General features: G+C 41.0%; 1 protein-coding gene and 1 long non-coding RNA gene across 5 annotated transcripts; both read left to right on the top strand.

Moving 5' to 3' along the window:
* Positions 1 to 67,633: 67,633 nt before the first annotated feature.
* Positions 67,634 to 110,356, top strand: IL20RA (interleukin 20 receptor subunit alpha). Of its 4 annotated transcripts, none has more exons than XM_003255773.4 (7): positions 67,708 to 68,231; positions 95,594 to 95,729; positions 101,168 to 101,346; positions 103,064 to 103,239; positions 103,803 to 103,947; positions 107,770 to 107,909; positions 109,279 to 110,356. In XM_003255773.4, the coding sequence occupies exons 1-7, from the start codon at positions 68,144 to 68,146 to the stop codon at positions 110,074 to 110,076; spliced, it is 1,662 nt and encodes a 553-aa protein (XP_003255821.2). In that variant the 5' UTR covers positions 67,708 to 68,143; the 3' UTR covers positions 110,077 to 110,356. The 4 variants fall into 4 exon arrangements, with proteins under 4 accessions (XP_030659505.1, XP_003255821.2, XP_030659501.1 ...); XM_012505901.2 differs by lacking the exon at positions 67,708 to 68,231 and adding an exon at positions 68,558 to 68,778; XM_030803645.1 differs by lacking the exon at positions 101,168 to 101,346 and having other exon boundaries at positions 67,634 to 68,231; positions 103,130 to 103,239.
* Positions 110,357 to 118,366: 8,010 nt separating this feature from the next.
* On the top strand, positions 118,367 to 129,339 carry LOC105739576. Its single transcript, XR_001115505.2, has 3 exons — positions 118,367 to 118,427; positions 121,198 to 121,504; positions 128,357 to 129,339. It is a non-coding gene; the product is annotated as an uncharacterized LOC105739576 (long non-coding RNA).
* Positions 129,340 to 144,179: the final 14,840 nt, after the last annotated feature.

Below are 144,179 nucleotides of genomic sequence, written 5' to 3'. Positions count from 1 at the left end.
ATGATTTGACTCAGTAAAAATACATTGAACATATATTGTACACCACATCCAATGTGCTGGCATGTGTAACCCATAACTCGAAACACCTGCTCTCTTGACCAATACCAGTTATACCACAGGAATAACTGTAGTTCATATCTCTTACCCTATGTCTAGAAATAAAGTAGGGTGTAGAGTGATGGATTCTGCTATGGAGTATGCCAGAGAGACAGCTTCAGACATCAATGAGGACTTGCGAGGCAGAAGTGCTTAAAAGAGAAAAGAAAAATCTATTTGCCAAATCGTTCCTTCCTCACAGCATTAAACTAATAAATGTTTGCATCATGAAGCACCATGTTACAGAAGCATCCATTTACTTGCTTCTGTTCATGCTCCAAAACATGTTTTAGAGGCTTTCACAAACTAGTGTGAGATGTGCAGCAGTTGCACATAGTAGTAGCTAAGAAATACTTTTCCACATTGAACAATTCATTTTTTTCCTAAAACTATATCTAACAGGTGTAGATGTAATATCTCAATTACTTATCTAGACAACTAAAGCAAGATGGAACACTATAATTATAAATTGTGTTATTTTCATTAATATATGTAGTAAGATTTAATTAAAATTACAAAACATTGTTTCAGCTTAGACCATCTTGATTCTAAAATCTCATCAATTGTACATATAATTTATTAGTTAATTTTATTTTACCTTTTATTTTAACAAGATATCCCAAATATGTTAGTGAAAAATAACTTTTTAAAAATGAAATTATAATTTTTATATTTCACTTTAATATTTATTTTAATTATAGATACATATAAATATATTTAAATTCCAAACAGTCTGAACACAATTATATTTTTTAATACTAAATCGTTGAGAATAACTACAAGTCAAGAATATGGTAGGAGTTGATAATCTGGATTTCATAATATAAAACAAATCTTATATAATTTTTTCATCTGCATAATGACAGACTTGATCAAACATGTATTGGGGGGGGATGGGAGTTGAACAATGAGAGCACATGGACACGGGGGGGGGGAACAACACACACTGGGGCCTGTTGGGGGAGGTGGGGGAGTGGGAGGGAGGGAGAGCATTAGGAAAAATAGCTAATGCATGTTGGGCTTAATACCTAGGGGATGGGTTGATAGGTACAGCAAACCACCATGGCACACATTTACCTATGAAACAAACCTGCACATCCTGGACATGTACCCCAGAAATTAAAATTTAAATTTTAAAAAAGGAGATGGGGGAGGTAAAAAGAAAAAGATATATAAGAACATCTTCAAAGAAATGGTTAGCTTAAACTCAAAATCTGAAAACAATAGGAGAAACTAGACTTTAAAATCTTTCATAAAAATTTAATTACTGGTGAAAACAATGAAAATAAGCAAGAAAAATATTATCATCGAATGCACAGCTTAATCAGTTCAGACAGAATCCCTGCAACTTCACGTTCTTTATTAAATGAAGAAGTAATTACTGATCATGACACATCACTTGCACACATAAAATTATTTAACTGAAAAGACTGAACAAATGGCAGTCAATCAATAGTATTAAACAAAGGCAAGAAAACACCAACAGAAAACACCGATGTGATGTTCTTAAAAGAGTAAGATTATATGTCTATTTAATCAAGTATAATGATGCTTATCTGGAAATAGTAGCAAAATAGTTAAAGAAAACAAACAATGGGAATTTTCTAGACTCTTCTAAAGCGGCTCGTGATGGCAGCACAAGGGTAGAGTTGAGGCAGGAGCACAAGTCTGTGTTTCTACCACTCAATCAATATGGCAGAGACAGCGATTTTCTCATGAGACGAATTGGTAGCTGGGTATGAGCTGTCTTGAAGGAACTCAATACAAGAGGGCTACTGGAGCTGGAGGAATCCGGGAGGAATTTGCTGTAGGGTAGGCTACTGAGGGCTGAAACTTGAGGGGTCACAAAGCGTCAGTAGGTGTGGTAGCCAGATTCCAAGATTGCCCCCAAAATCCCTGCCTCCTGCTCTTGACATGGTAGTCAAGAGCTCTCCCTGTGTAGTCCCCTCCCGTATTATATCAGACCTGACCATTATAGCAGAAGTGAGAGTATGTCACTTTTGAGACTGAGTTATAAAAGACACTATATACAGTATTCCCCACCCCGTCTATCCATGGAGGATCTGTTCCCCAGTGGAAAACCCTCGGTGGATGCCTGAAACTGCAGATAGTATAGAATCCTATATACACTATGTTTTTGTCATCTGATAATTGACCCAGCTACTAAGTGACTCATGGCCGGGCAGCACATACAGCGTGAATCCACTGGACAAAAGAATGATTCATGTTCCAGGCAGGATGAAGCAGGGACAGTGCAAGATTTCATTATGCCACTCAAAATGGCATGCAACTGAAAACTTACGAAGCGTTTATTTCTGAAATTTTTCATTTAAGAGTTTTGGCCTGCAGTTGGCAGTGGTAACTGAAATTACAGAAAGCGAAACTCAGATAAGAGGGTACTACTGCATATCTACAGATCTATACTTCTATCTCTATCTCTGTCTCCTATCTTTATCTCTCAGATCACTCCTCTAAGGAAAACCAGCTACCATGTCATGAGCAACCTTATGGAGAAATCCATAATGTGATGAAGTGAAGCCTCCTGCCAGCAACCACCTGAATGAACTTGGGTTTCTGTTTATATCCTCCAGCCTCAGTTAAGCCTTAAGTAGGCTGTATCCCCAGCTCAGCTTGAATGCAACTTCATGAACCAGAACCACCCAACTAATCTGTTCCAAATTCGTAACTCTCAGTTATATGAGAAAGCAAATCTTTGTTGTCTTAAATTGCTACCTTTAGGGATAATTTGCTATGCAGCAATAGATAAGTAGATTAGACAGGTAATTCCTCAAGGAATTGTGCAGGATGGGTAGATAGCCTTATAGGAGCAAAGAAAGAAATCACTAACATGCTTTGCAAATTATTCACCTGTTGATGGACACTTGGGTCGCTTCCATTTTTTGGCTATTACAAATAATGCTGCTATGAACATGGGTGAACAAATCTCTCTTCAAGTCCCTGCTTTAAATTCTTTTGGGTGTATACCCAGAAATGGCATTGCTGAATCATATGGTAATTCGATTTTTAATTTTTTTAGGAACCGCCATAGTGTTTTCCATAGAGACTGCACCGTTTTACACACTCCCATTAACAGTGCTTCACTCCAATTTCCCACATTCTCACCAATACTTGTTATTTTGGGTTTTTTTTTTAATAGTAGCCATCCTAATGGGTATAAGGTGTTATATGGTTTTGATTTGCATTCCTCTAAATATTAATGATGTTGAGCACATTTTCATGTGCTTATTGATCATTTTTATGTCTTCTTTGGAGAAATGTCTATACAGGTCCTTTGCCCATTTTTTAATCAATTTTTTTGGTTTTCTTGTTTTTGAGTTGTAGTTCTCTATGTATTTGGAATATTAACCATTTATCGTATATAGGATTTGCAAACATTTTCTCCCATTCTGTGGATTGACTTTCACTTTGTTGATTGTGTTTTTTGATGCACTGAAGTTTTTAATTTTGATGTAGACTAATGTATTTATTTTTTCTTTTGCTGCTATACTTTCAATAGTTTACCAGCCTTTGATCTACATGATCTACATGAGTGAAGAGAGACACTAGGAAAAAAAGGTGTTATCAGTGATGAAATAAAAGTTATTGAAACCTAAGGATGAAATGAACAGGTAAACTAAATCTGTATTGAATAGGATAAGGAATATCAATCTTAAAACCTTGAAGATTTAAAAAATGTTAACTATGGGCCGGGCGCGGTGGCTCATGCCTGTAATCCTGGCACTTTGGGAGGCTGAGGCGGGCAGATCACGAGGTCAACAGATTGAGACCATCCTGGCTAACACAGTGAAACCTCATCTCTGCTAAAAATACAAAAAAAGTTAGCGAGGCGTGGTGGCAGGTGCCTGTAGTGCCAGCTACTCAGGATGCTGAGGCAGGAGAATGGTGTGAACCTGGAAGGCAGAGCTTGCAGTGAGCCAAGATCACGCCACTCTGAGCAACAGAGCAAGACTCCGTCTCAAACCAAAAAAAAAAAAAAAGAAGTTAACTGTATTAGTCCTAGTTCTTCAGAGAAACAAATCCAATCAGATAGATTAGATAGATAGATAGATAGATAGATAGATAGATAGATAGATAGATAGATAGATAGATGATAGATAGAGATAGATGATAGATAGATGATAGATAGATAGATAGATAGATAGATAGATAGATAGATAGATGATAGATATAAAAGGAGATTCATTATGGGAATTGGCTCACATAGTCACAGAGGCTGAGAAGTTCCACGATATGCCATCTGCTAGCTGGAGAATCAGGAAAGCTGATGATGTGTGACTCTAAAGGCCAGAAAAGCCAATGGTGTAACTCAGTCAAAGGCTACTAGTCTGGGTCCCAGAGTCTGAAGGTCTGAGAACCAAAAGCTCTGATGTCCAAGGGCAGGAAGAGATGGGTGTCCCAGCTCAAGAAAAAGGAAACCCCTCCTTCTTCCACCTTTTTGTTCTATTCTGGCCCTCAACGAATTGGATGACGCCTGCCCACGTTGATGAGGGTGGAACTTCTTTACCCAGTCCACTGATTCAGATGTTAATCTATTCCCGAAACACCCTCACGACACACCTAGAAATAATGTTTTGCCAGTTATCTGAGAATCCCTTAGCCCTTTCAGGTTGATGTCTAAAATTAACCATCACATTAACTAATATTCACTTTATTAAGTCAAAACATCTTAATAAAGTGTGTGCATTGTGTTTAAAGGACATCTTAATACAGGACCATCTATAGCTCTGCACATGGCTCGAACTGGGCATGAACAAAGAATTCCCACACAGTGAACTTAACATAAGATACTCAGAACAGAGGGGCCATGGCTAGCCCGTTAAATTCCACAATTCATTTGCTAAGAGCCTAGAAATCTTATGAAGCACCTAATCTCTTTTTCTGAATAATAATAATACTTTCATTTCTAGAAAAATCTATTAATTCTATGATCCAGACTACTGTTTCTAACATAATGCACCTATTAAATGAAACATAGTCCCTTGAATCTTTGGCACTAAAAGCACCATCTGAAAGGAAATACCAATTCTAAACTCCAAGCTGAAGGAACATATGCAACGCTTACACTGTTTTTGGTACGCTTCAATTCTACCTTTTAAGTTATGAAGCTGTTTGAAATTCTAGTTCACACATAAGAAGATTCTAGGCCATCAATGCAGCATATACAGAATTTCCTCCTCATTAAGGAAATTAAATCTATTTACATTTAGGGAAAAAAACTTTATATGAGCATTTGCCTGAAATTCAGGTGGTATTGAAACATTTCCTGCAATGAGAGAAAATAACACAGACAATAAATGCTGCTTTAGTGTCTTATGTAATAATTGCATGCCATCACCTGGAGTGTTTTCTGTCCTTAGGAGCAGAACCCTATTGCACTTTGTTGGGGTGGAATGAGAGTAGGGACAATATATAAATATCTTTTAAAGAGGATCTAATAAAGTCACAAATAACAGAGTCAAATGGAGTACTAAAGGAAAGTAGGATCATTCAGACTCATCCTGTAACTTTGAGATTGATGTCGAGATGAAAGCTTCAGATGTTTAAGTGGTTATTTCCTTGTTTGTGAAAGGTTTTGTTGGGAACAGGCCCCCCAAAATCTGGCCATAAACTGGCCCAAAAAACGACCATAAGCAAAATCTCTGCAGCACTGTGACATGTTCATGATGGCCACGATGCCCATGCTGGAAGGTTGTGGGTTTACCGGAATGACGGCAAGGAACACCTGACCCACCCAGGGCAGAAAACCACTTAAAGTCGTTCTTAATCCACAAACAATAGCATGAGCAATCTGTGCCTTAAGGACATGCTCCTGCTGCAGATAACTAGCCAAACCCATCCCTTTATTTCGGCCCATCCCTTTGTTTCCCATAAGGAATACTTTTAGTTAATCTATAATCTATAGAAACAATGCTTATCACTGGCTTGCTGTTAATAAATAAGTGGGTAAATCTCTGTTTGAGCCTCTCAGCTCTGGAGGCTATGAGACCTCTGATTTCCCACTCCACACCTCCATATTTCTGTGTGGTGTCTTTAATTCCTCTAGCACTGCTGGGTTAGGGTCTCCCTGACCGAGCTGGTCTTGGCAGGTTTCAGGGTGGCTGGGGACATGTACTAGAAACAATATACTGGACTGTCTGAATCATGAGTTTGATCCAAAGTGGTGCTTCCAATGTATATGTTTCCATGTGTGTTATGCATAAACATACACACACATCATTATGCTAATGTATGCATGTCTAGGCACACACATGTACAACTGTGCATAGCAATATTATTTTCTAAAGAGAAGAATTATGTTTTCTTTTTTAACATGCAAGAAATGTCCATTTTTTGCTTTTGCCCCAAATTTTTACGTTTATAATGTTTTACTACAGCTAAGGAATTTTGCAATGCCTGAATAATAACACAGATTATTACTAGCCATACTAACTTGGAAACTCCCTAGATGTTTCTCTTAAAACTTTGGTTTTGGGGTGGTCAGATGTGGAAAGAAAAGGGGAAGAAATGCAGAAGAGGTGAAAAGGAGTCTGATGAGAAAGTATGCCTGTTTTCTACTACTAACTAAATCATGTTTCTCAAACTTTGGATACTTTTTTTCCAAACATGCCTCTCAAACTTTGGAAACTCGAGGAGCTCTTTTCAAAATATACGTGTGCAGCCCACAACACTGGAAATTCTTTCAGGGAGTCTGGGGCAAGAATCAGCAAACTTTTTCTGTGTAAAGATTAGAGAGTAAATATTTTAGGCTCAAGGCCATATAATATTTGTCAAAACCACTCAGTTCAGCCATTGTAGGGCAAAAGCAGCCATAGACCACATGTTAACAAATGAGCATGACTGTGTTCCAATAAAGTGCCATTTACAGGGCAGATTTGGCCTCCAAGCTGTAGTTTGCCCACCTCTGATGTTTATTGACACCCAGGAATACTATACTTGGAAAAGTGTTATGCATCTATAAAATTCTCAATAAAATTTATTTTTAAAACTTACCAAAAACTCAATAGGAAAGTGATAAAGGGTTAGAATAGGCAGTTCCAAAACGAGAGGGAGACGAGAGAGAGAGAAAGAGAGAGAGAAGGAAGGAAGGAAGGATGGAAGGAAAGAAGGAAGGGAGGGAGGGAGGGACGGATAGGATGCAGTGGCTCACGTCTGTAATCCCAGCACTTTGGGAGGCCGAGGTGAGTGGATCATCTGAGGTCAGGAGTTCGAGACCAGCCTGGCCAACATGGTGAAACCCCATCTCTACTAAAAAATACAAAAATTATCCGGGCATGGTGGCAGGCACCTTAATCCCAGCTACTTGGGAGGCAGAGGCAGGAGAATCGCTTGAACCCGGGAAGCGGAGGTTGCAGTGAGCTGAGATAAAGCCATTGCACTCAAACCTGGGGGACAAGAATGAGACTTCTCTCCAAAAAAAAAAGAAGGAAGGAAGGAAAAGAAAGAAAAAGAAAGGAAGGAGGGAAGGGAAGGGAAGGGAGGGGAAGGGAGAAAGAAAATGATTTTATAAAGAAAGGAAAAAATACTAAACATAATTTTTTAAATGCAAGCTAAAACAAGACACCATCTTTTACCCAATAAATTGGCAAAGACTAAAAAGTCAGATAAGACACAATTTTGCAAAGCCGTGGGGAAGCCAGCACACTCAGTACCCTTAGTATGAGGATAGGATAATACTACTTCAGAGGGCAGTTTGGACACAAATTATAAAATTACAGAGCACAAATATTTACATATAAAGAAGGATTATAATAGCAATACATTGGAAACAATCTAAAAATCCTCCAAGAGGGACATGGTTGAAAAATTACAGCATATCTGTTAAGTCATATGCTATATAAGCACTATAAAGAATAAGGTAGACCAGTATGCTGACTATAATGTTGGTTATCCCCCCAAAACTATTCTCATTTTTTCTTCGGTGGGGCTGCCCCACTTGAGATGACTTTTTTCAAACTTTTTGCAGCTAACTGTAGCCAGTTATCTGAGTTCTCACCAAATGGAAATGAATGAAATTGGTATGTTCATCTTCCAGTTCCTCTTCTGAAAGATGTTTACTTTCAAATCACCTTTCCTTTTTCTATGTCTTCAGCAGCTGTGGAAGCTATGATTTGAAGACAATTGCTTGACTTCACTCAAATGCGTCCCTGAATGATTTCCTGGAACAGAACCTGCACTGTATTGCACTGTAATATGTGAGAGAAATAAATATCTATCATATTTAAACCAGGGCATTTTGGCTTCTCTTTACAGCAGCTTGCCCTAAATAATACAGAAACGTGCATAGTGCTGCCATAACTGAAACCTAAGATGTGGCATTGGTATAATGAGAGAATCACAGGTGATGGGGACGTGGGTATTTCAGGCTAAAATGTTGACCACCCTTGTTCTATTGTCACAAAACATTTCGCAAAACTATTACCTACGATAACTGGAGAAGCAGATCACTTCTCCTATTACTTCAAATGAAGCTATTGGAAAGAATCCAAATGTCAATCTGTGTTGGCTGCTCTTTGCTGTCTATAAACAGGTTTTTAAAAAAGTGATCAACTAAGACAAGAATTGGCAAGTTTGAAAGCAGAGCTGGAAGAAAGTAGAGATCATCCAAAAAGATGAGACTTGTTAAGGGTTGAAAAGCCAACTGATATGTAAAGAGGCTTAAAATAGCACTTAATTGAACCAGAGCTGCAGGTAACAAAACCATTACTCACACCCTTTCTCAAAGGCCTGTTAAGACTCCTCAGCCACACAGAGAGGAAGCCTCAGGCAAAGAACAAATCCAGGGTGTTGCCTTCCTGCCCAAGCCAATTTTTTTTTTTCAGGTAGCTTCAAGGTACCTACCATTCAAACAGGAAAGAAAAGTGTGTCAAACCTACAAGCCAGGAAATAGGTCAGCCTGAATATCCACGTGCAGAAAAGAACATTGAGAGTGGTCAGTGGCCCAGGTACTGAATGAAAGTAAGCAGACCCAAAGCCAACTGAGTTCTTAGTCAGAAGCAGTGTTTTGGTAAAACACCCTGGTGAATAAGACATCCAATAACTCACATGAGTATGATGGGCTCAGAAGGCAAACCCAAATCTGGATGTGTCTACCCCATTGAGGACAAATCACTGCCCCCTCCAAGATGTTCACGGGCTGCTTCCTGCCATTGACTGACAGGACACTCAGGCCTGCAGCGGCCAGGTCAGCCTCAGTGAGAGGAGGCCTATGCTTCTGAGCCATGTGGGACCCCCGTCCCTGCTGCACAGACATTTGCTCACGAGCACATTGAGAAAATGCCAGGGTGTCTGGGAAAGAGACTGAGTAGGTCACATGTCCACAGAACAGGTCACCTTGTCCATTGATCCTTGACATTCTGCAGTTTTATTTGTGCTGTAAGGTTGGATCCAGTCTTGCTATGCTCCTCCTGCTTCATGGTTTAATGGTCCAGAGAAGACCCATTCATGATGAGAAGTGTGGGCCACATGGTCACAGGGGACCCCAGGGTCAAGCTTTTAGCCTGCCTCAGAGACCACTAATAAGCCAACAGATGTTTTCCAGAATGAGGCTAGTTATTTGCCGAAGAGGGTAGGATTTTAGTCCAAAACCCTGGAAGCCATGGCTGTGTGTCTACTGTCAGGGTTTGCTACCAACTTCCTGCTTGGTCTCCTCTCTAGTGTTACCTCTTCCATCTAATTTTCATATTACAGCCAGAGTGATGTTTCTAAAACTGAAATCTGGCCCTGGCTAAAATCTGATCATTAATTTGTACATCTTTAATAAGCATCAATTATGTGCCTGTTCTAGGTCTCGAGAATTCAGCAGAGACAAAGTAGAGGGCCCTTGTTTTATCCTTTGAATCTGTGAAAGAAGCTGACCTCATAATGTGGCACAAGGGGCACTAGCCCTGCAGTGGTGGCAAAACTTCACCATTAGACATTCATTCTTTGAACAAAGCTGTTCATCTTATGCTAAAATGCTTGAGCACAGTAAAGCTTTGACATTCATGGTCATAAACAATTTTGGGTAAATTTATTTATGTGATGAGTTCCAATATGACAACCCAAGCTTATCTAGATGAGTTTTGTGGCATCCTTGATAGGGGCTTTTATAGACAGGAAAAATTACTAAGGGGATACTGTGATTTTCTTAAATTAATACTTTATTTATTAAAATTACAAATTCAAATTCCTCATTATTCCTTGAATTTTTAAGTTCAACTCATAAACCTTATTACTTTGTTTATGAATCTGGTAACTTTTAACCATCACTTTTAAGTAGCCTTTTATACTTTAATTGAATTAAATATTTAAAAACTTGATATATTTTTTACCCTTTTTGAATACTTCAATTGTACAACAAAAAAGTTCAAGAACTGTAAGATGTCTAAGCCTTTACCCTACTTGGAAACTAACTAATTGACTTGTCATCGTTTCTTAGATGCTGGCAGAAGACTTGAGACTCTTGGATCAGAGACAAAGGGCTTTAATACTCACAGCAATAGCTTTAACCAGAGTGTCATTCTTTTGCATCAGTTCACTTTTTATTAGGTCTGGAATAGGACCCAAATACAATGTAATGACTAAATTTAATGTGGTACCCTAAATGGGATCCAGGTACAGAAAAAAAAAAAGGACATTAAGTAAAAACTAAATAAATCATGGACTTTAGTTAACAATAATGTATCAATTAATTTAGTTCATTATTTGTGACAAATGTACCATATTAATATAAGATTTTAACAATAGGGGAAACCAGGTGTGGGGTATATGTATGAGAACTCTCTGTACTATTCACAATCATTTTGAAAATTTGAAAATATTCTTGTTTTTTTAAGTTAAGCAAATGAAAAATATTAGATAAAATGACAATATATATTGTACTTGAATTTAGAAACATTAAGAAAATTATAGCCAAATGACTGAAGTTTGGGAACACTGGTTTTGAGAATCACAGGGATGGCTGAACTATGCTGAACCCTTGATCCTTCCCACCAGTGTGACAGGAAGATGTGTGATTACACCACAGTACTATCTACCCACAGCTTACAATTTCAGATGGTTCTTCCACAGCACTAAGTAGAAGAGTCTTCCATGAACCATCCTGAGAATGAGCAGGCACTAACCACCAAAAGCAGAGCTGAAACTTCTCTGAGAGTGAGACATGTCTTTCTCTAGAGGAACTGGGGCTTCTTGGTGGCTGGGTTCTCAGGGGATTTCTTAGTGGAGAGTTACTATAAACATCTAAGCTGTGGTTTACCACAAAGCTTTGGCCCTTCAGACACCTGGTGTCTTTTAGCAGCACCCTCAGCAAACATGAGTCCTTGTCTACAGATAAGACCTCAGGCTCAGGGAATAGGGATTGGAAGTTGAGGATCACGCCACTGATGCCCCATTCTCAGGAGCCCTCTACCATCTCTCTTCTCACCCTGTTCACAATCACCTATGGACTGTAGCACTTGTCCCCCTCCCCAACCTCAACATCTAAGGTCCCAAAGTGATAGAGTGCCAACATTCCTTATCTGTAAAATAGAGGACACCAGGAGAGGGCTGGTCTATATCAGCAAGTCTGGAGTTTTAGCCTATGCAAGAATTGTCTGGAAGGCTTGTGAAAACACAGGGAACTGGGCCCCACCTCCAGAGTTCCTGTTTCATAAAGTCAGTAATTTGCATTTCTAACAAATCCCAGGTGACACTGATGCTCTGGTTGGGAGCTGCACTTTGAGAACCACTGGTTTAAATGATCTCAGGGGCATCTTTCAAATTTCATAGTCATTAAATCCATGTGTCTCAGACTCATGTGATCATGAGACTCACCTGGAATCGTGGTTAAATGCACAGATCAGCAGACCCCACCCCAAACTTTCTGACTCAGAATTACAAGGTGAGAAGCCCAGGTGATTCTTATGATTGGAGGAATTTGGGAATCTTTATAATACCAAAAGCCAGTGCACCATCAGTGAATATGGTCTTTGAGCAGGACATGGTGAGAAATTGAGGGCATTCAAAGATGGCACACAGGCCCAGGAGAAATGAGTGAAGCTGAAGGAGGGGGTGAGAAGGGATCAACAGGGTCAAAGTTTTGCCTTGGCCCTTGCCCATGGCATGCATAGCACTGCAAAAATCATCTCAACCACTTGACATGAGCCTTTGCTACTCCACTGTCCATTAGATGGGGAGGGAAGGAGGCTCAAGGGAATACAAATGGCCAAGGTGATGCTGGGTCAAAGGGCAACTTCAGAAGGACATAAATGTAATATTCATTGAGTGTTTTGGCCATAAACACTTTGGGGTAAATTCATTTATATGATGAGTTCCAATATGACAGCAACGTAAGCTTGTCTATTAGTTTTACGTCATCCTTGACAGTGGCATTTGTACACAAACAGGTCAATCCACTAGCATGGTGTATTGGGAGGGCTGGAAGACCTAGAATGGCAGTGTCCATCAAAATACAGCTCAAAGACCCCAGTCATTTTCCCAACAGAAAACAGCACCCAATTAAGCTGGAAGCAAGAAAGGGCATAGTGTCTGTAGTTAAGGGGTTGCTTGCCCATGGACTTCTAAAATCCTGTAATTCTCCCTGTAATACCCTCATTTTGCCCATTTTAAAGCCTTTGGGGGAATACTGTATGGTACAGGATCTCAGGGCAATGAATGAGGTCGTGATCCCAGTCCACCTGTTAGTGGCAGATCCATGTACTCTTCCGACTCGAGTGCCAGGGAATGCAAAATGGTTTTAAGCTTTTTTGATCAGATGCCTCCTGGGTTGGACTACACACAAGAAGGTCATCCACATGTTGGAGTATACTCCCACTTTCTGACTGAAAATTCCTCAGATCCCTTTCTAGGGCTCGGGCAAAAAAAAAAAAAAAAAAAAAAAAAAAGGCAGCTGTCCCAAAAGCCCTGAGGGAGTAATGTCCAAGTGTAGTGTTTTGTTTTTCTCCGCCATTCAAAAGGAAAAAGGTATTGAGACTCCAGGCTCAGAGGGCTTAAGTGGCGTGACCAATGTCAGAGACTATAATAGTTGCAAATAAGGACTAAAACCTCTTCTAATCCCTAGACCGATGCGTTTCTTCCAGAGAGTGTTATTTGAAGGTAACGTCGTCCATTTCTTTAAACTATTTTACCTATGAGTCCCAGAAAATGAAATTCCATCATTAAGATATTCATTCCTTTGAGCCTTTTAACATCAGTGTCAGATGTCTCTTTTAAAATAAAAATATTTTAAGCCTCTATCAACTAACACATCAATAGGGCTAAACAGATGTAGCAGAAAGCCGGGCCTAATCTAGTAGGTAATGAAAGGCATGCCACCACCATAACCCCAACCTGCCTGGCAGGAAGTCAAAAGAGAAAGAGTAAGAGGAGAAAGAATCGTGAGTGTGGAGACAGGCCTTCTCAGTGGGTGTTTGGGAAGTTCCAGGGCCAGGAAGGCATCATAACTCCTGCTTCTCAATTTTGCCTGTGTAGTCCCCAGAAAATACTAGTTGATTTGAATTAAATAGGAACAATATTATCTCTAACTGAAAGCAATCTGAGGCTTTAGTTTGGCCTGAATTCTCCTCTTATAGACTTTTTTTTTTTTTTTTTTTTTTTAAGACAGAGTCTCATTCTGTTGCTCAGGCTGGAGGGCAGTGGCACAATCTCAGATTACTGCAGCCTCCACCTCCCGGGTTGAAGTGATTGTCCTGCCTCAGCCTCCTGAGTAGCTAGGATTACAGGTGTGAGCCACCATGCTTGGCTAATTTTTCTATCTTTATTAGAGATGGGGTTTCACCATGTTGGCCAGGCTGGTCTTGAACTCCTGAACTCAAGTGATCCACTCACCTCAGCCTCCCAAAGTGCTGGAATTACAGGCATGAGCCATGGTGCCCGGCCTCCTTTAATAGATTAAGGAGCAAAAAGAAGCTTTCTTCTTATAGAGAAAGACACTATCCCGTGATGGCAACCCAAGATGCCCTATTTAAAAGAATGATTCAAAATGACACTACCCAAAAAAGAACTTAGTCAGGATAAGAATCAAGGCCTTTCTCTCTTTTTTCTCTGAAAGTCAGGATTCTGGGCAGTGCCATTTTTCCCTGGTGATAACCCTCCTTTCTTTCCTGCCACATCATGGGGCTGCTCTATTAAACCAGAGACCCAAGGATAAGGTTGTTAGAAAATTGGAGAGTGGCAGCGAAAGAGCAGATGCTCCCGCCTTATAAATTAGCAGAAGATTATGCACGGCCAGCTGTACCATGGAACTGCCCGGGTTTTATACCACACCGTGATCCTCTGTGTTTATCATATGGTCCAGCATCTGGTCAATTCTGTCCCCAGCTCCCATATATCTATTCAAATCAAGCTTTGGCTGGGGATTTATTTATGTATATAGCTTCAGTCTCAATCAGGATCCCTCCTGAGGTCTTAACTTGCAACATGGCAGGGAATTAACTCAGCAAGTCCTTTGTATCACAACTCTAAGTCACTCATTCACCTGAAGGTAACCTTTTTTTTTTTTTTCTGCAAGGTTTAGGAAGTGAGGGGGTGGCCAAATGAGGAAGATATGTACGTGTGACAAGAGAGAGTCAGTGAGAGAGAGAGAGAGACAAGCCTCAAAGTGTTTATACACCAACAAAACCAGACATGGATACTCTGAAATAAGGTAAAAGTAACGTACTGTATGCCTTGAATAAGGAAAAAAAGGAAAGAGGTTTTCCTGTGTTTAAAAAATCTTAGGCTAAACCTGAAGTTATATAAAAGTTTCCTAAGCATTTTTTTCCTTTGTAACAAGATAGTATTTCCAAGAAGAAAATCCACGAATTGATTTCTTGGCATTGAGTGTTTGCCTGGGGTGTCTTTTTCCATTTATTTTAACAGGTAGCTATATGGGCCTGTCATTGTGGTTAGGCCAAAAGAAAGTTCTCATTCTCCTCTCACACCGTGCATCAAAACAAATTCTAGGCCGGGCGCGGTGGGTCACGCTTGTAATCCCAGCACTTTGGGAGGCCGAGGCGGGCGAATCACGAGGTCAGGAGATCGAGACCACGGTGAAACCCCGTCTCTACTAAAAATACAAAAAATTAGCCGGGCGTGGTGGCAGGTGCCTGTAGGCCCAGCTACTTGGGAGGCTGAGGCAGGAGAATGGCGTGAACCCGGGAGGCAGAGCTTGCAGTGAGCCGAGATTGTGCCACTGCACTCCAGCCTGGGCGACAGAGCAAGACTCTGTCTCAAAAAAAAAAAAAAAAAAATGCAGTAAGTTCAAAGTAAGAGTTTAAAAAAGCAAGGGAGATTGTGGGAAATGAGCTGCCACCTTTTTTTCCCAGATTTTTATCTCATTTTAACTTTCTTTTAGGTACAATGGATGCAGACATGTCTGTAAACATTACTAATTTGAAATTACTCCTCTTGAATTAGAAGCATATTATTTGATGGAATACTGTAAATGTGCTCACAGATGTTTCCTCACATGCTTCAAAACATACGTGCCCCAACACGGTCAGCCAAGTGGCTTTTAAATATTGATGATACAAGAAAAATTACCTTGGTTTTATATAATTGGGCACCATTGAGGTTTTGCAAGGCTTCAGATTTTACTGGTAATAAAAGCTATAAATTAAGTCTTCCCTTACTACCAATCTCTTCATCTCAGACCTGCCCCAAAACCCTACTTGTCTGACATAATAAACAGTTGAACCCCAGCATAATTAACCAATTTTATAAGATGGTTTTATGATCAACCTAGAATATAGATGACACAAATGTCTTCCCATGTTACAGGATGGCAAGCCCATTTTCATCAAACATTTATGAGGAGATCGTTTTCTCTGACCACTTCATTCCCAAGGCCAGGGCTGATAGGAGGTAGGATAGTGGGTGAGGGAGACAGTGAGGAAATGAAGGTTCTGTCACCAAGAAAATTTCCTGGTGAGTGTGATATCAGGCAGTGAGAGAGTTTGAGAAGCAAAGAGCAGTGGTTTGCTTTTATTTTTTGGTTTTTGTTTTGTGGTGGTGGTGTGGGGTTTGTTTTCAGTTACAGGCTTTCAATCACAATGAAACATTTCAAAAGTAAATGATATTTAACTTGAATAACTGAACAAATGATTCTTCTAACATCATCTGAAGAGAAGCTATTTACCTTCTGATGCATTGGTGAGGGGCCATATGGTATTGTTATGCAATTTATGCATAGGAATTCCTGTTTTCATACTGAAGTATGTACACACACACGTATATACAGTGTTAGTTCTACTGCTCTCTCATCAGCGGATTTCAGAGATATTTCCATTTAGTCTCATTGAAGGTCTGGTGTGGGAGGATATGAGAGAGGAAGTCACTGGGCCCATGGGAAACCAAGCTTGGGTGCAACCTCTGAAGCCAGAAGAAGGGGAAGACACCAGGAACCTAGTTATCTCATCCAGGCAACCAGTGATGATTTACATGCATAGCCGTCCTCAGACAGCCCCGCTGCATGGCTGACAATTACAGGATGTTTGAAACCCTGCTCTTTGTGTCTAGTAAATATTATTTCTATTGTCATGTCAAAACACTAGGCCTTTTTTCAATTATTCAGCTTTTCTTTTACAATCATCGATTGTACTATGGAAAAAAACTCAGGAGAAAACTCTGTTATACACCAGCCAGAATCCTTTAATGAGTAATTTTGCACATTCACCGTAAACTTAAACTTGAAGCTTACACTCGTGAGTGTTTTGGGTTGCAAACAACAGTAGACTTTCTGGCTAACCTGAATTTGTTAGAAGGATATAAATAAGCTCCCAGCGTTGTTGGGAAAACTCAGCATACTTAGGCAGAAACGAAGGTAGGCAAAGCCCCACCAACATCCTGCAGGGTCCTGCTGATCCCGGGTACTTGCTATTACGCCACTAGCCTACACCTGACATCACAAATAATATGCAAGTGGCCGAGCCTTTGAGATGCCCAGCCACGCTTTGGTCACATGACCATGCTCCAGCAGCCAGGGGTCAAAGAGTCGAAGAAAGATTGTCCCCCTTTGACTTCCACTATGGTGAGGCAAGCCCTGTCCCTCACCCATCTTCAGATTCTCCCCAAACAGGAAGGATACTGGGCATCCAGAAGCACAAAATGTTTAGGGCTTGGTGATCGGTGCTTTAACTACATTTCCTCACTTAATTATGACAATAGCCGTATCATTCCTTTCTTAAAGATGAGAAATCAAGGATCAAAAAAGACAAGCAATTGCCCGTCATGATGAGATCTAAGATCTTGAAGCCTCATTGCAAACATCAAAGAAGTCTTACATTATGATTAATCTCACTCAAATGTTAGGTGTCTTTGAGTGTATTTCCTTAGAAAAGTTGTGATCTGAATGTGGTAACACTCTTGACCAAAACATAGGTTTCATTAAAAAACAAAACAAAACCATTTCTTCAAACACAGCCGTGTCATAATATGAGTCTTTAAGAATAAGTTAGTGCCTGTCTATTCCATATTACAAGCTGAAATCATAATTTCTTGAAGCTTACCTGTCAATTTATCTGAAAATATGGAAGGAATAACATATTCTTAGTTTACAACAAGGAATTCATGGCTTAAAGATGCTTAGAGGGGATTCAGTTTTTTGCTTCTGCGTAGAATCACAGCACGCTACTGACCTCCTGTGGCCATATTTCAAGATACTGTCTTCAATTTAAAAGCAGCTTCTTTTTTTTTTTTTTTTTTTTTTTAAAAAAAAAAACAAAAAACAAAACAGCTTCTTCAAAGAGAACAGCAATTGCAGGAGAGGTCCCCTGGGTGTTTGATCCTGATTTGTGTCATCATTTAGAAACTAGTTGTTGTTGTACTCATATGTGGAATTACTGAGCCAGTAAGTCCAACTGTGCTCTGCCCAAAAGCCACAGTCTTGTTCCTAATAATTTGCCCAAGTCTTTGCCCACAACTTCTATATTTTTAAAAAATATTCACTGAACACCTATTGTGTTTGGGGCATCTGACAAACACTTTACCTTGTCTCATTTAATCATTGCAACAACTATATTATTGCCATTTTATAGAGAAATTGAAGTTCAAGGAAGATCAGTATTTTTTCCCAAAATCAGAGGCACATAATGGGATTTTGATCAAAGCATTCAATCCCCTTCCCCATCTTCAAGGTCTGTAATATGGTATGGATACATGTCTCCACCCAAATCCCATGTCAAATTGTAATCCCCAGTGTTGGAAGTGGGGCCTGGTCAGAGATGATTGGACAATTGGAGCAATTTCTTGTCAATGGTTTCACAGCATCCTCTTGGTGCTGTTCTTGTGATAGTGAGTGAGTTCTCAAGAGATCTGGTGGTTTAAAAGCGTGCAGCACCTCCCCACTTCCTCTCTCTTGCTCCCGCTCCAGCCACGTAAGACTCCTGCTCTCCCTTTGCCTTTTACCATGATTGGAAGCTTCCTGAGGCCTCCCCAGAAGCAGAAGCCACCATGCTTTCTGCATAGCCTTGCGGAATCATGAGCCAATTAAACCTCTTTTCTTTATAAGTTGCCCAGTTTCAGGTATTTCTTGATAGTAGTGCAAGCACGGACTAAAACAGTCTGCTAATGTCTCCCATGAAGACTTCCATGACTGCTTGGCACACAGAAATATCACCTCCTCAGGACTTTAGCACTTGGCTCATACTCCTTTATATTATTATGTTTATATGTGTAGTAAAAACCTTGGTCAAAGGCCAGATGGGAGGGGTGTTCGTTTGTAAATCTAGAACAAAAAATCCTCCCAGGGTCAATATCTGCACATGTAGTTGTGAACAATAATGATGGCTCACATTTACCAGCTGCTACCTGTGAGCCAGAGATGTCTCGATATGCTTAACATGTTCTAAATGACTGAGCATGAGGCTTCGAGGCTTAGCTGGTTACAGCGGCTGTCTAGGAAGTGAGTGAATCTTTTTTACACCAACTCTGCAATGTGGATGTTACTAATATCCCTGGTTTATAGATGAGAAGACTGAGATGTTAAATCTGTTGTTTTCATGGGTTGAATTGTGTCTCCACAAAATTCATATGTTGAAGTTCTTACTCCCAGTACCCCAAATGCGGTCTTATTCAAAAATATGATGGTTGCAGATGTAATTAGTTAAGATGGGGTCTTATTGGAGTAGAGTGGGCCCTTAATCCAATATGACTGGTGTCCTTCAAAAAGAATGCTATGTGAAAACACAGACACACACACACATAGTGATTATACCATGTAATGGCCGGACACGGTGGCTCACGCCTGTAATCCCAGCACTTTGGGAAGCCAAGCCAGGTGGATCACTTGAGGTCAGGAGTTCGAGACCAGCCTGACTAACACGGTGAAATGCTGTCTCTACTAAAAACACAAAAATTATCTGGGCGTGGTGGTGGGTGCCTATAATCCCAGCTACTCGGGAGGCTGAGGCAGGAGAATGGCTTGTACCCAGGGGGCCGAAGTTGCAGTGAGCCGAGATTGCACCACTGCACTCCAGCCTGGGCGACAGAGAGAGACTCTGTCATACACACAAAAAAGACTGGAATTATGCTGCCGCAAGCCAAAGATTGCTGCCAAACCACCAGCAGCTGGGAGTAAGGCCTGGAACAGAGTCTCCTTGGTGGCCCTCAGAAGGAATCAACCCTATTAACACCATGGTCTGACTTGCAGCCCGCAGAACTGTGAGACAACATATTTCTGCTGTTCTAAGCCACCCAACTTGTGGTGCTTTGTTACAGCCCCAGTGAGACCAGGAAGCAGCCCCAGGAAGGTACAGTGCTTGGCTAAGGTCTCAGAGCCACCAGGTGGGGAAGCACAAAAGCAGACCCCAGCAGTATGGCATGAGAGCCAGTGCTCTTCCCTGCACTGCACAGGCTAAAGAGAAACAGGAGAAGGAAGGAGGTAAGTGATTGCAGAAGTACCTCACATCCCTTGGGAGGGTGGCCAGTACCTAGAGCCAGGGGGAAGGGATTTTATACAGAATCCCCACACTGCAGAAGCAGTCACTGTGTGTGTCCCAGTCTCCAGTTGTACTTCTTATCACCCAGGATTCTGGGCAGTCATACTGATATGATATTGAGCAACATACCATCTGCAGCAACAACAGGGGCAAGGGGAATGGGTGCCCATGCCTCCTTTGACCTTTCCATGAGCCCTGTCTTCCAGCTGTCACACACCCACAGCAATAAACAGGGTGCTCCAAAAAGGCTAGTGAGGTTTTTTAAGATTAATTGTTTTATTGGCATTTAATTGCTGTGTTAGTTTATTTGCATTGCTCTAAAGGAATACCTGAGGCTGGGTAATTTGCAAAGAAAAAAAGGTTTATTTGGTTCACAGTTCTGCAGGTTATACAAGCATGGCACCAGCATCTGCTCCTGGTGAGGCCTCAGGGAGGTTCCAATCATCGCAGAAGGCAAAGGGGGAGCATGCGTGTCACATGGCAAGAGGGGGAGCAGGAGAAATGGGGAGGAGGTGCCAGGCTGTTTTTAAACAACCAGATCTCATGTGAACTCATAGAGTGAGAACAGACTCATCACCATGAGGGTGACCCCAAGCCATTCATGAGGGATCCACCCCCATGATCCAAATACCTCCCACCAGTCCCCACCTCCAACATCGGGGGTCACATTTCAACATGAGAGGAAAAACATTTGGAGGAGAAAAGCATCCAAATTACATCCATTGCCATAAAATAAATTGTACATATTTACAGTGCACAATTTGATAAGTTATGACATCAGTACACATCCATGAAACCATCACCACAACTAAGATACTGAATGTTCCATCATCCACAGTAGTCTCATCACACCCCTGTGTACTCTGTCCCGCCTCGCCATCCTACCTACCTCTCTGTCCACAGGCGATCTTTCACTTGTCTGCTCTCTTTCGCTATGGATAGCTTGCATTTATAGAATCTCATATCAAGAGAATCACACAGTATATTCTATTTTAACTTGGCATAATTATCTTGAGATTCATCCATGTGTTGTGTTATATCAATAGTTCATTCCTTTTTATGTCTGAATAGAATGCCACCATACGAGTATATCACAATGTGTTTATCCATTCACCTATTGATAGGTACTTGGATTGTTTCCACTTCAGAGATATTACAAATAGTCTCGTCCATACATTGTGACAGACTCTTTGTATGGACGGATGCTTTTATTTTTCTTGGGTAAATACATAGGAGTGAAAGGCTGGGACCTATGGTAAGTGTATTGTCACTTTTTAAGGAATGGTCAAATGATTTTCTGTTGTGATTGTACTGTTGTACGTTCCAACCAAGAGTGTGACAGCGTTCTGGTTGCTCCATCTCCTCTTCACCAATATTTGATATTGTCCATTTTTTTTAGATTTGTGCCACTGTAATAGGGGTATATCTCATTGTGGTTTTAATCTGCATCACCCTAATGATTAATGGTATTCGTGGCGCATCTTTCGGCTTGCTTATTTGCTATACCTTCTTCAGTACATGTAACTCTATCTCTCGTCTATGAGACGTTTAATTTTGGTGACTCTCTGAACATTTCTTCTTAGTTTTTGCCCTCCCCCATCCCTAATTCTTGACTTCTATGCAGATTTAAGCTCTACTTATTACCTTGATGTTCTCCATACTATATAATATTGAGATGAAGATGCCTCCTTGGTGGAGGCAGTGAGACCAGGAGAGACATTTGAGGTTCTTTCTTGCTTTCCCCACATCACCCCATGACAATTCCTGCCTAGAGTCCAGGGGTGTCTTAGTCTGTTTGGGCAGCCATAACAAAGTACTACAAACTGGGTAGCTTATAAACAACAGCAATTTATTTCTCCAAGTTCTGGAGGCTGGGAAGTTCAAGATCAAGGCATTGGCAGATTCAGTATGTGGTGAACATCCTCTTCCTGGTTCACAGATGGCAACTTCTTGCTATGTCTTCACATAGCGGAAGGGGGAGGGAGCTTTCTGGGGTCCCTTTTACAAGGGCACTAATCTCATTCACAAGGGCTTCACCCTCATATTTCATCACCCCCTCCAAAGGCCCTGTCTCCTAATGTCATCACACAGGTGATTAGGTTTCAACATGTAACTTCGGGGGTGGCACAAACATTCATTCCATAGCAAAGAGGTTCCAGGTGAACAGCACAAAAGTACAGCTCAGGTGAAAAGCTGACAAAAACAGGTGCAGACCACTCCCCTGTCTAAACCACTAGGTTGCTGAGGAGTCCGGAGGAGCTTGTCTCCCTCCAAGGCACCTCCCTACTAAGGGTTAAAGATGGAGACCTGGCCTGGCCTAGAGTCACCTGGTACACAGGCAGCAGTTGGGAGTGGATCACGCTGCTCCCTTCTGCCTGGGCATGAGGCCTCCTGCATTTCATCTGCTCCCCTCTCCTTAAACTCACGAGGTGCCCACCCTAGGCCTGGCTTTTGACCCTTCCCCAATCCACAGCACCAAGTGGTGTATATAGAAACAAACTACTAAATCATGATTCAAACTTCTAGGGAATACTCCAGAATAAAAGAAGAAAGGTATTTATAGGAAACCAAAAACAAAAAATGAGTAAATAACTTTTTCAAAAGACAATTCCATCACTGACATTAATGGGAAGTGCTTCTTGGGTCCTTGAGATGTTTACTTCTGCAAGGTATCAGAACTCTTGGCCGCCCTCTAGCCCTTTCATTACCTGACTGGTCAATTTAGAAAGACTAATGAGGCATTCTTAGCTCTGCTTGGCCTTTCTTCCTCTTGGGGGTGAGCCAGCCGGAGAGTGCAGGAGCTCTCCTCTGCTTTTCTGGACCAGGGGCCTGTCTGCTGCAGGCCAGTGCTGCTTGGGCAGAGTGAGTAAATGGGCCTGGCTGCCAGTCAGAGAGTAAGCCCGTTTGACTCGCATGCTAAGCTGCATCCTCCACCTTAGACTCCCATTAGTAATAAAGGTGAGACTTTAGCTTCAATATTTACCTTTTTCTTTCATTTTTCAACTAGTTTAGAACTTATGCAAAAAAAAGGGGGGGGGGTGCGCATTATCTCCTGAAGACCTCAGCAACTGGCAGCCAGAATACACTTTTCAGTCAGTCAGTGGAGGCTCAAAAAATCCTTTTTCTCCTACTAACTGTTGCATACCCTCCATCTGCTACTCAAAATCCTTTTTTTCCCTGCTAACTGTTGCATAGCCTCCACCTGCTACTCAAAGTGTGGTCTGCAGAACAGCAGTGTGAGTATTACCTGGGTGCTTGGGAGAAATGCACAGTGTCAGGCCCCACCTCACACAGCAATGGAATCTGCATTCAAACCACATGCCAAGGGGATTCATATGCATGAAAGCTAGTAGCAAATATTAATAAGAAGGTAAGTGTTGCTCTCTCTCAGCTCATTCTCAACAGTTATTTTATTAAACATTTATCATTTTATTTAGCTTTTCATTTTTAGATAGTATTTTACAACAAATTTCTTCACAAATTTGTGCAATAGTGATAAAATGTATCAATATAAAACCAATTATGCAAATACATAGCATAACTTATATTTTTAAAAAGAAGGTAAAATAAAAACTTTTTTAATAAAAATTGTATTTTATATAATAGAAAAATAAGCTATATTGAGCACATTTGTGTTCATTTCTTTCTTTCTTTCTATTTTCTATTTTTTTTTTTTTTGAGATAAAGTCTTGCTTTGTTTCCCAGTCTGGAGTGCAGTGGCATGATCTTGGATTGGCTCACTTCAACGTCCACTTCCCAGGCTCAAGCAACCCTCCCATCTCAGCCTCCCCAGTAGCTGGGACTACAGGCATGCACCACCATGCCCAGCTAATTTTTGTTTTGTTTTGTTTTGTTGAGATGGGGTTTCGCCATGTTGCCCAGGCTGGTCTCAAACTCTTGAGCTGAAGCAATCCAACTGCCTTGACCTCTCAAAGTGCTGGGATTACGGGCATGAGCCACTACGCCCAGCCTCATGTTAGTTTCTATAGTAGTAGAATTCAGTATCTTGGTTTCCAGTCAATAGTTTAGTTTTGCTATAACACATAGGGCCTTCAGAGTTTATTTAAGTAGAATAAAACTTTCATATATGAGCCTTTCTGACAGCCTTGTTTTCATTTTTGGTCAATGATTCACTGCTTTTGACAGAAAAGGGGGAGAGGCAAAGGAAGATGTGACTCATTTATTTCTTCTTTTCAACAGAATGTCAGCCTGAGTCTTACTGCACACATTTCAAGATCATATTGTTGTGAGATAATAATACCTTAGGCTTATGTGGTATGCTGCCATTAGCAAAGCGCCTTCCCAGGTATTATCTTGTCTGTCCTCCCACTAACTGGCAAGGTGGGTGACATTAAGCTTTGCCTACGGATGAAAAAAGTCAGGCATACTGAGGTTGACTTGCCTGAGAATACGTGGTGGGAAATGGCCAAGCAAAGACAGACAAACTGTTCCCCCAACTCCAAGCCCAGGGTCAGCTCCAGACTCAGCCTAGATGGCATTAGTCTCAATGTGCTGTGTTCCACAGAACTAGAGTCTGGATATGGAAATAATAGAAACTACTATTGGCACTGCTTTAAATGCTTTACCTTTGAAAATTTACATCTATTAACACACTTAAGTCTCATAACAACCCAATAATCTAGCTATTTTTATTATTCTCCTTATATAGATCATATATATGTATATATGGCCTCGGTTTCAGCTTCTAAGAAAATTCATCAATTATCAGGTAAAAAAATGGCTTCTATTAAATTTCAAAACACAAATCTCCTTATTACTAGGATAAATACATGAGTCTGGGTTATAAATGACTTCAGATATCAAATGACATACATTTAGTAGTATAATGGTAAATGTCTCAAAACCAGATTTCTGAGGAGAAAAGTCCCCAATTTGTAGATTTTGCCAATTTCTGAAATATAAATATTTCTATTTTGGTCGATTCTAAGCTATCCACTTGACATCACTGCACCTGGAGATGGGAAGCGATGAGTACATTCTGCCCTTACAAGCTGGTACTGACACATCACTGGTGCAGAGCCACAGACAGTCTATTTCAGTTGGTATTCTTCACACTCTTCAGTAAGCCCAAACGGTTTTGCCTTTGCCTTTTAAAATATTTTTGCAAGAATTTTGAACACTTTTTTGAGTTACTGTTAATTTTTCCAAATGTTTTTCTAGATTGGATTATGCTAATAGTCCCTACACAGCAGGAAGGCCTGTATATAAGGCAAACTCATATAACGCGCCACACATAAATATTTTAGACTTTGCAGGCCACATGCTGTCTCTGCCACATATTCTTTGTTTTTATCATCCTTTTAAAAGACAAGATTTATTCTTAGGCCAGGGGCTGTTTAAAAACAGTTGGGTTTGTCCCACAGGCTGTAGTTTCCTGATCTAAGCCCTGGGAACACAGATCAGGGAGAGAAATGAGACTGGTCATGTGGTCAGACACTCCTGATTTTACTATTTATGTGATATTGGCAGGTCAAAGCCTTCTACCTTACAGGATTATAAGGGTTAAAGTAATTAATTCCTTTGAAAGTTCTTTCTAAAGTATAATATTTCAAGAACCATGGGGTATCATTGATAGCATTATCCTGAATTGCTCATGAACTACTGCAGCTACAATCCCAGTTTAATCAAAACCTTTACTCAGAGCAGAAAGTACCAGCTCTTTAAATATCTGGAAGCCCAACAGCAGGGGAGGACTGAAACAAACTCAGATCATTATTATAAACCCCTCTATCTGTTCTAAGCCACTCTTGGGAAATATCCAGGCCTTCTGGCAATGGATAACAATTTCAACCTTAGCTCTATTTCACATTGTTCAGGTCTCTGACCCTGCAAAGATATTGTCTGACATAGAGTAGGTGCTCAATCTATACCGAGTGAATGAATGACCATTTTCAATTACCTGAGTGCTCACCTTCTATGAATCATAGCTCCCCCAAGCCATAGTCCCAAACCATATGCTCAATTAGCCACCTGCCCAACCCAACACTAAGAGGACACCCTCTCCATGTATGGAGATGTTTTTCCTCACTCAGTGGACAGGAAAGAAATGAAAAGAATACTATGTGGGTACCTAATCTACCTCTCCATAATTATTGAATAGATGTCTGAATTTCTTTATAGCTGAAAAATCAACATATTAGGATTGGAATTACATCCTAATGAAATTTAAGAAGAAAAGGAAGAAATTCCACTTTTGAACTGACTGAGAAACCTAATCTGACAATTTATGGAGGAGTATTCCAAGAGCTGGGTTGATAGGAGGACACCCCAGGAAGAGGTGATCTTAAGCTTCACTTCCATCCCATTCTTATAATATGTAATGTTTAGACAAGGCCTCCTTATTTACAAATGCTTTACAATAATTTATTAATCTGGTACACCTTATGACCTGGCATTTTAGAGTACTTTAAAAACAAAGATTAATTACTCTAGGGCTTAGCAAAAAGGTGGAGGCGTAATAAATGATTCATTAAACTTTGTGGGGTTGAGGAAGGCTTTATCCATTTCACAGAGAGAATATTTCCTATGTCCGGACAGCACAGAGGGATCCAGGAAGGGCCACATAAGAATTCAAAAGCAGAACTGAATTAGAACAAATGCATTTTCATTTCACTACAAAACTATTGTGACGTGAAGTCCCCTTTTACTCTTATAGCTTTTAAACATGATTTCTATTTGAACATACTTGGTAGAATTTTGAATTCTAATGTCAAAATCAAAACTCATTTCTCTCAATTCTACTTCCTCATTCATCTCTCACCTTCAATCTGCAATATGAGCTGGGACTCTGTTTTTAACTTCAAGTGGGGACAGTTCCATCTATCTGAAATGTGTTTATACTTTGTGTTTTAAGTAAATTTTCTAACTATATGGCCAATGTGTTAAAGGATGATAAAGAAAGGTAGATTTAAGAATCTAGTTTCAGAAAGAGAATGCAAACTTTATTTTCAGATGCCAGAGAGGAAAAAAGGACAACTACACTTTTTACTTCTATCAGTACATTAGGAAAAAGAAGTTGGCAATGAATTACAATATTTGTTAGAATCCAAAGAGACGTCAGAAAGTCCCACTGAACATAGAAGTGAGAGTAATTAGGAAAACTGGTATCGAAATAAAGAGAAGGAGATCTTCATAGAGCAATTCAAATTGGTCGATACGTTTTTACAGAGTTATGAAATCATGCAGCATTTAGTTGAATTTCACTTTTATTCATCTCTAGTGAGGCCATATCCTAACCAGGACATTCATTCCAGTAAAAGGAGGATGGAAATACTACAAATTTGTGATATTTAAACCAAATGAGTGAAAAAAGAATTTTTTAAAAATCAACTCTGGTGGATTAAAAGAATTAAGCCAAAATGATTCTAAGTTCACATAATGGATCCTAAAAGAACTAGCAATGAATTGCTATCACCAAATCTCACAGTATAGATAAAAACTGCACTGGTGTTCATCTTCACCATGCCATTGTGAAATTAAATAATAGTAACTGTCAACTCTTTAAATGACTTTGTTCCCTATGAATTAGCCATTTTGTGGATTATCTGCAACAACACTTTCATCCCAGACCCATTTACTTCTCTGCTATGCTACATGTTATGAAGCATCTTCCCTGACATCCGTTGGTATCTTCAAAAGAATAAATTTATTTAGAAAGCAATCTAAGCCTAATGTTTTCCAAACTTCATTGCAAGCGATACTAGTCTTAGGAGATGTTCTATAAAAAAGAGGTTCATCATCAAATAGATTTGAACATAACTGCTTAGGATTCCTCTCTTGATGATTCACAATGCATTTTGGATTTTAAAATTTCTGAAAAGTCTTGCAGTAAAGAAACTCACTGGAGCTTAGCCTGGGGGCCCATGCCTGTAGGCCCAGCTATCTGGGAGACTGAACTGGGAGGATTGCTCCAGGCTGGGAGTTCCAGGGCAGCCTGGGCGGGACCCCATCTTAAACAAAGAAAAGAAAAGGAAATGTATTTGACCTTAAATAATTTTATTTTTTCTTTTTTTCATCTAACACTTGTTAACATTCCACAGAATTAATGTTCACAGGCATACTTTGGAAGATCTTCTATAAGTAAACAAAGAGGAAGTGAAGCCAGCTGGAAAAAAATTTCATAGCTATACCTATTTTCAAAGACTTAGTATGAAAAAAATGCAAAATATCGTATTGTTTTTTATTTTGCTTACATATTGAAATGATAATGTTTTTGATATATTAGATTAAATAAAATATTAAAATTTTTTTGAAAGGTTATAGCCACATTTCAAAGCCAAACCTTAGAGTACCAGAATCACCCACACAATGCTAGGGCCTGGGATTTGCACCAACTCATTCTCTGCTTTCCCATGCCTTGTCCCCGCACCAGAATGCCTGAATCCCTCTTCATTTCCTCCCTGTGGCCTGCCCTAGTTACCTGCTAAGATCAGCATTGTTTTTTAAGATAAAACTCTCTGAAGTTCTTTGAGCTTAGATGGAAATTATACTTCTGTCTTTAGTTGAAAGCTGGCAGTATTTGAAAAATACATGCACCTAAACAAGACAATATTAGGAGTGTGTCTAAGAAAAATAGAATAAAAACATAAATACTAATTTTTAAAATGTCAGCTTCGGGGGACGGAGGTGCATAGTGGTTTTTAGACTAAGTAAAGGCATTGGAACTCTAACTATTTCCCCATAAAATTACATTCGCTCGAAACACCCACAGGCAATTGTTGAGAATGGCCAAGAAGTGGAGAAGAAAGTAGAAAAGAAAGCCATGAGAGATGGCCTGTTGAATTCTGTAATGTTTCTTTCTGACAACAAAATAACAAGAAAAATAATCTAATGTAAGAAAATGCTAATAAATTATTCTTCCTCATTTCCCCTCCATTGTTTTCACAGCATCCAGGAATTTTCAAACATAGCAGTCACAACAAGTGTAATCCCAAGGTTCTCAGTGAAATTATGTTTAATGTCCGTCTCACCCACTAGAGTATGATGCTTATAAGGGCAAGTGCTGTGACTGCTTGTTTGCTTCTGTGTCCTTCAGACTAGCACAGTGCCAGCACTTAACAGTTGTCAATAAAATATCTGTGGAGAAAGAAGGAAGGAAGGGAGGGATGCTGCATGAGATGATCAATATATTCTCATAGAACAACAAGAGGAAAAAGTATATAACTAAGTATTTTTCTATTCTCATCAATTTGAAGCAAGAAAAGTCACAAATTAACACATTTTTCATCATTATGCTGAGCAGGGTGTAAAAAATAGTGCTGCTTCAACAAAACAGAAAAGGACTCAGGTATTCTCATATTTCTTTTCTGAGCCTAGATTTGAGCAGGGCCATTACATGTGATTGTAATTCCTGTAGGTAAGCAGATGGTCAGGCAGCACACCAAGAATTATAATAATCTATGTGGGATGTTTCTAAGACATGAGTTAATGCTTTCAAACCCATAAAGCTTGGGATTTTATGGAGATGAACCACATTATAGACCCACATGCAAGCATGTGCTCATCAAAATGATCTCAACTGAATCAACAGCTCAGCTCTTTTGCACCTCCCGACCTTCTGGAACTGACCCAAAAGATGCATCCTCAAACCCATTTCTTCTTACTAAGGATTGCAATTAGACATAGAAAAATACATATAACTAGCAGTGCTGACATGTGTTTGAGGGTTCCAATCCCTTGATGCAGAACAAATATGGGCAACAAGGTAAACTGTGCTGCTATAAGCAAAAATTCTTAAATTACAATCCACTGCCTCTCTCAGATTTCAAGGAACACACCAGAGGAGATTTTGAAAGCAATGGGAGGGGGCATAAATGGAAAGATTCCCAAGAGTAAACTGATTTCCACTGATTATCCACAATTAATTGAGAGTCAGTTTTGGTGCAGTGGAAAGAAGGCAATACTCGGAATCCAAAGATCTAGATGTGAATTAGGACTCAGACACTATTACCAATCAATGGCATCAAGTGGTTATTGAGCCTTTCTCAGTCTCAGCATTCTCATCCATAAAATGGGGATAAACAACACCTGCCTCACAGCATGGCTGTGAAATAACTTGTGTGAAGTGCCTGTGTGAAATAACCTGTGTGAAGTGCCTGCCAGTGAACGGATTTTCCTTTTCTTTCTTCTTATATTTTTCTATTTTAGTAATAATACTTTCATTTTTTACAACATCTTACTGTTTTCAAAGCTCTTCTCCATAGTTTTTCTTAACCCATCTCACTGCAGCATATGATACAAACATCAATTCTGTTTCACATGTGAGAAAACCAAGGCTCATTCTAAAACCCAAGCTATTTTACTTCTAGTACTGTGCTAATGCCACTAGACTGAATATTTAATACCCAAAACCATATGCAGAAATAGATCAAAACAGTGAGCAGATTCTAAGATAAAAATATAATAATCCAAGTTTTTAAAAGATGATAATAGGTCATATAGACAAAATGATATGGAAATCCAGGTGACATCATTTCATTTTTACTACCTGGTGGGGGCTACAAAAGACTAGAAATAAATATCTCATTAAGAATTATAGAGTGCATGATATAAGATTGAGTAGGCTTATGGAGAGCTGTGAAATGATTCATTTAAAAATTTATTCTTATTGCAATTATTGTTTGCAGAAATCTACTAATAACATACACATATATAAATATATGACCTTTATTAACCGTTCTTGCCATTGCAAAATTACAGTTAAATAGGAAGTATGTATCAATTTTAGTAACTTAATAAAATAATGAAGCAATTCATAATATGCTTAATTGCTACTGGGGAAATATCTTTTTGGTTCTTGTCTATTTTCATTTCATTCCTGCAATGAGTGTACATGCCATCACCAGATGTCTTCATTTAAAAATGAAGTTTAGAACAATTTTATAAAATAAAATCTCAGAAATAAAAAGATGGAACAGAGGTAAAATAAAGAGTTTTAACAAATTTTGGAAGACAAAAGGAATAAACGTTAGTATTTGGAAAGAGGGCATATGTGAAGTCCCCAGCATACTGCCTGCTGGATAGTAGGCTTTCTAGTTCAATTTTCCTTTTCTGCCAGATGAAGATATTCAGACGAACAAAAGGTAGAGATGATGAGTCAACAAAGATTGAATCTGAGAGCAGAGACAGAAGCAAAGAAGGGTCAAGGTAATGAGAAAGCCAGGTGGGAAGGGGTCCCTGGAAAAACTCCAGCTGGCCTGGGCCCTGGGAGGAATGCACACTGGGGTGGAGCCACAGACGTTCCCGCTGTTTGCAGCAGGGAGGATCCCGGCCCCTCCTCTTCCTGTGTGGAAACTGGAGTTCAAACAGCGGGCTGGGAAGCACCCCAGCAGGAACTCTGGCCTTGCGGAAAGTCCCTGTTCCCCCCTTTTTTTCCTTTTTGCCCAATAAATTCCATAATTCTCACCCTTCAATCGTCTGAGAGCCTAAATTTTCCTGGCCGTGTGATAAGGACCACTGTCTTTAGCTGAGCTAAGGAAAAAGCCCTGTAATAGTAACAGGTTCATGTTTTATAGAACTAAAAGAACCCATCAATAATTTCTTGAAAACCCACTGTGTGAAGTCTGGCGGGATTTCTGTAGTGGGGGTTCAGCTGTACCACCAAGATCCCAACCTCAGACTGAAGTATTGGTTTCCCAGCAGCCAGAGGTGTTGGCTGCTCACAGCTGTGTCTCTCTTATGGAACTGCCCTTGGCTGAAGAAAGCTGCTTTACTCAAAGTATGCTGCCCTCTTCAGAAGCAGCCAGCACCCAGGGACTAATGGCTGCAGATTCCAAGGCCCAGTAGCCCCTTGCTATAAATGGAACAACTCTGAAGGGCCATCCCAGCTCCAGGGCCCCTTCTGGGCTTGGCCAAAGCTTCTGTTGAAACTACATCACAGTTGTGCCTCTCTAGGAATATCGCTTCCCTTGCACCTTCCCAGTGTTGATCCTTGGAGCACTCACCAATAAACTGCTGCCCATACATCTCCATGTCAGAGCTGTTTTCAGGGGACCCAACCGAAGACAGTTGGTTACACAGCACAAAAATTCTAGAAGATAACATCAAAAAAACCTTTCTAGACCTTGGCTTAGGCAAAGATTTCAGGAACCCAAAAGCAAATGTAACAAAAACAAAGATCAATAGATGAGACTTAAACTAAAAAGCTGCTTCACTGCAAAAGAAATAATCAGCAGAGTAAACAGACAACCCACAGAATGGGAGAAAATCTTCCCAATCTATACATCTGACAAAGGACTAATATCCAGAATCTACAAGGAACCCAAAAAAATCAGCAAGAAAAAAATAAACAATCCCATCAAAAAGTGGGCTAAGGACATGAATAGACAATTCTCAAAAGAAGATACGCAAATGGCCAACAAACATGAAAAAATGCTCAACATCACTAATGATCGGGGAAATACAAATCAAAACCACAATGTGATACAAACCTCACTCCTGCAAGAATAGCCATAATCAAAAAATCAAAAATTAATAGATGTTGGCATGGATGTGGTGAAAACGGAAGACTTTTACACTGCTAGTGGGAATGTAAACTAGCACAAACACTCTGGAAAATAGTGTGGAGATCCATAAGGAACTAAAAGTAGATCTACCATTTGATCCAGCAATCCCACTACTGGATATCTACCCAGAGGAAAAGAAGTCATTGTACGAAAAAGATACTTGCACACACATGTTTATAGCAGCACAATTCGCAATTGCAAAAATATGGAATCAGCCCAAACGCCCATCAATCAATGAGTGGATAAAGAAATTGTGGTATATATATATACCATGGAATACTACTCAACCATAAAAATGAACGAAATAATGGCATTCGCAGCAACCTGGACTAAATTGCAGACCATTATTCTAAGTGAAGTAACTCAGGAATGGAAAGCCAAACATCATGTGTCCTCATTCATAAGTGGGAGCTAAGCTATGAGGATGCAAAGGCATACGAATGATACAATGGACTTTGAGGACTCGGGGGAAAGTGTAGGAGGTGGGTAAGGGATAAAAGACTATATATTGGGTACAGTGTACACTGCTCAGGTGATGGGTGCACCAAAATCTCAAAAATCACCACTAAAGAACTTAGTCATGTAACCAAACACCACCTGTTCCCCCAAAACCGATTGAAAAATAAATAAATAAACAGTTGGTTACAGAAGTGGTCCCAGGAGGCAGACTCCATTATGAAATCTGGGAAATTGATTACCCATTTGGCCAGTTGCGATAAGGACCCCCCACCCAAAGCGTGGCGGGTAGAGAACTGATACTCTGACACATTGTAGAGGTCAATTGTAACTGTTCAGTGACTGGAATGAGATAGCACTGGGAAACGATGTGCTGGCTCAGGTTTTTGAGAGGTATGATGGGCATCAATGTTAGAAGGGCTATGGAACTAGGGAAACCTGATTGACCTAGGGGGACTGGCTTCCCTGAAGAAGTGGTTGCAGTTCAAGCTGACACTAAAGGGTGAGTTTGCATGTGAAGGGAGGGAGGGATGATCAGAAAAGAGCTTTCCAGTCAAAGGAAACAGCATATACAGAAGTTCTAATGCAGAAAAGTGCCTGGCAATTAGAGGAAGGGCAAAATGGCCAATGAATCTCTAGAGAGTGGAAGCATGGCGGTCAGCAGAGGCTGGGGAAATAGGCAGGGGCCAACTCACAGCCATGGCAGGATTTGTCTTGTCACTTTAGGAGGAGTGATAAACCATTGAAGGATTTGAAGCAAGGAAGCTACAAGATAAGATTTAACTTTTTAAGAATCTCTTTGGCTATTTATGAACTGACTGGAGGAAACAAAAATTAAAATGATGAAAAGAGCTGCTCACGGCTGTTACCATTCCTATACTGGGATGTGACTGCTCTCACTAGAGCCTCATCTACTCATTGAGCTACTAAACCACCTTCTTGGTGTTGGAAGGCAAGATCCACCGCCTGACACCTACAGAAATGATCTGGGCAATTTTCCTTTAGTTTAATCTCTGTTAAACACTAGAATGTGGGCTCGGCAGTAATAGAGACTTTGTTTCTTGTATCACTGCTGTATCCCCAGCCCCTAAAACAGTGCTTGGGGCTTAGAAAATGGCACTCAATAAATGTCTGGTGAGTCATCGAATAAATACATTTTATTTTATTTATATATATTTTTAGTAATATATATATTGAGACGGTCTCACCCTCTGGCCCAGGCTGGAGTGCAGTGGTACAATCACTACTCCTTGCAGCCTCAAACCCCCGGACTCAATCAATCCTTCCACCTCAGACTCCTGAGTAGCTGGGATCACAGGCATGTGCCACCACACCCAGCTAATTTTTGTATTTTTTGTAGAGATGAGTTATCGCCATGTTGCCCCAAGCTGGTCTCAAACTTCTGGGGTCAAGTAACCCTCCCACCTTTTCCTCCCAAAGTGCTGGGATTACAGGTATGAGCCGCAGGGTCTGGCCTGAATAAGTGAATTTTAAAGGAAATACTCCTAATCGGAGTGGAGCAAGTTTCTGAGGATTATTCATGCCTTGAAATCAATAAGTGTGAGCAAAGTCTTCAAGGGGAGACAGCAGACCACAATGAAGCAATCCATAGCAACTCGCCTATTTATTATATTTATATGGTGGATAAGTAATGGAGACAAACAGGTGTTGCCTGCAGGTGGGAGATCTTAATGAGACTGGCTGAAGATAAACTTCCCAGGCGAGCTGTAACCTTGTGCTGCAAATAATTTCATTCAAAGTAAGAGCAGCTGACATGTTTTGGCACAAACTGGTCACTGACCCTTGTTTTTCAATTCCTATTTTTTTGTTTTGTTCTTAAATGGAAGAATTTTGGTGTTATTGTTGAATATCATCTAAACCAGCTGTGAAACCCAAATGCTTTCCAGTCCTTGCCTGTAGGTCTGGACCTGAAGAAAAGCCTATCAGCTCTTGAGTGACAGGGAAATGTCCTGGCAGCTATGTTCCTAGTCCTGAGCTCCGTTTTAGGGCTGAGATTAAGCTGAGAGCCGCACTTGAGACCACTCATCTCTTCAAACCTTTCTGTGCTGCTCAGAACCGAAAATCAATTTTATGTAGGAACAGTATGTGATTCCATATTGAGAAGGCCTGTACAGGTGAGCCTGTGCCCTCTGTCACAGCTGTAAACCAGGACATTGCATATTCATGCTTAAGGAGACCTGGCAGGACACCTAGGCTGAGGAGCCTGAGAGAACAGTGACATCCAGTGGCTAGCTGGCTGCATCTCCAATGTGCTGGGCATAGAGATGGCCGAGGGTGGAGCCCACTCTGCCCCAGATCCCAACTTCTGCTTTTTGTCCTTTCAAGCTGGAGAACCCTGTGAAACTCCAGGAAAATTCTAATTGCAGACCAGGTTCTACCAATAATATTTATCCTTCCATATTCTCTGCCACACTGTTTACTTTCAGGATAAGCACCTATCTCTTGCTATAGTTACTGTGTTTTAAATTGCATCATAAAATTTAATAAATGTTCATGTTCAACAGTTGATAAAATGTAAAATTCCAAAATTACATTTTTTCTAGTTTTTCAAAATAAAGTTTGTTATTCAGTCAACACATGTTTACTGTGTACCTACTAGGTGCCAAGCAGTTAATAAAACAGAAATTCTTTTTTTTTAATTATCATACTTTAAGTTCTGGGATACATGTGCAGAACGTGCAGGTTTGTTACATAGGTATACACATGCCGTGGTGTTTTGCTGCCACCCATCAACCCCTCATCTACATTAGGTATTTCTCCTAATGTTATCCCTCCTCTAGACCCCCAACCCCCAGCAGGCCCCGGTGTGTGACGTTCCCCTCCCTGTGTCCATGTGTACTCATTGTTCAACTCCCAATTATGAGTGAGAACATGTAGCATTTGGTTTTCTGTTCCTGCATTAGTTTGCTGAGAATGATGGTTTCCAGCTTCATCCATGTCCCTGCGAAGGACATGAACTCATCCTTTTTTATGGCTGCATAGTATTCCATGGTGTATATGTGCCACATTTTCTTTATCCAGTCTATCATTGATGGGCATTTGGGTTGGTTCCAAGTCTTTGCTATTGTGAACAGTATTGCAATAAACATGCGTGTGCATGTGTCTTTATAGTAGAATGATTTATAATCCTTTGGGTATATACCCAGTAATGGGATTGCTAGGTCAAATGGCATTTCTGGTTCTAGATGCTTGAGGAATCACCACACTGTCTTCCACAATGGTTGAACTAATTTGCACTCCCACCAACAGGGTAAAAGCATTCCTATTTCTCCACATCCTCTCCAGCATCTGTTGTTTCCTGACTTTTTAATAATCGCCATTCTAACTGACGCGAGATGGTATCTCATTGTGGTTTTGATTTGCATTTCTCTAATGACCAACGATGAGGTTTTTTTCATGTTTTTTGGCCACATAAATGTCTTCTTTTGAGAAGTGCCTGTTCATATCCTTAGCCCACTTTTTGATGGGGTTGTTTTTTTCTTGTAAATTTAAGTTCCTTGTAGATTCTGGATATTAGGCCTTTGTCAGATGAATAGATTGCAAAAATTTTCTCCCACTCTGTAGGTTGCCTGTTCACTCTGATGATAGTTTCTTTTGCGGTGCAGAAGTTCTTTAGTTTAATTAGATCCCATTTGTCAATTTTGGCTTTTGTTGCCATTGCTTTTGGTGTTTTAGTCATGAAGTCTTTGCCCATGCCTATGTCCTGAATGGTATTAGCTAGGTTTTCTTCTAGGGTTTTTATGGCTTTAGGTCTTATGTTTAAGTCTTTAATCCATCTTGAGTTAATTTTTGTATAAAGTGTAAGGAAGGAGTCCAGTTTCAGTTTTCTGCTAGCCAGTTTTCCCAACACCATTTATTAAATAGGGAATCCTTTCCCCATTGCTTGTTTTTGTCAGGTTTGTCAAAGATCAGATGATTGTAGATGTGTGACATTATTTCTGAGGCCTCTGTTCTGTTCCATTGGTCTATATATCTGTTTTGGTACCAGTACCATGATGTTTTGGTTACCGTAGCCTTGTAGTATAGTTTAAAGTCATGTAGCGTGATGCCTCCAGCTTTGTTATTTTTGCTTAAGATTGTCTTGGCTATAGGGGCTTTTTTTTGGTTCCATATGAAACTTAAAGTAGTTTTTTCTAATTCTGTGAAGAAAGTTAATGGTAGCTTTATTGGGATAGCATTGAATCTATAAATTACTTTGCATGGTAAGGCCATTTTCACAATATTGATTCTTCCTATCCATGAGCATGGATTGTTTTTCCATCTGTTTATGTCATCTCTTATTTCCTTGAGCAGTGGTTTGTAGTTCTCCTTGAAGAGGTCCTTCATATCCCTTGTAAGTTGATTCCTAGGTATTTTATTCTCTTTGTAGCAATTGTGAATGGGAGTTTACTCATGATTTGGCTCTCTGTTTGTCTATTATTGGCGTATAGGAATGCTTGTGATTTTTGCACATTGATTTTGTATCCTGAGACTTTGCTGAAGTGGCTTATCACCTTAAGGAGATTTTGGGCTGAGATGATGGGGTTTTCTAAATATACAATCATGTCGTCTGCAAACAGAGACAATCTGACTTCCTCTCTTCCTGTTTGAATACCCTTTATTTATTTCTCTTGCCTGATTGCCCTGGCCAGAACGTGCAATACTATGTTGAATAGGAGTGGTGAGAAAGAGCATCCTTGTCTTGTGCCAGTTTTCAAAGGGAATGCTTCCAGGTTTGCCCATTCAGTATGATATTGGCTGCAGGTTTGTCATAAATAGCTCTTATTATTTTGAGATGTGTTCCATCAATACCTAGTTTATTGAGAATGTTTAGTATGAAGGGGTGTTGAATTTTATCGAAGGCCTTTTCTGCATCTATTGAGATAATCATGTGGTTTTTGTCATTGGTTCTGTTTATGTGATGGATTAAGTTTATTGATTCGTGTATGTTGAACCAGACTTGCATCCCAGGGATGAAGCCGACTTGATCTTGGTGGAGAAGCTTTTTGATGTGCTGCTGGATTCAGTTTGCCAGTATTTTATTAAGGATTTTCGCATCGATGTTCATCAGGCACATTGGCCTAAAATTTTCTTTTTTTGTCGTGTCTCTGCCAGGTTTTGGTATCAGGATGATGCTGGCCTTATAAAATGAGTTAGGGAGGATTCTCTCTCTTGTTATTCTTTGGAATAGTTTCAGAAAGAATGGTACCAGCTCCTCTTTATACCTCTCATAGAATTCGGCTGCGAATCCATCTGGTCCTGGGCTTTTTTTGGTTGGTCGGCTATTAATTGCTGCCTCACTTTCAGAACTTGTTACTGATCTATTCAGGGATTTTACTTCTTCCTCGTTTAGTCTTGGGAGGCTGTATGTGTCCAGGAATTTATCCATTTCTTCTAGATTTTCTAGTTTATTTGTGTAGAGGTGTTTATAGTATTCTCTGATGGAAGTTTGTATTTCTGTGGGATCAGCAGTGATATCCCCGTTATCATTTTTTATTGTGTCTATTTGATTCTTCTCTCTTTCCTTCTTTATTAGTCTGGCTAGTGGTCTATTTTCTTAATCTTTTCAAAAAACCAATTCCTGGATTCAGTGATTTTTTTGAAGGGTTTTTCATGTCTCTATCTCCTTCAGTTCTGCTCTGATCTTAATTATTTCTTGTCTTCTGCCAGCTTTTGAATTTGTTTGCTCTTGCTTCTCTAGTTCTTTTCATTGTGATGTTATGGTGTCAATTTTAGATCTTTCCTGCTTTCTCTTGTGGACATTTAGTGCTATAAATTTCCCTCTAAACACTGCTTTAGCTGTGGCCCAGAGATTCTGGTAGGTTGTGTCTTTGTTCCCGTTGGTTTCAAATAACTTATTTATTTCTGCCTTAATTTTGTTATTTACCTAGTAGTCATTCAGGAGCAGGTTGTTCAGTTCCCATGTAGTTGTGCTGTTTTGAGTGAGTTTCTTAATCCTGAGTTCTAATTTGATTGCACTGTGGACTGAGAGATTCTGTTCTTTTGCATTTGCTGAGGAGTGTTTTACTTCCACATATGTGGTTGATTTTAGAATAAGTGCGATGTGGTGCTGAGAAGAACATATATTCTGTTGATTTGGGGTAGAGAGTTCTGTAGATGTCTATTAGATCCACTTGGTCCAGAGCTGAGTTCAAGTCCTGAATATCCCTGTTAATTTTCAGTCTCATTGATCTGTCTAATATTGACAGTGGGGTGTTAAAGTCTCCCACTATTATTGTATGGGAGTCTAAGTCTCTTTGTAGGTCTCAAAGAACTTGCTTTATGAATCTGGGTGCTACTGTGTTGGATGCATATATATTTAGAATAGTTAGCTCTTCTTGTTGCATTGATCCCTTTACAATTGTGTAATGCCCTTCTGTGTCTTTTTTGATATTTGTTGGTCTAAAGTCTGTTTTATCAGACACTAGGATTGCAACCCCTGCTTTTTCTTTCTTTCCATTTGCTTAGTAAATATTTCTCCATCCCTTTATTTTGAGCCTATGTGTGTCTTTGCATGTTTGATGAGTTTCCTGAATACAGCACACTGATGGGTCTTGACTCTTCATCCAATTTGCCAGTCTGTGTCTTTTAATTTGGGCATTTAGCCCATTTACATTTAAGGTTAATATTCTTATGTGTGAATTTGATCCTGTCATTATGATGCTAGCTGGTTATTTTGCCCATTAGTTGATGCAGTTTCTTTGTAGTGTCAATGGTCTTTACAATTTGGTATGTTTTTGCAGTGGCTGGTACTGGTTTTTCCTTCCCATATTTAGTGATTCCTTCAGGAACTCTCATAAGCCAGACCTGGTGGAGACAAAAATCTCTCAGCATTTGCTTGTCTGTAAAGGATTTTATTTCTCCTTTGCTTATGAAGTTTAGTTTGGCTGGATATGAAATTTTGGATTGAAAATTCTGTTAAGAATATTGAATATTGGCCCCCACTGTCTTCTGACTTGTAGAGTTTCTGCAGAGAGATCTGCTGTTAGTCTGATGGGCTTCCCTTTATGGTAAACTGACCTTTCTCTCTGGCTGCCCTTAACACTTTTTCCTTCATTTCAACCTTGATGAATCTGAAGATTATGTGTCTTGGGGTTGCTCTTCTTGAGTAGTATCTTTGTGATGTTCTCTGTATGTCTTGAATTTGAATGTTGGCCTGTCTTGCTAGGTTGGGGAAGTTCTCCCAGATAATATCCTGGAGTGTTTTCCAACTTGGTTCCATTCTCCTCATCATTTTCAGGTACACCAATCAAACGTAGGTTTGGTGTTTTCACATAGTCCCATATTTCTTGGAGGCTTTATTCCTTCCTGTTCATTCTTTTTTCTCTAATCTTGTCTTCATGCTTTATTTCATGAAGTTGATCTTCAATCTCTGATATCCTTTCTTCCACTTGATCGATTTGGCTATTGATACTTGTGTATGCTTCACGAAGTTCTCATGCTGTGTTTTTCAGCTCCGTCAGGTCATTTATGTTCTTCTCAAAACTGGTTATTCTAGTTTGCAATTCCTCTAAGCTTTATTCAAGGTTCTTAGCTTCCTTGCATTGTGTTAGAACACACTCCATTAGCTCGGAGGAGTTTGTTATTACCCACCTTCTGAATCCTACTTCTGTCAATTCTTCAAACTCATTCTCCATCTAGTTTTGTTCCCTTGCTGACAAGGAGTTGTGATCCTTTGGAGGAGAAGAGGCGTTGGTTTTTGGAATTTTCAGCCTTTTTGCACTGGCTTTTTCCTCATCTTTGTGGATTTATCTACCTTTGGTCTTTGATGTTGGTGACCTTCGGATGGGGTTTTCATGTTGTTGATGTTGATGCTATTCCTTTCTGTTTGTTAGTTTTCCTCCTAACAGTCAGGCCCCTCTGCTGCAGGTCTTCTGGAGTTTGTTGGAGATCCACTCCCGACCCTCTTTGCCTGGGTATCACCAGTGGAGGCTGCAGAACAGCAAATATTGCTCTCTGTTTCTTCCTCTGGAAGCTTTGTCCCAGAGGGGCACCCACCAGATGCCCACCAGAGCTTTCCTATATGAGGTGTCTGTTGACCCCTGCTGGGAGGTGTCTCCCAGTCAGGAGGCACAGGGGTCAGGGACCTACTTGAGGCAGTCTGTCCCTTAGCAGAGCTCAAGCACCATGCTGGGAGATCCACTGCTCTCTTCAGAGCTGCCAGGCAGGAACATTTAAGTCTGCTGAAGCTGCACCCACAGCCATGCTTTCCCTCAGGTGCTGTGTACCAGGAGATGGGAGTTTTATCTATAAGCCCTTGACTGGGGCTGCTGCCTTTCTTTCAGAGGTGCCCTGCCCAGAGAGAAGGAATCTAAAGAGGCAGTCTGGCTACAGAGGCTTTGCCGAGCTGTGGTGGGCTCTGCCCCGTTCAAACTTCCTGGCAGCTTTGTTTACACTGTGAGGGGAAAACCACATACTCAAGCCTCAGTAATGGCAGACACTCCTCCCCGCACCAAGCTGGAGCATCCCAGGTTGGCTTGAGACTGCTGTGGTGGCAGCAAGAATTTCAAGCCAGTGGATCTTAGCTTGCTGGGCTCCATTGGTGGGGGGATTCACTGAGCCAGACCACTTGGCTCTCTGGCTTAAGCCCCCTTTCCAGGGGAGTGAACGGTTCTGTCTCACTGGCATTCCAGGTACCACTGGGGTATGAGAAAAAACTCCTGCAGCTAGCTCGGTGTCTGCCCAAATGGCTGCCCAGTTTTGTGCCTGAAACCCAGGGCCCTAGTGGTATAGGCACCCAAGGGAATCTCCTGGTCTGCAGGTTGCGAAGACCACAGGAAAAGTGTAGTATCTGGGCTAGATAGCACCATCCCTCATAGCACAGTTTCTCATGGCTTCCCTTGGCTAGGGGAGGTAGTTCCCTGACCCCTTGTGCTTCCCATATGAGGCAATGCCCCACCCTGTTTCGGCTCACCCTCTGTGAGCTGCACCCACTGTCTTAACCAGTCCCAGTGAGATGAGCCATGTACCTCATTTGGAAATGCAGAAATCACCTGCCTTCTACATTGATCTCACTGGGAGCTACAGAACGGAGCTGTTCCTATCTGGCCATCTTACCAGCCACTAAAACTCTCTTGGAAGTTACATTCTTATTGGGGAAGACAATAACATATGCAAATGTTTATGCACTTGCACACATGCATACACGGACATACCATAATGTCAGGTCAAGGTAAATGCTAAGAAGGAAAATGAAACTAATTTAAGCATAGAATTTGACAGAGGGATTCGTGTTATTTTGGAGGGTGGTCATACAAAGTCTCTCTGAAAACATTTGAGCAGAAACTGGAATTAAGTGAAAGATCAGATTATAATCATATCAGGGAAGAACTTCCACACAAATAGAAAGGAAAATGATTAAGATAACTTTCATGCAGAACCAAGGTTCTAGAGAAAATTTTAAATTGAGATCATCAGTGTTAACAGGAAAATAATTATACCTGAAAGCAATTTTAATTCTATTTTTAGTTAAAGAAGAAAAGAAGCTCTGAGCCTAAGCTCAACTTTCATATTTTAGACAGAAGGCACAAAAGCTAATTACGGTCAATCTAGCTGGGCTCAGTGGCTCATGCCTGTAATCCCAACACTTTGGGAGGCTGAGGTGGGTAGATTGCTTGAACTCAGGAGTTTGAGACCAGCCTGGGCAACACAATGAGACCTCTGTCTCTACAAAAAATTCCCCCCAAAAATTAGCCAGGTGTGATGACATGTATCTGCAGTCCCAGCTACTTGGGAAGCTGAGGTAGGAGGATCGATCGCCTGAGTCTGGGAGGCAGAGGTTGCAGTGAGCCAAGATCATGCCACTGCACTCCAGCCTAAGTGACAAAGTGAGACCCTGTCTCAAAAAAAATAAAGTTAATTGTGGTCAATCTTTGAATTAGAAACATAGAATCAAAACAGTGTAGTAAAATAACAAAATGCCACTATTTATAAACAATTTATTTTCATGAAAAGGCAAAGAGACCATTAGTCCAGAGTGAGAATAGCCACTCAGGGCCCCACTCTAAGAACATTCAACAGGAACAATGCAACTACAAGCATCCCATTGGTGGTAAGGGCATTTTACACACACACACACACACATACACAGGCACACACACACACTTAGAAAGTTTTACATTCATTAAGGTGTTTGATAATAGAAAAGGGAAAGATATGCCTTTTTTCCTTGTATTTCCTCCTTATTGAAGTCTAGCTTACATTCTTATTTCTGCTCATCAAGAAGCACCAAAGGACTAAAAGAAAACAGTACTCTGGGGTTGCCCTGTCTTTCCTTTTCCATCTCTATTGCCATTTCTAGCACATGCGGCTGATTAACACAGGAAAGAAACAGGAGTAAGAAAGGCTATGATAACTGATATGCAATAATGTACACATCTCTTAAGAGTATGGTTGTTTAATTTCTAACAAGGTTATGATAACTGATGTGCAATAATGTACACATCTCTTAAGAGTATGCTTGTTTAATTTCTGACATGTATATGTTAAACCACCACCCAGATCAAGACACAGAAAATCCATCCCCAGCTTCTCAGAAATCTCTTCATTCCCCCATCTACCTAAATTTAACCACTATTCTGACTTCTATCAGGATACATTTATTTAGCCTGTATTTTGGACTTCTTACAAATGAAATCACAATAGCATATATTCTTTTTTGTGTCTGAGTTCTTTTACTCAGCAGTCTTTCTGTGAAATTCATTCATCTTGCTCTATATAGCAGTAATCATTTATTTACATTGCTGTTTAGTATTCCATTATATGAATATACTACAGTTTATCCTTTCGATGAACTTTTGGGTTATTTCTTGTTTGGGGTTATCATGAATCAATCTTGGGGTTATTAACATTTTTGTGCATGTCTTTTGGTGAAAATAAGCATTTATTTTTGTTGAGTGTATATCTAGGATTAAAATTACTGTTTCATAAACTGGGCCATTTATCTAATTTGCAAAGCTCAGTGCAAAATGAAAATGTAAGGTCAGTCATTTAAAAAGTGGGGGGAAAAGTGTCATTAAAGGTATGAAAACGTAAAGCTTTTCCTTTTTTCCACTTTCTCTCTCTCTCTCAACTTGTCATAGTATTCTCTTATCTGCAATTTAATGTCATTCTAAGTAGAAAAAAATTAAACTGTTTAAACATTAGCTTGAATTTTACCATTCATTTTGTATTGTACCCAGTGGCAGTTTTAAATACAGATATGAGAGCATTTAACCTGTATGCAGAACCACTAAATTATGTAATTTGTATTCATTAGCTTGTACATGCATCGGCATTTCATTCTTGAAAATGCTACACAGAACTAAGTTAAATATTTTTCTTTCACTTCTTTAAACATGCACATTATGCTAATACTTTCTACATTCAGTTTATGGTGAAAAAGAAAAACTAAAACAGAAAAGAACTCTAGGTTGCCCTATCTTTCCTTTTCCATCTCTACTGCCATTTCTAGCCATGTGGCTAATACATGAAAGTAACAGGAGTAAGAAAGGCTATGATAGGATTCATTGGTTTTTTTGCATGTGTGTTGTTTAAAATCGCATTGCCTTCTCTCTGCATTCAAAGTAAATTATGGTTCAAATGGAAATGAGGCCTCTCCTGGCTTTCAGAGTCCCCCACTTACCGTGTACTCCTTTGAGTCTTATTGAACTCCCAGATATTTGGCTCCAACTAAAATTCTAGGCTCATGGAGCATGGTGAATGCTAGACCTGAAAGTAGCAAGGAACAGCAGCAGACACGCAAATTGACCTTACCTCCTCTGGGCATGCTCCATATCAGGCCTCTGAGCCCAAGCTAAGCCATCATATTGAGAGGTGACAGTGTGCTGGCAGTCCTCACAGCCCTCGCTTGCTCTCAGTGCCTCCTCTGCCTGGGCTCCCACTTTGGCGGCACTTGAGGAGCCCTTCAGCCCACCACTGCACTGTGGGAGCCCCTTTCTGGGCTGGCCAAGGCGGAAGCCGGCTCCCTCAGCTTGCAGGGAGTGTGGAGGGAGAGGCACGAGCGGGAACCGGGGCTGCGCGTGGCGCTTGAGGGCCGGCTGGAGTTCCGGGTGGATGTGGGCTTGGCGGGCCCCTCACTCAGAGCAGCCGGCCAGCCCTGCCAGCCCCAGGCAATGAGGGGTTTAGCACCCAGGCTGGCGGCTGCGGAGGGTGTGCTGGGTCCCCCAGCAGTGCCGACCCACCGGCACTGCGCTCGATTTCTCACCAGACCTTGGCTGCCTTCCTGTGGGGCAGGGCTCAGGACCTACAGCCCGCCATGCCTGAGCCTCCCACCCCCTCCACGGGCTCCTGTGCAGCCCAAGCCTCCCCAACGAGCGCCGCCCCCTGCTCTACAGCGCCCAGTCCCATCGACCACCCTAGGGCTGAGGAGTGCGAACGCACAGCGCGGGACTGGCAGGCAGCTCCACCTGCAGCCCCGGTACAGGATCCACTGGGTGAAGCCAGCTGGGCTCCTGAGTCTGGTGGAGATGTGGAGAACCCTTATCTAGCTCAGGGATTGTAAATACACCAATCAGCACTCTGTGTCTAGCTCAGGGTTTGTGAGTGCACCAATCGACACTCTGTATCTAGCCGCTCTGGTGGGGCCTTGGAGAACCTTTGTGTCGATACTTTGTATCTAACTGATCTGATGGGGAGGTGGAGAACTTTTATGTCTAGCTCAGGGATGGTAAACGCACCAATCAGCGCCCTGTCAGAACAGACCACTCGGCTCTACCAATCAGCAGGACGTGGGTGGGGCCAGATAAGAGAACAAAAGCAGGCTGCCCGAGCCAGCAGTGGCAACCCGCTCGGGTCCCCTTCCACACTGTGGAAGCTTTGTTCTTTTGCTCTTTGCAATAAATCTTGCTACTGCTCACTCTTTGGGTCCACACTGCTTTTATGAGCTGTAACACTCACTGCGAAGGTCTGCAGCTTCACTCCTGAAGCCAGCGAGACCACAAGCCTACCGGGAGGAACGAACAACTCCAGATGTGCCGCCTTAAGAGCTGTAACACTCACCGCGAAGGTCTGCAGCTTCACTCCTGAGCCAGCAAGACCACGAACCCACCAGATGGAAGAAACTCCGAACACATCTGAACATCAGAAGGAACAAACTCCGGACACGCCACCTTTAGAACTGTAACACTCACCACGAGGGTCCGCGGCTTCATTCTTGAAGTCAGTGAGACCAAGAACCCACCAATTCCGGACACAATATCCCCTGTGACCAGCACATACACATCCAGATGGCTGGTTCCTGCCTTAACTGATGACACGTTCCACCATGAAAGAAACGAAAATGGCCTGTTCCTGCCTTAACTGATGACATTATCTTGTGAAATTCCTTCTCCTGGCTCATCCTGGCTCAAAAGCTCCCCTACTGAGCACCTTGTGACCCCCCACTCCTGCCCACCACTGAAAAACTCCAATTTGACTGTAATTTTCCTTTACCTACCCAAATCTTATAAAACGGCCCCACCCCTATCTCCCTTCGCTGACTCTCTTTTCAGACTCAGCCCTCCTGCACCGAGGTGATTAAAAGCTTTATTGCTCACACAAAGCCTGTTTGGTGGTCTCTTCACACAGACGCAAGTGAAATTTGGTGCCGTGACTCAGATCGGGGGACCTCCCTTGGGAAATCAATCCCCTGTCCTCCTGCTCTTTGCTCCATGAAAAAGATCCACCTACGACCTCGGGTCCTCAGACCCACCAGCCCAAGGAACATCTCACCAATTTTAAATCGGGTAAGCGGCCTCCTTAATCTCTTCTCCAACCTCTCTCACTATCCCTCAACCACTTTTTCCTTTCAATCTTGTCGCCACCCTTCAATCTCTCCCTTGTCTTAATTTCAATTCCTTTCATTTTCTGGTAGAGACAAAGGGGACACTTTTTATCCGTGGAACCAAAACTCCAGCGCCGGTCACAGACTTGGGAAGGCAGTCTTCCCTTGGTGTTTAATCATTGCAGGGATGCCTCTCTGATTATTCACCCATGTTTCAGAGGTGTCTGACCACTCAGGGACACCTGCCTTGGTCCTTCACCCTTAGCGGCAAGTCCCGCTTTTCTGGGGGAGGGGCAAGAACCTGACCCCTTCTCTCCCTGTCTCTACCCCTTCTCTGCTTTTCTGGGGGGCAAGAACATCCCGATCCCTTATTTCCATGCCCTGACCTCTTATCTCTGTGCCCTGATCCCTTATTTCCACCCCGACCTCTTCTCTGCACTCCATCCTTTCCATGCCCACCTCTTATCTCTGTGCCCCGATCCCTTATTTCTGCACCTCCGCCTCTTACTCTGAGGCCCAACCCCTTATTTCTGTACCCCGACCCCTTTTCCACTTTTCTAGAAGGCAAGAACCCCCAACCCCTTCTCTCCGTGTCTCTACCCCTTCTCTGCTTTTCTGGAGGGCAAGAACCCCCCCAACCCCTTCTGTCCATGTCTCTACTCTTTTTTCTGGGCTTGCCTCCTTCACTATGTGCAACCTTCCACCCTCCATTCCTCCCACTTCTCCCTTAGCCTGTGTTCTCAAGAACTTAAAACCTCTTCAACTCACACCTGACCTAAAACCTAAATGCCTTATTTTCTTTTACAATGCCACTTGACCCCAATACAAACTGGACAGTGGTTCCAAATAGCCAGAAAATGGCACTTTCGATTTTTCCATCCTACAAGATCCAGATAATTCTTGTAAAATGGGCAAACGGTCTGAGGTGCCTGATGTCCAAGCATTCTTTTACACATTGTTCCCTCCCTACTCTCTGTTCCCAATGCGACTCACCCCAAATCTTCCTTCTTTCCCTCCTGCTTGTTCTCTCAGTCCCAACTCCAAGCGTCACTGAGTCTTTCTAATCTTCCTTTTCTACAGACCCATATGACCTTTCCCCTCCTCCCCAGGCTGCTCCTCACAATTCTTCCTCAGCCTCTGCTCCCCATCCCTATAATCCTTTTATCACCTCCCCTCCTCACACCTGGTCCAGCTTACAGTTTTGTTCCGAGACTAGCCCTCCCCCACCTGCCCAGCAATTTCCTTTTAAAAAGGTGGCTGAAGCTAAAGGCATAGTCAAGGTTAATGCTCCTTTTTCTTTATCCGACCTCTGCCAAATCAGTTAGCGTTTAGGCTCCTTCATCAAATATGAAAAACCCAGCCCAGTTCATGGCTCATTCGGCAGCAACCCTGAGACACTTTACAGCCCTAGACCCTAAAATGTCAAAAGGTCATCTTATTCTCAATATACATTTTATTACCCAATCCACTCCTGACATTAAATAAAACTCCAAAAATTAAATTCCAGCCCTCAAACCCCACAACAGGACTTAATTAATCTCACCTTCAAGGTGTACAATGGTAGAGTAGAGGTAGCCAAGTAGCAATGTATTTCTGAGTTGCAATTCCTTGCCTCCACTATGAGACAAACCCCAGCCACATCTCCAGCACACAAGAACTCCAAATGCCCAAACCGCAGCTGCCGGGGTTCCTCCAGAACCTCCTCCCCCAGGAGCTTGCTACAAGTGCTGGAAATCTGGCCACTGGGCCAAGGAATGCCCACAGCCCAGGATTCCTCCTAATCCGCGTCCCATCTGTGTGGGACCCCAGTGAAAATCAGACTGTTTAACTCACCTGGCAGCCACTCCCAGAGACCCTGGAACTCTGGCCCAAGACTCTCTGACTGACTCCTTCCCAGATCTTCTCGGCTTAGCAGCTGAAGACTGACACTGCCTGATCGCCTCGGAAGCCTGCGGGACCATCACAGATGCTCTGGGTAACTCTCACAGCGGAGGGTAAGTCCATCCCCTTCTTAATCAATATGGAGGCTACCCACTCCACATTACCTTCTTTTCAAGGGTCTGTTTCCCTTGCCTCCATAACTGTTGTATGTATTGACGGCCAGGCTTCTAAACCTCTTAAAACTCCCCAACTCTGGTGCCAACTTAGACAATACTTTTTTAAGCCCTCCTTTTTAGTTATCCCCACCTGCCCAGTTCCCTTATTAGGCTGAGACATTTTAAATCATCTGCTTCCCTGACTATTCCTGGACTACAGCCACATCTCATTGCCACCCTTCTTCCCAATCCAAAGACTCCTTTGCGTCCTCGTCTTGTATCCCCCCACCTTAACCCACAATTATGGGATACTTCTACTGCCTCCTTGGCTACTGATCATGCACCCCTTACCATCTCATTAAAACCTAATCACCCTTACTCCACTCAATGCCTATATCCCATCCCACAGCACACTTTAAAAAGATTAAAGCCTGTTATCACTCGCCTGCTACAGCATGGCCTTTTAAAGCCTATAAACTCTCCTTACAATTCCCCCATTTTACCTGTCCTAGAACCAGACAAGCCTTACAGGTTAGTTCAGGATCTGAGCCTTATCAACCAAATTGTTTTGCCTATCCACCCCGTGGTGCCAAACCCATATACTCTCCTACCCTCAATACCTCCCTCCTCAACCCATTATTCTGTTCTGGATCTCAAACATGCTTTCTTTACTATCCTTTTGCACCCTTCATCCCAGCCTCTCTTTGCTTTCACTTAGACTGACCCCGACACCCATCAGGCTCAGCAAATTACCTGGGCTGTACTGCCACAAGGCTTCACAGATGGCCCCCATTACTTCAGTCAAGCCCAAATTTCATCCTCATCTGTTACCTACCTCAGCATAATTCTCATAAAAACACATGTGCTCTCCCTGCTGATCCTGTCCGACTAATCTCCCAAACCTCAATCCCTTCTACAAAACAACAACTCCTTTCCTTCCTAGGCACGGTTAGATACTTTTGACTTTGGATACCTGGTTTTGCCATCCTAACAAAATCATTATATAAACTCACAAAAGGAAACCTAGCTGACCCCATAGATCCTAAATCCTTTCCCCACTCCTCTTTCCATTCCTTGAAGACAGCTTTAGAGACTGCCCCCACCCTAGCTCTCCCTGACTCATCCCAACCCTTTTCATTACCCACAGCTGAAGTGCAGGGCTGTGCAGTCAGAATTCTTACACAAGGACCATGACTGCACCCTGTAGCCTTTTTATCCAAACAACTTGACCTAACTGTTTTGCCTAGCCCTCAAGTCTGCATGTGGCAGCTGCCACTGCCCTAATACTTTTAGAGGCCCTTAAAATCACAAACTATGCTCAACTCACTCTCTACAGTTCTCATAACTTCCAAAATCTATTTTCTTCCTCCCACCTGACACATATACTTTCTGCTCCCAGGCTCCTTCAGCTGTATTCACTCTTTGTTGAGTCTCCCACAATTACCATTGTTCCTGGCCCAGACTTCAATCTGGCCTCCCACATTATCCCTGATACCACACCTGATCCCCATGATTGTATCTCTCTGATCCACCTGACATTCACTCCATTTCCCCATATTCTTTCATGTTCCTCACCCTGAACACACTTGGTTTATTGATGGCAGTTCCACCAGGCCTAATCGCCACTCACCAGCAAAGGCAGGCTATGCTATAGTATCTTCCACATCTATCATGGAGGCTACTGCTCTGCCCCCCCTCCACTACCTCTCAGCAAGCCGAACTCATTGCCTTAAGTCAAGCCCTCACTCTTGCAAAAGGACTAAATGTCAATATTTATCGTGACTCTAAATATGCCTTCCATATCCTGCACCACCATGCAAGAGGTTTCCTCACTACACAAGGGTCCTCTATCATTAATGTCTCTTTAATAAAAACGCTTCTCAAAGCTGCTTTACTTCCAAAGGAAGCTAGAGTCATTCACTGCAAGGGCCATCAAAGGGCATCAGATCCCATCACTCAGGACAATGCTTATGTTGATAAGATAGGTAAAAAAGCAGCTAGCATTCCAACATATATCCCTCACTTTCAGTTTTTCTCCTCCACATCAGTCACTCCCACCTACTCCCCCGCTGAAACTTACACCTATCAATCTCTTCCCACACAAGGCAAATGGTTCTTAGACCAAGGAAAATATCTCCTTCTAGCCTCACAGGCCCATTCTATTCTGTCGTCATTTCATAACGTCTTCCATGTAAGTTACAAGCCACTAGCCCATCTCTTGGAACCTCTCATTTCCTTTCCATGCTAGAAATACATCCTCAAGGAAATCACTTCTCAGTATTCCATCTGCTATTCTTCTACCCCTCAGGGATTGTTCAGGCCTCCTCCCTTTCCTACACATCAAGCTCGGGGATTTGCCCCTGCCCGGGACTGGCAAATTGACTTTATTCACATGCCCCAAGTCAGGAAACTAAAATACCTCTTAGTCTGGGTAGACACTTTCACTGGATAGGTAGAGGCCTTTCCTACAGGGTCTGAGAAGGCCACCGCTGTCATTTCTTCCCTTCTGTCAGACATAATTCCTCGGTTTGGCCTTCCCACCTCTATACAGTCCAATAGCAGACTGGCCTTTATTAGTCAAATCAGCCAAGCATTTTTTCAGGCTCCTGGTGTTCAGTGAAACCTTTATATCCCTTATGGTCCTCAGTCTTCAGGAAAGGTAGAACGGACTAATGGTCTTTTAAAAACACACCTCACCAAGCTCAGCCACCAACTTTAAAAGGACTGGACAATACTTTTACCACTTTCCCTTCTCAGAATTCAGGCCTGTCCTCGGAATGCTACAGGGTACAGCCCATTGGAGCTCCTGTATGGATGCTCCCTTTTATTAAGCCCCAGTCTCATTCCAGACACCAGACCAACTTGGACTGTGCCCCAAAAAACTTATCATCCCTACTATCTTCTGTCTAGTCATACTCCTATTCACCGTTCTGAACTACTCATACATGCCCTGCTCTTGTTTACACTGCTGGTTTACACTGTTTCTCCAAGACAGCACAGCTGATATCTCCTGGTGTTATCCCCAAACTGCCACTCTTAACTCTTGAAGTAAATAAATAATCTTTGCTGGCAGGACTATGCTGAATCTCCTTAAGCACTCTCTAATCAGATGTCCTGGGTCCTCCCGATTCTTAGACCTCTAATACCTGTTTTTCTCCTTCTGTTATTCTGTTTAGTTTTTCAATTCATACAAAACCATATCCAGGCCATCGCCAATAATTCTAAATGACAAATGTTTCTTCTAACAGTCCCACAATATCACCTCTTACCACAAAATCTTCCTTCAGCTTAATCTCTCCCACTCTAAGTTCCCACACCACCCCTAATCCCGCTTGAAGCAGCCCTGAGAAAGATCGCCCATTATCTCTCCATACCATCCCCCAAAATTTTCACCGTCCCAACACTTTACCACTATTTCATTTTATTTTTCTTATTAATATAAGAAGACAGGAATGTCAGGCCTCTGAGCCCGAGCTAAGCCATCATATCCCCTGTAACCTGCACGTACACATCCAGATGGCCGGTTCCTGCCTTAACTGATGACATTCCACCATAAAAGAAATGAAAATGGCCTGTTCCTGCCTTAACTGATGACATTATCTTGTGAAATTCCTTCTCCTGGCTCATCCTAGCTCAAAAGTTCCCCTACTGAGCACCTTGTGACCCCCACTCCTGCCCATCAGAGAACAACCCCCATTTGACCATAATTTTCCTTTACCTACCCAAATCTTATAAAACAGCCCCACCCCTATCTCCCTTTGCTGACTCTCTTCAGACTCAGCCCGCCTGCACCCAGGTGATTAAAAGCTTTATTGCTCACACAAAGCCTGTTTGGTGGTCTCCTCACATGGACACGAGTGAAACTCCACATTTTCATAATATTAACAAAACAAGTTTAAAAATAAAATTATTAAGAGTTTCAAGACATGGATAGGTAAGCATTAAACCACACACAAAGCTCTTCGGAGTTTGGGACCCTGAGCGACTGTACAGATTGCCTGCCCATGATGCTGGCTCCATCTGGAAAATCATTTGTTTTCTGATTTAACCAGTTTAACCAATTTAACACCAGCAATGTAAGAATGTTCTAGATGTTCCAATGTCTCACCAGCACTTGGTATTGTTTAACCATCAAAACGGAAGTGTACTAGTATCTCCTTGTGGTTTTAATTTACATTTCCCTGATGACCAGTGATGTTGAGAGACCTGTTTTCTATTTTGATATCTTCTTTTGTAAAGTATCTGTTCAAAGTTTTGCCTGTTTTTATACTGGGTTGGTCTATTTCTTGCTGATTTGTAAGAGGTATATTATCTGCTTTCTTTTGACATACATATGTATTGCAAGTATCTTCTGACCTCTACTCTTTCACTCTCTTAATGGTGTCTTTTGGTAATCAACAGTTGTTAATTCTAATGAAATCTAATTTACTAGTCTGTAGCTTTATAGTAAATTTTGATATCTTGATGTAAGTTGCCCAATCTTATTTTTCTTGTCTTTTTTTTTTTTTTGAGACAGGGTCTCGCTCTGTCACCCAGGCTGGAGTGCAGTGGCACAATCTTGGCTCACTGCAACCTCTGACCCCCGGGCTCAGGTGATTCTCCCACCTCAGCCTCCTGAGTAACTGAGATTACAGGCACACACCATCACGCCCGGGTAATTTTTATGTTTTTACTAGAGACAGGTTTTTGCCATGCTGCCCAGGCTGGTCCAAACTTACTTTTCTTCTTCAAGATTATCTTGGTTCTTCTAGGCCCTATTTTAAAATTAAAAGCCCCCAACTAACCCATGTGCTAACCTGGCATTTTCAACTCTTCAGATCTTAATTCCTTAAATTACCCAGAAAAGAGAACTATGCTACGTCTGAGGTGAAACCAGACTACCTCTGAATTTGAATTAAAGCAAACTGTTAATATTGTGCTTTGTTTTTCCATACCATAAAAGAGGAATCTTTAGTTTCTTTTCACATACTCTAGCTAATTAGCATCTCTGGCAGTTACAACCACCAGCTGAATTATTATCAACAGTTGTTGCATTGAGAATTTTTTCGGTGATCATGAATGCCAAGGTCATTCAACACTTGCAAGGATTTTCATCTTCTTTATGACCATCATTTTTTATGGTACTGACAAAAGTAACTTCTGCAAATATTTACAAACCCTTCTAGAAGCCATTGTTTCTGTTGTCAGCAGTAATGTTTCCATAGTAGTTCTCAACCTGAAAATAGAAAAGAAATGACGAAACAACATTACAAATCCTTGAGTTAAAAAAACTTCTTTGAAATTAAGTGAAAATTACCTAATATCCAGAATATATGTATATATAAAACATAGTGTTCTGCATAATATATGTTATATATGATGCATATATATTCTTCCAGTTTGCAGTTTGTCTCTTAACTCTCTTTTAGTGTCTTTTCATGGCAGAAATTCTTTATGTTAATGTAGTCAGACTGTCAATCTTCTGATTTATGACTAGTCTTTTTATGTCTAAGAAACGATCTCTGACCCCAGGGTCATATAGATGTTCTACTATCTGGTCTTCGAAAATCTTCCTTCGCATTTAGCTCTTATATTGGCTTGTTAGGACCCGCAATAACAAAGTACCACAAACTGAGTGGCTTAAATAACAGAAAGTGTCTGACGTTTTGAGGGGCTAGAAGTCTGAAATCAAGGTGTTGGCAGGATTTGTTCCTTCTGAGGCCTATGAGGAAAAATCTGTTCCATGTCTCTCTCTCTCCTGGCTTCTGGTGGTTTACAAGGAGTCTCTGGTGTTCCTTAGCTTACAGACACATCACCCCATCTCTGCTTTTATGTCCATTTGACATTGTCCCTGTGCATGTGTCTGTGTCCAAATTTCCCCTGATTATAAGGACACAGTTATTTGGATGAAGGGCCCACCCTACTCCAGTATGACCTCATCTTAACTTCACTGATTACATCTGCAATAACCTTATTTCTGAATAAGGTCATATTCTGAGGTACTGGGAGTTAGGACTTCAACATTTGAATTTGGGGGGACATCATTCAACCCCTAACAGCTCTTTAATTCACCTAGATTATTTTTGTAGGTGATGTAAAATAAAGTACATACTCAGTTTTCCCAGAACCACTCACTGAAAATCCCATCCTTTCCCCACTAATCTGAAATGTCCCTTTCACTTACCAAATGTCCCTAAATTTGGGACTCTATTTACGGTTTCATAGATCTTTTTGTCTACCACAATGTCTGAAGGTAATTTTATAAGTCTTGTTATGTATAAGGGAAAGTCTCCCTCTCTAAACTTTTTCAAAAATGTCTTGATTATTTTTATACCTTTGCAATTCCACTCAAATTTAATAATCACTTTGTCAAGTTTCATAAAAATCTGTTACAATGTTGTTGGAATTGTATTACATCTGTAACCTAATTTGAGAGATATTGAGTCCTCAGTCCATAACCACAATCCATATCCCTCCATTTAAAAAGGTCTTCTTCAAAGTCACTCAATGAAAGTTCATACATTTTCCTATAAAGATCTTGTGTGTCTTAGATATTTTTCATGTTACTACAAAATGGTACTTTTACTTCATTTTAACTATGTATTATTGACGTGCAATTGCTTTGAGGATATTGAATGCATGAATAGAATCCTATAAACTCTCACATTCATATTTGTAAATTACCCAGAGATACTTTTCCACTGTCTGTGCATATAATCATAGTATCTATGAAAGATAAAAATTTTATCATCATTTGTAATTCTTGTAACTTTCTTTCTTTTTCTTCCCTGCCATAATGGCTAGGACATCCAGCATAATATTGAATTCAGAAGGAATGACAGGAGACACACATGGTTTATTCCTGACCTTAAAGAGATACTTTCAGTATGTCATCATTAAGTATATGCTCATGAAGCACTAAGATCTTCAATATTAGATGAAGGAAGTTGACTTCTATTCAGAAGTTGCCAGATTTTTTTTTGTTTTGTCCTATTTAAATAGATATCTGATTTTTCTCCTTTATTTGTATTTGTAGTGAATTACAACTACTGATTTTTCTAATGTTAAAACAACTTTACATTTTTTGAATAAACCCTGCTTTGTTATGACGGATTCGCATCCATTTTCTCAGTGTAATTTTTTGGCAATAGCTTTATGGAGCTGTAATTCACATACCATGCAATGTATTCATGTGAAGTGTGTAATTCAGTGGTTTTTAGCATGTTTGCAATATTGAGCTACCATCATCACAATCAATTTGGAAATATTTTCATTACCCCAGAAAAAAACTCTGTACTGTTTAGCCATCACCCCCAAACCACTCTCAACCACCACCTGCTCCAGTGCCTGAAAACAACGAATCTATTGTCTGTCTCTATAAATTTGCCTATTATGGACATTCCATATAAATAGAATTTATTCCATATAAATAGAATGTGTGGCCTTTTGTGACTGGCCTCTTTCACTTAGCATGTTTTCAAGGCTAATCCATCCATGTATCCATACTCCATTCTTTTTGACAAATAATGTTTTATTGCATGGATACGCCTCATTTTATTTATCCATTCATCAGTTGATGGACATTTGGGTTGTTTCCAATTTGGGGCTATTATAAATAATGTTGCTATGAATATTAGTGTACAAGTGTTTGTGTGGACATATATTTTCATTTCTCTTTGTTAGATACCTAGAAGTGCTGGGTCATATCATAGCTCTTTGTTTAACCATTTTAGTAACAGACACACTGTTTTCCAAAGTGGCTGACTCATTTTATAGGCTCACCAGCAGTGTATGAAGGCTTTGATTTCTCTACATCCTTGACAATATTGTTGTCTTTGTTATTATAATATGGCACTTTTACCCTCGTGGGTATGAAGTGTGGGTTTCACTGTGGTTTTAAACTTCATTTTCCTGATGAGTAATGATGTCAAGCTTCTTCTCCTGTGCTTATTAGCCATTTGTAGATCTTCTTTGGAGAAATGTCTTGTCAAGCCCTGTGCCCATTTTTTACTTGAGTTATTTGTCTTTTCATTATCAAGATGTAAGAGTTATTTATATATTTTAGAATCAAGTCTCATTAGACATATGATTTCCAAATATTTTCTGCCCTTCATTTGGGGTCTTTTCACTGTTTTGGTGGTGTTCTTTGAAGTGCAATAATTTTTAATTTTTATAAGTACAATTTACCTATATTTTAAATTTTGATAAGTACAATTAACCTATGTTTTCTTTTGTTGCTTGTGTTTTTTCTGTCATATTTAAGAAACCTTTTTCCCACTCAAGGTCATGAAGTTTATCTTATATTTTCTTCTAGGGGTTTTATAACTTCAGCTCTTACACTAGGTCTTTGATCTATTTTGAGTTAATTTTTGCATATAGTATGAGACAAAGTTCAAAGAATTTTATTCTTTGGCTATGGATATACAGTGTTCTGCATCATTTGTTGAAAAGACTACTATTTTTCCATTGAATTGTGTTGGCACCCTTGTCAAAAGTCAATTGACCATAAATTATTATTACTTTGAAACTCTCATTATATGTCATTGATGTATATGTCTGTCCTTATGTCACTGCAACATTAGCTTGGTAGTAAGTTTTTAATCAGGAAATTTGAGTCCTCCAACTTTGCTCTTTAAGATTATTTTGACTATTCTGGCTCCCTTAAATTTCGATATGAACTTTAAGATTAACTTGTCAATATCTGCTGAGAAACTGGCTGGTATTTTGTTAATGATTGCATTGAATCTTTATATCAATTTGGGGAATATTACCATATTATCAATATTAAATCTTCCACTTATAAGCATTGAATTCTTTCCATTTATTTAGATCTTCTTTAATTTCCTTCAGCAATGTTTTTTAGTTTTTGTAGTATAAGTTTGTACTTCTTTTACTGAATTTATTCCTCAGCATTTTATAGTTTTTGATACTATATTTTAAGTGGAATTGCATTCGTTTTTCTGATTGTTTGTTGCAACCATGTAAAAGAACAATTGATTTTTGTATACTGATCTTGTATCTTTCAACTTTGCTGAACTCATTCATTAGTTCTAATAGTTTTTTAATGGGTCCCTCCAGATTTTCCATAGACATGATCTACATCTAAGAGTATGTCATCTGTGAATAGAGATAGTTTTACTTCTTCCTTTTCATGCCTTTTATTTATTTTTTCCTGCTGAATTGCCCTGTCTGAAACCTCCAGTACAATACTAAACAGAAGGGGTGAGTGTGGACATCTCATCTTGATCTTCATTTTATAGGGAAAGCATTCAGTCTTTCACTATTAATTGTGATCTTAGCTGTTTCTTCACACATGCCATTTATCAGGTTGAAGAATCCATTTTATTTTTAGTTTCTTGAGTATTATGAAGGGGTGCTAGACTTTTTCAAATGCTTTTTCTGAATCTATGGAGACAATCATGTCAGTGGTTTTTGTCCTTTGTTCTGTTGATATGGTATGTTACATTAATTGATTTTTGGATATTAAACTAACTTTGCGTTGCTCAGCTAAATCCCATTTAGTCATAATATATAATCTTTTCTATATGTTGGTGGATTCAGTTTGCTAGTATTTTGTTGAGAATTTTTGTGTCTATATTCATAAGGAATATTGATGTGTAGTTTCATTTTATTATTATATCTGTGTCTGGTTTTGGTATTAGAGTAACACTGGCCACTTAGAATGAGTTAAGAAGTGTTCTCTTCATTTTTGGAAGTGTCTATGAGAGATTGATAGTCATTCCTCTTTAAATGTTTGGTAGAATTCACCAGTGAAGCCATCTGGGCCCAAGACATTTTTAAGATGCTTTCCACGTACATTTTATGAATAAGTTCATCTACATCTAAAAGATAATCTTGCTAGGATTTTGATAGGAATGGAATTAACCTATTCTTTCTTTGGAAAGAATTGACAGCCTTACAAAACCTTTTTAAAAAATTAAAAAGAAAACAAAGACTTTACAACCTTGACTTTTAAATGTATTAATTCATTGAATACTTACATTACTGTGCAGTGGTATAGTTATACATGATTGATATATTTGAATATTTGAATAACCACGCCTTCATATACTAAGTAAATAAAGAAGTACTTAACTGAATTATCAAAACTAACACCAAAACTTTACATTTCACTTTAAATGTATAAATCCTTTTCATGCAAATCTCTGTTAGGTTTAGCTCATGTTAATTCAATACACAGAATAAGAAAACAGCTGATGAAAGAAGAAGAAAAGTCAGGATGTATGGATGATAAACAAGATATGATTCTGACTTTCAGATAATAGCTAATTTGTCCCTTTCCAAGTTACTTCATATCCTGTACAGGATAGTTGAACACTGAAATGGAGATGTGAGGATTTCAGAAAGGGAGTGTGTCTGCACATAGATGTGTGTGTATTTTCTGTGTGGGTGCATATACACGCTAGTTAAGAAACAGACCCTTTGGATTTGCAGCTTAAAATATATAGGAAAAAACTTCAGAGTTTTAGTTTTAACAAAATTCATTAGGAATGTACTACATTCCCAGCATTACACTAGACACTGGAGATATAGAAGAGAACAAGGCCGGGCACCATGGCTCACACCTGTAATCCCAGCATTTAGCGAGGCTGAGGAGGGCAGATCACCTAAGATCAGGAGTTCAAGACCAGCCTGGCCAACGTGGTGAAACCCTGTTTCTACTAAAAATACAAAAAAATTAGCCAGGTGTAGGCAAATCCCAGCTACTCTGGAGGCTGAGTCAGGAGAATCACTTGAACCTGGGAGGCGAAGGTTGCAGTGAGCCAAGATCACACCATTGCACTCCAGCCTGGGCAACAACAGCAAGACTCCATCTCAAAAAAAAAAAAAGAGAGAGAGAGAACAAGGTACAGTTCTTGCCCTCAAGAAGTTTACAGTCTAATAGCCATATATGTAACTGCTTCAATGTAGTGTTATAAATACATATATAACTGATACATATTTTTGACATTATCAGAACTGTGTGATATATACAAAATACATATAACAGTGGCACAAAGGAGCCATAAGAAACACTGGAAATAATGCAAGAAATATACTGAAGATGAAGATGGAAGGATATGATGATTGAGTAAAGCCACAAAGGTCTAGCAGAACTCCCAGACTTTTCACTTGGGTAACAGAAAATATAGACCCTGTACAGATGAGTTCAGCTTGGGACAAGTTGAAATTTAGGTACATAGGACTTACAAGTAGAGCTGGGGAATTAAGAGAGGGATTTCTAGAGCTCAGCAAAGAGGCCTAGATTGGAGATTGAAAACTGAAATTGGCCTGGTGCAATGCCTCACACCTGTAATCCCAACACCTTGGGAGCCAAGGCAGGAGGACCACTTGAGGCCAGGAGTTCAAGACCAGCCTGGGCAACATAGCAAGACTCGTCTCTACAAACATAAAAATAAAATATAAAAGTTAGCCAGGCATGGTGGCACAAACTGTAGTCCTGGCTACTCCGGAGGTTGAGGTAGGAGGACTGCATGAACCCAGGAGTTCGACGCTGCCGTGAGGTATGATTGTGCCACTGCACTCCAGCCTGTGCCACAGACATCGTCCCCCCCCTACACCAAAAAATAAATTGAAATCACCCATGGAAATATTGTAGAGTGAGGAAAAAAGTGAATAAAAAGACAAAACTGAAGAACTCTAGTGTGTAGGGGATTGTTAGAGAAAGAGGAACCTAGGGAGAAAATCCAGATGCCACTGATTGTATATTATAAAGGTAGTCTGTGGTTGCCTGGGGACAGGGCTGGGGGTGGGGGTGGATGTCAATGAAATTCACAGAGTCCATCACAGGTGTATTCCCCAGGAAGCAGACTCCAAGGTAGACTTTAGTATGTACGGTGTTACTGGGGAGGGCTCTTGTGATAAACACCTGCTGGAGGGAGGAAAAGGAAGCAAGAGTGGACACAGGTGAGCTGTGAGGAAGGTTCAGCAACAGCCTTGGCCAAAGGAGCTCTGGACTTAGAATGGACAGAATTGCCCCAAGTTGGACCAAGATGACTAGGTCTTCATTGTATCGCATCTGATTAGTCATTGGAACTGAGCCTTGGAAAGGGACCTGACCTTGGGTGAATCAGTTCTCAGCCACTGAGAGAGTCCTTGAAAAGGCTGACAGCTGGAGGCTTCTAATATTAGCACTCCCAGGAGCTTGGACAAAAAATCCTTCTTTGAAGTGGAGTCTGGGTGGTGCATCATAGTGTCTAACACAGAGACCAAGGCCACACTGTTTGGATAGAGTGGAACTGAGAATTAATCCATATATGACAACAGAGCCGTGCAGTTTCCTCAACATTAGGCCATCAGTTGGCCCATAACCCATCCTCCACTTGTTCATTAAAGGATGGAGAGATGAAGAGTTATGTCACTCTTTGAACTCTCACTTGGGGGCCAGAAAAATGCTTATTTGGAATTTGGATAAACTGAAGGGGACATTTCTGTAGTTATTTGACTCTTCCTCTATTCTTTAGGCATCAAGAAAAGAGTAAGTTTCTTTGCTTTCAGCCATATATATATATATACCTGTCTATATAAAAATGACCCATCTTTTAAGAAATTGTTTCTCCTTGGTTTCCTCCAGATTAAAGCACACAGAAACTTTCTCTTTCTCTCTCTCTGTCTCTGTCACACACACACACACGCACACACACACACACACACAGAGTACCTTTATATTCTGCAATTTCCAAACAATGGAATACCATTCTCCAATAAAATAAACCAGGGTTCCATGGAAAAATAGCTGGTCTTAAGGCTAGCAGAGATAAATCCAAGATGAGGCTGGAGTCTCTTACATTACCAGAAAGTAAGGAAGAGCTCAGGACAAATCAAAACAGGATGGGGGTGTATCAAGGCGATACAGGAGTCAACCTGAAGGAGCTCACAATGGCAAAAGCTGGAAAAATTTGAGCAAGAAAATAAAGAATGTAGCATTGGACTATAACCCAAAGTATAAAATAAATACATTTGAGTCCATATTAATTTAAATAAATGATTTAAATAAATCAATAAGTAAATAGGGAGAAGAGAAGGGACAGATCTTCCTTGCAGAAGATTTCCAAATAACATACAAAGATACTTCCTCCCTTCAGGAGGGGGAGCTTAATTTTGGCCACCACCACTGTCCCTCCCCAAGGGTAGGTTAGACTTAATGATTGTCTTCTAAAATACAGAGTAGGAAAACGTAAAACAATACCTTTACAGTAGAGAAACCTGGCAAACACTTCCTTAAGCAAGTGATGAAGGTTAACATCATTATCAACGTCATGTGATGTCATATACTCTTGATATGATATGATAAAAAAAGCACTTCACTTCTGTGATACTTTTTAAAGAAACCATTAACTTCAGTCTAATCATGAGAAAAAACACCAAACAAACCCAGACTGGGGCACATTCTATAGGATATCTGGCCAATACTCCTCAAGACCATCAAGGTCATTAAAAAAAAAGGAAAACCTGAGAAACTATCAGAGCAAAGACTGAGAAGACATGCTGACTAAATGTAGCATGGTACTCTGGATTGGATCCTGGAACGGAAATAGAAAAACTAGAGAAATCCAGGCCAGGTGTGGTGGTTCACCTGGGGTGGCTGCGGCAGGTGGATCACTTGAGGTCAAGAATTCAAGACCAGCCTAGCCAACATGGTGAAACCCCCCATCTCTACTAAAATACAAAAATTAGCTGAGCGTGGTGGTGGGTGCCTGTAATCCCAGCTACTTGGAAGGCTGAGGCAGGAGAATCACATGAACCCTGGAGACAGAAGTTGCAGTGAGCAAGAGATGATGCCACTGCACTCCAGCCTGGGCGACAGAGTGAGTGAGACGCCATCTCAAAACAAAAAAAAAGAAAAAAGAAAAACTAGAGAAATCCAAACAAAATCTAAAGTTTGCTTAACAGTAATGTGCCAACGGAAATGGAAGTTTCTCAGTTTTAAAAATTTACCATGGTGATGCAACTGTGTGAGGAGTGTACAGAAACTCTGTGCTACTGCCTTTGAAACTTTTCGGTATACAAGTAAAAAACTAAAAACTAAAAAGCTGCTTTTGTGAAAACATGGTATTGGTGCAAAATGGACAAATAGACCAAAGAGTAGACATCTAAAAATGACCCAATGCATATATCTTCAATAGATTTTCAACAATAATGGCTAAAGCAATTTAATGTGGAACGAAAGTCTTTTTAACAAATAGTACAAAAACAGTAAGACATCTATTTGGAAAAAAAATCTCTACTCTTTTCTCATACCATATACAAAAATTAGCTCAATGTATTGTAGACCTAATTATAAAAGCTAAAACTACAACATTTCTAGGAAAAACCATCTTTCAACCTTGGGATACACAAAGACTTCTTAAATGAGACACCACAATCATAAAGAAAAAAATGAAAAACTTGACTGTATCAATATTAAAAACTTTTGCTCTTGCAGACATCACTGTAAAAATGAAAAGGCAAGCGATGAAGTGGGCAAAAATATTCGCAACACACATATCTGACAAAGAGCTTGTACCCAGAATACATAAAGGACACCTACAACTCCATGATGAAACAACCCAAATGTCTATCAACCGGAGAATGGGCAATCAAATGGAGTATATTCAAATAATGAGACGTCAGGGAAACATGAATATTTTCACGTTTCTGGATGGTTTGTCTTTCTGAGCAAAGGAAATTGGCATGCCATAGACTGTCTCCTCTTCCACAGAATCATTTCCTCCTCACATTGCAAGGGTGTTAGACCTGGAGCCATCTGGTCTCATTCAGAGAGTAATAAAATTTATCTCCCCACCATAGCCGAATGTTTATATTCCAGGGTAGGTACTTTCCCCTTTGCCTTCCTGAGAGAATTAATTTACTTTCCAAGAAACGTGTTGACATTAGGGAGCTAGGGTTTTTCTTCCTCTCTCAGAAGAAGACAGTGGCAACTAAGTGGTGTGTAACCTATATAAACTCAATATTAGATTCTCTTTTTATTTTGCTTTTAATTTGTTTGAAGCAATTCATTACATATGCTGAATATTAGGCCTTTGGCAATTCACGCTGTTTTACAGTTCAAACCTCAAAAACCAGTAAGATATCTATATTAAAAAATTAATCTTTACTCTTTCCTCATATACAAAAATTAGCTCAATGTATTGTAGACCTAATTATAAAAGCTAAATCATAACATTTTCTAAAGTGTAAGAGGCATATAAGGAAATTATTAAAAGCACAAACTTTGAAAATAGATGAACGAGAATTCAGTTTCCAGTTTCCGATGCTTATTAAAGGAATGACCTGTCCAAGTCTGTCTCCTTGTTTTGAAACTTGGGGTAATATGACTAACTCTCAGAATTGTCGTAAGGATTGAAGGAGGTAGTTAGGAAATTTAAATTTCTTAGGTAGGATCTGACTCAAAGAAAGAATTCAGTAACTTCGTATTATTGGTATGTATTATCCTTGGAAACCATTTAGGAATTAAACTAGGATAGAAAGAAATTATTTTTTGTCTGTGGTATTAGTGTTTGGGGTGGGAGGTAAGGAGTAGTGGTTTATGGCCTTCTTCGTCATGAAGCCTGGAAGTCCTATACATCAGGATCCACAAAATTAAGCTCTCAATGGGGTAAATCATGGCAAGAGGAGTTGTAAAGTTAAGAAGTAGAAGAAAACCTCAATTCAAAAACATCGTTTCAAAAGTCTGAAGAACGCACCAAAGATTATATTGCCTGGGAAGGCTTAGATGGGGAGGAACCAGGACTGCTGCTTGCCAAAGTTAACAGAGGTGGGTAAGAGGTTAGATTTAAAGGTACTAAGGAAACTCACTAAGGTGCGTTCTGGGTCACAGATGCAAACAAAAGAAAAACTGACTCCACTCTTTATTTCAATGCATGAGAAACATCAACCGAATACATGGCGAGTTCTCAGGTCACACTCATCCTATAGAACCCTAGGCATTCTGAGGACACAGTGGTGAGTTTGTGAACATGTAAAAGACAAGCCTTAGAGGTAAAATTTTGACTGCCTTCTGACAAGTGCCAAGGGGAACTTGAAGAGGAAAGCAGAGAGGGGTCGAGAGGCATGCAGAAAACTGTTGGTTCTCAGGCAAGTGACAGCCCACTCATGGGGGAAGAAACTCTAAGTCACAGTTACCCCATCCCCTACCCCGTTCCCACTTCCCAGCTGGAGGAAAAACTTGGTGAAATAATGAAATGTCACTGTTCAAGCTCAGAAGGCTTAAGAGATAAGGGAAGGCTTTGTATAGGTCTGCTTTAGCCTCTTGAAGGAACTGAACGATTCATATTTGAACAGAAATGCATACAAAAGTTTAGATATCCAAAAATGATTGGCCCCAAACACTTCTGTAGCAAATATTTACCCTATTTAACCCACAAGACTTAAGATTATAATGATGAAATTAAACTAATACAATTTATAATTAAAAAGTAAGAACAACAGCAACTCAAGATAATATTGATAATGTACTGATCACACAGAGTCCTTCCTAAAATGTTCTGGGATTACAGTGGAATCAATAAGAGTCCAGCTGGGAAAACAGAAACCACACTAGTTATTTCAACAGAAAGAATTTGCTGTAAGGAATTGTTAAACAGATGTTGGAGTACTAAAAAAGTAAAACGGGGATAATGAGATTGAAAGAGACAGAGTGACTACTGGAAGCAACTACCACCGGTTAAAGGAACACAGGGCAGATGTGGGGTTTAGATCCTAGAAGTGAAGCCTCCATGAAACTGGGACTCAGACCTTTGAGAATGGGGCGTAGCCTACTCAGTGTCGGTATTTCTCAGGAGATGCAGTGAAGCTGATTCTGGGAGTACAGGAAGAAGATGGGAACTAGAAATAATTGCTCCTGGAACTAGCTGTCCCTTCCACGGTAAAGAGGCACTGCGGGGCCTTAGTGACAAGAACAGCAAATAAATAGGAAGCAAGTCCCTTCTTTCCTTGTCCAGCTTTCAGGATTGCTTCAGGGTCCCTTTTGGTGGAAAGGAAAAGAACCAGCTAACAAACAAGAAAAGTGGTTTGAAGAGGCCTCACGTCAGCACCACCAAGCTAACATCCCAGCCTAAGGGGCCCTCTGACCCAGAATCCTCCTCTGTTTCTAAGTCTTTCAGGGAGGAGAAAGTAGCATATTTAGGCGACTCAGAAAATCCTGCCCCATCCTCTATCTCCTTACGCCCTCCTCACCAAAAAAAGATCTTTTTTTAATACTGAAGACCTCCTTAAAAAAAAAAAAGAAAGAAAAGAAAAGAAAAGAAAACAATAGTTGCTCTAATTTGAGTGTCGTTTCCCTTTATTGGAGCATTTGAAAACAGGCATTTAAGGGCAAAAGAGATGGAACACATCTGAGGTAAATCGTGTATCTCTCTATCTTCAGGCTGTGCCCAACCTTTAGAACCACCTCGAAAGGTACAAAGCTGAGAGCCTCTCTCAGATTTTTTATATAGTTTTTCAAGACTTACCTCTTAATTGCACCCTTTCCCCCTCCCATTATAAAGAGCACGGAACCTAGAACCCACCGCCTTGTGTGGAAGTTCACACACCACTGGTCACAGGCCACTCACAAGTTTGGGGGACTTCACGCTCATTCCTAGACTTTCTGAGTTTCCCTTGCCTCATCTGAAAAAGGGCCAGGACCTAATTGCAGGTTATGAGAGTTGAATGAAATCAAATAACAACTTTTCAATCAATGACAGACTGCATATACAAAGGTCCCATACGGTTATAATGGAGCTGAAAAATTCCTATTGTCTCTAAAGACCTTCCAGGAGGACAGGATGTGGAGGTGGCATTAGTGGCACTGACAATCCTGACCCTGTGCAGGCCTAGGCTAATGTGTGTGGTTGTGCCTTAGTTTATAACAAAAAAGTTTAAAAAGTAAAAAAAAAAAAAAAAAAAAGAAAAAGAAAAATTTAAAAATAGAAAAAACTTATAGAAAGAATACAAAGAAAAAATATTTTCATACTGCTGCACAATGTGTTTGTGTTTTAAGTTAAACGTTATTACAAGTCAAAAAGTTTAGGTCAGGTGTGGTGGTTCACGCCTGTAATCCCAGCACTTTGGGAGGCCAAGGAGGGTAGATCACTGGAGGTCAGGAGCTCCAGACCAGCCTGGCCAACACGGTGAAACCCAGTATCTACTAAAAATACAAAAAAATTAGCCGGGCGTGGGGGCACACACATGTAATCCCAGCTACTCTGGAGGCTAAGGCAGGAGAATCAACAGAACTGGAAGGCAGAGGTTGCAGTGAGCCAAGATCGCACCATTGCACGCCAGCCTGGGCTACAGAGCAAGGCTCCGTCTCAAAAATAAATAAATAAATAAATAAAGTTTAAAAGATTTAAAAGTAGAAAGCAAAAAATCATAGTAAGCTAAGGTTAATTTATTATTATTGAAGAAATAATTTTTTAATAAATTTAGCACAGCCTAAGTGTAATACAGTGTTGATACAGCCTATAGTAGTACACAGTGATGTCCTACGCCTTCACATTCACTCACCACTCACCGACTCAGCCAGAGCGACTTTCAGTCCTGCAAGCTCCATTCATGGAAAGTGCCCTGTACAGGTGTACCATTTTTAAAATCTTTCATACTGTACTTTTGCTGTACCGTTTCTACGTTCAGACATGTTTAGATACACAAATATTTACCATTGTGTTACAATTGCTTGCAGTATTCAGTGTGGTCACTTGCTGTACAGATTTGTAGCCTAGGAGCAAGCAACAGCCTGTACCATACAGCCGAGGCGTGTAAGAGGCTATACCATATAGGCGCGTGTAAGTACACTCTAAGATGTTCACACAAGAAACTCGCCTAAGACATTTCTCAGGAGGTAATCCTGTCATCTTAAATGATGCATGACTGTAAGATCTACGGCTGAGTGCCTAACTGTATATTGAGAAATAACTCTCTATTTCATCCGTCTTCCGATATTGAACTTTAAGTGACCATCAGACCGGCCTGAATACCAGAATCTCTTTGCAACGCACTCGCCTCGCTCATTACCAGAAGGAGGTTTTACCTGCCTAGTGACCCGGTTGGTCTGGGCATGAACCCCGAGAGGTGGAAACTCTCAGACTCTCAGGACTGACAGCCAAGTGGCTGGGGACTATAAATCCGCGAGAACTGCCGTCGCGCTGCCATCCAGCTGGGTAGCCGGGGGAGCGCGCGTGGGGGCTCTGCGAGTCGCTCGCCTTTGGTTTCTGGGGAAGCCCGGGGGACGCGGCTGCGGCGGAGGCGCCCGGAGCGTCGCGCGCAGAGCCCCGGGCGCGGAGGGGGGCGCCGCGCCGCCGCGCTTGGCCCCAGCGGGCGTGGGACTGAGCAGTCTGCTGCCCCCCGACATGTGACCCAACCCCGCCGCCCATGCGGGCTCCCGGCCGCCCGGCCTTGCGGCCGCTGCTGCTGCCGCCGCTGCTGCTGCTGCTCCTGGCGGCGCCTTGGGAACGGGCAGGTAGGTGGGTCGCGCCGCCAGGTGCGGGTCGGGGATGTCTCCGGGCCGGGGCCCCGCCGGGCAGAGCACGCGGCCGAGCTCTCCCCTCCCGCCCGCTGGCCGGGTTTCGCTTTCGGGCGGGCAGAGGACTTGGTGCGCGGAGGCCGGCGCTTCCAGCCCAGGGGCTGCAGGGAGCCCGGGGGACACTCGCCGCCGCCTCGCGCACCCTGGCTCGTGGTCAAGTTGGCAGGACTCCGCGCTCCGCACTTTCGGTCTCGAGGATTGAGGTGGGGTGGGGGGAGTTCGGTGGGGGGCGCTCTGCGAGGTGCCCACAGCCTATGACTTGCGGTCGGGGACGGTAACCATGCGGGGCCCCTCGCCGGCCAGTCCCAGGCTCCCGCCACCACCGCCGCGACCACGCCGAGGGGCCCCTGTGGATTCCGCGTCTCGGCTGCCGGGCCCCGCAGTCCTGCAAGCCGCGCGTCGCGAAATCCGCGCTTTAAAAGCCAAACTCCCCGAAAGGGTCAGCCCCGAAGGAATAGGATCCAGAAAGACGCAGCTTCTTAAAGTAAGCTCCCCCTGCCCTGGGTACGCCGTTGTTTCCTTTGCAGTTATGACCATGTACAGATAGTGCTCTTTGATTTTTCAGAAATAACAAAACTTTTAACTCGTTTACGACATAAGGTAACTGAAGAGCTCTTTCGTTTTGTTTGGTTTTTAAGTTTAAATTCTCTACCAGTTGGAATCCAGTAAACCAGAATGATTCATTAACCTGATTGCTTTTTTTTCCTGTATTTCTCGTATATAGGAAAAAGATTTTTTTAAAAAACAAAAACCAAGATATCCGGGATCCCTTTTTAAAAAAAATTATTTTAAAAAACAACAAGGCTTCTCCAAATACTGTGCTTTGTACACTTGGTTCAGTCCCCGCTGACTTTTAACCCAGAACTGAACAGTAAGAGTGAATGCAGGAAGAAAGTTGACGGTGAATCTGGAGTCCTTGGTAGTTAAAGAAAAAGTTAAGTTCAGCATAGTTACAACGGTAAGAAAAGTATGCACACAGATCTTGGAGAGATTTTGAATGATAGCTATTATACATAAAGTATTTTATCTTCTAAATTTATCAGAAATTATAGTTATTTTGCCTTTTAATATTCGCGGGTAAGCTGAATGGGAAGAAACGACTGACATGCAAATATTGAGCCTTCAACTAACAGACAGAAATTTGTTTTTATTTTTAATCGGAGAAGGCTGGGTGCTGTGGCTCACACATGTAATCCTAACACTTTGAGAGACAGAGGCATAGGCGGGAGAATTGCTTGAGGCCAGGAGTTTCAGACCAGCCTGGGCAACATAGGGAGCCTGTCTATACTAAAAATTAAAAATTAAAAATAAAAAACTAGCCAGATGTGGTGGCAAACACCTGTAGTTCTAGCTACTCCGTGTACCCAGGAGTTCCAGACTGCAGTGAGTTATGATCACACCACTGCACTCCAGTCTGGGCAAGGGTGAGACCCTGTCTTTGGGGAAAAAAACAAAAACAAAGAAAGAGAGAGATAAAATTGTTGGGTGCTGACATTACCAGGTAGTAATATTCTTAACTTCAAAATAAAATTTGCAAAACAAACAGTAAGAACTCTTTTCTGACCCAAGAGATCTTGATACTACTTTCTTAGCTCTTCTTAGGGTATTCCTGTCCTCTCCTGGGTCTTTGGGTTAAGGTCTAAGGACTGCTGGGAAGACCACCTTAAAAGATGTATGTAGTTACCTGGATACTACCTGCTCTTAATTGAAGGATTATCTACAATGTCTTCTGTACATGGGCTTACTAAGGTTCTATGACTCTGCCACTCTCAGGTACATTAATGCTTTAATGCTCTCATTTTTTGAACTTTTGAAAAATTTCGTCTTGCAGTTCAGTGCCAGATCAGGCTGTAAAATACCAAAACATCCAAAGAGGAAAAAAAAAAAAAACTCAGCATGTCATGAACCTTGTAGGGAAATCTTGGTATTTCATTTCAGATAAAGTTGTAATGGAATTCAAAATGTCTGTGCAGCTGTCTCAAGGCAGTTGCAACGCACTGTCATTCACTCTTGGACCCCTCCAGGGACAGAATTTCACAGGGACGTTTATCCTTATGGCTTATCAAACTCTGCCCTGTTGGCCATTCTCATATCCTGTCCTCAGGAAAGATAAAGAACCATTATTAGCATAATATAAACAGGCATTTAAACTCACTAAGATAGAGTGGGAGACGGTGACTTCTCAGGTCATCTGTCTCCTCTGCTCAAAGCCCTTCAGAGGCTTCTACTGTTCCTGGAATCATTCTCAGTTCTTCTACAAGATCCTGTGTGGCCAACTCCTGCCTGTCTCTCCAGCCTTATCTCACACCACCTAATTCCTGCTATCCTGGCTTTTTTCTACTTCCCAGAGCAAGCCAAAGTGTTTCCCATCTTCATACTGGCAGTTCCTCTGGAAGTTCCCACTGGAGATTCATACTGGCAGCCCCTCTGCTAGAATGCTGCTGTCCCACTCTATTCCCAGCTAGCTCCTGCTCAGACTTTGGACTCTCACTGCCAATGTGCTTCCCTCAAGAAGGTCTTCCCTAGGGAGTTCAACAATGAAAACACATGGACACAAGGAGGGGAACATCACACACCAGGGCCTGTCGGGCCGTGGGGGCTAGGGGAGAGATAGCATTAGGAGAAATACCTAATGTAGATGACAGATTGATGAGTGCAACAAACCACCATGGCACATGTATACCTATGTAAGAAACCTGCATGTTCTGCACATGTATTCCAGAACTTAAAGAAATATATATATATATATATATATATATATATATATATATATACACACAAAACAGGGTCTTCCCTAAATCCCCAAAGAGGGAAAAAGTACAGCTTATGATGTCTATTAACAAATAAACTTGAGTTTTGGAGCTTTATATTGCCATCTAAGTATCAAAACAACAACTATGCTTATTAGAGTGAATTAATGGAGTGAGAGTATTTGTCAAAATGTCTCTTCTTTGATACAAACATGGCAGCATTCAGTATTTTATTTCACTGAGAAGTTATTCTAGGACATACTTCACTCACACACACATACACAGACACATAAATGATTCTAGTGAACTAATTAAACTTGCAGAATTATTTTCTTTTATTAACTTTTAATTTTGAACTAATTTGGGACTTGCAGAAAAGTTTCAGAAATAGCACAAAGAATTCCCATATCCCCCTCACCTAGTTTCTCCCAATTAGAACATCTTATGTAACCATTGTACAATGTTCAGACCAAGAAATTAACACTGGTATAACACTACTCACTAAACTATAGACCTTGCTGGAGTATCACCCATTTTTCCAATAATGCCCTTCTTCTGTTTCGGGATCCAGTCCAGGATCTCCCATTACATATAGTGGTCATGTCCCCTTAGTCTCCTCCAACTGGTGACAGTTCCTCAGCCTTTCTTTGCTTTCATGACCTTGATACTTTTGAAGAGTCCCAGTTACCTCTTCCTTAGAATATTGCTTAGTTTGGGTTCATGTAAAGTTTCCTCAAGCTTAGAATGAGGTTATTCAATTTTGGCAGAAATGCCACATAAAATTGTCACTTCAAACGATTTGTAATATCAACATGTCTTCTTATTGGTGATGTTAACCTTGATCGCTTGGTTAAGGTGGTCTCTTCAGAGTTTCTTACTATAAAGTTATGATTTTTCACTTTGTGACTAATAAATATTTTGCAGAGAGATACTTTGAGATTATGCAAAAATCCTGCTTATCCCCAAACTCACACCCAACTATTTTTAGTATCCATCAGTGGATTTTGACTGCAAAAACTACTATACCTAGTAGTGATTTTTTATTTCACTCTTTTCTTCCACATTTATTCATTGGAATTCTATTACAAGGAAGGGTCACCTTTTTTGCCTTTTTAGGTATTTATTCAATTGGTTAAGTATATCAGTATGGACTCATGGATGTGTCTTATTCTTTCATTTATAATCCAATACTATCATTATCAGTTTTATTGCTCATGCTGTTCCAGCTTTGGCCACTAAGAGTTCCTTCAGTTTGGCTCCTGTGTCCCTCTAAGGAACCCCATCTTTTCTGAGCACTTCATTAACTTTCTAGCACCAACAACATTCCAGACTCATCCAGTGTTTTCCCTGCCCCAGGCCTGGAATTAATGACTTCCTCGGGAAGCTCTGGTTCCTTCTATTGGAGAAAGGTGTTTAGAAACCAAGATCTGGGTGTGAGACACGCTTATTGCTACTGGAATGTTGTTTCTAGGTACTCTCGGTGGACAGAGCTGGGAAATATGTGTGTGTAAACTAACCTAGTTAACAGTCAAGGTTCATTCTAGCCTTCCTCTTTCATTTACAGCTTCTTTGTCTAAGAGTGAGAAACCTAGATGTCATTATCTACAATAGACTTATTTGCCTGATTCTAATATAAATAGTTTCAGGATTGCTAACTCATGCTCCTATGAGAAAAACATGTACTTACTAAATTATAGCCTTTATGTGCAGTTTTCTGGTCTTAAGCTTTATAATATCCCATGAAGATACTATTGACCAAAGTTACCTGGCTTAGTCCTTTTTTTTCTTTACTCCTTTTGGTGTGGTTATTCTATCCATTTGGGATAAGTTCAGTTCATTTGTTAAACTGCTTGTATTACAATTTGGGTTCCCCCCCATGCTAGTTGTTTTGTTTGTGTCATTTGGGGCATTTGGCAGCTAGGTGAAATATTACTGTGCTTATAAAAGTCAGAGCTATACAAAACGGTTTTCTCAGAGAAGTGTGGCTCCCTTCTGAGCCCTACTACCTCCTTTCTATTCCTCACCATACCACCACCTCTTTCCCATTACACTATAAATGTAATTACGATGTTGTGCTTACGTTGTCATTGTGATATTCTGACATCATTTCTGCTTTGTTCTTGGTCCACATTCCATGCCATCTCCTTCGTTTCTTGTTTATTTTTCCTGAATTTCTTTTGCACCGATGAGCAAATATGTGTATGTTTTAAGATCCAGGTCTAAATCTGATTTCTGTACTGCAGCTAATGGAGGATTTGCTCGCTCAAATGTTCTTTTTATCAAAAAAGCATGTCTTCTTTTCCAGCCTCTCTCCTATTGCCTTTCAAGCAGACTTGGGGTGAGTTCTTATCTATAGATTTGCAGGCCTCCCGATCTATCAGCTTGAGGCCCAGCCCCAGCCTCCCCAGACAGTATCATGTACCCAACATCCAAATGTATGGCTATAGGTATCTCCAGCCTCACTCCTCACAATGTGCACTCCTCCTGCCTGGAACTACTCAGCTTCCCATGGAATGAATTCAGGGAAGGCAGTATTCACCACCTGGAGAGCAGCCAAGGAGATTGGTTACCCATGGGAAGCAGCGTGGAATAGGAACGAGGTAGTAGGGCTGAGGAGGAAGCACTGCTTCCCTGATTATACCTTTTCGTTTAGCTCTGACTCTTAGAACCATAAGGTAGGACATATATGTTTCATTTACTCATAAACTGTGGGTAAAGACAATAGGCAAGTGGGATTATTGCTTTAAAGTTGAGATTTTAGTATAAATATTTCAACATAAAACATTTGCTGCTTTTATAATTTTTTAATAAAACTGCATATCTCTATGTTGCCTTTTTTAGTGCTTGGCATAGTATTTTTCACAAAATGGTTGTTCTGTAAAGTTGTATGGTTTTCTTAAAAGCAACCTTCATTATATGCATTACATTTTAAAAATGACTTTCTATTTGCACCGTTTTCTTCAAAGTACAATTTTACCAGGTGTCATTGACATGTTGACTTCCATATTGATTTAAAAAAATGATCATCTGAGGCTCAAGGCAGCATATATTTTATGGAGTAAAATCACGTTATCCATCTTAATTATAACATTGTACTTTTGCTATCATCGTGATGTTCTGACAGCATTTTTACATTTTCTTATTCTACAGTTTATGACTACATGACACAAAATTAGCTACCAGAAACATGAATTAAATCACTTTAATCAATTCTAAGGTCTATCAGTTACATATGAAATTGGAGAACACGGCCGAGGGCAATGGCTCATGCATGTCATCCCAGAGCTTTGGGAGGTTGAGGCAGGAGGGTCACTTGAGGCCAGGAATTTGAGAGCAGCCAGGAGAGACCCCATCTCCACAAAAAAATTTTTTTTTAAATAGCCAGGCTTGGTAATGCCTAGCTGGTTGGGAAGCTGAGGGAGGAGGATCACTTGAGCCTAGGAGTTTGAGGCTGCAGTGAGCTGTGACCGCACCACTGCAACTCCAGCCTGGGCAACACAGCAAGACTCTGTCTAAAAAAAAAAAGGAGAACAGAAGAACTATAGAAAGAAAATATGCTAGTCAGAGACATTAAAATTAAATACTGCTTCTGCTTTATCTTTCAGAATTCCTTTTGATGTAGAAACCCAGAGTTGACAGGACCTTAAAGGTCACCCCACCCAGCTGCCACTCTCTTGATTGTCCTCTGCAGCATCACTTCCAAGTAATGACCTGTCTGCTATGTGAGCACCTCTCATCACAGGATACTCACTACCCTGCACCCAGGCAGGCAGGATGTCCTGTCACTGCAGATTTCAACTATTAAAAAGTTCTTTCATAAAATGAGCTGAGGCTTGATCCTTCAATTTTTACTCACTTGTAGTCCTCATTCTAAGCCAATGAAGTCATACTGGGCAAGCTGTTCAGATCACTGAATTCAACCATCACATTTCCTCTGTGTCTTCTTTCCTCTCCAGAAAACCACCTCCCCAGAAAACTGCCAGGTGCCTTCTCTCTCCCAGTATTTCCAGTATATGTTCCAGTTTGTTTGCAACCTCTCGGGCTGACTTCCTATAGATCATGATGAGACTGCTGGTCTACAACATTCTAAACACTGAACCTTGGAAGGTTCATTTACCCTCCAATGATTCAGCATCAGGTTCTTGATGAACGCAGCCTCTGATGTCTAAACGGTGCCCTCCTTTCTTATCTTTGTTGTCATCTATGAGACACAGACCCTCATTCAAACTCAGAATTTCATATTAGTACAATTTCATTTTGCTCTAGAGGTGATTTTGTTTCTGTTTGCTTCTTACAGTATAGAGAATGAAAGTGTGGCATAGTGTTTTATCTAGAACTTGTGATGATGGTCTTAAATGCACCTAAGGCTACTCTTTTCTGAAAGGACCATTTTTATTGACTATAATCTATACGAAATTGGGTCTGTTTTTTGAGGGTAGCGATCCCTGCATTACACTTTGCACCACCAAAATGGATACTTCAGTCACTATCCACTGTTCGAGCAAATGCCAACTCTACCCACAACACAGAGAAAAGGCATACTTAGTCCTGTACAGACTTGTGGGGAAGCTTTGTTTATGCTTCTTGATTTCAACATGTATACCATGTATACTTTTCACCCAGCTTCCTCTCGGCTGGATAATCCCAAGTTCCATTCCATACAGCTACATTTGCATTTGGATGATGTGGGATATTTTGGCAGCTATGTGCTCCTAGTTAAAGCATTTGTTTACATTGTCAACCCTATTTAAATTTCCTCCTTACCAACTTTGCAGGGTTTTCTTTTGTATTTTTTTTGCTCAACATCAGTCCCCTCATCTTCACTTTCAGGAGACTCCAGCAGCTCTTAGAGCATTCATTTTTCTTTTCAACAAACATTGTGCTCATTGTTGAGGAAAGATACAAGCAAGCAACAGACACCTACTCTGTTAGCTTCTCAAGGCTGCCATGGCAAAGTGCCACAAACTGGGTGGCTTAAAATTAGGCAACTTTATTGCCTCAGAGTCCTGGAGCCTGGAAGTCTGAAATCAAGGTGTCATCAGGGTGGATTCTTTCTGAAGGCTGTGAGGGAGAATCCATTCTGTGCCTCTTCGTGTTTCTAGTGGTGCTGGCAATCTTAGGCACCCTTTGGCTTGTAGACACAACACCCTCTGATCTCTCCCTGATCTTCACATGGCGTTCTTCCTGTTTGCCTTCACATAGTCTTCCAGAAGACTCTGCATGTCTGTCTGTTTAGATTTCCCTTTTTATGAGGACACCAGTCATACTACATTTCGGCCCACCCTACTGACCTCATTGTAACTTGCTCATCTCTTTAAAGACCTTATTTCTGAATGAGATCCCATTCTGAGGTACTAGAAGTTAGGATGTCAACATATTTCTTTTGGGCAACACAATTCAACTCATCACATCTACCATACCCTCAAAGACTTATAGAGTAGCAAGCAGGATCCATGGGCTTGGCATCTATGGTGGAAAAGAATCTGTTTTCTCAGCTACAAGCAGTGGTTCCTCCTCTCCAACATGTTTAGGAGGCTGTGTCCAATGAAGGAAAACTTTTGCAGGAGGGTAAGAGCTGAAAGCCTCTACTGAGAATGTTGAGGGCCGGGACGAGGTCTTCTCTTGTGCTTTCCATAACTTGACCATAAGGCAGAGCTGTCTATGGGTACTTAATAAAGACTAAAGACATTTAAATTTATCCAGCAGAGGAGCTCACTCTTCTGAGACCTCTGCCTCCCATTTTGGCTGCTCTAGGGAGCACTTACCCTGAGAAATCCTCTCCCTTGTTCCAACAAAGGCCATTTTCATATGTAAGGCATAACTACCCATAGTCTTCCAGCCCAGCATCCCTCTCCATTTCCAACGAACCTATCTATGTTGCAGAATGTCTATAAATGATCTACTAAATGCTCAACTTGTTATTTTAAAAATTAGCTTATCAATTTTCAGTGCAAAGTAGAGTATCATATGCAGCCTGTAATTCAGGGAATGAGGTATTTGAAGTGATCAGATTTAACAAAATAGGATTACCTTAATACCCCATGCATCCATTTTGAGTTTTCAAAATGTTTAACTACATCCCAACTCAGTGTAATTTCTAAATAATCCTTCGAGTGCTTTTTGCTCACTCATTCATTCAGTGTCATCCTTTTATACACATGAGGAGCTATTCTAGGCTTCAGGGTGAACAAGAAAACAAGGTGCCTTTCTTCGTTTAGTCTTCAGAGAAATATAGACAAGTAAGTGATTGCATTAAAATGCAAATGCCAGAATTGAGGAAAACAGTTTCTTTAGAAGCATAGGATAACACAACTGATCTAATAATGGTGTCAGGCAGGGCTTCCTATAGGAACGTCCTTTAAACTGAGACTTATAAGAGTTATTGGTTAATTAATATACATGTATGCATTTGTATATATCACATCACATTCTCCTTACTCAAGGATAAAAGGTGAATCAGAAAAGAAATTTGATATCCAAGTAAATGCCTTTCTATGAATAAATACCTTAAATACTTTTAGGAAAAACCATATTAATTCAATCAGTAGTCATAAGTAGGTTGCCATCTATATTATATAAAATATTTATAATTCAATATAAATTTAGATCTTTTAAAAAATGTGGTAATATACACCATGGAATACTATGCAGCCATAAAAAGGAACGGGATCATGTCCTTTTGCAGGGACATGGATGGAGCTGGAGGCCATTATCCTCAGCAAACTAACACAGGAACAGAAAACCAAACACCACATGTTCCCACTCTTTTTTTTTTTTTTTTTCTGAGACTGAGTCTCACTCTTTTGCCCAAGCTGGAGTGCAGTGGCACGATCTCAGCTCACTGCAACCTCCGCCTTCCAGATTCTCACCATTCTCCTGCCTCAGCCTACCAAGTAGCTAGGAGTACAGGCGCCTGCCACCATGCCCGGCTAATTTTTTTTTTAATATTTTTAGTAGAGACAGGGTTTCACCATGTTAGCCAAGATGGTCTCGATCTCCTGACCTTGTGATCCGCCCACCTTGGCCTCCCAAAGTGCTGGGATTACAGGCGTGAGCCACCACACCTGGCCTACATGTTCTCACTCTTAAATGGGAGCTGAACAATGAGAACATATGGACACAGGGAGGGGAACAACACACACCGGGGCCCGTGAGGGGTGCTGGGGGAGGGAGAGCATCAGGATAAATAGCTAATGCATGCGGGACTTATTACCTAGGTGATGGGTTGATAGGTGCAGCAAACCATCATGGCACATGTTTACCTATGTAACAAACCTGCACATTCTGCACGTGAATCCTGAAACTTAAAATAAAATTAAATTAACTATGAAAAATAAAATAAATTCAGGTCTTTTAAATTTAAATATTAGCAAACAAATAAAGCTAAGTCTTGCTATCAGCATATTCCGTATATAAATTACCAAGTAGTTAATATTCCTTTTCACATACATTTTTTTCTTATAACACTAAAAATGAACAAACAAACAAAAATCCAATAATAGCAAAATCCCATAGAAAGGATGATTTTTCTGAGTGGTAGTCATATAGTGGGTAGGAGTCAGGAGCTTTGTGACTGTAGGACACTGACCTCAAGATCATTGGCAGCCTCAACAAGCCACTGTGGTCTGCGGCTCTTTGCAATACTCACTCAAACCACAGTAATCAAAAGGCACACATTATGCTGTGGCTTCTGACATAGGTACTATTTACCACTTCCTGAGTCAACCCAGTCCGACTCTGTTAACTTTCATGAACAAGATCAAAGGGACTGTCTTGCCTGGTCCAGTATCCAAGTTGTTTCTGGAGGTGTTCCAATGAAACAGTGAATTGAATAGTGTCCTCTCAAAAGTAATTTCCACCTACAACCTCAGAATATGACCTGATTTGGAAGTAGAGTTTTTGCAGATGTAATTAGTTCAGAATTTTGTATCGGTGCATTCTCGCCTTGCTACAAAGAAATACCTGTGACTGGGAAATTTATAAAGAAAAGAAGATTAATTGGGACTTGGTTCTACAGGCTACACTGGAAGCATGGTGCTGGCATCTGCTTGGCTTTTGCGGAGGCCTCAGGAAACTTACAATCATGGCAGAAGGCGGAAGGGGAGCAAGCATGTCACATGGCCTGAGCAGAAACAAAAGAGAGCGATGGTGGGGAGGTGCTACACACTTTAAACAACCAGATCTTGTGAGAACTCACTATCAGGAGAACAGCACCAAGGGGGTGGTGCTAAACCACTAATGCCCACTTTGTGGGCTTTCCATTCATGAGAAATCCACCCCCATGGTCCAATCACCTCCCACCAGGCCCTACCTCTTACATTGGGAATTTTTAGTACTTCAACATGAGATTTGGGCAAGGACGCATATCCAAACTATATTAGATTTCATGATGAAATCATCCCAGAATTAGGGTGGACTGGTGTCCTTGTAAGAAGAGGATGGGACTCAGAAAAGCCACATGAAGGCCAAGGTGGGCAGAGACTGGAGTGATGTTGCCATGAGCCAAGGAACACCTGGGGCCACCAGGAGCTGAAAGAGGCAAGGAAAGATTGTTTTCTAGAACCATCTGAGGGAGTGTGGCCCTGCTGACTCCTTGATATCAGACATCCAGCCTCTAGAGCTGTGAGATAATGAATCTCCATTGTTTTAAGCCACCTACTTTCTGGTACTTTGTTTTGGCAGCCTTAGGAAACTAATGCAAGGGACTTGAACTCTTCTTTGTGGGCATCTCATCATTATTGCCCTGCTTTTATCCTGACTACTCTTGTTTTATATCTTGTGGCAAAATAATGTAAGTACCTCAAAGAGCCAGTCTTCTGCAAGACCTGTTCAGCATGTGGAATCTCTGTTCATTTTACTGCATTTAGTTACACAACTTTATCAAGGCGTAATTCAGCCTTGAAGAGGTCTGATCCTAGTCCTGGTCACCCTCAAAACAATTCGCCATTCTGATAGTGTTCTTGATGGCTACTGAACACTTCCATCTTCCTGGTGTGTGATTGGAAAGTCTGAGATTCCAGTTGAGATCATGCCGTCAATCTCATTTGCCTCCAAATTCGGAGCAGCAATCAGCAGAAGTAAATACTATTCATTATTTTCTTGAAAGTTAAAAGAAATGCGACATTGAAATTACTGTACACAAATGCTTCCACCGAAACAGAAAGTGAGAACTTGGAGCCAGGATCTCAGGGCCACGTGGAAAGAATAGCAATCGGGAAATCAGAGGATGGAAGTTCAGCCCCTCCTCATCTGCTGCCCTCTGTGGGCAAGTCACTTACCTTGAATGGGCTTCGGTTTTCTCATCTATGAAGGAGTAGGGGTCCATGATTTCTGAGGCCCAGAGATGACCACTGCCTGGGCAGTACCAGGCCATCACTTTACCTGCCTTGTGCCCTCCACCTGCCTGAGGGAACCTTCCCTGTCACTCTGTCCTTGGGGCTGGCCCCTGTACCCTGGTTCCCACCAGCTGTCTCCTGCCACTGAGACTAGCCCCTGCCTAACACATTTCTTACATTTCCCCCAGGAGACTCCCCACATTACCACCTATGCAACAACACAACAATCTTTTTCCTCTCCACAGAGTTTATTCTAATTCATACCAAGTGGATACCATACTGGATTTATTTTCTTTTTTTTTCTTTTCTTTTTTTTTTCTTTTTTGAGACAGAATCTTGCTCTGTCGCCCAGGCTGCAGTGCAGTGGCACGATCTTGGCTCACTACAACCTCTGCCTCCCAGGTTCAAGTGATTCTCATGACTCAGCCTCCCAAGTAGCTAGGATTACAGGCACGTGCTCTGCCATGCCTGGCTAATTTTTGTATTTTTAGTAGAGATGGGGTTTCGCCATGTTGGCCAGGCTGGCCTAGAACTCCTGGTCTTAAGTGATCTGCCCACCTCAGCCTCCCAAAATGCTGTAACTACAGGCATGAGCCAACACACCCAGCCTCATACTGGATAACCATCCTTTTTCATTTTCTTGATCACAACCTGATACAGGATTATACGAAGGACATAGTTCTGTACAGTGAAGCATCACTTGATGATGGGGATACCTTCTCAGAAGTGTGTCCTTAGGCGATTTCATCCTTGTGCAAACATCATAGAATGTACTTGCCCAAACCTAAATGAAATAGCCTACCACTACACACCTAGGATATATGGCATAGCCAGTTGCTCCTAGGTTACCAACCTGTACTGCATGCTACTGTACTGAATACTGTAGGCATTTGTAACACAATGGTATTTGTGTATCTAAAAATAGATACACATCTTATATATACATCATCTTATGGGACCGGCATCATTGACTGAACATCGTTATGCAGCGCATGACGTTATTTCTGAAGTGCGCAGTGGTTTAAGTTGATCTTTGAGCTAGCAGTGCAGTTACCCAGCTACACCCAGCTGTACATTGTATCATCCAGGGCCCCAGCAACAGCACTGTTTGTTAATTTATTGTGGCCGTTATGGGCTGAAAGGTAACTTGTGCAGGAAGGGTACCCAGCATAGGCGAGTGAACTGGATGTGCTTGGAGGAAATGGGCTGTTTTAAGTCTTTTGATGTCCACTGCCATTGGCCTGCCATTTGCCTGCTTCCCACAGATAAGTAATTCGTGGCAATGTTTATTACTGATAATAATGGCAGTGATTTATATAATAACAATAGTTACTGTTAATGGTAAGGAACAGTAAATATTTACAATGAATAGTAACTGTTGAGATGGGTGGCTGGGAGGAAATAAGTATAAAAGGTGAGAATGGGTACATAATAGTGGAGGAGGTGAGGGGGAGGTGATGCTGAAAGCATACTCCAGAGATGTCCAAGGAGTGTTTGAATCATCCCTGTACTGATCCACTGGGCAAATTGAAAAGTTACTACATGTGAGTATCAGGAAACTTTTTTTTTTTTTTTCCCCCTTTCAAAAAGAAAAAGAACAAACTCGTGGGGTTAATCAATAAACTAACATTATTTTCACTGCCTTTCTCAAATGATTGGTTAAGATTAAATCATTGGAGAAAGGCAACAAAAATAATGTTAGTTATTGCCTTGTCCCACTGTTCCTTTTTCTTTACTCTTTCTGCCCCTCCTAAGGACAATGTCACATGTGAAAGTGTAAATTAAATACATAAATATAAAACTTTGGGATAGCTGATGATGGGGACACGTGGTCTTTATGAGTAAAGGAGGCACCCAGAAGTGTGTGTCATGAGGGAAAAGAGTTACACTGTTTTTCATCCCATTAATTTTATTTATTATTTGCCAAATAGCCTTGCTGTTGCTTTTCAGCTTACTGAAGTACTTACTGATATATGCATTGAAAACTGGTGGCCGAGCATGGTGGCTCACGCCTGTCATCCCAACAGTTTGGGTGGCTGAGGTAGGAGGATCGCTTGAGCCCAAAAGTTTGAGACCAGCTTGGGCAACATTAGTGAGACCCCGTCTCTACAAAACAATGTTTTAAAACTTAGCCAGGCATGGTGGCATGCATCTGTAGTCCCAGCTACTCAGGAGACTGAGGAGGGAGGATCACTCGAGCCCAGGATTTTGAGGCTGCAGTGAGCTATGATCACGCCACTGCACTCCAGCCTGGGTGATAGAGTCAGACTCTGTCTCAAAAAAAAAAAAAAAAAATCACAAACTGCTGACATTTTCCACCATAATTCTTTAATGAAAATGAAAGAATCTCTATTTTCCTCCCTTTCTCTAATGCTCTTTTGTCCATCATTTACCATTTAATCATTTCTGCCTCATTTTTTTACCTATTCTATTATTTGTTTCTTGCACTTTTATCTTGTTGACTTTCCTTCTGAAAATTTCAAGTCATGAAGATATTAATGGAAGAATTGCATTGCCTCTAGGAGAATAAAAAGAAGTACTAGTGTTGAAAATGATTTGAGGAATAAAGTGTCGATATTTAAGAAATAGTTACTGACTGAACTTGGAGTTTCCAACAGCCCTTCTTTTCAGTACTTTAGTGGTCCCAAACAGTTTGTCTTTGACCTTTTTCTTTCTTTTATATTTTCCCTTCTGAGGCACATTATCAAGTAGTAAAGATTTCAACCCACATTCGAATCTACTTTTCCAGTTACTATGATGATCATTACTACCAACTGAGACACTTTGGAGATTATAACATGTGAAGAACATTAGTTACTCACTCTCAAAAAGTTTATTTATTTTATTTTGAGATGCAGTCTCACTCTGTTGGCCAGGCAGGAGTGCAATGGAGTGATCTCAGCTCTCTACAACCTCCGCCTCCCAGGTTCAGGCAATTCTTCTGTCTCAGCCTCTTGAGTAGCTGAGACTACAGTCACACACCGCCATGCCTGGCTAATTTTGTATTATTAATAGAGATGGAGTTTCACCATATTGGTTAGGCTGATCTCAAACTCAGGTGATCCACGCACCTTGGCCTCTGAAAGCGCTGGGATTACAGGTGTAAGCCACCGTACCTGGCCCAAAAAGTTTATTTTCTAAAAGGTAAGGGAAGAGCTTTATATAATCTAAGAGATGACGTAAAGTAGTGGGACTGGTTTTCTAACAATGGGGCTGGCTTATACGAATTAATAATAGTCATTATGGGAGGCTACACACAAAAATCTCACAACAATGAATTTCATAAGCTCCCTTTTCTCAGTTGCAGGTACAGCTTGGCACACACTGCTCAGAATATCCCACTGAGTGGCAAACTTTCAACTTGGGGGAATGAATTTTATTGTTGAAAGCATTCCAAGCCACTTTCCACAAGTTTGGGTGATCAAGCTGGGAAATGCTATATTGAGCAAAAACAAGATGTAACTATTTAAAAAATGAGATTGAATTTTTTTGCATGTTTCTAAGCTACCTCTGAAGATAATTGTAGCTGAAAGGAAGCATCCCTCAAATGCCATGAGCTAAGAAGTATCATGAGAACAATCATAAACCCTCCCAAGTAAACGACTTTGAAGATACACACTCTTTTTAGTGGGTAAAATTCAATAGATTTATTTTATTTTAAATAGTCTCTATGTTAAAGTCTTACTTGCTATGAAGCACCAACAGCAAAATACTAAAAAAAACATGTTTAAGCGCATAGATTTACTTACTGAGGTGTGGCCATAAAGAAATAACACCAATTTTTCTGTATGACTTATGTATTGCTCATCCATATAAATGTGCAGGTACCTGGCAGAGAAAGTATATATTGATGGGTTGTGCCCCAGACTCAGAAAATATCTCCTCCATGAGAGCAGGGCCTTCTGTCAGTTTGTTTTTTTTTTTTTTTTAGATGGAGTCTCACTCTGTCACCCAGGCTGGAGTGCAGTGACGCGATCTCAGCTCACTGCAACCTGTCTCCCGGGTTCAAGCGATTCTCCTGCCTCAGCCTCCCAAGTAGCTGGGACTACAGGGGCACGCCACCATGCCCAGCTAATTTTTGTAATTTTAATAGAGACGGGGTTTCACCATGTTGGCCAGACTGGTCTTGAACTCCTGACCTCAGGTGATCCAACCACCTCGGCCTCCCAGAGTGCTAGGATTATAGGCGTGAGCCACCGCGCCCAGCCCTTCTGTCTATTTCTGTCCTCAACTGTACCCCCGTGCCTATCATATATTCTACTTCTAGCCCATAGTAGGTGCCAGTAACTATTTGTCACACGAATATAACTATGAACAGTTCCGCCAGGAAAAGTTTAAAAGAATAATACTTGAGTTTACCTCATTGACTTTCTTATATCTTTCCTTAGAAGCTACAATCTTTAATATGCAAAATTGATCTTGGTCATATAATCTTTTCTTCCCACAACACTGTACTTGGGAGCATTTCCCACTCACCTAAATGTAAGTATCCCAGGTGAGAGCCCCGTCTTGGCCAGCACCCTTGGGCCTGAGCATCCACCAAATGGCTGAAAAACCATGGGCAAGTCATTCAACCTCCCTGGGCCTCTATCCACTAAGCTGTAAAATGAGGATAGTAACTTTGGAGGACAATACTGAGCAAATAATTACTGAGCTCTTTGTGCCGGGCACTGTTCCAGGAGCTCTATGTGAAGAATCTTAATCATTGCAACAAGCCTAAGAGATAGATAGTACTGTTCCATTTTCCAAATGGGGAAATTGAGGCACAGAGGTTAAGTAACTGGCTTGAGGGCGCATAGCTGGTAAGACGTAGAGCATGGAGTAGGCTCCAGTGTGACTTTAGAACTTTTGTTCTGGAATCTCTCCCTGAACTACTCACATAAACAATTACTAGAAACCACTGGGTTAGGGCGGTTGGCAGTACGTTGTAAGAATGGACGGTATTATTACAGAGAAAACTGAGGCAGCACACCAGTCCAGCAATTAGTCAGAGCAATAATAGTGAGGTGGTGGTTAGGGGAAGAAAATCAAGTGCAAAGTAACTAATGCTAGCACCAAATCGTGCTCTGTCCTTTATAGAAGACAGTTGTGCAGCTTTTTTCTCAGGTAGGTCCTCACTGAATCATATTGTAAGTGCTGTTTAGAAGACTTGCTTTTCAGCTGGGCGTGATGGCTCATGCCTGTAATCCCAGCACTTTGGGAGGCCAAGGTGGATGGACCACCTGAGATCAGGAGTTTGAGGCCAGCCTGGCCAACATGGTGAAACCCCATCTCTACTAAAAATACAAAAAGTAGCTGGGCATGGTGGCGGACGCATGCAAACCCAGCTACTCAGGAGGCTGAGGCAGGAGAATCACTTGAACCTGGGAGGCGGAGGTTGCAGTGAACCAAAATCACGCCACTGCACTCCAGCCTGGGCAACAAGAGTGACACTCCATCTCAAAAAAAAAAAGAAGAAGAAGACTTACTTTTTGTGGGAACCTGATATATAATTAGGAAGAAGTAGGGAGATCAATTAATATTTTTCAAGAGAAAGGGTTTGTAACTTGGGACAGAAGAAAACATGCCGTTCCTTTCAGCATGATGAAATTAAAACAATGCTGAAGATAATCTATGTGAAGGCAGTCATACCTGTTTTGCTCTTTGGCGGTTAGAATGTCATTGTTTACACCATCCGCTTCCTGAAATTAGTCAATCATCCCCTGGTGTTTTTGTACTGCCTTTTAACCTTGTTCCCACAGTAGAAAACTCACCTGGGATGGAAATTTTCTTTCCCTACAAGCCTATGAAGGTATTTTCCTATTTAAAGATACACATAAAATATGTAGCAACCACTTGCCATGCCATGAGTTACTGTGCCTTCATTAAAACGCAGCTGTTGAGTATCTTCTGACTGTGCAGATCCTGTGTGTAATGTAAGCTTACCAAGGTGATTTCAAGCTACACAGATTTGGTAGTTCAAGCTGTTCCGCTTCAACTCAATGCTCATGTGAATCTAGGATCTGCCATGATTTATGTCAGCCCCAAGAGTTCCTGGTCAGTTCATTTCCAAAGCATTTATTTGCCAGACACTGAGAATACAAAGACCTTATAAGACCTGGTGTCCAACAGATCAGAGCCTCTGATTCCTTCACAGCTTCAGCTTTAGAAGGGTAAAGGGGGTAGGACATCTGGGGACCTTTTCTGAGCAAGGTGGAGCAGGGCTTCTGAAATGCTAAGGCTGCACCAGTTGGTCATAAGCTTCAGAAACTTGAATGGTCCCAAAGGGGAGTCTCCAGAAGTGATCACATTTGGCTCTCCAGTCTCTTGCGATTTGTTTGCTTTCTGTACTGGTTAATGAATGTGCTGGCCATAATGGGAAAGTCTAAATGCCTCAGCCACAAAAGAGAGGTTGGGTTAACCACAGAGGCTGATTACCCTGGCTGTTTATGAGTTCACCCTGAGAACCTTACCCTTTTAACTGGTGTTCATCAGTCAGTCACGTATGTATAGGCTTTTCCTTGAGTACAACAAAAAAGAAATAACTTTTACTGTCAGACATATAATTAAAACTGTAACATACTTAGAGGACAACCCTAGTATTCACTTTGAAGCCATTAGGAAAAGGTCATAAACCATTTTGCTATACTTACAGACCTGTATTCAAGGTAACTCTTAGAACCAATGTAGCAGCCGCATTTTATAAAACTCCACTAATGATAAATTTACCCATTTAGATCTGTCTTCTTAATCCATTATCTTCCTACTGGAAGGACCTAAGAGCAAATAGAGGACTTTTTCATTTGGTGCTAGAGCATAAATGAAGCTGGGCTAGAAGAATTTCCCAAAGGCCAAATGCGTTAGTTCATTCCAGCTGCTAGAACAGAATGTGATAGATTGAATGAATTATAAACAACAGTAGTTTATTTCTCACACTTCTAAGGCTGGGAAGTCCAAGATTAAGGCAGATTTGGTGGATGGGGAGGGCCCACTTCCTGGTTCATAGATGGTCATCTTCTCACTGTGTCCTCACATGTTGGGAGGGGCGAGGGACCTCTCTGGGGCCTCTTTTATAAGGGCACTAATCCCACTCATGAAGGCTCTGCCCTTATGACCTAATTACCCCCCAAAGGCCCCACCTCCAAACACCATATATTGGGTGTTAGGATTTAACCTGTGAATTTTTTGGTGGGGAGAAGGAAAACACACATTCCATTTATGGTGCCAAGGTATAATATAATGAAAGGGAAATAAACATTGAGAGGGGACACAAATCTTGATGTGGCTTACAAGCTACAGGAAATCAATCATTACCTCGAAGTTCATTAAATGGATAGTTCCTTGCCAACTCCTCACAGCTTTGTGAAGGCAGAGGCCATCTTTAACCCACAACTCAAAGGAGCATCCTCACAAATCCTTCCATCGTTTAAAGCTCAAAGGGAGTCCAGAGTTGATGCCCCTTCCCTCAGTCTTCTGAGTTCTGCCTCCTCTGGAAAGATCAGTCTCCTGACCAGGTGTCTGTGGTCAGGATTGCTCACTTTAGTGGAGACCACACGTACCCTACACATCACAGCACAGTCGTGTCATTAAAATAGCACAAGTCAATATTTATTCAATGATGCACACATGGAAGACCAAGGGGTCTCTTAGTTCCAAAAGAATACTGGAGGCGGAAGGGACCTAAACTGCAAAGGTGTGAAAAAACAGGGTAGGTTCAGGTATTGAAGGTATTTTGGTGTGTCTGGTGAACACGGTGCATTTGGCAGAATTGCAAAAGGAGACGTTGGACCTGCCCATCTGAAGAATTTGTGTACCAAACCAAAGTCATGATGTTCTGGCACTCCCCAAACATAAAACTATGTGCACCAATCCAATGGCTTTTTAATTGGGGATGTGAAATCTCAGATATCTCAGAGAATCAGAGCCGTGCTTCCAGACCATAAATCTATTTGTTAAAATGCATTTGTTACCCATAAATTGGCACACATTTCCTGATAGCAACGTGGGTGTGACATGTTTTCACTTTGGTGTTGATTCAGTGACCTTATCAGTACTAGCAGGTTAGAAAATTGATTTCTCTCCACTGAAACGTTTATTCCGGAATGTCTTTCATCGTGCTTTTCAAACGTGAAACAAACACAGCGCCTGAAAACTGCAAATTTTTTTAAACGAAAGAGAATACTAGTTATCAAATCGTATTTCTTTTTTAAATGTACTATTTCTTTTCCTTTAAAAGCACTAACTCTTGTGTTTTCGTTTTTAGGTAGAGTCTCACTCTGCCACCCAGCCTGGAATGCAGTGGTGCGATCTTCGCTCACTGCAACCTCCACCTCCTGCGTTCAAGCAATTTTCCTGCCTCAGCCTCCCAAGTAGCTGGGATTACAGGTGCCTGCCACTGTATCTGGCTAATTTTTGTATTTTTAGTAGAGACAGTGTTTCACCATGTTGGCCAGGCTGGTCTCAAACTCCTGACCTCAAGTGATCTGCCTGCCTTGGCTTTCCTAAGTGCTGGGATTACAGGTGTAAGCCCACACACCCGGCCTAATTCTATTTTTTAATCACTCCTTTGCATCATCAAAATAGATAAAAGCATGAGTATTCCTTGCTAGATCTTCATCTGTTAATTTTACTTGCACAGCACAGCCACTCTCTTCCTGATGGGACCTGTGCAGTTCTGCTTCATCGGCAGGTCCCACTTCTAGTTTGAAACTTGAGCTCCAAGCTTCCCACGCAACTCCCCCTCCACAGCCTGCATCTTGGTGCACAATGGGGCTACTGCAGTTATGGTCTCACTGGCTTCTCCCTTCTCCTCTTGGTCTATCCAGTCTTTTCTCCCTTCCGCAGTAAAGTGATCCATTTGAAATATAAATGGGTTCACATTTTCCCCTGCAGCAAAGGATTCAATACTTTCCCATGAATTTCAAATATAAACCAGACTTTTTCCCAGAGTTTAGAGAGATGGGGGAATCTAGCTCCTTTGTACTCCTTAGATTTCATCTTGGCCACTGTCCTCTTTGTCAGCTTTCCAAACTGATCTTTTGACAGTTCCAAAGACACTGTCTTTTTGGATAGGCCCTTTCCCATCTCGGGGGTCTCTGCCTAGAACACTGCCCTCTCCTAAGGCCCTGTGTATTTACAGGTTCTGTGACCCACCACTCCAGCCTTACTCCCTTGCTTAGTCTGATCACCAAATTTTTATGTATACATTTGTTTTTGTTTTTTACTTTTTAATGATGTCTCTCTTCCTACTTCCCTAGAAGCTCTGCAAGGGCAGGAACTTACCTGTCTATTCACCATAAGGTATCCACATGGTAGGCACTGTGTTAGTATTCAAGGGCTGCCATAGCAAAGTACCACTGGGTTGCTTAAAACAACACAATTTATTCTCTTACAGTTTTGGAAGCTAGAAATCAAAATCAAGGTGTTGGCAGCACCACACTCCTTCTGAAGACTAGAGGAGCCTGCTTCCTTGCCTCTTCCAACTCCTGGTGGTCCCAGGCATTTTTGGCTTGTAGGTGCATCACTCCAGTCCTTCGTCTTCACATGGCATTCTCCTTGTGTCTCTGTGTCTTCCCATGGCTGTCTTCTTATAAGGATATCTGTTATACTGAATCAGGAGCCCACCTGACTTCAGTATGATCTCATGTTAACGGTATCTGCAACAACTCCATTTCCAAATAGGTCACATTCTGAAGTACTCAGAGGTTAGGACTTTAATATATATTTTATTTTTATTTATTTGTTTTTGCAAGAGATACCCATAAGCGTACCCAATAAATATGAGTTGAATGACTGAATAAGATGAGTGTCGAACTGATGTTTCTCATCAATACAGATAGGATTGACTATAGTATGATTTATATGGGAGACAAAGAGCCAAAGTCCAAGGCCAAGGTGAAATATGTGTATCCATATCTATAAATTTAACTGTGGTTTCAAATTAATAGAAATCCTGTTCTCAGCAACTAAACATAAACCAGAGTAGAGTCCAACACAGTCTTCTAGGAATCCCTACCTTTGTGGTCACCATATCATCTGGAGAATGTGTCAAAAGAGGAGGAGTTTCCGCTTGCATTCCCTAGGACCAGATAAGGGAGGACATATTCTAGCAGGAAAAGGAACGGACCTCCTGTGACAAAATGTGGTGGGATCCCAAAAAATTTGCTGAATAGATTAGTATCTAACATTTTTAAATTCCCAAATTATTTGATGTATTAATATCATAGATTAATACATGTTTTCTCGTGAGCCTTTTCTTATCTTTAAATTCTGTTTAAATTCTACTTAGTTTACAACGCTGGCATGTGAGTGAGGAGGTTAAGAGTGTGGGTTCTGAACTCAGCTCCTCCACTTACTAGCTGTGTGAATTTGTGGCAACTTACTAAACTCCTCTGTGCCTTAGTTTCCTCATCTGTATAATAGAGATGATAACAATAGTACCTACCATAGGGCTGTGATGGAAACTGAATGAGTTGGTTTGTGTAAAGCATATAGACCATGCTGGCTGTGTGGTAAGGATTTAGTAAGTGTTAGCAACTATTTTTATTATATGCCAACCAACTTGCTCGTATCGACTAAATACATTTTAACATATAAAGGCTTTCACAATATTTATTATTTTTATTAAAACAGAGCCTCTTAGCCTGTCATAAGTGGATCCCACTTTCAACATTTTATTTTTTGAGACAGAATCTCGCTCTGTTGCCCAGGCTGGAGTGCAGTGGCTCTCTGCAACCTCTGCCATCCTGGTTCAAGTGATTTTCCTGCCCCAACCTCCCAAGTAGCTGGGACTACAGGTGCCCACCACCATGCCGGCTAATTTTTGTTTCTTGTGTTTTTTTTGCTAGAAACAGGGTTTCACCATGTTGCCCAGGCTGGTCTCGAACTCCTGACCTCAAGTGATCTACCTGCCTTGGCCTCCCAAAGTGCTGGGGTTACAGGTGTGAGATACCACGCCTGGCCACAACATTATTTTTAATCATACCCAAACGTATGATACCATTTCCAAGTGAAACCAGAACTAATCCAAAGGAACAAGCAGTCCATGTGAGAGAATTAACTCCTCTTTGCAGAAAAGTCAAACCTCTCTGTAGTAAGAACCATCTATTTCCATTGATCAAAGGCACATTATTAAAAGTCCATAATTAACAAAATACTACTAATCCACAGCAATTTATAAACATCCATTTCTGAAAATAAAATGTCGACAAGCAGAGAGACAAGATGTGCTTTGCCTAATCTAAGGAAAGATGACTAACATGGCTTAATTTGTTCTGACTTAAGAAAAAAAAAAAAGGTTTCAAAACCAGCAGACCATGTTATAACAGGAATATTTTGTGTCCTGGAGAGATTTAGAGATGGGCTGATATCAAGACGTGACCTACTTTTCTCATAACAGGTCTGCCCCTGAATAATAGTTTGATTTATTGACAACAGGATGATCCAAAACTGAAACATTTTCTGCCTCTGCCATCAGAAAGATAACGTCAATCCAAAGGAAGAACCTGCAGGTCTAAAAGCTGTAGTATTTTTTCCCCAGATACAGTGTACAAAATATAACATTCATTTTTAAGTGGATTTCTGTTAAAGATGTTTATTACTCTGAAACCTTGTCGGTGTATTTGCAATGAGCTTAACTAAGCATTTGTTTTTTTAAAAAAAATTCAAAAAGTTTTTACTGTGATCTTCACTTGCTATTAAAAAGATAGTAAGTTTCTGGTCTTCTCCTTGGGTAGTTTTTAATTTTCTTCATAAACATAAAATCAAACTATTAGAAAGAACATTTCTCAAAATTGTTAAGGTAAGTGCCATTTATTAAATTATTGGGAATGGGGGATTTTTTTTTTAGTGATTGGTCTGTCTTAGATGCTTTCAGTTTTAGAATCGTTGTATTCATTCTCTACTATTAAGTAACAAATTACCTTACACTTAATAGCTTTAAGCAACAAATATTATCTCACATATTTTTTGAGGGTCAGGATTCCAGTAAGGGCTTAGCCAACTGGTTTTGGCTGAAGGTCTTTCACAAGAGTGTAGTCAAGAGGCAAGCTGGGGCTGCAGTCATCCAAAGGCTGGACTGGGGTCGGAGGATCCACTTCTGAGATCACTAATGTTCCTCTTGGCAGGAGGCTTCACTCAGTTCTTCAGCAGCTTTGGGAAGCCTCAGTTACTTTGCCACATGGGCCTCCACAGGGCCACTCACAACAAAGCAACTGGTGTTGCCCATGCAAATGATCCAAGACAAAGAAAACAAGATAGAAGCCACAGTGCCTTTTATCACCTAATCTCAGAAGTGTCTTTTGTCATGGCTTTTGTCATATTTTATTGGACACGTAGACCAACCCAGGCACAATGTGGGAGAGAACGATACAACCTGTGAATGCCAAGAGGAAGGGATTATTGGAGGCCAGCTACCACAGTCATGGTGATAGATAACATTTACCCATAATATAGACATGCAGGGGAGGCATACATAGTTCACAGCATTTATAATGAAATATATTCTCTTCTCAAAGAATAGAATGGCATAAGAACATTATTTTTTAATGTTATTATTGTCACATTATTCATTCTGTTGGTTTAAGATCATTACCAGAGTTTGCTAACATTTCAACAACTGGCATAGCATTTGTGAAGGACCATTTAGACAATTACAAAGCATTAATCAAAATGTCTAGTGAATCAATGAACATTAATTATTGACAACACATTCCAGAGTATAGTTTATTTCAGAAGAGAAAAAATGCTTTATTTCCTTATGACAGCAACCAAAAAAGCTAAATTAAAATAAAATTGCCTATCTATTTCTTTTACTCCAAGTTGTTTCTCAAAACCTTTTTGGGTATGTTTTAGGCATCTTGAGAGTTCTGTCATTTGTTTACTCACATTAAAAAAACAAATAGGGCTGGGCGCGGTGGCTCATACCTATAATCCCAGCACTTTGGGAGGCCAAGATGGCAGGATCACCTGAGGTCAGGAGTTGGAGACCAGCCTGGCCAACATGGAAAAACCCCGTCTCTACTATAAATACAAAAAAATTAGCCAGGCGTGGTGGTGAGTGCCTGTAATCCCAACTACTTGGGAGGCTGAGGCAAGAGAATCATTTGAACCTGGGAAGTAGAGGTTGCAGTGAGCTGAGGTCATGCCACTGCACTCCAGCATGGGCGACAGAGTGAGACTCTGTCTCAGAAAAAAAAAAGAAGACAAATAGAATACAGTGTTGTAGAAGATAAAGATTTGTACAGATTGAACCTTGAGACGATATGCCTGGACTATACTATCTGAGATAACTTCTGTTTTCTATCTCCAAACTCATGTTGCCACAAACCAAAATGTTCAATTTCCTTTTCAGTTCTATAAAGCCGTGTTTTGACAATGTCTTCCACCAGTGATATTATAATACAGTCTATTTTATTTTGTATAAGATGCTAACCACTCTTCATACGTTAGGGCCATCTAAAAATGTAGGCCACAGCATTTTAGATCTGGAAAGATCCTTGGAAATTTTTATATTAAATGGGTTCCGCATTTCTGAAGAGCTGAGAAGTGTTATACTCAATATGCTGCCTCCCCATGTTCTGTTTTGCCTCCAAAAATCTGATTAAAATTGAGAACCTAGTAGTACCACAAAGCAGTATTAAATCGTTGATAAATATTCACTGTATGTAATCTCCAGAAAATACCAACACCACTTGCTACCCAATGGTTCCAAAGAATTACAAGAAGAAATCAAAGACTGATGTTGGGCAGGCTATGTCCTTTTGAGATTCCCCTACCCCTAACACACACACACACACACACACACACGCACGCATGCACGCACACAGCAGTGGTCAATTGATTGTGCCTCTCTGTGAGTAATATTTTTTTAAAAAATAAGACTAAAAATTTTTTAAATGAGCAAGGTTAAAAGTAGGAGTCATTACAATTATAGCACAAGCATACCTACACTCAGCCATCTTTACACTAAAGAGCTAATTTTGCTTAGAATCAGGGTGATATTACGAAGTTTAATTCTAAAGGAAATAATTTTTCTTTTCACTTGGCTTGCAAAATAACAATACATTGTATAGAACTAATCTTAACCAACAATTACCTCACACATAATTCCTTTCTCTGACATTAGTCCCAGCTACTTTACTCAAGAATTATGATACTTAGCCAAGATTGGACCTGCCATCAGTGACTGAACTAAATTTTATTTCCTAAGTTTGATTTGCAGTATTAATATTTTGTATTTTTCAAGTTCATTGATTGACTAGAATGTGCATATTTGTGACAGGATAAGTTCTTCATAAAACCTGATTTGTTATCACTCCGTGCTTTGTGATCTTTCCAATATTTTAAATTAATATTTTGATTCCTACATATTACCACTGAATTTTTTCATTTACTTTAATTCAAGGCTTATCTTTGCTTTATTTTATAAGAAAGTAGCCTCTCCTTTCCTTTTCCAAGTTTTTAGTAGTTTCTCAATTCTTTACCATTTCTCCACAAGGATTTCTATAAATTAATCCTCTAGGATACAGTTTTTCTTAGAGTGCCCCTATGTGAACATACCAGTGTTTATTTCAATAAATCGTCTTATTTCATTGGTTCCTTTTCTAATTATTGCTTTTCTATAATCTTTAGTAAAGGCAGTCCCAATTCTAACCTTTGAAACTCTGGCCTCTCGGGGCCACCTACTCTAAATTTTATTTTTTTATCTAATAAAGAGATTGTTTTAGTTCTCTGCTGTGCATAACAAACTACCCCCAAAACTTAGTGGTTTAAAACAATCGTTTTATTATTTCTTAAACTTCTGGAGATTAACTGGGGCTCTGCCAGATGATTCTTCTGCTGGTCTCACACGAGGTCTCTCATGCAGCTTCAGTCTGTGACAGAAGGGGCTAGAATGGCCACAGTGACTTCATTGTGGCCCCTTAATTAGAAGGCTGGGCTCAGCTGGGACACCAGGACAACTGAGCCTCTCTTCATGCAATCTCTCAGCATGGTCTCTCCAGCAAGTTAGCTGTTATTTTACATAGCAACTCGGGAATTTTGTTTGAAAAGCAAAAGTCCTGGCTTGGTCCCAGAGCCACCTCTGCCGCATTCTCTTTTTCATTTCAGAGATGTTACACAGGGCATGCATACTGGAAGGCCATATTGGGGGCCATCTCTGGAGTCTAGCTGCTACAGGAATCATGTTTTCCTTTTCTACCACTAAGACCTCAATTCCTTTCTGCTCCTTTTTCAGTTTCCTGTGTCTCTGGTGGTTTGCCTAAACCTGCAAACATCACCTTCTTATCCATCAACATGAAGAATGTCCTACAGTGGACTCCACCAGAGGGTCTTCAGGGAGTTAAAGTTACTTACACTGTGCAGTATTTCATGTAAGTTTCTTCTTTTCCTTTTGGCTAGCTTACAAACACAAGACTCAGACTCCTGTGAATTGTGCAAAGATAAACTCTCTGTGGTATTAAATGTGTTTGAAAGAGAGAAAAGTTTTAAATATTTCAGGTTAAGTTTTCTTGATGTTTTGTAAGATTAAATTAGAAAACAGTTTCTTCATGGAGACAGAGGCATTGGGGGGCTCAGGAAAGGTGAGGTTATTTAGACAGAGAAAAGAAGTTTCTAATAATAAAACATTATTAGGTGGCTGAGCGAACAAGGCAATCCATCATCTCTGAAATTTCTAAGCTGTTTGGAATTATAGGCATCCTTAGACTCCTTGAAACCGCGTGCACATTTTGTGTGATCAGCTGTTGCACTTAAAGATAGCAGTGAATAGACATTTCATCTGGCCCTCAAAACTCATTGCAAGCAGGAAAGAATGCAAAACAGATAGTCAGTGTCCATCTTCAGAGAAACAAAGGAAATGGCCACAACCCTGACCACAAACTAGGAACCATCCAAGCCAAATCCTGTGGAATCTGAAGAAAAACAGCTGCAGAAACTGAAAGCAAACCTATACCTTCCCAGCTCCAACCACAGGAAATGATTTCACAAAATAAGTGTCACAGTATGAAGAGGCCCACCTAACAATCTGAGAGCATGGAAATCTAAGGATTGCCACCACCAGAAATTAAGGAAATGTCCCCACGGACCCCCAGTTTGGTGGCACGGAATGTCAGAGATGGATGAACTGAAACAGAAATCAGGCACACAGGACATGTCCATTGTGGAGGCCCTGTCACAGCCCAGGGAGAAGCTGGGAATGAGCCGGGGTCAGGAGGAAAGGGAGGTGGCACTGGCTGGGAGACAGCCCAGGAAGGCTACAACATCAGCCTCCTGCAGCCCAAAACCTGAGGGCAGACAGGCTTCCCAGGGAGCAAAGGGAATAATAGATTTGGTGAGAGGGTATTTGATGGAAACAGAAGTTTAAAATTATGGAGAGCATTGGCCTGACACAGTGGCTCTCACCTGTATCTCAGCACTTTAGGAGGCCAAGACTTCTGGATCGCATGAGCTCACAAGTTCGAAACCAACCTGGGCAACATGACAAAACCCTGTCTCTACAAAAAATACAAAAATTAGCCTGTCATGATGGTGCATGCCTGTAGTCCCATCTACTTGGGAGGCTGAGGTGGGAGGATGGCTTGAGCTGGAGGGTGGAGGTTCCAGTGAGCTGAGGTCATGCCACTGCTCTCCAGCCTGGACAATAAAGCCAGGTCTTTTCTCAAACAAACAAACAAAATTGTAGAGAGCAAAAGCTCATTATCTGAGCCCTATTCTTATATCCATTTGCCTGTTCAACAAACAGCTGGCCCCAGTCAAAGAGTAATAGTCCCAAGGGAACTAGCATAGCGCCTATTCATAATTACTGGAAGAGGGAAAGAGGAAAAAAGAATACAAGTTTCCAGAAAGCTTTGCTATGGAAATAAGGAAGAATTAAAATAAATAACAGTCCATAATTTTGTTAGAGTGCATAAACAACAGGATCTGTAAAGGTAAAACTCGAAGAGAAAACAGTGAAAGAAGAGATTCTAAGACAACAGGGAGAACATGCTTTTTTTTAAGGAAGTGTGCAGAGCTTAGGAAAATGCTGGCATATAAAAATACTGTATCAAGATGAAAAACCTGTTAGAGCTAAGTGATAGTAATGGTTGAACAGGTAATAAAGACTGTTTGGAACTGTGTATCATAAATGTGTAGTATGTCTAGAAAAATTTGGTAAAAACAATAGCAAGACATATCCTGGTGAAGTTATTGGACTTTAAGATATTTAAATGATTCATGGCCATTTTAGCAAAAGCAGAACCCAGGTTGGGAGAAAGGGATAATTTCAATCTGGCAACACTCAACAGAATATATCTTGTGAGGAAAAGACAAGTGTAACCTAAGACTCTTACTAAGTTCAGTAGACTGGTGTTTGGAAGCAGGTGGGAACTCAGGAGATCACTTTTCTGAGACCTTCCTGGAGGATGAGGTGGAGCACTAACTAAAGATGACCTCCAGCTAACAAAGAGATAAAGACAAACCCAAAAGAAGAACTTAGTGGTGACAAAAAGACTGGTAGCATGCATGGAATTCATCTAAATGTAGAACTAAGACTAAATAGTGATGGAAATGTAATTATAGAAGTTTCTTAGAAATAATTTGAATTTAAACAATAATATAAGGTGGAAAAGGGGGGGGAACTATAAGTGTACTGATTTTCATAGCCAGAAGCCATTAAATGTCATCTAAAATGACAATATTTTATTCTTTTAATAATTAACCTCTCAATATTTTTCACAAACCATTTTCTTAATTTAAAAGCTCTTTCAGGAACAAACATCTCTTGTGATGACAAACATTTGCACTTCTGTAGTTCCTTTAATCTCACTTCAATTTCTTTTTTCTATCAAAGTTCAAGGCACACTGAACTGACTACTTTTATTAAAACCATATGTATGGTATAATCTAATTTTTGTCCATCTATTTTGCTATCTTATCATCCTTCTGTTTATACAGAAACACAATGAGCTATCCAGAATCATACACACCAAATGTTCCAGGGTAATGGGTTTTAGGATGATTTGTTTCTCTTTTGATTATTCTTTCTGAATTGTTTGATTGTTTGAATTAAAAAACATTTACCATATTTTCAAAAAAGAACAAAGTCAGTTTTGTCTTTGAAAAAAAAATTCAGATCACTAAAACCAGTGAAAGACTTCAACAGTGACTCACAGTGACCTCATTTATCCAGAACCTCATTCTCATTTCCAAGGAGTTTCTCAGGAGCCGGTGTTAGAGGAAAGAAATCACTTTGCAAAGAGAAAAGGCTCATGAGCATGTCATTGCCTCCTTATCCATTAGGTGGAGCAAAGAGCTTGCTCTGTCCTTTATGTTTTATGTGATTCAGAAAGGGATTTTTAAAAAATAGACAGAGTCATCACTGCTCTGTGTGAGCAGATCACTCAGATGGTGCAACTTTTAAAAATATGTGTTTAAAAAGAAGCTTGCCATGTTGGAGTTCTTACATGCCTGTGCATGTGAAAGAGGGACAGGAATATAGGGCAACGTATTTCACTGCCAGAGGGCTCCAAGCTCAGCTCTGGAGTCAGATAGTCCCCAGTTCATAGCCAGGCTATGAACCTAGCTGGGAAGGTTACAGATTATACTTTTATACTTTTGAGTGAAGTTTGTTTCCAAGATGAAAATTTACCAAAAGCTTAAATTCTATCCACCAAAACAATTAATGCAAAAAAATAGAATGTAGCACTAAAAACAGAAGTTTTGGCATCAGGGAAGAGTGGTTCAAATCCCAGGAATGCCGTTTACTAGTCATGTGAATTTGAGTGGATCCCTTAATCTCCCTGAGCCTCAGCTGTCTCATCTGTAAAATGGGATGAAAATAAGAGCACCTACCCCCTAGGGTTGTTATGATAATTACATGAGACAAAGCTTGTAAATCAGACCACTGAGGGCCCCATATGGCTGTTTGCCATGCGTGAGCGTCATTACTGTAATATTTGCTGAGTGATTCTGGTCATCATTCATTTATTTTGTTGAAAATCTTGTAAAGAGCCTTTTCTCCTGCATCAGCATCTGTCATGGGAAGCTGCCTTGCCTTTGGCAGAGTGAGGAAGTTTGAGGAGGGAGGGGTCACATAGGCAATGGCAATAGTCTTCAAGCCACGACTCAGGACTCTTTGATGACTCATGAAATGAATGTTGAGAGACATTATTTTTAATGGAAAGGAATGGAATGGTGTGGAATGGAGTGGAATGAAAAATAACTGAATGCAAGGCATGTGGTAAAGTTTAAATATTTTCTTGTACAATTTTTGTTTTAATATGTTAGATAGTTTTATATTTTGTGAGCTGAATCACAATGTAAAATGTATTTTTTTTTCCCTGTGGATCATGGTCAAAAAAAAAATTGAAAGCCCCTAAGTAACAGTGATCACTTGGATGGAGAAGTTGATCAGTAAGACCTGACTATCTTTCTGATGTCTTTTGGTAGATATGGTACTTAGGAAATGGGAAACATTTACTTTCAGAAATCTGTTGCCATATTCTGAAAAGAGAAAATATCCTTAAGCTTTGGCAATACATGGACATACCCTCTTTCTCAAGACGCACTCTTCCCTTGACCTTTATGATATTTTTTTCTCATCCCTCTTTAGTTGCTATTTCCAGATCTTCTTTCTATCCAATCTTTAAATCTTGACACTCCTGAAATTTTATCCTAGACTTTGTTTTGTCTCCATGGATCATTCATTCATGCTTGTGCCATCAATGAGCAGTTTGATGACATTGACTCCAAAATCTCTACCTCCCATGCACATACTCAGGCTCAAGGCATCAAAAGTGAACATCTTATCTTCCCCTCCTACCCTGCCTCCCCATCCATTTCCCAAATCTGTTCTGTCTCAGTGCTCTTTATCGTAGTAAATATCACCACCATTCCACCCATCTGCCCCAGACAGAAAGAGACAGCATCCTTAACACCTTCGTTTCCCTAATCTGTTACATGTTTTCTATCACCAAGTCCTATCTCCTAATATTTCTTGCTTTTGTCCTGTCCTTATTTATCCTACTGCCCCCGTCCTTGTCCAAGCGACCTACATCTTCCCCTGGACCACTGTAGTGTCCTCTCAGCTGCTCCCTAGGCTGCCACTTGTAACTCATCACCTTTCCCATGCTGCCTCCCCTGTCCCTTTCACTGGTTTATCACATGTTACCTGAACTCGACACTTCAGTCTTTCCCCCCTGAAAAGGGCTAAAAATATTGCCACCTCCCTATTTGCTATGGGAGTTGTGTTTTTAATACAGAAAATGAAAATCAACATGACCAACCTAGTCAATATTATCATGATCACTATAATTATCAAAAATGCAGATTTCTGTATGCACTCCAGCCTCGTGTATTTTCCCTAGAATCATTGATGCTTAGAGTTTTATATGCTATGAGAACATCAAAGTAGTTTTTCTTCCAAGTAAAAAAATGACAAACTGCTCTTCAAACAATCCATCAAACTGACCTTGTGTACATAATAGACTGAAAACCTACATAGATAATTACTAGAAGAATTGATCAGACAATATGTAAAAATTTCACTGTAGCTAAAGAATAACAATAAAATATATGCTTTCAAAATACACTATCCATATTATAATTCACAGAAAGAAAGGTGATTACAGAAACTCTGACTCATGTTCCTGACAGCTAATGAAAAAAATTGCCCGCAGCAAAAGTGGATTCTTTTTTATCTCAATGACAGGCACTTTTGTTTTTCTGAAGAGAAGGTCATCAGTTCCATTCAGTTTTATAAAACGACTGAGTTTTTTTATTGTAAAGTATAGAGGGCACCTCATTATTAATTCAACTTCTTTCTTAGCAGATATGGGCAAAAGAAATGGCTGAATAAATCAGAATGCAGAAATATCAATAGAACCTACTGTGATCTTTCTGCTGAAACTTCTGACTACGAACACCAGTATTATGCCAAAGTTAAGGCCATTTGCGGAACAAAGTGTTCCAAATGGGCTGAAAGTGGACGGTTCTATCCTTTTTTAGAAAGTAAGTAATGCCATTATTGCAATGGTCAGTTAAACATGTATTAATATCCGGTTTAACAGTCGCAGCCTCATAGACGGCCTTGCCCAGAGGCTTGGCTCTATTCTGGACCAGTGGGTTGAGTGAGCAGGACAAAGTCCTTAACCTTGCTGGCTCTGAGTCTCACCTTGATTGACTGATTGACTGTAGAGACAGGGCCTCATTATGTTGCCAGGCTGGTCTCAAACTCCTGGGCTCATGCTATCTTCCCACATCAGCTTCCCAAAGTGTTAGAGTTACAGGCATGAGCCACCACACCCAGCCTGAGTCTCATCTTTAGAGTGAAAGGTTTAGCCAAGTGGTCTCTAAGATCTCTCCCAGATCCAAAATTGATACTAGGTGACAATGATATCAAATTTTGACTTTGTCTTACTACTTAGTGGAAGCTATGTAATTTGAGGAACAAAATGACTTTATTTAATGTGGGTTTATGGACTATTAATGTCTCCACAAGATGGATTAAAGATTGTCCTGATTATCCAACTATGCTGCTGCTTGTATGAACTTGGTAGTGTGATGATGTAATTTCCAAGTGTAACTCAGAATTAAGGCAACTTCTTCCTGGTATTTACTTTTATAATGTTGCCATCCCCTGAGCTATGGCTGACTCAGTCATGAAGGACCCACTCAGGGCTGCCATAATGAGCTCTGCAAGCGCTCCATAAGTCCGGGAGCCCTTCTGGATCAGAGGTCAGAAAACTACCCTTGGGACAAATCCAACAACCCCCTTTCTGTTTTTCTACAAGCCAAGAGTTAAGAATGTATTTATATTTTTAGTTTCTAAAAATCCAAGGAATATTTTATGGCATTAGAAAAGTAAAGGAAATTGGAATATTGATGTCTATTCATAAATAAAGTTTTATTGGGACACAAGCCACACTCATTTGTTTACATAGTTACCTTAGATTGCTTTTGCAATACAAGAGTGGAGTAGTGCAACAGAGATCATATGGCCTGGGATGCCTGAAATATTTACTGTCCAGACCTTTAGGATAAAAGTCGCCTGGTCTCTGTTCTAGATCATTCTAATCACATCTCTGACTTTCCACTTACCAAATCATGTTGTTGTCATTTATCACCAACTTTTCAATTCACAGAAATGTTACAAACAGTTTTGATTGTATTAACCATCTACTGTTTATGCATGTGACTAAGGAAACAGAACACTTGAATTTGCTGTTCTAACATTGAATCAGGCTGTGTGAAATGGTTTCAAGATTTGGCATAACTCAGGCCCACCTTAGTACATTTTGAGGCATCTCCTGTAAGAAGGTGTCTTTTAAGGCCAGGCGCGGTGGCTCACACCTGTAATCCCAAAACTTTGGGAGGCCGAGGTGGACGGATCACAAGATCAGGAGTTTGAGACCAGCCTGGCCAACAAGATGAAACCTCGCCGCTACTAAAAACACAAAAATTAGCTGGGTGTGTTGGCGGGCACCTGTAATCCCAGCTACTTGGGAAGCTGAGGCAGGAGAATTGCTTGAACCCAGGAGGCGGAGGTTGCAGTGAGCCAAGATTGCGCCATTGCACTCCAGCCTAGGCGACAGGGCAAGACTCCACCTCAAAAAAAAAAAAAAAAGAATGTCTTTTAGGGCCTTGATCCAAGTAGGATTATATGGCAGCTTTATCTAAGGTAATTTTTCATCTGAACATGATAATACCCTCTTTCTCCCCGTTTAAGCACAAATTGGCCCACCAGAGGTGGCACTGACTACAGATGAGAAGTCCATTTCTGTTGTCCTGACAGCTCCAGAGAAGTGGAAGAGAAATCCAGAAGACCTTCCTGTTTCCATGCAACAAATATACTCCAATCTGAAGTATAATGTGTCTGTGTTGAATACTAAATCAAATAGAACGGTAAGCCTGAAATGGAATGGGGCATACATTCCTATACCACTCTGTAGCTAATGTGGGAACAAACAACCCTGATGCACTGATTCTCTGCACATGAATCTGGGAAGCCATGATATTCAAAAGATACGCCACACAAAATACAATTCTATATACAGAAATTTTACAGAACTAACTTCAGATCTTTTTTACAGAAACTCTGTTGACAGGATATGGTGTTATTGGAGTGTAGAGAGATTGTACACTTCACTTTGATGGAGAGCTTTCACTTGCACAGTCTTTCTCTGAGAAGAAAAAAAAAAATGTGAGCAAGGACCCAGGACAATGAATAAAAACTCTATCCATGTGTTGTTTAGAATTGTTCTCAGCATTGGTCCAGTTCCTGACCATGCTCTGCTAAGCTAAAGGAAAAGAGTATATTGAAACTGTTGCTGAAAAAAAAGAAAAGCTTATACTGATAGTAAAGAATTAAATGGTGCCTTGGTCTTTTATTTCCTTCTACAGTTATTTGTCTGGGGTGGTCCCAGAAATGTCTGGCTCTAACCAGTGTTTGCAATTCCCTATCCTAGTGGTCCCAGTGTGTGACCAACCACACACTGGTGCTCACCTGGCTAGAGCCGAACACTCTTTACTGCGTCCACGTGGAGTCCTTCGTCCCAGGGCCCCCTCGCCGTGCTCAGCCTTCTGAGAAGCAGTGTGCCAGGACTTTGAAAGGTAAGCTTTAAAAAATCTTTGCTGGTCTAGGAAGGAGATCTGCTAAAACTAGAAGTCAGTATGACGGTTTAGACAAGGTTTTGACAAATCCGTGTCTAACAGAAACAGGTTGAGGCAAAGGCAGAAACAACTACCACCAGCAATGCGTGGAGCAACCCGGGACTCTGCCATTGAGCTTGGCCGACGTTCGGAAGTGTTCTCACACCCTCGGAGAACTCATACAGGTCCCGTGTCCACTGCCAGCTGCTTTCCATGGTCCTTCGGCCACCTGCCTTGTGAATTAACAATGATGAACTTTTACACATGCCTTTTTTCTTCTTTAAAATCATAATCAGGCTGGGCATGGTGGCCCACACCTGAAATCTCAGCACTTTGGGAGGCCAAGGAGGGAGGATGGCTTGAGCCCAGGAGTTTAAGACCAGCCTGGGCAACATAGTGAGACCTCATCTCTACAAAAAGTAAAATCAACCAGGCTTGGTAGTGCATGCCTGTAGTCCTAGCTACTCGGGAGGCTGAGGTGGGAGGATCACCTGAGCCCAGGAGAGGCTGCAGTGAGCCATAGGTGCACCACTGCACTCCAGCTTAGGCAACAGAGTGAGACCTTGTCTCAAAAAATAAAAAATAAAATCATAACCACTCTGATCAATAGAAATTCTGTGATCTTCAAGAACATCAGACAACTTTATTGCTAGAAACAAAGCGTTATTCTAAAACCACTGTAAAGCAGAATTCATTTTTTACTTTCCCTGGGGAATACTAATTCTAGGTGCTTCCAGTTGTGTTCAAGTGCCACTAATTGGCTGCATGAGGGTCTGGGATCCACAAATCAGTGATCACTTCCTTATCCTTACAGTTGCTTCTCTCTGTTTCCTTTTATTTATCTCCTTCTCACATTTTCTACACTGGGCTGCCAAGGAACCGTGATTGGAGATACCCATTCCTATGAGAAGACATAGAGTTGTGAGCTTGGCATTTGTTTAATTTTTCTGCCTTCACAGTGAGAGGAGCTTCAACTCAAAACTTGCAAATTGAAAAAAAATAAATCCTGAAGTTTGCCTGCATCGAAGGGCTCTTCATCCATTATTCCTCCGCTTCTTTTCCAAACAGCTGGTCTAGAGACAGAGGCCCACGACCTCCACCCCATGCCTTGGCTCTATCACCAGCCATGGATAGGAATCCATAACCCCTGCTTTCCTCCTCCCTCACCCCTCCCACCTTTCAAGATGAAATGGTCCCAAAGTAAAGGGAACTTTTTGAGTACATATGAAAAGCGCAAGGCTTTGCTTTGGACTCTCTGTCTTTATCATAGCTTTTCTTTTACGATGAAGGAGTCTCTACCATATATCAAATGAAACTAAAATGCCAAGCAAAACAAAGCATATTGAAGAAATCATATTAGTATTTGGGAGAAGTGCTCTCTTTACTAACACCTTGATCAGTGCCAGCTGGTGGGAATGAATTTCCAGTGGAAATCATTAACACAATTGGAGCAAAAGCAGATTAAATTCAAAACTTCTCAGTAAGCAGATGAAGCCCACTTTCTCACTAATATGAAAAAAGTGGCCAAGTGCAGTGGATCATGCCTATAATAACAGCACTTTGGGAGGCCGAGGCAGGAGGATCACTTGAGCCCAGGAGTTCAAGACCAGCCCGGGCAACATGGTGAAACCCCATCTCTACTAAAAATACAAAAATTAGCCAGGCATGGTGGCACACACCTTTAGTCCAAGCTACCTGTGAAGCTGAGATGGGAGGATCGCCTGAGCCTGGGGAAGTCAAGGCTACAGTGAGCTGTGACTGTGCCACTGCACTGCAGCCTGGGCAACAGAGTGAAACCCTGTCTCAAAAAAAAAAAAAGAAAGAAAGAAAAATTAACGGAATAACAAGGCTCTATTTCTGGTTCTATACCCCTGCTATCCCAGCTGTTACATCACCAAAGATATCTTTCCAACACACTGGTGTGAGGACCTGCTTTCTGAATAATCAGTATTACCTCTATTGGAACTATTCTTTAAAACATATTTCTGCTCTCTAGGCCCCCATCCCTAAAATACAATTACAGTTTATTAGGTTTGTTGTAGTAAATATGGGTTAGTGTATACTAAATGCTATCAGTCATTGTTATGACTTTTTTCAATTAGGACAGGCTCAATCCAGGGACCAGGGATTGTATTAAGAGGGTTGGACTGAGTTATAGGCTACAAGCAGGGCAGGTGGTGTTCTGACACCCGCAGCATCCGCATTGCAGCATTGGCACGTCTCTGTGTGGAACCTGGTGATGAATGTGCTCCTTGGGAATTGTGCAGGGTAACAGGCCCGCATGTGGAACTTTTCCCACCGGCTCTCGTTGACCACCCTCATCAGCCATGACACATCTGTTTCCAGGCTTTCAACTGGATAGTTAACCAGATAGTGACTTTGCTGCTTTCTCTTGGGCCCAAGCATCAAGAGCATCCAACATTCTTCTGGATTAGAATGCTCCGGTCACACTCCTGCTGGTTTTGTTAGTGTGTAAGGAGCACACTCGGACTTTTGTCATTTATGCTGAAGCTGCTCTTTTTCCTACAGCTGTATCAGTCAGGATTCTCCAGAGAAACAGGACCAATAGAATACATATAGATGCACATATCGATATATTTATTTGTTTAGAAATATTGACTTATTTTAAGGCGTTGGCTCACAGGATTGTAGAGGCTGGCAAGTCTGAATTTATAGGATAGGCAGGCTGGAGACCCATGGAAGAGTTATTGTTTGCAGTTCGCACCCAAAGGTAGTCTGCTGGCAGAATTCCCTGTTCCTTAGGGTCATCAAGACATTTTTTATGAAAGTCTTCAATTGATTGGATGAGACTCACCCACATTATAGATAGTAATCTGCTTTACTCAAAAACCTACTGATCGAAATGTTAGACTCCCATTAAAAAAAACAAAACAACAAAAAAAAACCTTCACAGAAAGCTCTATAATAATGTTTAGCCAAATATCTGCATACTGTGGCCTAGCCAACTGGACATGTAAAATGTACCATCACAACTTCCAAGTATACCACAGTGGCTTAACAAGTATGAGCTAGTCACAATGAGCTCTAGTCATCAGCTATATGGCCTGATCAATGGTGTGGGCCAGGGCTGCTTTTATTAAAACGATTTCCCAGGTCTTTTCATTCCTCTGCGGACTTTTACTCATCATGAGCCTACAGCACAGCAGGCCCGGGAAGGGAGTTAACTGCCATTCGCACTGTACGCTGTCCAGCCACCTCCCTACACACATCCCCAGGCTCCAGCCCTACCCAGAAAGTCCAGCCAAACAGTGCAAGAACGGTTCTGCTACTCACATAAAATTGGCGTCATGCATTCATGTCCTTCAGTGAACATGCAGAAAGATTGAGTCAAACAGGTGGCGTGGAAAAGTGGAGCAATTCAATGGGATCTTCACTGGAGGATTTTGTTGTTTGAAATTCTGTGACTTACTTGAATATCAAATACACTTACTTTCAAATATAGGAACCTGCATGAATCTCATAGCCAGACATACGACGGTGGAATGTGCTGACTTGGATGACTGATGTATTCTTAGTGTAAACATTTGAGGTACATTCAGATGATTCCTTCAGACCGTCTCTTGTCAGGGAGAGTAAGAATTCTGAGACCGCTTATAACATTTAGCTTAAGCTTCTCAATGTAGAGGTGAGAAAACTGAGTTCCCAAATGTAAGTGATCTTCCCAGAAGCAGCTTAACGATACCAGTTTTTTCCCATCACATCAAATCACAACTATCTAATCCCTTCCCCCGACTTCCTACCTTTTTTTTTTTTTTTTAACAGATCAATCATCAGAGTTCAAGGCTAAAATCATCTTCTGGTATGTTTTGCCCGTATCTGTTACCGTGTTTCTTTTTTCTGTGATGGGCTATTCCATCTACCGATATATCCACGTTGGCAAAGAGAAACACCCAGAAAATTTGGTGAGTACTTGGTGTGGCAGGGGTCTTTATTATAATAGTACACCTCCAGGAGGACAGAAGAGGAGGTTCTAGAACAGATTCAGTTCCCTTTAAGGGCAGAGTGAATTTAAAGTTAAATAGCTGGTGAATTAAAAAACACTTTCTGGGCTGGGCATGGTGGCTCACGCCTGTAATCCCAGCACTTTGGGAGGCCGAGGCAGTTGGATCACTTGAGGTCAGGAGTTCAAGACCAGCCTGGCCAACAGTGTGAAACCCCATCTCTACTAAAAATGCAAAAATTAGCTGGGTATGGTGATGCACGCCTATAATCCCAGCTACTCGGGAGGCTGAGGCAGGAGAGTCACTTGAACCCAGGAGGCCAAGATTGCGGCAAGCTGACACTGCACCACTGCACTCCAGCCTGGGTGACAGAGTAAGATTCTGTCTCAAAACAAACAAACAAACAAACAAAAAAATGCTTTCTGGATTAGCTCACTAACAGAACCTTTTTCCTTAGCTTTGAAAAGATGTTCTATTTAATGACCAGATTATACAAGGTCCCACAGATAAGTTCAGTCATGATCCCTGCCCTGCCCTTCTAGAAGTTCAAGCCTAGTTGGGGACTAGAATTTCAAAATAATACGTGAAGGCTAAGATGAGAGCAGGCACTGGGAACTCTGGGGGTACAAGGAGGGCCCCAAAACCCTATACAGGGGCTCAGCTCTCATGCCAGGGCTTGGCTATGAGAGGTGAGTAGGAGTTAGCATCCGTAGTGCAGACAGAAGAAACAGCAAGGTGGATGTGTGGAAACTGCATGACATCCCTAAACCAGGAGGCTCCAGATGAGGAGCTAGAGAAGAAGATGAGACTGGAGAGTGGGCGGTGGGTCCAAGTAAGGGGACAGCTGGGGTGCTGTTCTAAGGAGCTCGGCCTCATTCCACTGGCAAAGAGAAATCTCCATAGGGTTTCAGGTTAGGAGCATCATAGTCAGTATCAAGGTTTAGATCCAACCAGATATTAGTTCCAGGACAACTTGGAGCAGAGTAAGACTAGAAACAAGAAAAGCACCTAGGAAACTGTAGCTTTGTCCAGGGGAGAGAATATTCAAGTCTAACAGGCGAGGGTGTTAGATTCAAGTCTAACAGCCCTGGACTGGAGAAATACCCACCCAGCGAACCACTTCTCGCTTCCAACTATCTTTTGTGTGTCTTGGGTCTCTTGCCTCCCAGTGAGTGAGGTTTTCTGTATATTGCAAGCATAACTTTCATTTACATGAGTTGGTAAGAGTAGGTCTTTAAAACTATCTGGTGACAAGATATTCTACCTAACAGCTGTTTTTAATGTCTCTCTAAAGTGAAAAGGTGAAAACCATTCTCTTTTCTCTTTACAGATTTTGATTTATGGAAATGAATTTGACAAAAGATTCTTTGTGCCTGCTGAAAAAATCGTGATTAACTTTATCACCCTCAATATCTCGGATGATTCTAAAATTTCTCATCAGGATATGAGTTTACTGGGAAAAAGCAGTGATGTATCCAGCCTTAATGATCCTCAGCCCAGCGGGAACCTGAGGCCCCCTCAGGAGGAAGAGGAGGTGAAACATTTAGGGTATGCTTCGCATTTGATGGAAATTTTTTGCGACTCTGAAGAAAACACGGAAGGTACTTCCCTCACCCAGCAAGAGTCCCTCAGCAGAACAATACCCCCGGATAAAACAGTCATTGAATATGAATATGATGTCAGAACCACTGACATTTGTGCGGGGCCTGAAGAGCCGGAGCTCAGTTTGCAGGAGGAGGTGTCCACGCAAGGAACATTATTGGAGTCGCAGGCAGTGTTGGCAATCTTGGGCCCGCAAACGTTGCAGTACTCAGACACCCCTCAGCTCCAAGACTTAGACCCCCCGGCGGGGGAGCACACAGACTCAGAGGAGGGGCCAGAGGAAGAGCCATCGACAACCCTGGTCGACTGGGACCCCCATACTGGCAGGCTGTGTATTCCTTCACTGTCCAGCTTCAACCACGACTCAGAGGGCTGCGAGCCTTCTGAGGGGGTTGGGCTCGGGGAGGAGGGTCTTCTCTCTAGACTCTATGAGGAACCGGCTCCAGACAGGCCACCAGGAGAAAATGAAACCTATCTCATGCAATTCATGGAGGAATGGGGGTTATATGTGCAAATGGAAAACTGATGCCAACACTTCTTTTGCCTTTTGTTTCCTGTGCAAACAAGTGAGTCACCCCTTTGATCCCAGCCATAAAGTACCTGGGATGAAAGAAGTTTTTTCCAGTTTGTCAGTGTCTGTGAGAATTACTTATTTCTTTTCTCTATTCTCATAGCATGTGTGTGATTGGTTCATGCATGTAGGTCTCTTAACGACGGTGGTGGGCGCCTGGAGTCCAGGGGCTGGCCGGTTGTTCTATGCAGAGAAAGCAGTCAATAAATGTTTGCCAGACTGGGTGCAGAATTTATTCAGGTGGGTGTACTCTCGCCTCTTGGTTCATTATTTTCGAACAAGCACACTTGTACAGTTATTTTCTGGGTACTTCCCATGTGCACATAGTGCTGTAAAAAATATTTCCCAAATATCATTCATTTTGTAAATACCACTTTTTCAGAATTGGGTTTATTGCGAGCAGGAGGAGATACTTAAAACATGCACATATACCAGCTTGGTGGGAAGTTGGTCACATGTGAAAACCTCAACTATTTAATCATCATGATTCATATTTTGAGTGAATACATCAGGCACAGACCTTCATGATATCACACACTCTTGGCTACTTTAAGAGGCCATCTTTAATACTTTATGAGTAGTTCTGGAGTGTAAACATAAATGAGCATTCTTTTGTAGTCAGAAAAGTGTCCTCTCAATAATTTAGTAGGGACTTACTGTCTCTCACAACCAACCTAAAAGAAAATGACACATTTTATAATAGAATATTACATTTATTTCTGGAAATGTGTTTTCAAAAAGATATTTACATAGTCTGTAAACTAGAAAGTGTTCAGTAAAGCACTAGGTTACTGTGTTACTATTATAATATTAAACATTAGAATAGGCTGTGGTTCAAAGACTCTTTGGAATATCTATGAATGAATATCCTCTATTCTTATAATATTAAAACCCATAAGTAAATATAGGACATACAAGAGAAATAAGTTAAATGACTATGTAAGGGAGAGTTTATTAAAATTTGACAAAATTTACTGTAGGAACTAAACTATGCCATAAAACAATAGCTTTCTAGTTCAATTCCAGTAACTGTTCCCATCTCCTTTACCACTTGGTAAGAAAATTAAATTCTTCAGTCGCGCTGCTTTGAAATGGGACACAATCTATGAAGTTGAACCATATATAATTGTTGATATTTGGCTGTTTTTAATCTGACAAGCAGTAACTTCATATGGTTTGCCTTAATATATATTTGTTTTAATCATGAACTCATAATCCATTGATGTTCTTTCATGAGAATAGATATCACCCATATTTCCTTATTGACATTTTTGGTACAGGCGGACAACCCTGCTAGGAGAGATGGATTCTGGGGTCATGACCTTTCGTGATTGTCCACAAATGCAAACAGTTTCAGATCTAATGGTTTAATTTAGAGAGTAATTATATTAATCAGGGTGTTCTGTTATTCTCAATCTTTATGGAAACGATTCTGCTGGTTTTGAAGACAGATGTATTATGCTAACTGTAAAAGTAGTTCAAGAGTGAGAAAGAATGAATTGTTATTAAGAGCAAAAGAAAAATAAAGTGATCGATGATAGTTTTGCTTATTAATTCCATTCACAAAATATTCTCTAAGCATCTAATCTGTCTTTCAGTGTCCTCATCTGTGCAATAGAAATAAGAGCTGCCTTAGGGCTGTTTTGAGGATTGAAAGAGTTGGACTATAGAAGGTACTTAGACCTGTGCTGGGCACATAGTGAGTGCTCCCTAAGTGTTTGTCATCATCATCATTAACTGCCAGGTCCCATTACTAACTGCCAGAAAGAAACGCCATTTAGACATACAACTATAGTGATTCAAAGGCATACCTTGTCTAACTCTGTTTTTCTTACCAGAGAGTAAATAGTAATTTGCTTCCTACTTTGTGCCCTCAGATTGAAATCCTTCAGTGGTTCAGCCACATTATCTGGCTTCGTAAAAGGGGAATCTAATTCTGAGTTGCTTTTACATCTCTTGTTATTCCAAGCATGTCAGAAATATTGAGCATTCTCTAATTTTGCTGTTTCAGTTCTTTGCAACATATGTATATATTGAATCTGTATATGTATACACACACATTCAAACATGAGCATACAGTAGCTATTTCTCGTGGGGGTGGTGACATCTTCTTAGATGTGGTATATCTGTGTGGGAGGCAGCTGTCATGCATCCTGTACCTCCTGTGGCCACGCCTCACCATCTCCAAGAAGCCACCCTCTGGTCCACTTCAGATTCCATCTCTATGCCTGAGGTTCAAGTGGAGCTGAGAAGTTGAAGTTTCAGAGTCTAAGTCCAGTTGGCCCTCTGTATCTGTGGGTTCAGCATCCATGGATTCAACCAATAGCAAATCAAACATTCATTTTTTAAAAAATCCACAAAATTCCAAAAAGTGAAACTTGAATTTGCATCACACTGAGTACTACACTGAATGCACTTACATGAAGTGATGTCTAGGCCTATTGGGCATTACAAGCAATCTAGAGACGATGGAAAGTACACGGGAGAATAAATCTACACCATTTTATACCATGGACTTGAGCATCCATGGATTTTGGTATCCTCAGGGGTCCCGGAACCAATCCCCAATGAATACCAAGGGACAACTATACTGTCCATCTTATCCCTGGTCATTCCCAGGATTTTATATACCACTTGAACATTAGTTAAGTTTTCCTTATCTAATAGAAATAAAAAACATCTATTAACAGCTCCATTTCCACACCCCATAAATCCTAAACAACTGGTGAACGAAAATACCACCGCTGCAAAGTGAATGAAACGTAGTGCCACGTCTTCCTCTCAAGAAGGAAGTGAGGGAAGTGAACTGTCACTGGAGCCCATAACATGGGAAAGATCTGGTGCCCGCCCATGCTGAGCCCAACTGGAAGGAAATCAGTGCAGAGAAAAACTATTTGTACAGCCCAGAGCACAAGACCGCCAGCTTGGTAAATCTAATGAGAACATTAAACAGAGGATTGGTTGTCATGGATGAGTACCCCTGGGTCATTAATCAAGTTATTTCTGGCCCACACATTACCACCCCCACATCTTGCAGATTAATTTTTGCTAAATTATCTTAGAAGAACTTTTCCTTTTTAATTCCCCACATTATATCTTCCATAAACCTATCTACAGATATTTTTCAAAGATTTTGCTCAAAAGCATGTACCTATAATTTTTAAAATAAATAGTGCTATGGTTATGGGTATTTTAATAATAGCTTTTATTTTTATTATAGAAGACATATATTGAGATATATGTACACATATTCATTGTAGAGTAACTAGAAATAAGTAGGGGAAGAAAGAAAAATTACCTGTAATACTGTCACCCAGATTTAACCACCATAAACATATTTGAATAGAGAAATGATTCTCAACTGGGAGAATTTTTGTCCCCCAGGGGATATGTGGCAATGTCTAGAAAATTTTTGATCGTCACCACTCAGGAGGAGGGTGCTGCCGGCATGTAGTGGGGCAAGGCCAGGAATAAATACTGCTAAACATCCTACCATAACAAAGAGTTATCCAGCCCAAAATGCCATAGTGCCTCAGTTCATAAACCTTGGTGTAGGACTTTCCGGACATTTTCATTGCATGTATGTAAATATTTTTCCCAAAAGTGGGGATTATATTGGATTATTTTATAACTTGCTCCTTTCACTCAAAAATATGTAACTATCTGATTTTAACTACAGATTAAGTTTATAATGCACCAATCTTATTCAAGTTAGAACATTTGAAACAACAGATTGGGAATTATTTTTTCCAAACATAATGCTTTTAAACAGTTTTAGGCCAGGCATGGTGGCTCCCGCCTGTAATCCTGGCACTTTGGGAGGCCGAGGTGGGCAGATCACGTGAGGTCAGGAGTTTGAGATCAGCCTGGCCGACATGGTGAAACCCCATCTGTACTAAAAATACAAAAATTAGCCAGGCGTGGTGGCACGTGCCTATAATCCCAGCTACTCAGGAGGCTGAGGCGGGAGAATCACTTGAACCTGGGAGGCAGAGGTTTCAGTGAACCAAGATGGCACCACTGCACTCCAGCTGGGGTGACAGAGCGAGACTCCGTCTCAAATAAAATAAAAATGAAAATAAAATAGATTTAGCCAAGCAGCAACCAAAAATACTGTAAGTCCTTTAAAGATAACTGAACCTCTCAAAAACACTATTTCCTGAAAATTACTACCTCTCCAAACTGGCTGGATGACTATTCTGGTCATGTATCGTCCCTTATTGGAGTTAGACTGTCTGTGCTTAGTTTCCACTACCACTTCTCCCAAGCTTTGGGTCCTCAGTGACATGCGCTTGAAGGCAGCCTTGGCCATGCAGGCCATTACTTTGACCATCTCAGCAGGACTGATGTTCCTCCAGCCTCCTTGGCCCATTTGGTGGCTGCAAAACTTCAGTCCTACTAGTTTTAATCTTTAACAAATTTTCCCTTTGATTTTCACTTCTGGTTTTCATGCCAGTGAGTTAAGGTTCTTTCAGTATTGCTACATGCAAGACTCCCTTGAGAGAGGGGGTGAAGGCTGGTGCGTGAGGCTGTTTGGCGGTGCTTTCTGTTGTGCTTGTGTTGATGGGTGGAGGCTCCTTCTGTCCCAAGGAACTGATGCTCTGGCTCTTTGCTATAACTGGAAGCAGATGAGGCATTTTCTCCCTTACTCTCCCCAATAGATCTCTTTAGATTTCTCAATCTGTCATTTTCTGGATTAGGTGGTATTCAGAGGCTTTCCACCAACTCAGAAGATGGACATATGGCTCATGTTTATGTTTTCCTGCACAGGCCACTGAGACAGATGAGCACTGATGGGGATAAATACCATTGGTCATTTGCCTGTCCCTGGGACTCACTTTTGAGGGGCATATGAATTAGATACTGCTCTTAAATGTCTCATACAGTTAAAATTATTTACGTATTATTCTTTCTTCTCAGGCAAGCGCATTCTTTCCCATTCTGAAATTGGTTTGAAATGAAAAAACATCAGGATATTTGATATGAGAGGAAAAGAAAAAAATGATAGAGATTTTAGCCCCAAGCCCCAAAAAGGAGGTGTGGCATATTGGATCTCTATTAAATTTGTTGACTTTTTGCTTTAAAAAGGATTTGCCAGCATTTGATTAACAAAAGGATATATGGACAAATGGAAACACACCTTAGAACTTTTCAAAGTGACTGATTGAGGGATTGATAAGCCAAAGAAGAATAGGTATGGTATATTGATTGCAAGGAAAGACTCTTGAAGCTGAGATGCTTGGTCTCTGTAGCTTCCTAGGTTTGTCACCTCAGGCAACTTAACTTAATCTCTTTGGACCAAATTCCCTCATCAGTGAAATGAGGATGATAACTTTACATACCTCAGAGGGCAGCAGATTTAAATGAATCAATATATTTGAAGCGCTTAAAACAGTGCCTGACACAAAATAAGTGCTCAAGAAATAAAACAATAAAAACAGCACCAGATGCACATATAAGAATGTTCATAGAAGCATCATTCATTTTTTAATCTGCAAAAGAACACAAAGGCTTATCAGCAGAAGAAAGCTTTGAAAATGAACTACAACTTCACAGGGTAACATGAATGAACCTCACAAACATAATATTGAGCAAAAGGATTGATTTCTAAAAGAACACAGAGAGCATAATTCCACTTGTATAAAATACCCAAACATAGAAAACTAAACCCTATATTGTCTAGGGATACATATATATGTGGTAAGACAAGGAAATGACTAAAAGTTTGAGATTGTGGTTCCCCCTTGGGTACCAAGGACAGAGGTCACATTGGAATTGGCAATGGTCTCCTTAAATGGTGGTGAAAACAAGAGTTTTCCTTTGGTTATTCTTCTTTAGACTGAGCATGTATAGTATACATGCCCTAATATATGTCCATTTAATTAAGCAAAACAACAATGGAATCCCAAAGCCCCTGAATTCTAGTGTCATACTCATGGGTTCCATAATCAGTATTAGCTTTGTGACATTGGTCAAGGCATTTGAAATTACAAGAGCTGTCATACATTTTCCCTTGGAATTCAGAAACAAGTATATTAATGGTCATATTCTGTTTATAAAAGCTCTTAGTTTGCAAACTTTTTACTAAGTCTAAAATTCTGAACAGGAAAGAGACGTTGACAGATTGGTTTAGGTTCTATGCAGAAGGGCATGAGCTTAAAACCTTAAGCTTTACTGAGAACTGTCATTATTCAAAATAAACAAATACCTGAACCCTGGTAGGAAATGAGGAGGACACGTGATTCACACAAACTTCTGAAATGCAAGCACCTTTTTCTTACAGGTAATAATGCATTAATAAGTAATAAGATCTCAGGCAGGCAAACAGGCTGTCCCACTGATAAAAAATTACGTAGTGTAAACAAATCCCTTTTTTAAGAAGCAGCTAATAGTTTATCTCTGTTAGCTGATTTTAGCATGCAGGGAAGAAGGGTTAGGATTTTTCAGACGCTCTGCCTTTACACTTCAGCTGATTGTTCCTTTCTGTAATAAGCTTGCCTTGGTTACAATCGCTTAGTGACCATTAGCAAATAGAATGTGTTTGCTTTTCCTAAGGTCCATGTTTCCTGCCAGCTTGTTGCCACCAGCTTCCAAAATAAAATATTGTGAAATTACAGATTGAAACAACACTTTCACGTAGAAGCATCTTTAGTCGAGGCATAATGAGGAACTTTAAACATTTAACCTCTGGGAGAAAAAAGAGTATAAACGTATAAACAGAAGTATAGATAAGACATTCATATAAACAGAATTATAGTTAAGTATAATTAAGGTGTTTCCTTACTGGGCACAGTGGCTCATGCCTGTAATCCTAGCACTTTGGGAGGCCTGAGGCGGGAGGCTCACTTGAGCCTAGGAGTTCGAGACCAGCCTGGGCAACTAACAAGACCCTGTCTCTACTTAAAATTCAAAAACATTAACCTGGTGTGGTGACAAGTGTCTGCGGTCCCAGCTATAGTCTGTGGTATTAACCTATAGTCCCAGCTACTCAAGAGGCCAAGGCAGCAGGATGGCTTGAGCCCAGGGGTCAAGGCTGCAGTGAGCCATGATGGTGCCAATGCATTCCAACCTGGGCAGCAAAGCAAGACCCTGTCTCAAAAAAAAAGTTTCTTGTTAGCAACCCACATCAACTAAACCCTAGGCTCAAATACCAGGAGTGTTGTGTTCGTTTTGAGCAGCATCTTTAACAAGGGCTTTAGCCAACCAGAAAACAACTTTAAAAAGTCTCGAAGCCAAGACTTAAGGGGAAGTGCGGAGAGAAAGAATCCAGGACTTAGGGAACCCCCGATAACCATGTGCAAAGGACTTTATTGCAAACGAGGACATTAGATATATATGTCTGTTGCTTCAGAGAATAAAATTAGGACACATATTTGGGAGTCTCTGGAAGGCAGAGTTCAGTTCTGAGTAAGGGAGGGTCTTCTATAATTAAGTGGCACTTCTGAGGTACTGAGTTTCCCGTCACTGGAAAGGTTCAAGTACAGGCTGGTTTCTGCTACAGCTTTTGTAGACGGATTCCTCCACAGGGTTGGGAGTTGGGATAGATGATCTCTAAGGTCACTTTCACTTCTAAATGCCTAATATGAAGTATGAAAAAACAATATTTGAAATCTTTTTTTTTGAGATAGAGTCTCACTCTGTCTCCCGGGCTGGAGTACAGTGGCGCAATCTCAGCTCACTGCAACCTCCACCTCCCTGGTTCAAGCAATTCTCCTGCCTCAGCCTCCCGAGTAGCTCGGACTATAGGTTAATACCACCACGCCCAGCTAATGTTTTGTATTTTTAGTAGAGACGGGGTTTCACCGTGTTAGCCAGGATAGTCTCGATCTCCTGACCTCATGATCCACCCGCCTCGGCCTCCCAAAGTGCTGGGATTACAGGCGTGACCCACTGCACCTGCCCTGAAATTACTTTTCTTTCCTTTTTCTTCCACGCAATTGACTAGCTTGCAACTCATTCTCTATTTTCCATGTACTGCCATAGACTTGCCCTTTGTGTACAGTGAAGAGGAGCCAAGTAATACTCATCTGATATGGTTTGGCTGTGTCCCCATTCAAATCTCAACTTCAATTGTATCTCCCAGAATTCCCATGTGTTGTGGGAGGGACCCCGGGGAGGTAATTGAATTATGGGGGCTAGTCTTTTCTGTGCTATTCTCGTGATAGTGAATAAGTCTCTTGAGGTCTGATGGGTTTATCAGGGGTTTCCACTTTTGCTTCCTCGTCATTTTTCTTTTGCCATCACCATGTAAGAAGTGTCTTTCGCCTCCTGCCATGATTCTGAGGCCTCCCCAGCCATGTGGAACTGTAAGTCCAATTAAACCTCTTTTTGGGTATGTCTTTATCAGCAGCATAAAAACAGACAAATATACCATCCTTGAATGGGACACACAGGAGCCCAGAAGTTCCCCCCTGAGGAGTCAGCACCAGACTGACACCTCTAAGTTCTCATCCTTACAAAAATTAAGTTCCAGTCTAAAAATGTCATCTTCCCCTCCCCCTTCCTCATGGCCATGATGCTTAAGCAAGTCCTTTTTACTTCCTTCTTTTTTCCTTAATGAAGTTTTTGGGTTGCCAGAAAAGGAAATACTGTACAAATGAGACTCAAAGCTAACTTATTTCCATAAATCTCTGACTCCTAGATATGTTCCCACTACCTAAAACAGTACTGATCATATAGTAGCTGCTCAATGAAATATTTGCTGATAGAATGTTTGAATAAAGGAATCTTTAAATTTATATTAATTAGTCCTCAAATATAGACCCACACAATAGTTAACTGATCTTTGACAAAGGCCCAAAGGCAATTCAATGGAGAAAGGGTTGAGCATTCAACAAATGGTGCTGGAATAATTGGATAGATAATGCCAAAAAAAAAAAAAAAAAAAAAGAATCTAGACAAAGACCTACCTTTCACAAAAATTAACTCAAAATAGATCATAGACTAAATGTGAAATTCAAAACTATAAAACTTCCAAAAGAAAAACATATAGCAGAAAATCCAAATGATCTTGGGTTGGCAATGAGTTGTTAGTTACAACACCAAATACATAATCCAAAACGGGGTTCTGGCCAAAGGAAGAGCAAGTGCTCAGTCTCTGAGATGCACGTGCACTTGTACTTTGAAGAGAAGGTCAGAAAGCAGGCAGCTGATCATAGAGAGGCAGGAGGAGTCTGGGAGAAGATCTGGGCAGGAGGCAGACAGAGGCCAGATCACAGAAGCCTGATGGTTCCTGTAAGGAGTTTGAGTCACACTTTAATGGCAATGGGGAGCCACTAGAGAGTTTTAAGCAGGAAACCGATATGACTTGATACAGTTAATAAATGTCTATTCAATCTAAATCTGAATGACCCTTTGCTGATGGATCAGTGGGCATCTTCAACTTTAAAAGAGAGAATATGGAAGAAGAAAATGAGCTCTTTTGTTTGGGAGGTGGAGTTGGTTATGTTTTTTATTTTTATTTGTTTTTGTTTTGCTGTGAGTTTGGAATAAAGCATTGAGTCTGGGGAATACTAACTTTAAGATACTTGCACTATGATCATGGGAAGATGCCAAGGAATATATGGGGATACAAATCAAAAAGTTGGGGGAAAGGATAGAGCTTAAGGATGAATCATTCTCATAAATAGAATCAGAGGACAAACTAGCTAAGGGAGAGCATAGACTACAAAGAAGGGAAGTCAAGAATAGAATTATGCCTAGATTTGTGGGCATTTAAAGAGAAGGCAGAGGAAGGATAAGGGGAAATGGGGAAATTATAAAGGACACTTTGGCCGAGCTCCATATAGTCTCTAGTAAAGGAATAGAAAACCCAAAGTGAGAAATTTTCAGAGAGACTGTAACTAGAATGAAGACTCGAGTCAGAGGAACTAATATGAAGAACTCAGTAGAGGCAATACTATCTTCTGTATCAGCAAAATCAGCTCCCATTGAAGGCAGCAGGTTGAAGCCATAAGTAAAAGCTCTGGTCAAAATGAAATTGGGGCCCAGAAAATTTATCTTATAAAAATAACTGGGCAAATGCACAAGAATATAAGATGTTCATTGCTGTATTTCCAATAGCAAATATTTTTCAGTAATTTGCATCTCCAACAATAAAGAATTAATTGAATTGATTTTATTACATCTGTATGGGCAAAATTAAGTAGCCATTAGAATAAAGGAAAGTGTTCATGCTTTATTTAGCAGAAAAATGTTTTTAAAATTGAATGTATCATATTTTTATAAATATGCATACATTTTGATATATTCATATTTATAAATATGTACATGTAAGTGCATAGTTTTTATTTCTGCTTATCTGTTTTCAGTTTTCATCATGGATATATATTACTTGTGACATTTTAAAAGTATTTTTAAAAGAAAAATGTGGAAATTCTATTATGAGCACATTTACCCTGTTACTGGCACCACCCTCAGGATTAGAGAGGCCTCTAGGCTATTGTATTTTAAAGACCAAAGCCTCAAAGAAAAAGTAATTAGGATGGAATGGTGAGAATTCAATGAACGGTATCTTTCCAACAGTGTTATTAAGGACAGGCACAGCATATAAGCTCAGATGGAAACATTCAAAATGCATTTGAACCGAGGAAGTAAAACCAGTTGAGTACAGCTGAAGATGAATAATCCCGTGAGATATTTCTCTATCTATCTGAAATTAAGGAACAATAAGACTAGTGTCAGTAAGGAAAGCTCTTCAACCCAGTCACAGAAAAGGGAGCTCATACAACCTGTGAACCATTATGATTTAATGTTAATTGTTTAAAAGAACCAGAGGAAACTCTGTAGTTGCAAGTGGTGTGTGAATTTTTAAAATATTTTCATATTGTTAGAAAACAGATGCTCACTTATGGAAGCCGTTTTTGTTTGTATAGAATCCGAAATACAAATGTGCAATCGTATAAGCAAATGTCTTCACCTTCAAGTTTCCCTTTTAAATACTATTTGAGGCCCATGGTATGTAGAATAAAAATTATTAAAGTTTCAAAGTTTACAAGGATTTTCTAAAGACCCTATATATCTGATGGGAGAGGGAGCTAGTAAACAAATACTTCTGTGTCATATATCTATTTTCAGGGGAAGAATGGAAGGCAACGCCTCCGAATTAAATTTTGGGACCCCCAGTAAAATTTCAGGAAAGCCCAGAATTGATCTCAGAATGCACAAACTCGGCATGTCTTTGGCAGAGAAGACTCCGGGATTTCAGCGCGTTCATTGCCCTCCACTAAGGAGCTGCTCAGCAAAGGGGCTTCCCTCTGCTCTGCTCTCGGGTTCGGAATCCGGAGCGAGTTTCCAGTGAGCGGCGCCCGCTGAGCGAGTGGGAAAGCATCGCGCGTACCTTTCCCCGCGCGCGTCTGCGGATCGGTGCAGGCGAGGTGGGTGGGTAAGTGCAGGGGAGCGGGGCGGAGGGCGGCAACGCACAGCAGTCAAGTCTTCCCTGAAATGCTGCAGGCAAAGCCAGACATTTACATCTAAAAATGGCTCGCTCTGATTCCACAGTCTTGCCAGGAAAGTCTGTCATTTCTTCGTGACCCTCCGCTGAGGGCTAGGACCCGTTCTTAACAGAGAGCTTTACATTGGCAGCACCCCCGCGTGCGTTCAGAAACGGAGTAGGGTTACTCGCTGTGCCTGGTGCAGCCCCCTACACGTCCTGAGCCTGCCAGGATGCAGGCCACATCTTTCCCGGGGTGGCTTTGGACTGACTGTGTCCCTTCATAGTCACCATGGCCCCTGGTTGGAGGCAGCAAGGCCAGGGAGAGGTGATGAGAACCCCATCCCTCCAGACGGGCTCCTCCCACATCCGCCTCCCCCTTACCGGGAGTCTTGGCCCCCATACCAGATAAATGCTTCCAGAGTGACCTCCCCATAAAGAGGTGGCTGAAACGGAAACAGCTTACCTCGGGTTCAGGCTTGCAGAAAATCACAGCTGCTTCAGGAAAATTCAAAAGAATTTCCACACACACAACCATGTCTCCTCCAGCCAAGGGACATAAATCTCCACCCAGAAGACCCACTGCCCAGTTTAGTTTTAGTTCTAGCACCCATCCCCTGCAGCACCGTGTTCCTCTTAATCAGAGATTTTGCAATGAGAACATCTGCTATTCAAGCTCACAAATTTGGCAATCTGATGTAATAACGTATCTTTCACATGCAAGAAGGAACATTGTTGGGAGTGTTTTTGGAAGTTGGTTTTCCTTGTGCAATTTCATTATTTTGTTTTTCTCCCCCACTTCACAGCCAACTGAGATTTTAAAGCTGAGAAAAACTCAAGATATATAAACCATGACTCACAGCTATCTGTAAAAGATAAAATGCTTCTATTCCTCAGGCTTTAACTTTGAAAATTAAATATTCAAATAAAAAAAATAACATTACTCCAATAGATGTCGGTGATAAAAATCATGAAAACAGTTTCTGAAAAGCTTCATAACACATCCAGATGGTTATTTCCCCCTGTCCAATTCTGACCTAATTCTGAGATTTTCTTTTTAAATGCATCTTGACTTAATTGTTTACAAGTTGCCTCTTAAAAGCTTTTTTCCAGCAGAAGCCCCTGAGGAACCTTCTAGGGGTCTAAAAGGTTTCAGGGGACATTTTACTCCCCAAGGTCAGCCGAATGAGGCCTCCTTTTCTTTAGGGTATGACAGTCCTTTTCCGGACCTGTCAGCATGCAGAGTGCCTGTGGGGACAGAGGGCTGCTCCGGTGCCCTGAGGTGCCACCACTTGCCTCTCTCCACACCCCAGAGCCAGTCAGGAAGCTAATTGGTGTCTGCTACTCTCGAAGCAGCTGAAAACCTGAAGCGATGGAAAGGTTGCTTGTCAGGGTCTTAAGATCTGATTCAATAAGACAACAAAGTAGACTTTTCAATTCTCCTAAGAAAAATTCTTTTTGAAAGAGAAATATGTCTAGAGCCAACCGTTATCTGCTCAAGGACTAAAGACATCTATAAATTTCCTCAGTTTTATCTTACACTCTAAAGGGAGATGACTAGAAAAGGTCAAGATGATCTAAATTGGTTTCTATAAATCTAGTAAAGACGTTGTTACTAAGCATCTACTGTATTGGGGCACTGGGGACGGAAGGATAAATGTTGGGTGCCCTGCCCTCAAGGAACTTACAAAACCTCCTCCGTATACCAGTCATTTAAGACGAGGTGTTTTCTTCGCCAGCAGAGAAAGTCGCTACTAAATGGATTTTGTACTTCCCTGACCTTTTGTCAGTGATTCCCAAGTCTTCGTTTAAAATGTCAGCTGTAATGAGGTGATGCCCTCTGGAGAGACTGGAGCCTCTAACTCTTTCTTCACAACAGCCAGAAATCTGAGTGACATCCTGGACTCTTTTTTCTCCCTCGCCTTTCACCTCAATCTGTCATCCAGCAGTGCGAATTCTACCTCCATCATCTTTAAAGTCTGACACATTTCTGCATCCCCACTACCCCGATCTTAATTTGGGGTTTCAGATGTCTTACCTGAAATACTTGAAATGCATTTTAGCTTATCTTCTGATTTAAGCCGAATCAGGCACTTAATCATTCTCCACATTATATTGTAATTGCCTTTTTATTTGTCACCCTTTCTGCTAGATTAGAAGCCCCTTAAGGCAGACACTGAGTCCTTAATCTCTGTATCCTGTGCACCTAGCACAGTCATAGGCTAATAGCTGGCATTCAGCCCACACTAATTAAATGTATGTAAGAAAGGTACATGGACGCACGTATGCACTGAATATCTCCAAAATGGTTTGACAGTTCCGCCTTTCCTGTTTCCTCCCTGATGTGAATAATCACTCTCTATATTTTAGCAGCACCCTTCTACCCTAGTAAATTGTTGGTTTTAACATGCTGTGGGTGGCAGACTGGATAATCAAAGTTATTTAGACAGTGAATAGTAAGGGTGAATAGGCTCTGACTGAGTCCCTCTTCTACAACTAAAACGAATGAGCTTCAGTGAATTGATTTTGTGAAAACTGTTTCAGTGCCTCAGGGAACTTAGTTCCATTGCTGTATTCCAGATTTCAGGAGTTGCCCTTAAGTCCGACTTCTAGGTAACTAAGGCGTTACTATATAAAATATTTTACTATTCAATGATTTTAATTTCTACTTTTATTTCAACAGGAATCTTTCAAATTTGCTTCCCAAAATGTATAGCAAGGGTCTTGCTGTCACTGCTTTTTAATGATAAATATGATTTCTTACCAAAAACGTGTCCTTAAAATTTGTCTTGGTAGAAAATATGAATATTTCTATTTTTATTTATATCTTTGCTGCTTAACTTTTTTTGTTTGTTTGTTTTTTGTCGTTGCTTTTTTTTCTGAGACATAGTCTTGCCCGAGTGCAGTGGTGCGATCTCAGCTCCCTGCAACCACCTCCCAGGTTCAAGCGATTCTCGTGCCTCAGCCTCCTAATAGCTGGTATTACAGGTGTGTGCTACCACACCTGGCACTAATTCTTTTGCATTTTTAGAAGAGACGAGGTTTCACCATGTTGGCCAGGCTGGTCTCGAACTCCTGACCCCAGGTGATCTGCCCGCCTCAGCTTCCCAAAGTGCTGCTGTTTAACTTTTTTGAAGCACGGTTTAATATTAAGTGAGACAGGATGTCAAAAATCCATGCTAAAATGAGTTTAGAGTACCCTTAACTAAAAACCTATGAGCATTTGCATTATGCTGTTGAAAATCTCCCCCAGTCCTGTTCTTAATGGGTTGTCAATGGAAAGCTGAGCAAGACAGCCCTAAGATACTTCTGAGGACAGGGCTTTGGTTTCTGCTTTTTAAGCTGTGATGGGTTATATTTATTTTTTGGAGTGAATCTGCTAAACACCTTGTAAAAGGAAGTGGAGTATCAAAGCCAGACAATCCTCTGTGAAAGCATCGTAAGTGCCTCAGTTGGAAGTACAAGTCCAGTCCATGCCATCTCCTCTGAAACTGCCTTCCACCTGAGCCCCAGCAAAGTGTGGGCCTGGACAGCCAGGCATCCTCAGCCCATTGGAACAGGGCATCTGACCCTGGACTAGCAAATGCATGGGCTGGGCTAAGCCAATTAGATTCTTTCTCTCAGAAATGGAGACAGAATTAGTGGGTGGGTGTTGCGTACTTGAATCAGGGTGGAAGCAGCTGATCTAGAGAGAGAGGAAGGAGAGAGAAGCAGGGAGACAACCGCTCTGAGGCCGTAGGGGAGGCACAGAGTGTGACCTCAATTCAGAGTACAGTCGCCTATGTAATTTGTGGGGCCCAGTGCAAAATGAAAATCTCGAGCCCCTTGTTTAAAAGTAAGAGGAAAATGTCATTAAAGGCACTAAAATATAAAGATTTTTTTTTCATTAAAAATATTTTCTGGGCCGGGCTCGGTGGCTCATGCCTGTAATCCCAGCACTTTGGGAGGCCGAGGAGGGCAGATCATGAGGTCAGGAGTTCGAGACCAGCCTGACCAACATGGTGAGACCCCGTCTCTACGAAAAATACAAAAATTAGCTGGGTGTGGTGACACATGCCTGTAATCCCAGCTACTCAGGAGGCTGAGGCAGGAGAATCACTTGAACCCGGGAGGCAGAGGTTGCGGTGAGTGGAGATCATGCCATTGTACTCCAGCCTAGGCAACAAGAGCGAAACGCCATCTCAAAAAAAAAAAATTCTTATTTATAAAATGTAATAGGGGCATACATATTAGTTAGCTTGCATTGTCATAAAATACCACAGATGGTGGCTTAAACAACAGACATTTATTTTCTCACAGTTCTGGAGGCTCGAAGTCCAAGAGGAAGGTGCCAGGAGAGTTGGTTTCTGCTGAGGGCTCTCTTCCTGGCTTGTAGACAACCATCTTCTCACCATGTCTTCACATGGTCTTTCCTGGTGTGCTTGCTGAATGAGTGCTCTCTCTGGTGTTTCCTTCTCTTCTTATTAGGACACCAGTGCTATTGAATTAGGACCTACCATTAAGGCCTCATTTAACCTTAATGATCTCCTTAAAGGCCCTATCTCCAAATACAGTCACATTAAGGGTTAAGGATTCAACATATGAATCTTGGGTGACCACAGTTCAGTCCATAACAAGGGTAATCATGATACATACATAACAACGTAGAATTACGAATTGAAGAAAATATTTTTGGTGTCCTAATCTTATATAACATAATAAATAATGTGCTTATTATTTCTCTTCTGTCTGTGAGTTTCTTCTCTTATTTTTGTAACAATACTACCGCTACCACCACCGCCAATACAGTCATCCCTTGGGATCCAAGGGGAATCAGTTCCAGGAAACCCCTTGGATAATAAAATTCTCAGATACTTAAGTCTCTTATATAAAATGGCATTGTATTTGCATATAACCTACATATGTCCTCCTGCATACTTTAAATAATCTCTAGATTACTTATAATACCTAATACAATGTAAATGCTATATAAATAGTTGTCATATTATATTTTTTACTGTGTATTGTTTGTTATTGTGGTTTTTTTAATTGGTTTTTCTTTTCTGAATATTTTCCATCCTCAGTTGGTCGAATCTGTCGATGCAGAGCCCAAGGATGTCTATACTTTATTAGTATGGTATCTTGATTGATCATGAGGTTTTTCTGGCTCACTTCTGCAGATTTGTTTATTAAGTCATCAAAATTTATACTTTTGGCAACTTCATTTTTAATTGATATAATTGAAAGCCACATGAGTCGCTCTTGGAATATGCAAGATTGCAAATAAATTTGGTAATTTTAATTTTAAGGAGGATCTTTCTGCTGATGTGAATGTTACTGGAGCTGTTAGGAGTATTTTATAGGCTGTGACAACATTAGGATAAATGTCTGATAAATCATACATATTAATACATCGAGAGCTGACAATTCTTTTCGAATAATTTTTCTAAAAAGACTTAACTCTTCATATAAACCAGTTTCGTGTCTGAATTTTATTTTAAATGCAAATTGTACAATGGTTTTTTATTTCCTCTTACATTTTCTGTAACTTGTGGAGGTTTTACAAGAAACTGGCTTTATGATTTGTTGAAAATGCAAACACCTGTTTATGCATTCTATCACTGTATCTTCAATTACAAGATAAAATTTAATTTTAAATGTCTTCTTCATCAATAATTGATTCATCCATTGCTTTATATGAAAATACCAGGTTTTTATATGGTATGATGAGATTGTCTTTAAATTTAATTTGTTTCTAAGCTTGTGAATATTTGTTTTGCAATGTTGTGGTACTTTCCAAAACCAGGGATTCTAAATTCTAAAGACTCTTAATAACTCCCTGACAGGTTTTATTGCAATGTCTATGTGTACATTTTTATTTTTGTAATAGTTTACTGACAAAGTTTGACTGCCTGACAGCCAGCAGTTTCTAGCCAAGAAGTTATGGTTTGTGCAGATGCCCCAGGAATGGGCTCCAGGGATAGACCAGCAAACTGACCTCCCAACACGAATCCTAGCACTGCCTTCAAGTGGAGCTTCTCCTGTCTCCAGGGCTATGGCTGCTGTCTCCGCAGTTGCTGCTTCTGCTGCTGTTATCACCATCATCACTACCACCAATCTGGGCCCAGGTCCCATCCTGGCCTGTGCAGCTGAGCTAACTGCTTGGCAAGCACATTGCTCATTGCACGCTGTACCACGAGCCTGAGCCAACAAGGGCGTGTGCTGCCACTTCACATATGCTCCATTGTCCCATCAGACTTAATAACACAAGTCCAAAAAACACATATGTTCCATTGTCCCATCAGACTTAATAACACAAGTCCAAAGACAGAATGTGATTGCTCAGTGACAGCATAGCATGAAACCAAACACAGGGCCCTTCCACACTCCCTGTGCAACTGTACAGGTCACTGCCCATAAACCAGCCCTACCTCAATTCCTCATTGGCAAGTTCTGGCACCATCCCTCAGATATCTAAGCTGTCTGTACTTAAATCTTGTCTTAGGAAGCTCCTAAAGCCTATTATTATATTTTTACCAAAAAAAAATCCCCTATTGGATAGACACCACTGTATGCCCAGTCGTTGCCCATTCTCTCATCTTCACTAAAAAAAAAAAAAAAAAAGGGCAAAGAATGAAAAGTTATTATTTTCAAGGGAACCATATGTCACCTTCCCAGAATTCCATACGTCTAAAGGTAATTATGTGATTCAGTTATAGACAATGGGAAAGAAAACAGAAGTCTGCTAGAGATTTCTGGAAAATACCTGCTTTCCTAGTAGACATACAGCCTTTTCTGTTCTGTTCCTCTTCTTCTTCCTGCCAGGAATGCAGATGTGAGGCTGGAGGCAGTAGAGCCATCTCGCAATCATGCAGCAACAAGCAAGGCAGAGCTGGCATGTTGTTGACCGATAACATCGAGAAGCTGCTGTATTAATCCTGGACTGCCAATGTCTGAACTTCTTGGTATATTGGGAACATAAACTCTTTTGGTTAGGCACTGGGTCAGATTTCTACTACATGCAGCCAAATGCAATCTTAATTGAGATACCCCTTTACCTCAGTTAGCTTTAGCTGTTCTCGCAACTTGCTGTTTGTGCTCCACCCACAGCATATGAGATCCCTTTTGCCCACAGCACCCTCCCTCAGTGTGATGTCGTCCCCCAACCAGTATTTGCAGGGTTTTTTAATCCCAAAACTGCTCTCAGGCTGCCAAATCTGTTGGCCCTAGAGCAAGAAGTGCTATCTCCTGGGATTTTTTTTTTTTTTTGAGACAGGATCTTGCTGTCATCCAGGCTGGAGGGCAGTGGCACAAACTTCCGGGCTCAAGCGATCCTCCTGCTTCAGCCTTCCTAGTGGTTGGGACTATAGGTGAGTGCCACCACTCCCAGCTAATTGTTTTTATTTTTTGTAGAGATGGGGGTCGGCAGGGATCTCACTTTTTGCCTGGGCTGGTCTTGAACTCCTGGACTCAAGCCATCCTTCTGCCTTGATCTCTCAAAGTTCTGGGATTACAGGCATGAGCCACCACGCCCAGCCTGGGATCTATTCTTAACCCTTGCCCTAGTCAGGGTGGTCTTCCTGCAGGATTAGGAGTTAGACTCTCTGGGACTCTGATATCACACCCTGGCTTGGCCTTCCCTTCCCTGTCCTACCTCCCCACCCTGCTACCGGTTTCTTCTGGAGATATTTCCTGATAGACTACAGTAGTCCTCCCTTACCTGAGGTTTAACTTTCTGCATGCAGTTTCAGTTATTGGCAGTCAACTTAGGTCTGAAAATATTAAATAAAATATCCAGAAATAAAAAATTTATAAGTTTTAAATTGCATGCCGTTCTGAGTGGCATGATGAAATCTCAAGCCATCCTGCTCTATCCCATGTGAGACATGAATCCTGCCTTTATCCAGTGTATCCATATCATAGATGCAACCGTCCATTAGCCACTTAGATGTCGGCTCAGTTATCAGATCAACTCTCCGTATCGCGAGGCTTGTGTTCAAGTCATCCTTATTTTTACTTAATAATGGCCCCAAGGTGTAAAGGTAGTAATGTTGGTGTGTTGTCATTTTACTATTAGTTATTGCTGTCAATCTGTTGACTGTGCCTAATTTATAAATTAAACTTTATCTTAGGTACATATGCTAGAGAAATCATATTATATATAGGGTTCTATCTGCAGTTTTGGGCATCCATTGGGGGGCCTACCTACCTAAGGCAGGTAACCCCTGTGGATGAGGGGGGACTACTGAACTTTCACATGAATTTTCATCTCAGGGGCCACCTCTGGAAATTCAACCTAAGACACAAAGATCCCTGAATAGAATAGGTGTTAACAGGAATTTAAAAATCACTTAAAACTCAATCCATTTTGATGTTTCTTGTACATTTGAGGCTTCAGTAGGAAAAAAGGTATGAAATCCTCATCACTCTTCATATATCCCAACAGATACCCTAGGAATTTTTTGACAGTTCAATTATAATTTGATAGTTCAAATAAATACATTTATTTAAATATACCACAAATCAGGCTGGGTGCAGTGACTCAGGCCTCTAATCTTACCACTTTGGGAGGCTGAGGCAGGATGATTGCTTGAGACCAGGGGTTCAAGACCAACCTGGGCAACATAGTGAGACCCCTCTCTACAAAAAAAGAAAACTGTTTTAATTAGCCAGGTATGGTGCCACACACTTGTAGTCTTACCTACTTGGAAGGCTATGACAGGGAGATCCCTTGAGCTCAGGAGTTCAAGGCTGCAGTTAGCTATGATCGCAAGGCTGCACTCCAGCTTAGGCAACAGACTGAAAGACCCTGTCTCTTGAAAATACAGATTAGATAGATAGATAGACAGATGATATAGATAGATGATAGATAGATAGATAGATAGATAGATAGATAGATAGATAACTCAAATATAATTGCCATAAGAAGAGAATGTCACTATTTTTATACCAACAAGATGAATAAAACACACAAAAAATTTACAATATGTATCTGTCAAACTTTTTTAGGGCTCTCGTTCACACCTGAGAACAGCTTTAATGGAAAAAACACCCCGGCATGGGGCTGGCTCCATGGGGACCATAGTCTGTCACTCTGAGCCTCCTCATTACCTCCTAAGACTATAGTTTCCTAATCCTAAAATCCTGGTAATCTTGCTGATCTTTTCTGTTAGTGATTTGAGAAACACATTTCAGGGCGCTGTTTTGCATGTAAAATAAAGCTGCTTTTTTTTTTTTTTTAAGAGATGGGTCTTGCTCGGTCACCCAAGCTGGAGTGCAGTGGCAGGATTGCAACTCACTGGAGCCTCCAAATCCTGGGCTCAAGTGATCCTCCCGCCTCAGCCTCCTGAGTATCTGGGACTACAGGTGTGCACCACCACACCAGGCTGTTTATTATTTTTATTATTATTTTGTAAAGACAGGGTCTCACCATCTTGCTCAGGCTGGTCTTAAACTCCTGGGCTCAAGTGACGCTCCCCCTGTGGCCTCCCAAAGTGCAAAGAAAACTTAACAGCTTTATCCACAGTGTGATTTTCTTTTCTCTTGATGCTGTGAATTATCCCCTTGATGTCAATGAAGCTGGGGTTGTTTTGAAAGACTTAAATCAATACTTTCATTGAGAAAATTGGACCTTGCTGGCTAAAGATGAAAAGCTGGAACCCTTTCCAACAGCTCACTTCTGTGGGCTGAGATCAGGGGCAGATGGCTCAGTGTCCCTTGAGGTGATTTGATTACCCGTCATGGCCGGACGCCTGGTCTGGGTACGTGAAGAGAAGCACAGACAGACAGCTGTAGTTACACTGTTTAAAAAAGCAGAGGTACTTTTTCAATTCAATGACAGGAAAGCAAAATGCCCCTTCAGGTTTGAAGGAAAAATAATTTTTTTCAAAATGGAAAATTTCTTCCTGTCTTAAAGGGTCTGTTTCAATAATACATGCCCTTTGGGCTGAATCTTTGTCCTTCTAGAGTTCCATCAAGCTTGGTTAAGAAAATGGCCCAATAAAAAGCTCCATTAATTGCAAAGACTCGTAGAACTAGAGGGTTGAGGGAGAAACTTCAGGATCATACAATGCTGACTTCAACTCTTTTGTTTTTCAGTAGGAAGCCAGTGACCTCCTGGCATTTTGGTAGCACATAACCATGCACTTTACCCAGTGGGGTGGATAGGAAGGTGCACGAGTGTCCCATGAAGGCTTTTTGGTTGCATAATCAGAAACCTACTCCAACTACTTTAAATAAGGAAGAAAAATCAAGAGGAGGGTATGTGATGGAAAGAACCCTGGGGGCTCTCACAGAATCCAAGGACAAAGGGTGCGTCTGAAAATCACTGGAAACTTGAGAAACTCCAGAGACTTCAGGAACACCCTGAGCATCTTCCACCTCTCAGAAACCACAGGGCTTCTTGCATACCTGCTCCTTCATCTTGCACCTGCCCGCCCCAACTGCAGCCCCATCTCTCTGGCTTCAGCTCTCAGCTCCAGCACTCACCATGGACCGACTCAATGTCCCAAGTCCTCAAGAGGGAAACCCATTTGGTTCTTTCTCACTGCCATGCCAGCCTGGCCACTGGTGAGTCTACTGAAGGAACCCTCAGGTCAAGTGTCCAATTATAGTGCACTCACCAGAGGCTTGAAGCTGGGGAGGCAGGGCCACTTATTCAGCTGTGGAAGTGACCCAGAGGCAGGAAACAATTGGCATCTTTTATAACTTGAGATGGTTTGTTCTCCACTCATTTTCAAATGACTGTCAAATACGAACAAAATTATAGCATATCAAAGTAGTTTATGGAATACAAATGTAGTCTGGCACATTGTTTTATTGTTATTGCTGCAATATCCCACGTCTTTAAATTTAAAAATAAGAAAACATATCAATAGATACCAATAAGACATTTGGTAAAATTCAATAACCATTCATCGTTTTTAAATGGAAAAAAATGTTAAAACACCATTCAAAAAGCAAATAGCAAGCTAATTAAAATATATACTAGACAAGAGGTTAATATCTTTAGTATAGAAATATTTCTTTCAAGATCATTTTTTAAAATTAGCTTCTCAATAGAAAAAATGGACAAAGCAAGTGGGCAAAAGGCAATTCATATATCCAAAAATACTCGGCCTTATGAGAGATTAAAATACAAAAACAATACTAAAGTATTATTGGTACTCATCAAGTAGGCGAAGATTGAGATAATGATTATACTTAAGGCTATTTAGGGTATGGTAAAATACACATGCAATGTTTTTGGAAGCACATATGGTAAAACTTTCCGGCTGGGTGCAGTGGCTCATGCCTGTAATCCCAGCACTTTGGGAAGCCGAGGCAGGCAGATCACTTGAGGTAGGGAGTTTGAGACCAGCCTGGCCAACATGGTGAAACCTCGACTCTACTAGAAATACAAAAATTAGCCAGGTGTGGTGGTGGGCATCTGCAGTCCCAGCTGCTTGGGAGGCTGAGGCAGGAGAATCGCTTGAACCTGGGAGGTGGAGGTTGCAGTGAGCAGAGATTGTGCCGCTGCACTCCAGCCTGGGCGACAGAGTGAGACACTGTCTCAAAAAAAAAAAAAAACCTTTCTGGATAGCCTTTTGATGCTATTCAGCAAAATCCTTAAAATCAATTATGTGATTTTACTACGAATGTATCAGATGTATTCTCATAATTATGTAAGTAGATTGTACTACAGTATCCCTTAAAATAAAGGAAAATTATAAACAAAAATGCATAACAATTAGGAATTTCAATAATTTATGGTATCATAACAATAAAGATGACATGAGAAGCTGGATAGAAATATACATAAAATAGTTTACAGTTTTATTTTTAGGTAAAAATTTTCATATTACCTATGATTTTCATTTTCTTCTTTGTGCTTTTTTGCATTTTCCAAAATTTGTCTAATGTATAGTAATCTGTCATCAAGAAAGAAAAAAAAATGCCAGCATTTACAGAGATGCAAAAGGAAAATAAAAGATTTAAAATAGCGACAAATGGGGAAACATTGGAGCCGACCTTGAAATCAGTACCAAGAAAAATGAGAAATGTAGCAATTATTGTTTAATATTTTTATATCCTGTCACTGTGAGAAATAAAAAAGAACAAAACAGAGATTAGTCCATGGAAAACAGTTTAGAAAAACTAGCCAGATGCAGTAAAACAGGCTTCTTGAATATATCAATCACAGGCCAGAAAATGTAAAATAGTAAGGAGGAAAATATGCAAATCTGTGATTCATAAAAGATAATCATATCTAACTTATATTCCTAAAGTTGTTGTAAGGATTTAAAAAAATAACAGATTTGAAAGCCTTTTGGCATTTTGTAAAAAGTGGTATACTGGTAGGAATAATAATTATATGGCTGCATTATTTTTAGAAAATTATAAAAATTATGTGATCCCTTCCAAACAATAGTCACTATTGCCCCTCTTGCCAAAAATCACACTTTATGATATTAATATGTTCTCATTATTGATGTCCAGCAGAACAGAGCTGTAAAAACAATGGCTTATGGCAGAAAAATGGTCACTATCCCTCTGCCCCCACGACCCTACACCTTTCTGGGTTTGGCACATATAGAAGCCCAGATATGAAGAGAAATCACTCAGTAGTGCAGTTCTAGAGAGAGCAAAGGACTTGAAGCATAAGAATCCACAGGAGATCCACTAGGGGTGAATGTGCTCTGATTGTCTTGCAGATACCACACATGCAATATCCAAGGTCATTTCCCCCAACCTCGATTCAGAAAGGGTGAGGGAGTGGAATTCTTCTCTACAGGCAGCAGAGGTCACAGGGTCTAGGAGAAACAATAGAGAGGAGGCAGAAGGTTCAAGAAGAAATCAGAATGTCTAAATAGAAAGGGGTGTGCAAGAATGGGGCCCTGGCTCTAAGGGCCAAGCCTGAAGGACCAGCCCTCACTTAGGAGCTGGGGGACAAGGTGAACAGTTTATAGGAGCCACCTCTAACCACTAGCCCCCATCTCCACTCAGCTTCCTCCTTGGGCTCTGAAATGGTTGAAAGACAAAGCTCAAACCTGAAGTTGGGAACTGTTTTGTGCCTGATTAACTCACATCCTGAATCAAGAGCAGTATCTCAAATAGAGAATAATTAATACATTGATTTAAAAAAGAAAGTTTCTGAGGACCTATTTCCAAATGTGTTTTACTTATCTGATACTCTCTCCTGCTTCTCCATCAATATCAGGATCAAAATTTAATGTCCTTCATCCCTCCATATATGTATGTCTATGCCATACCAAAAACCCAACTACTAGGTTCAAATCCCAGCTTCATCACTTTTAGATGCATGATTTTCATTAGACCATTTAACTTCCTTGTGACTCATTTTCTTCATCTGAATAATAGGGAGTAGAACACTTATTTTATGCGGTGCCAGAAAAGTAAGATCAGGCAAGGAAATCACTTGAGAGTGCTATGTACTGGAAATTGCACCATAAGTAGTGGTCTTTAAAAGAATCAATTAACATTATTTTGTTTTTAACATGATACTTTGCAAGTTTCATAACACCACTGTTAAAAAATGTAATGGCCTGTAATCCCAGTACTTTGAGAGGCCAAGGCGAGCAGATCATTTGAGGCCAGGAGTTCCACCAACCTGGACAACATGGTGAAATGCCATCTCTATTTAAAAAAAAAAAAAAGAAAGAAAAGAAAAAGTGCAAAAAATTAACCAGATGTGGTGGCATGCACCTTAATCCCAGCTGCTCCAGAGGCTGAGGCAGGAGAATCCCTTGAACCCAGGAGGTGGAGGTTGCCCTGAGAATGAGCCGAGATCGCACCACTGCACTCCAGCCTGGGCAAGAGAGAGACCCTGTCTCAAAAAAAAAAAAAAAAGGATGCAATGAGACAGAGAAACTTTTATTAAATGAGATTCCTCTGAGGAAGTGCTGTATTTTTATTGGGTAGAAATATTTTGATAAACTGATTGGCATTTAGGGTAAGACCTCAGGGTCATGCTTCAGGTGAGAAAAACGCTAAATTGAGATTCAAGGGGCAAGATGCAGAATTCATTCTACTTCTGAGAAAGAAGGAAGAGAAGAAAAGCAAAATGGAGTGGGGATTGGGGTGGGAGAGAGAGAGAGAGAAGGAGAGAGATAGAAAAAAAAAAAACTTTAGAATTTTATGCTCGGGTTACCTAACCAAGCAGTCATAAGGAGAAAGAGTATCCATGGCTAGGATGTCTAGGAGAAAACTATTTCCTCTTGGGATTTAAGAGGGGATTTTCATATAGTTTTGTGCAGTCCTCTCATTTTCCTGGCATTTGTCCCTGGAGGAACAGTTAGTTCTCATCTAGACCCTGGCTAACAAACTAGGTTATGTCTCCAGAACTACTAACAGGGCAATGTGAGTTACATGAGTGTAGGATGAGAAGGGGTACTAGTTTGAAATATCCGCCTTCATATAGGGATGGCCAATAGATTTTTCACTCAATGCTGCCCTTTTTTATTTTTAGTCTCCCAAAGACTTCTCACTTTAGGGAATTTAAGGTGTTTCACACGTCTACACACCCAGTTGGTCTAGGGTTCACTGCACCTGCTCCTGTGTCTTCTGGTGTTGGTTTCTCCACCCCAGCATATTTACTTGATTTCAGCAAAGGCTAAACTTTTGGCAGTTTCACTTCTCTTGCCATACATACCAGTAGGCCCATTAGGAAAAATGAGTTTATGTTTATCAATTTACATTTAAATGTGTATGTCTTTATATTTCTGTTATACCTGGCATTATAGCATTCAATTTCTTCATATCATTATATATGTTTTACCTATGAGATTTTAATAAATTGCATAATATTTAATCATATGTATTTATAGTAATTTATGTAACTAATCTATAATGGGTAATGATCATCCGTCTGTACAACTTTTGTTCCCGTCTCACTTAAAAGATTTCCCTGGTCATGTACCCAGAGGACACACACACTATTAATGTTCTTAACATATATTTTCTAAGTGTTTTCTAGGGGGAAAATGATACCAGTTTATAATCTTACCAGACGCCGCTATCAGCCCTGAGTGTTATCAAGTGTTTTAAACTTTTAAGTTTGCCGGGCCTGGCATCATGGCTCATGCCTATAATCCCAGCACTTTGGGAGGCCGAGGCAGGTAGATCACTTGAGGTCAGGACAAGTTCAAGTCCAGCCTGGCCAACATGATGAAACCCTGTCTCTACTAAAACTACAAAAATTAGCTTGGCGTGGTGGCACATGTCTGTAATCTCAGCTACTTGAGAGGCTGAGGCACAAGAATCACTTGAACCTGGGAGGCAGAGGTTATAGTGGGCCAAGATTGTGCAACTGCACTTTAGCCTGGGGGACAGAGTGGGAAAAAAAAAAGTTTGCCAATTTCATGTGCAAAAATATCTTGTTTTCATATCTTTGTGTTCACTTTATTTTCATTATTCATTTATTCAGTGAATATTTACTGTGCCACCATATGCCAAGCACAGCTGCAGGCCTTGAACATACAGTAGTGAGCAAAATGCCTCCCTCATGGAGTCTGGGTGTGAGTGAGGGTGTCATTTTACATTAGGCGGTCAGGAAAAGTCTCTCTGATATGGTCACATATGAGCAGGAACCTCAGTGAGCCCCCTCCTGTCACCTTGAAGCCTGTGGAGGCCTGCTGGGAACAGGACTTCTTAAAAGGAAATATGTCTGGAAGGCTGTGGTCCAAGGCCTTTTTTGTTGGCTATATGCGGGGCCTCCAGAACCAAAGGGTGCATACAGCCCTTCTTAAAATTGAAGGTGGTTATGCCCGAGATGAAACTGAACTCTATTTGGGCAAGAGATGTTCTTGTGTATACAAAGCAAAGAGCAACACGATGATTCCTGGCAGCAAACCAAACAAAAGCAGAGTAATCTGGGGAAAGGTAACCTGGGCCCACAGGAACAGTGGCATGGTTGCTGCCAAATTCCACAGCAATCTTCCTGCTAAGGCCAGCCTCGCGCGGTGGTTCACACCTGTAATCCCAGCACTTTGGGAGGCCAAAGCGTGTGGATCACTTGAGGTCAGGAGTTCGAGACCAGCCTGGCCAACACGGCAAAACCCTGCCTCTGCTAAAAAATAAAAATAAAAAAATTAGCCAGGTGTGGTGGCAGCGCATACCTGTGCTCCCAGCTACTCGGGAGGCTGAGGCAGGAGAATCGCTTGAAACCAGGAGAAGAAGGTTGCGGTGGGCTAAGATTGCACCACTGCACTCCAGCCTGAGTGACAGAGTGAGACTCCATCCCAAAAAATAAAAATAAAAATAGAGAGAGAGAAGAAAAGAAACAGACACAGAGAGGAGAACACCAGTTAAAGACAGAGACACACAGGGAGAAGACAGCCACATGAAGATGGAAGCACAGATGGAGTTATTTGCCACAAACCAAGGAAGGCTTGGGCCACCAGAAGCTGGAAGATGCAAGGAAGGAGTCTTTCCTGTGAACTTCAGAGAGAACATGGCCCTGCCTGCACCTTCATTTCAGACTTCCAGCCTCCAGAGCTGTGAGAGAATAAATTTCTGTTGTTTGAAGTCACACAGTTTGTGGCACTTTATTATAACAGCCCTGGGAAACTAATATACCCTCTTTATTATATATTAAATTATCTCGTTGAGTGGGATCTGTCTCTTGATTCCCTTCATTCATTATATCAATATAACACTATTTTATTAAAGTGCTTTGATTGAATACTTCATGCTTTTCCCCCATTACTTACCTTTTCTAAATTTTCTTAGCTAATCTCACACATTGTCCTTCACAATAAGCTTTATTTTTAGAATAGATGTGTCAAGCTTAACACTGTGTCTTGCACCTGTAATCCCAGCTACACAGAAGGATCCCTTGAGGTGAGGAGTTCAAGATCAGCCTGGGCAACACAGCAAGACTCCATCTGTAAAATAATAATAATAATCAGCTGGCTGTGATGACAGGCACCTGTAGTCTCAACTACTCAGGAGGCTGAGGCAAGAGGATTGCTTGAGCCCAGGAGTTCAAGGCAGCAGTGAGCTGTGATCACGCCACTGCACTTCAGCCCGGATGATAGAGTCAGACCCCATCTCTAAGAGAAATTTTAAAATAAAGAACAAATGTGTCAAGTCCTGTTTCCTCCAAAACATAAACCTAATAATTTCCATATACAAAGTAATTCATTATTTAACAAGAATAAACATTTACAATATGATTAAATTGAATAATAAAATTTTCTCTTTATTTTAAATTATTTCAGTTTTTACAATTGATTTACATTTAACGATTATATTTACTCTAGATAATTCGATCAATATGTGTTTTTAAAACACTTATGTGCTGAGGTTTGGGCACAAAATAAAAAGAAAAAATTATAGGTCTTAAAAAATAATAAAAAATGCATACTGCCTATAGCTGAAGAGAACTATTTATAAATAATAATTAGATTTATAGTTGTTATTATTATAGATAATGATGCATGTCTGATTTCCAAATTATTTAAATTTTTAAAAATTATTTCCCATCACTTACTTCAAGTAAACAGTAAAATAGACATTCTGCCTCAAGGAATTATTTCCACATTCACTACCCATGCAGTCCAATGCCCCAATTCCAATCATGAATGTTTGTCCAAAACATTCTGCTTTCCCAAAATCTTCCTCTTCCCTATATCATGAATGCTTGGATCCCACCAATCCTTCAAGAACCCCTCAAGAGCTGCTTATACCATGCTAAACGCCCTGAAGCCATCCACGTTGGAAGCAGTTCTTCCCTCTGCTCAAGTTTTTACTTTTTGTCTGTAGCTCACTTGGCACTTATCATTTATTGTATGTTAGTTATCTTTTATTTATGTTTATGGTTTTGACGATGATTTATTAAGTCATATTAGTTTGAGCAATATTTTTGTTTTATTGCGTCCTAAAACTTTTTAAAAATCAGATTGGCTCATGCCACTTATTCCCCCTGAATTTGTGCTTCCAAATAACCTGTTCTTATACGGAGAAGATGATGAAAACTGGCCTCACCTAAGACGTTTTTGTGATAGGGAATTCCCAGCATTTAAAATCCATTTTTATATAGGCCAGGGTTGGTCCCTGTGGTTATTTCTCTGAATGCCAGATGCAGACATCAGTACTACCGTGATGTTTTCCAGTGTGCTTCAAATCTAACTTTCTCAATGTGATAAAATAAGCAGTGGGCAAAGGGGTCTGAAAGACTGGATTCAAGCTCTGACTTTATTCTTTTTTTATTATTATTTTTTAGATGGAGTCTTACTCTGTCACCCAGGCTGGCACAATCTCAGCTCACTGCAACCTCTGCCTCCCAGGTTCAAGTGATTCTTTTACCTTTGCCTCCCAGGTAGCTGGAAATGCAGGCACACACCACTATGCCCAGCTAATTTTTGTATTTTTAGCAGAGATGGGGTTTCACCATGTTGGCCAGGCTGGTCTCGAACTCCTGACCTCAGGTGATCCACCCGCCTTGGCCTCCCAAAGTGCTGGGATTACAGGCATGAGCCACTGCGCCTGGCCTAAGCTCTGGCTTTGTTCTAATCTTTTACTTCTCTGGGCCCCAGTTTCTTCATCTATATAATGGTGTTATTGCACCAGATCACTGAGAGGTAGGGTTGTAATTCTTTGTTTTATTTTCATTTCAACAGCAGTGGAGACTTTTTTGAAAATTCAAGTGGGAGGAGGGGCAGTGGATAACAGGGAGCTGCTCTTGTGGTAGCTGGGAGAAGGGCTGGGAACCTGCCTCTACTTCCCTCACAGCAGCCCTGGAATCTCCTCTTCTGCTGACCCCAGGATGGCTCCTAAGAACACACTTTGAAACCATTAAACTAGGTCCAAGTTTCCTAAGCTTCAGGCATTCACATGCTACCTTGCGATTTTTGCCGGAATCAGCATATATTGTGTGCTATTTATTCATTCATTCAGCCATTCAACAAGGATTTACTGAGGACCTACTCTGGGATGGAGATCCAGCTAAACCAAAGTCCCTCTGTTCGGGTTGTGGCTACATTCTTAGGAAGCAGTATCTCTCGGTGGTTAGGAGTCTAGGCTCTGAATTCAGACAGATCTATGTTTGTCTGGATTCAGACAGGTCTGCCCTTTAAAATTTTGTGAATTGGACAAGTTATTATGCAACTCCTCTTTGCTTCAACTCAGTTTTCTGTAAAACAAAATTTAACTCACAGGGCTATTGTGAGGATTAAATGAGGAACTACATTCAAAGCACTTAGTACAAGACTCAGCACACAGCTCTTAGTAACAGCTGTTATCTACTTATTTTTTTAACTATTTTTTTAGCCTTATTCTGAGCAAATAAATTTAATACAGAAGATGTATATTTCTAACACACTTGAAGATATATGCACAACGATTTCATTTGAAAATGTTTTTCTTCAATTAGCTGGGCATGCTGGCATGTGCCTATAGTCCTAGCTACACTGGAGGCTGAGGCAGGATTATCACTTGAGCCCAGGAGTTCATGGTTGCAGTGAGCTATGATCACCACCACTGCATTCCAGCCTGGGTGGGAAAGCAGGGCCCTGTCTCTAAAAAAAAAAAAAAAAAGAAGAAGAAGAAAGAAAATGTTTGTCATCACACATGAAGTCATTTCAGAATACCTATGGTACAGGTGACACATTTGGGAAGCATAATTACATCATTCCTTCTACTATGACCAGTCCATGCTTGGGCTGCATGGACTGTAAGACCTCATTTTGCTTTGTGTACTGCTATCACTCCTATTCATCTTAAGAAAACAGTCATTAGATGTGCTTAATTGCCTCAGCATTTCGTATCTAGGGAACGGCCTTCACCCACTTCTTTGTCATCCAGATAATGATCGCAGTTGCACAAGGTGTGATGAAACCAGGCCCAGATCATGCATGCAACTCAACAAAGACAACAAGACAATCCATGGAAAGATACTAAAATATTTATACCATACAGTGCTTAGGAAAGATTTTTCAGGGACGGAAACAAGAGCAAAGCCCTATGAAGTTAGCGATGTTCAGCACACAAGCTCACCCATCTCCCCATAGTGCTGCTCCCGCCCCAGAGGGCCTATGGAAGCCTGCAATACTCCCTCTCCTGTCTCCCTTTTCCCCAAGACGGAGCCTGGGGACTCTGCAAGGTCAAGGACACCAGGCAATCCCGAGCCAAAGACCTTGCTAGCCTCCTATTTGCTGCCACAAAAAAGCAGCCTTTTCTAAGGCCAGACACCAACTCCCTCCTCCACCCCACGTGCTACACACAAACTTTCATCACCATGAATTACCTGGTAGTTATTAAGAGAGTCATATGGCACACAGAAATAGAGTATGTCAGAGGTAAACACAGACGTTTTCCAGTGACTAGGCTGGGGCCAGCCCTTTGGGCAATTCAGGAACTCTCTGGACACCCAGTTTCTGCTTCAGCACTAAACAGAGGCCACCATCTTCGTTACCCTCCTCACCCACCCTATAGCTTACAACCTGATGGGCAACCATATTTGGGTATAGTCAAAGGGCTGTGTCCTAGTCCTTTGTCTGTTACCAGCCAATGGTGTGACCCCGGACAAGTGTCACTCTCTCAGCCTTATTTTCTTCTTTTGTACAATGAGGAGTGTGTTTGATGGGATTCCTCATGTCCCTTCCAAAACTAGCATTCTAGTTCTAGTTCTTCCAATCTGATTCTAACGACCTCTCTTCTCCATGACAACCCTTCCAATATTTAACTGTAGTGTTCAAATCATCCCTTCCTCTGCAAACATCCCCTTCTCTTCCACACGTTCCTGTCACTCCTGGTTTCCAGATCCCTCTCTGCTCTGGTCATCCTCCTCTGGACGGGGGCCAGCTCATCAGCTCGGTTCAGATAAGGGGCACAGCAGAGCTTGCCTGGGACTTCTTCCAGAGCACCTGCTCATTGCCAGAACCAAGGCTGACTCAATTAGAACATCTGGTCACCTTCCCGTCCCCAGCGCCTCCTCATCCTGTGGCAAAACCACTGGCTTTTCAGATATAGTTAGATTTAAATTATTAGCCATTAGGAAAAGACAGAAAGGTACCCGCTGGCTACGCATGGTGGCCCAAGCCTATAATCCCAGCACTTTGGGAGGCTGAGGCAGGAGGATCACTTGAGCCAAGGAGTTTGAGACCAGCTTGGGCAGCATCATGAGAACCCCATCTCTACAAAAAAAATAGAAAATTAGCCCATGCGGTGGTGCACACCTGTAGCCCCAGCTACTCAGGAGGCTGAGGTGGGAGGATCACTCGAACCTGGGAGGTTGAGGATGCAGTCAGCCAAGATGGCGCCACCGCACTCCAGCCTGGGCGACAGAGTGAGCAAGTTTTTGTTTTGGCGACCCTGCCTCAACACAAAAACAAAAGCAAAAACAAAAGTTACCCGCTAATGCATAACTTCATATTTTCCAAGACATTCATTTAAGGAAAAAGAAAAACATGAAGAAAACTCTTTGTGATAAGTGCTGTGAGGCACCTCAGCTCCTCAAAGAGCAACTTGAAGTCCCAGCGGGGAGAAAGCCATGGCTTCTGCAGTTAGAGAAAAAGCACCCACTAGGCTGGGTGAGCAGAGCCAAGAAGATATTGCTGCCACCGTGTGGCAACAGTTGTTATATTACCTCTGTCCAGCCCCGGAAGGACTTATGGATGAACGGCTGAGGAAAATACGTATTGGCTGGTTTCCATATTAGGAATCCTGAGACCAAAAATTAATGAAGTCAGCACACTTGACCAAAATGTCACCAGATTGGTTCTCCTGTCTGCATTCTTCTCATCTCTCCGACCACTCACTTTCCTCCCAGCCCTCTTTAACATCAGGAACTAAATGTGCTTTGGACTAGACCTTTCGGCATGAGGGTCATCCCTATGGTAGTAAGTGTGGCAGCATCTGACTGCCAACCTCCAACTCCCACCAGACTGGGGAGTGATTTCTGAACCACAGCACCCATCTCTCTATCTCTTTCTCTCTGTCTTTCAATTCTTAACCTTCTGTTACGTTCCTGGGACAGATCACATGTGTGAACCTTCTTGTCTCTTTGCCCCTACCTGAAGTGGGTGTAAGCAGTGGCTAACCGAAGTGAGTGTAAGCAGTGGCTAACACCCTTTCTTGGTCATTTTGCACATCCCTTCAAGCTAGTTAGCTTAACCCCCTGGTCCCGTGCCCCAACTAACACCAATGTAGAGAAAATGTCTTTGTCTATAATCTAAGTGGAAGATGGAAATCTGACTTCCATCTCTGCAGGAAGATGAACTGCCCCCTGCCCCCTTTTTAATAGTATTATGGCCATAGATTGCTGTCCTGTGTGATCGCCGCCAGGAACTCTACCTAGAGATCTCCAGGCTGGATGGTGCCTCCAAGAAGGCACAGTCATAGCATAGTGGCTCTAGGGGTGCACATCACAGCTTCCTATGGTTGGTCCCTCCAGATTCAGACTCTATGTGCCTGTGCCTGTGTCTACGCCGGTCAGCAGCAACATCTTCTTCCCTCACAGATGTGTCCCTTTTCCTTCTGCTTGTCCCACTGCAGGGAAGTGGAAGGTTGGAGGACCAATGTACAGAAGCAGGGGTGACTATGTATATCTGGTCTAGAGTAATCCCTGGGTGTGATTCTAGGAAATTTGTCAACCTTAAACTAACTTACTTCCCCATCACTAATTGACGAGTTCTACTGACTGAACAAA

The sequence above is a fragment of the Nomascus leucogenys genome, chromosome 3, assembly GCF_006542625.1.
Source record: "Nomascus leucogenys isolate Asia chromosome 3, Asia_NLE_v1, whole genome shotgun sequence".
Lineage (NCBI taxonomy): Eukaryota > Metazoa > Chordata > Mammalia > Primates > Hylobatidae > Nomascus > Nomascus leucogenys.
Note: the sequence above shows the minus strand (reverse complement) of the source record. Positions and strands in the feature narration are given on the sequence as shown.

Excerpts from the sequence above, each read along its gene's own strand:
- IL20RA (XM_003255773.4), top strand. The coding sequence starts at position 68,144 with ATGCGGGCTCCCGGCCGCCCGGCCTTGCGGCCGCTGCTGCTGCCGCCG. Across the intron at positions 95,730-101,167 it reads TACACTGTGCAGTATTTCAT|ATATGGGCAAAAGAAATGGC; the intron begins GTAAGTTTCTTC and ends CTTTCTTAGCAG. Across the intron at positions 101,347-103,063 it reads GTTCTATCCTTTTTTAGAAA|CACAAATTGGCCCACCAGAG; the intron begins GTAAGTAATGCC and ends TCCCCGTTTAAG.